The 144,179-nt window shown below is 39.4% G+C and overlaps 2 protein-coding genes and 1 non-coding gene across 10 annotated transcripts; 1 reads left to right on the top strand and 2 right to left on the bottom strand.

Annotated features, from left to right (window-relative positions):
* Window positions 1-39,834: 39,834 nt before the first annotated feature.
* RNF138 (ring finger protein 138) lies at window positions 39,835-80,461 on the bottom strand. 3 transcript variants are annotated; one of them, XM_036823207.1, is made up of 8 exons: window positions 80,447-80,461; window positions 79,786-79,970; window positions 60,015-60,180; window positions 58,124-58,239; window positions 46,235-46,291; window positions 45,287-45,398; window positions 43,800-43,907; window positions 39,835-42,177 (listed from the first exon to the last, which is right to left on the bottom strand). In XM_036823207.1, exons 2-8 carry the CDS (start codon window positions 79,893-79,895, stop codon window positions 42,109-42,111), a joined length of 738 nt encoding a protein of 245 aa, XP_036679102.1. In that variant the 5' UTR covers window positions 79,896-79,970; window positions 80,447-80,461; the 3' UTR covers window positions 39,835-42,108. The 3 variants fall into 3 exon arrangements, with proteins under 3 accessions (XP_036679102.1, XP_036679101.1, XP_036679100.1); XM_036823206.1 differs by lacking the exon at window positions 80,447-80,461 and adding an exon at window positions 80,259-80,327; XM_036823205.1 differs by lacking the exon at window positions 80,447-80,461 and having other exon boundaries at window positions 79,786-80,114.
* Window positions 80,462-90,254: 9,793 nt separating this feature from the next.
* On the bottom strand, window positions 90,255-140,473 carry RNF125 (ring finger protein 125). 6 transcript variants are annotated; one of them, XM_036823318.1, is made up of 6 exons: window positions 140,000-140,473; window positions 120,250-120,403; window positions 115,873-115,967; window positions 113,397-113,487; window positions 106,038-106,145; window positions 90,255-90,901 (listed from the first exon to the last, which is right to left on the bottom strand). In XM_036823318.1, the coding sequence occupies exons 1-6, from the start codon at window positions 140,161-140,163 to the stop codon at window positions 90,845-90,847; spliced, it is 669 nt and encodes a 222-aa protein (XP_036679213.1). In that variant the 5' UTR covers window positions 140,164-140,473; the 3' UTR covers window positions 90,255-90,844. The 6 variants fall into 6 exon arrangements, with proteins under 6 accessions (XP_036679213.1, XP_036679215.1, XP_036679212.1 ...); XM_036823320.1 differs by lacking the exon at window positions 90,255-90,901 and adding an exon at window positions 91,612-92,575 and having other exon boundaries at window positions 140,000-140,471; XM_036823317.1 differs by lacking the exon at window positions 90,255-90,901 and adding an exon at window positions 91,620-92,111.
* LOC118880433 lies at window positions 91,393-91,499 on the top strand. Its single transcript, XR_005016304.1, has one exon. It is a non-coding gene; the product is annotated as a U6 spliceosomal RNA (small nuclear RNA).
* Window positions 140,474-144,179: the final 3,706 nt, after the last annotated feature.

Raw genomic sequence — 144,179 nt, 5'->3', positions numbered from 1 at the left:
CAGAAAGAATAAAATACTTAGGAATAAATCTAACCAAGGCGGTAGAAGATCTGTTCTTGGAAAACTGTAAGACGGTGATAAAAGAAACTGAAGATGACACAAACAAATGCAAAGATACACCATACCACAAATTGGAAGAATTAATATTGTAAAAATGGCCATACTACCCAAGGCAATATACAGATTCAAAGCAATCCCTGTCAAAATACCAATGGCATTTTTCACAGAACTAGAACAAATAATTCTAAAATTTATATGAAAACACAAAAGTTCCCAAATAGCCAAAGCAAACTTGAGAAAGAACAAAGCTGAAGGTACTATCATCCTGGATTTCAAACTATACTACAAAGCTACAGTAATCAAAACAATATGGTACTGGCACACAAACAGACATATAGATCAATGGAACAGAATAGAGAGCCCAGAAATGAACCCACACATATATTGTCAATCTATGACAAAGGAAGCAAGAATATACAATGGGGAAAAGACAGACTCTTCAATAAATGGTGTTGAGAAAACTGGACAACTACATGCAAAAGAATCAAACTGGACTACTTCCTCACACCGTATACAAAAATAAGCTCAAAATGGATTAAAGACTTAAATGTAAGACCTAAAGCTATAAAACTTCTAGAAAGAAACATAGGCAGTACACTCTTTGACATTGGTCTTACCAATATTTTTTTGGATATGTCTCCTCAGACAAGGGAAACAAAAGCAAAAATAAACAAATAGAACTACATTGAACTAAAAAGCTTTGCACAGCAAAAGGAATTATCAATGAAGTGAAAAGGTAGCCTAATGAATGGGAGAATATATTTGCAAATGATATATCTGATAAGAGGTTAATATCCAAAATATACAAAGAACTTATACAACTTAACATCAAAACAAACAACCTGATTGAAAAATGGGCAGAAGACCTACTGATGGCCAACAGGCACATGAAAAAGGTGCTCAACATCACTAATCATCAGGGAAACACAAATCAAAACCACAATGAGATATCACCTCACACTTTTCAGAATGGCAACTGTCAAAAAGACGAGAAATAACAAGTGTTGGCAAGGATGGGGAGAAAAAGGAACCCATGTACACTATTGGTGGAAATGTAAATTGGTGCAGCCACTATGGAAAACAGTATAGAGGTTCCTTAAAACACTAAAAATAGAACTACCACATGATCAGCAATTACACTCTTGGGTATTTATCTGAAGAAAACAGAAACACTAATTCAAAAAGATATATGCACCCCCTATGTTCACTGCAGCACAGTCTACAATAGCCAAGATATGGAAGCAGCCTAAGTGTCCATCAGTAGAGGAATGGATAAAGAAGATGTGGTTTCTATATTTACAATGGAATATTACTCAGCCGTAAAAAATGGAATATTACTCAGCCAAAAGAATATTACTCAGCCATAAAAAATATTACTCAGCAACAACATGGATGGACCTAGAGACTATTATGCTAAGTGAACATACTTACATACAGAGTGAACATACAGATAAAGACAAATACTGTATGGTTTCACTTATATGTGAAATCTAAAAAACAAAACAAATGAGCAAACATAAAACAGCAACAGACTCAAAGATACTGAGAATAATCAGGTGTTTGTCAGAGGGGAGGAGTGTGGAGGAACGTGTGAAATATGTGAGGGAGATAAGAGGTATAAAACTCCAGCTACATAATAAATGAATCATGGGGATGAAATGTACAGTGTGGGGAATATAGTCAATAATATTGTAATAACTTTGTATAGCGACAGATGGTAACTGTCTTGTTATGGTGATCATTTTGTCATATATAGAAATATTGAATCACTATATTGTATACCTGGAACTAACATAGTCTTGTAGGTCAATTATACTTCAATAAAAAAGATACTTGTCAACATTTTTATATATTAAAAAAATCCCTACTGAGACTAAATCTTTAAATTAACCTCCGTAAGGCCTTTCCCTTGCCTAAAAGAATGTCATAAAACTTTGACATCTGTTCATGACTAAATTGTCTGAAAGTTTTCTTTAACATTACTACTGTTTTTATTTGAAAGTAAGGTGTTGGGGACCATGATCTTTCCAGGGTTAAAGAGCTCTAAGCCTGCTGGCTCTGTACAGTTGAATTACTTTATATGCATGTATTACTTGTATAGATTGTAGGCAAAGGAATTTTGCTTTAATCACATTTCCTACATAGTCTGATAAGGCGCAATACTGGTATAGTTTTCGAAAAGGTAGAATTATGACTCTCATGCAAATATCAAGTGTACATCTGTCAAAGCTTTTATTTAATTAATTTTTAAAAATCAATGAGATGTAAGAACCAGTTTCAAGAAGAATTTAAAGGACAGTCATATTTAGGCAATCAGGAATGCTGAAATAAATGTGCTAATAGTTACAAAACTGATTAACATTATATAGGAAAATGAAATGTCATATTGAGGTTATCTTTCTATAGGTAAAAAGTCAATTGTACCTCTACTGGACTAGAGCATTTGCATTTGTGTTGCCAAAGATCATGTGCATGACTAACAGTGTTCTGCAACTTCAATTTTGCCCTAGTCAGTAGGAGACAGTGTTCTCTTGGCAGTACAAAGCACTCCACTGAAAGATAGCCCAATAATCTCTTTAGCCAATTTCCTAGTCTTGGACAATTTTTCCTGACAATAAGTCATTTTATCAACAATTGTACCATACCAAAAACCAAAGCGTAGAATAAATTAATGGTGAGCGGGGACCATGAAAATTACAGTTGAACAATCGCTGGTTCCTCTACTTTCTTCCTTCTGACCTTATAGTAACAAAGTAATACTTTCTAAAATTCTTTATAATTATACAATTTCAATCCAAATTCTTTCTTTTGAAGAGGGATAAACTTGAAAAAAATCATTCCAGAGCTCACCTAGAAAAATAAACATCTGAAAATAGTCAAGAAAATTTTGAAAAGAATTTAGAGAAGGGGCGGGTGAAAGTGTTTATGTAGGAAGAAGGTGGAGAGACTTGTCTTCCCTGTTAGTAGATATTAAAAGTCATTGGAAATTTATAACAGTAAAAGCAGTAACGGCTTCCCTGGTGGCGCAGTGGTTAAGAATCTGCCTGCCAATGCAAGGGACACGGGTTCGAGCCCTGGCCGGGAAGATCCCACATGCCACGGAGCAACTAAGCCCATGTTCCACAACTACTGAGCCCGCGTGCCACAACTACTGAAGCCTGCGCACCTAGAGCCTGTGCTCTGCAACAAGAGAAGCCACCGCAATGAGAAGCCCGTGCACCGCAATGAAGAGTAGCCCCTGCTCGCCACAAGTAGAGAAAGCCCCCGCCCAGCAACAAACACAAAATGCAGCCAAAAAAAAAAAAATTATATAAAAAATAAAATAAAAGCAGTAACAACACAGGAACGGATTGATCAATAAAATAATATAAAGCCCCAAACCAGACTCAAATATAAGTATCTGCTATATGCTAGAGCTGATATTTAAAAACAGACAAATGGTGGGTTATCAATGATGTTAAGACAACTAGAAACATGGTTGTTTTTTTAAAAATAAAGGTCTAGGGGCTTCCCTCGTGGCTCAGTGGTTAAGAATCCGTCTGCCAATGCAGGGGACACGGGTTCGAGCCCTGGTCCGGGAAGATCCCACATGCCGCGGAGCAGCTAAGCCCGTGCGCCACAACTACTGAGCCTGCACTCTAGAGCCTGCGAGCTACAACTGCTGAAGCCCGTGCGCCTAGAGCCCGTGCTCCGCAACAAGAGAAGCCACCGCAGTGAGAAGCCTGCGCACCGCAATGAAGAGTAGCCCCCGCTCGCCGCAACTAGAGAAAGCCCACACGCAGCAACGAAGACCCAACGCAGCCAAAAATAAATAAATAAATGAATGAATAAATAAATAAATAAATTTTAAAAAATAAAAAAATAAAGGTCTAAGAAAGCATCAGCTGGAATTAGCTGGATGGGGGTGGGGAAGAAGCAGGGACTTTTTTTTTGGCCACGCTGCTGGGGCCTGCGGCATCTTAGTTCCCCAACCCGGGATGGAACCCTGGCGCTCGGCAATGAAATCACCAAATCGCAACCACTGGACCACCAGGGAATTCCCGAACCTGGGACATTTTAGACAGAAGGCAGCCAGACCAAAGAAATCACAACAAAGAAAGGAATATGGTGCAAGCAAGGATAAAACAGAGGTTCCAGATGGAAAGCCAAATGCCCATCAAGAATGGTGAGAGCTGAGTGGGGAAGAGCCGGCAGTAACCAGCCACATCGGCCCTGGGATGCCATGCTAAGCAAGCTTGAACTTGATCCTAAAGCCAATGGAAAGGCAAGGAAGTTTTCAAGCAGGAAATTGTCATGACTGGGTTTTCACTTAGGTAGATTACTCTGCTGCTTAGAGGATAGATTCAAGAAGATTAAGAGAGACCATTTAGGATGTAGTTGCATAAAAAGAAGTTTCCAGAAATGTTTAGGAATACAAGCCTAAGGGAGGAATAGATGAGCAAGAGATGGACATTGTCAACACGATCCTCAGGTTTGAGAATCCTCACGTTTGGGTGGTGAGAAAAAGGAGAAAGGTAGGATGGTAACTTAAGGGAGGTTCTAACAGGTTCTAATAAAGAGAGACAGAAAGAGACTTGGGCATGTTGGCAGCAAAGCCAGAGCCAGGAAAGATGAGGTAGAGAAGAGTAATGGGGGAAGGCCTGGCAAGAGCTGGAAGGGAAGGGGCAGAGGAGCCGTGGAGGAGCCATCTCTCCATCTGCATAAAAAAGGTGGAGGCAGGTGCTGTGGACCACGCAGTCCTAGTATCAGCTCTCATGACCCACCTTTATCAGTTTCTGGAATCTTTCTAAAAAGAAAATGTGCTTCTTGCAACCAGTAGATAAGTCCTGGAGATCTAATACACGATATAGAGATTGTAGACAACAAAACTGTATTAGAAACATCAAACTTGGGACTTCCCTGCTGGTCCACTGGGTAAGACTCCACCCTCCCAATGCAGAGGGCTCAGGTTTGATTCCTGGTAGGGGATCCCGCATGCTATGCGGTGTGGCCAAAGAAAAAAAGAGAGAGAGAAATATCAAACTTGCTAAGAGACTGGATCATAATTATTCCCACCACCACAAAAAAAGAAATATGTAACATAATAGAGGTGTTAGCTAATCACATTACAATATATAAATGTATCAAATCAACACATTGTACACCTTAATCTTACAAAATATCACATGCCATGCCACTTATGTTGGTTTTTTAAATTTATTTATTTATTTTTGCCTGCACTGGGTCTTCGTTGCTGCACGTGGGCTTTCTCTAGTTGCAGAGAGCAGGGGTTACTCTTCGTTGCGGTGCACAAGCTTCTCATTGGCTTCTCTTGTTGCAGAGCACGGGCTCTAGGCACGCGGGCTTCAGGAGTTGTGGCACACGGCTCAGTAGTTGTGGCTCTCAGGCTCTAGAGCACAAGCTCAGTAGTTGTGGCGCACGGGCTTAGTTGCTCCGCAGCATGTGGGATCTTCCTGGACCAGGGCTCGAACCCGTGTCCCCTGCATTGGCAGGCGGATTCGTAACCACTGCGCCACCAGGGAAGCCCTTTTTTGGGGGGGCTTTGGCACGGGGCTTGTGGGATCTTAGCTCCCCGACCAGGGATTGAACCCGGGCCCACAGACGGCAGTGAAAGCACCAAGTCTTAAGCACTGGACTTCCGGGGAATTCCCTATGTATCAATTTTTTTAAAAGAACAAATCCACTGATTGCTCTAAGTGGCTCATAACCATCTAATCAACAGATTTCCTGCCCTATTTTATGCCGGTGTTATTCTCAGTGCGGGGGGATAATGCAGTGAACTGAACAGATGGAGTCCTGCCTTCACGGAGCCTATGTTCTCATGGGGGAGAAGACAGTTCTCAGATCTGTGACCTCAGAACACCACAAGAGGGAGTGATGTGCACCCTGAAGACATACAATTCAAGGCAAGGAGGTCAAGAGTGACTGAGGGCATTATTTATATGAGTGGTCGGGGAGAGAAAATCTCTTGTTAGATGACATTTTTCCGAGACCAGAGGGACAGAATTTAGTGAGTGGTGGGTATGAAGTTTCAGGATTAGAGATCCTGTAAAACAACACCTTTTAAGAAAATGAATAAACAAAAGTGGCCTGATCAGTTATCAGTTATACAAACAGTGACATTTCCCAATAAAAAATTTGGGCTGCAAATCAACTCTCTATTAATCCCAAATGGGACCTAAAATACTACTTAATATTTATTTCTGATCCCCAAAACAGGCTTAAATTGTGGAGAACTGAAGGATAAAATTATTATAATAATCCAATTTCTGTTAAGTTTGCATGGAAACCACTAAGAGAAAATGACTCCTAGGAAAGCCTGAGACAAATAGCTGAGATGTCTAAAATATTTTAAAATCTCCTTGTAGTTTAATTATTCATCAAACAGACGCTATACACCTACAAGTGCTAAGCACTGGGCGGGGCACCAAGGGTTCAGATTTTGAGCCACAGCCCTGTCATCTGAGATTCCACTGCCAAAAGGGATGGCAGACTGGAGACTAATTACTAACATCGCATGGCTACAACAGAACATGGCCAAGGTGCTTTGGGAATATAACATCCAGAGAAAGGAGAAACCAGGAGGCTTCTCAGGGAAACCCCCTTTACCTTTCCTTATTGCCCTACCACAACTTATTCTTTTTATGTGCCCCAGCAGCTAGCAAAATACCTGGCACACAAGAGGTACTCAACAAGTATTTGCTGAACTGAACCAGACCAGGTGACACCTTGACAAAGTTCCTACCCAGGTTCTTCCTCCACCACATCCAGGGTTCTATTCTCATCTTGCCCCAGGCCTCCTCCCACACTACATTCCTTCCTTCCTTCCTTCCTTCCTTCCTTCAATAAACACGTAGGGACTTCCCTAGTGGTCCAGTGGTTAAGACTCCACGCTTCCACTGCAGGGGGCGCAGGTTCGATCCCTGGCTGGGGAACTAAGATCCTGCATGCCACGCTGTGCGGCCAAAAAGAAAAAAGAAAAAAGAAAAAAAAATGTGGCAATCAATAAACACATATGCAACAGCTTTAAGTGCCAGGACCTGTTCTGAGAGCCAGGAATATAGCAGGGAACAAAACAAACAAAAATCCCTGCGTCGGTAGGGTTTACGTCCCAAGATAGGAGACATGACTAAAATCTGTAGCATGGTAGAAGGTGCTTAGAGTTTAAAAAATTAAACAGGGTGCAGTCAGAGAAGCAAGGCCACTAGGGGATACTCCCAGTGGTGTGCAGGAGCTGGTTAGTACCGGCCTGAGAGATCTAATTGTTAGCATCTCCCCATCACTTCTCCATTTACTGACATCACATCAGTAGTTTAAAATTGCCAAGGTAGGAATATTCTACCAGGGAAATCGGCAAATGCTATGAATCAGGGCTTTTTTTTTCTTTTTTTTTTCCGGAAACTTAGTGGTTCGACATTTCCCAGCATAATACACACACACACACAAACACACACACACACACACACTCACACACACACACTCTCTCTCTCTCTGTCTCTCTCACACACACACACACACAAGGATTTATTATGGAGATTTTGACTTTGTGCAGTGCGGGGGCTTGTTGAACAGTCTGTATGGGGCTATTGCTTCTGTGTCTGCTGCTGGTGCCTGGAGTCAGCAGGGAGGTAGCCAGGAAGGGGAGATGGACGTGAAGTAATAGAAGGAAGATGGAACCTCCACAGCTGAGCTAGAAACCAAGAGGACGGACTGGAACTCTCATTGCTCTCTCATCATCTCTAAGCCTCCAACTTCAATGATGTGGAGGGTGGGCTAGGGAGGTCTTACAGGGGAAGCTGGTGCCCTTCATCATGGAGCTAAACACAACCTTGATCTCAGAGTCTCAGAAACTAAAGGAGGATCCGGTTAGAGCTATAGGAGTTGTGGGTCCAGCCACTGCTCCATGCCAGCCAGGTGAGCCAGCCAGGAGAGGCAGCAGGTAATCGACACCATATGTGACTACACCAGCAGCACCTTGTACACCTTATCAGTCCTCTGAGTGTAAAAACAATATGGCTGTACCTTCACGTCCATCTTCCAAATCTCGTACAAAATGTTTCTTTGGCCCGTATGACCTGGGAACTCTGTAGGGAAGACAACCTGAGAAACAAAGTTCCAGCTCAACTAAGTTGACAATACAAATCCACCATGATTAGGAAAGGGAATAAGGAGTATTGGTAGCAATATTCAATAGGATTTTCAGGGAAGTGAGACAGGAGGGAAGGGGGCAGGGCACAACCTTTAAAAGAATGACATAGCCCTTGAGGATACGACAAATCCTAGTTAGAACAGATTAGGCCCAAGATGGCAGAAGATTCGACTTCCAATAGACCTTGAGCCTCATTATATGCTCATTGTAACACATTACCGTATGCTAAATGACACACTCACAGGTGCCATGACAGTTCCGAGGTCAACCATAAGAGGCCAAAAAGTGGGCCTGGGATTCCTGGAAATCCACACCTCTTCCCCAAAATAGTTGGAATACTCCTCCCACTTATTAGCCTATGAAATTACCCAGCCCATAAAAACTAACCACCCCATAATTCAGGGCCACTCTCACCTTCTGAGACGGACCACATTCTGTCCATGGAATGTGTGTCTCTCTCAATAAACCTGCTTTCACTTTACTATGGCTCGCTCTTGAACTCTTTCCTGTGCGAAGCCAAGGACCCTCATTGGCGGCCCATCCCAGGAACTCACCTGAGACCTGGGACATAACCATCCTCTTGCACCATATCTTCCTGCAACATCTTTACAAAGGAAAAGGAGGAAGGTGGTCTTCTCTCCCTCCCCACTTTTCCTTTGATTATAAAAATGTAGCCCACTTAATTCTTGGGGCAGAGCCCTCTTGCCTGCCCACTTGGATCCTTCACAAGCATCCTATATTAATAAATCTACTTCTTACCTATCACTTTGCCTCTCGCTGAATTCCTTCTGTGCCGAGACATAAAGAACCTGAGCTTCATTAAGTCCTGAGATGAGTTGTTTGGTTTCAGTTGGAAGATTGTGGGTTCCAGTCCCATCTCAGGTGCAGTTTCACAAGGACTTACTAAGGAAGTGATATTTGAATAATAATCTGAAGGAACTGAGGCAGTAAAACTTTGGGGATTTTTATGAGGAGAAATTTCCAGGCAGAGGGGACAGCAAATGAAAGACCCCGAGTTGGAGGCATACCTGACATGTTAAAAGAACTACAGGGATGACAGTGTGGCTAGAGTGTATGTGAGAGAGAGAGTATCTATAAGGAAGTCAAATGGGTAATGGCCAGGTGTCTGTGTGTGTGTTTGTGGTGGTAGGGAGAGGGCTTGTAGGACTTTGCCAAAAACTTGGCTTCTACTCTGTGTGTGATAAGCATCCACTGGATGATTCTGAGCAGGGGAAGAACAAGATCAAAAAAGTCTTAGGGAAATCATTCTGGCTGCTATCTTGGGAACAGACTGAAAGGTCAGCAAATGCAGATTGTAAGGTTATTGCAAAAATCCACAGGGGAGCTGATGACAGCTTAGATCAGGAAAGTAGCAATAGGGATGGTACCAAGAGGTTGGATTCCTAGACATCTTTTGAAGGTAGAATCAACAGAATTTGGACTGGATATGGCATATGGGAGAAACAGAGTAATCAAGGATGAGTCCAGATTTGGAGGCTGAGCAACTAGCACAATAGAGTTGCTATTAGCTAAAAGTGGAAAAACTGAAGGACAACCAAGCTTGGATGGGGAGGGGAGAGCAGGAGTTCAGTTTGGACAAATTAAGCTTGAGTTTTCCTTTAGACATCAAATTGAAGATGACAGATCTATGAATAGGAAGTTTAGAGGGCAGGTATAGGTTAAAGGCAGAAATTTGGGGTTAACAGCAAAGAGTATTTAACACCATGAGATTGGATGAGACCACCAAGGTGTAAAATAGAAAAGAGAAAGCCTGCAAGGACTGGACCCTGAGGCCCTACCCACTAAAAGTTCAGGGACACAAGGAGGAATAAGAAAAGAAACTAAGAGGGAGTGACCAGAGAGGGCCACAGAAGAACCAAGAGAGCATGGCAGCCTCCAAAGCAAGCGACAACAAGATGGAGGGGGTGATCAATTGAGTCAGACGCTGCAGGTAGGTCAAACAGGATGAGAACTGAGGGCTGATCATTGGATTTAGTAAAATGTTATCTTTGGCCACCTTGTTACATACAGTTTTGGGAGACTTGAAGCAATAATAGCCATTCTGGAGTAAGTCAAGTAAGAATGAAATAGAGAAGTTAGTGACAATGAGTGCAGACAACTCTTTTGAGGTGTAAGAAGAAGAACAAAAATGGGACAGGAGCTAGAGGCAGAATGGGGTCAAGAGAGTTTGGGTTTTGGTTTTGTTTGAACCAGAAGTAATAGTGCATTTGTAACCCTTTAAGCATGAGCCAGTAGAGAGGGAAAATTTTATGATGGACAGAGACAGGGGACAATTGCTGGAACGATGTCATTTAGTAGGTGAGTGAGGATGAGATCACACAAATGGTGAACTTCATCCACAGCAGACCAAGAATGTGAGGTGAGTAGACTGAGTACCTGAAGCAGGGGGTTAGATGGGGGTGGGAAAGAGGTTGTAGAAATTCTCTTATTATTATTGCTAATCTCTCATTTCTATATAAATGGGATAAAAGTATCAGTTGAATAGATCTGTTGGGAGAATTAAATAAGTTAATGCATAACACATAGGAGGTGTGTAATAAATGTTAAATATTAAATACTATTACAGGTTGGTCTGGGTGACCTAATCTGTTCTCGTGATATTGAAACTATGACCTCCTATCCTTGATTCACATTTAAAATCCTGCTTCTACTGGACATCTCTCAAAATCAACAGATCTAGAACTCAACTCACTTTGTCCCTCTCAGGGCAACTCCATCTCCTGCAAGCTCATCACAGCGAATGGTTCCTCCTTCTCCCAGGGCACATCAACCAGGATACCAGTTTTCTGGATCTCCTGCTTTCCCTCACACTCACGCCTGAGCCATTTGGTAAGCAGATAAGGTAGAGGGTTCCCTGGAGAAAGAGAAGCAGGCATGGATTTCTTGACATAAGAGAAGCCATTTTGGCCTAAGCCATTTTGTGATCTCAGCCCGGCCACAATGCTTACCCTTGAACAGGTCTCTGTAATGACCTTCGGGAACAAAAGAACAAACTGTTATCAGGCAAGAGAAATAACAATAGCAAAGAAAATAAAGCAGTTGTAAAGACTCCCAGTTCTGTTTCAGGGGTAAAGTTTAGCCTGAAGCACTTTCTTGAGCTGTTTTGCAGAATTGAAACCCTCTTTGGGCCCTCAACCATCACATCAACTGGAACCTAAAGCAACTGACCCTCCTGACTTCAATCAACTAAAGCTTGGACTCTGCTGATCTTGGCCCCAATACAAATACAAAAATGTATTTTGTCATCCAATTGTAATTGTGTGATAAATCTATTGGCTGTAATGTTTGAACATTTATATATGCATAGTAGCTATGGATGGTATTTTATAGTATTTGGATGATTTTTTTAAAAAACAAAGTAAAACACCATCTAAATCTCTCATTATAACCAAACCAATATTCACTGCGTCATCTTTCAAAAGTTCAGCCTCCACAAGTCATTACCCTCCTCAAAGACCTTGAGTGCCCCTGGGTACACAAGAACAGACCCTTAAAGCCTGGCTCCCAGGAGTCCTCACGCTCTGCCCCATCGGAGTCTGTCTTATCTCCCACCACACCCTCCATGAACTTCTGCTCTGTCCATCCTGCTCTCCTCATCTTCTCCTAAACACATCTTCCTGAGTCTGTTCCTGGCACTCTGCCCCTCCTATTATGATCTAGGTATGATGCACCTTCCAAAGTCTAAGTCAATGTTAGTCTCCTCTTCCTTGATGTCAATAAAGTGATCTCTCCCTCCTCTGAGATTCTACGGAATTTATTTTGCCATACATCATTGGAGATGTTTTTATGGACATATCGTCTTTTCCCTCTAAGTTATAAGTTCCTTGAAGTCAGGGTGATATAGTACCCTTTGCCCTATATCCATAGTTTGTAGCCTAGTGTGAGTCTGATTTTGCTACATGTGATTTCCATTTGTTAGATACATAAAAGCTATATTTGAAGTGGTGTACACATGGTTTACTATAAATAACATTTCTATTACTTCAGTAATCCCCTACATTCACATGGTTTGGTGAATAGTTTTTGGACTTCTTTTCAGGCAGGTTGGAGTATAATCAATTTTTATTAAATACCTACTCTGTGTAAGGAACTGGAGATATGAGAGTTCAAACAGCATGTTTGCCCTCATAAACTTTGCCTTCTATCAATCACCTTCACGATATTCTTATTTTTCCTAAAGAATCACAATTGTATTAGAGGAACAGGTGTTTAAATCATTAGAATGACATGTGGACATGATGACAGTTTGGATCAAAACTAAGGAGTGAACGCTGAGTTTCATAGATCCCTAGATGCAGCAGGTTTACTCTAAGAAAAGGAAGCAAAGTGGGCGTTCTCTTCCCCCCTTGTTGCCTTCCGCCCGTCTACACTGCGTCCCTCTAGGACCCTCTGCACCGTGTGGAATAGTGCGTGACCCTCTACCCTATGACTGTCTACACTGTGTTGAATCTAGCAGCTCTACTGCTAAGTCTGCCCCTTCCTTTTCCTGGACATTTTATCTCTGTTTCCCTTCAGTTCAGTTCAGCAAACATATATTGAGCACCTACTGTATTCAAGGCATGTTGGAAAGCACTGGTTGCCTGACTTATCAGTATATGTTTTATGTTTTCATAATATATAAAATATATGTTATATAGAACATATATAAATTTATATTTGTGTATACTTTTATAAACAGAGTAGAGTAAAATTTATTAAGAGGATTAGGTTCAAAAGTAAATATGTCAGGTGAAAACCAAATAAAATCAAATAACCCTCAGGGAGTGCTTGAATAGTCCATAAACCCTACATACAGGGTACAGAGAAAGTGAGGCTCCCCTGAGGAAACAGCCAGCTCATGCTTGAAACACCTCAGACTCACTGTGGGGCTTCTTGAGAGTGACACAAGTTAAGTGTGTATGGGATGAGAATTTGCTGTGTGTGAGCGTATACGTGTGTGCCTGTCCTTTTTTCTAGGAAAAACAAGATTATAAAGATGTGTGCAGTAAGTACTACAAATCATGGTCTTTCTCCCTTTCTGGTTCAAATTACTCAATATGCCTGCTTTCTCTTCTCCACTCTGGCCATATTCCAAGCAACTGGTCTTTCAGTGTTCTCTCCATAATGTCATAGTTCTAGGCTGCCACCTAGTGGCTGTTTAGACGCATATGGTTTTTTGTTTGTTTGTTTTTGTTTTTATAAATTTATTTATTTATTAATTTACCTTTGGCTGCGTTGGGTCTTCGTTGCTGTGCGCAGGCTTCCTCTAATTGTGGCGAGTGGGGTCTACTCTTCGTTGCAGTGCGTGGGCTTCTCATTGCAGTGGCTTCTCTTGTTGCAGAGCACGGGCTCTAGGCGTGTGGGCTTCAGTAGTTGTGGCACAGAAGGCTTCAGTAGTTGTGGCACACAGGCTTAGTTGCTCTGCAGCATGTGGGATCTTCCCAGACCAGGGCTCGAACCCGTGTCCCCTGCATTGGCAGGCAGATTCTCAACCACTGCGCCACCAGGTAAGTCCTGACATATGTGTTTTAACCAGTCTTCTTATTGTGCCTCTTGTGATTTGATGCCATCCCTAACACCTTCTGCATTTTCAACACCACCACTAACCCCACCTGGCATTTAGGAACAATGTGTTCCTTCTGTGACAGATGAAGAATAGAAATATGTGCTTCCTTTCCAAGAGCTGCCAGTTTTCCTGTCATAGACTCATGAAAATGGATTACAATCCTTTACATCTTTCAGGATAACAAGTGTCCCAAGAATTTCAAATCATGGCAGGGTTGCACATTACTTTACAGTCTAGACATAATTATGGTTTTCTCCCAAATTACCATGTAATCTTTATTTTAAAACCCCAATATCCTACAAGCAATAACAAATTCCTTTCACGAGCATTTATTGAGCACCTATTAGCCACTGCCTGGAGTAGACACCACCTTGTGAGGAGACGTGAGGTACAATTGCTGTGATGCAATCTTTTTAAACTGACACATTCGTCCATTGGGGGCCTGGGAAAGAACATTCAGGTCCCCCTGAAGGGGTCAGTATGTCGTCACAGAAGAGACGGGGCTGAGGCTTGAGCCAGAAGGTCAAGGGGCCAAGGCTGGGGGGGTGGGGAGGTGGGGTTAAACATTGCAGGGAGAGGGAAGAGCAGCACTGTTTGGTGGGGCACACACAATGCCATTCTGGGACTTTATTCCTAGTGTCATCAGCCCAAGCAGCACTCCAGGATCTTGCTTTTAACAGACTTGTTTAAACATTCATAGGAGAACTGAAACCGAGCGGGACCCTGTGGGTCCCTCCAGGGTACAAAGCCTTTCCATGTCCCCTGTTTCTAGTTTGTAGGAAAAAGGCTTCAGCCTCTGAGACCTTCCCTGTGTTCCAAAGGGCAGATTCAGTTACTAATTAGGGGAGTGAGGGAATGCAGAAACAAAGGAAAGGCAGTCAAGAAACAATAGTGCAGCTATTAAAGCAGGATCCTGGTTCCTCCTCAAGGGATATACATAACAATATCTTAAGTTCTTCTGTGTGGCCCCCACCCAGGTGCAGGATGGTGACTTCAAGCTGAGCGCAAGATCCCTGGAGCACCGCCCTGTTACCTCACCACCAGTCAATCAGAAGAGAGTCACACAACCTGCAGCCCTCACCTCAAATTTTGCCTATAAAAACTCTGCCTTGGGGACTTCCCTGGTGGCGCAGTGGTTAAGAATCCGCCTGCCAATGCAGGGGACATGGGTTCGAGCCCTGGTCCAGGAAAAGCCCACATGCCGCAGAACAACCAAGCCGGTGAGCCACAACTACTGAGCCCGCGTGCCACAACTAGTGAAGCCCGCGCACCAAGAGCCCATGCTCCGCAACAAAGAGGAGCCACCGCAATGAGAAGCCAGCACTCACCACAACTAGAGAAAGCCCGCATGCAGCAATGAAGACCCAACACAGCCAAAAAAATTTTTTAAATAAAAAAATTTAAAAACTGCCTCAAAAACCATAAAGGAGTTTGGGTTTTTGAGCATGAGCCATCCATTCTCCTTGCTTGGCCCTGCAATAAACCTTTCTCTGCTCCAAACTCCAATGTTTTGGTTTGTTTGGTCTCACTGTGCCATGGGCACATGAACTTGCAATCAGCAACACTGTTATATAACCTTGGACCAGTCACCCAAACTCATCTACCTCGACTCAGATTCACCATCTGAAAAGTGGGAATGATATTTGTCCTGACTCATCATCATTGTGAGAATCAAGCAGAACACTGGTCTCCAAATACATTAAAGTTATAGAGTATTTAATAAATATAAGGGTGTTTTTTTTAAACTACTTCTCTTTCATAATTCTCCTCTTCAGTTTCTCCTAATCTATAATTCATTCCTCACCTTTCCTTTTTAAACCTTCAAGTTTTCTCTCAAGTTTCTCTATGAAATGCTTCCCACAGTTTCTCTGGATACTGTCTACCTGTTAATTTTTATTGATTATAAGTCTTAATAATTACCTGAAATGAACCCAATTTCTTAAAGGCCCCATAGAGACTATACATATCAATGTCTTAGCAGCTCAGTAAAGGAAGAGCCAGTACCATTTTTCTTACTGCCACACTCAATACTTTTTGACTGCTTACTACATGTTAGGTGTAGGGCAACACCAAATGAGTAGCATAACCATAACCCTCAAAAATTTCATAGCGTGGTCTGTTGCAGTGGTTCTTAACACTGGCTGCACAGTAGGATCATGTGGGCCTCTCCCCAAACCAAATAAATCAAAATCTCTGGAGATGGGACCAGGGTATAGTTGTTTTCCCAAAGTTTCCCAGGTGATTCTGTTGAACAGGCAGTGTTGAAAACCACTGGTCTAATTGGGAAAGAGACTTATACAAATTAATTGTAATGTTCTGATAGAGGTATAAACAAATTGCTATTGAAGTAATAAATTCTGCTTGGGGATCAAGCAGAATATAAGCTTCATGAAGGCAGAGATCTTTGTTTTGTTTATTGATACATCTCAAGCACTAGAACATACCTAACGTAACCATTCAATTCATATTGCTGAGCTATAGCTTTTAAAATGAATAAATAGAATTTCAGCAAGATAAGGTATGGGAAAGGCATTCAAAGCAGAGGTACTAACAAGAGACATGAGAATAAGTGAAGAGTATGTGGAAAGAATTTCAGTTGACTAAAACCAGGTTGTAGATTCTAAAATGGAGACTAGTAGAAAACTGTATCGATTTCCAGGCTAAGGAAGTTGTTCTATCTACTGTGTGCAGAAATTGGTAAATATCAAAAGAACAAAACAGTACACAATTTATAGTTTTCAAAAACTACACTCAAGTTCTAAGGTTATCAAATATTTCTACTTATGCACCAGCATTCCTATAAAAAAGATGACTGCCTCCATTTTTATAGTGGAAGAAAGCTGGTAAGTTTAATCTTCCTGTGTTCAAAACTCCACTAAGTGTTTGACCAAAGAAGCGAGAGTGGCAGGTGCCTGGATTTCATTATAGAAACACAAAATACAAAGAAAGATTCAGTTCGAGATTCAATATTGGAAGATGGTGAAAATATATAACATTGTTGAGAATGAATACCTCTTAAAATAAAGCAGATTATTAAATTATTAAGGTACAACTGAAAATAATTCTGAATTGAATGTCTTAATAGATTGCAAAGAAATTCTTTAAAGGAAAATTTCTCTTTGGCGGAAGACTGATGAATTAGTGGAGAAAAAATATCAGATTTCAACAAGTTCAAAAGAAGGTAGTATGATCCCCAGGCCAGAGACTTTAAAAAGAAAAAAGTTCCTAGAAAGGGTATTCTAACAATGTTATCATAAACTGATCCCAATGAGGAAGGACAGGGGGAAATATTTAAAGAAATCAAACCGCACGTTGGAAAGACACCACATTTTAAAAATGGGATCAGTCTCGTAAGTGGGATGTATACACAGGATAGATAGCAGTGATGGCCTAAACCTCTCAAGAATCATTTCAAGAAGGTTAGTGCCCAGGATATCTAGGACTCTTGAAAAATTCTGAAGATTTTATTTTTTAATTTTTTAGAGATATGTTTTTAAAAAGAGAGAAGAAATAGAAATAGGTTTTGTTGAGGGCAGAAGGTACAATTTACTCCGGTGGGGTGCTCGAGAATCACCTCGAGGCTGACAGATTGATGACTCCATCCCCAGAGTTTCTGTATCAAAGGCCTGGGGCAGGGCTTACGAATTTTTTTTCTAACAGATTCCCATGTAATGCTGATGCCTCTACTCTGGCACCTCACTCAGACACACTCTGAGGTTTAGTGCATGTCTCGGTTTGGCTTCCACAAGAAGTAGACCCTGAGACAAGGATTCAGTGTAAGTAGTGTATTTGGAGGTACTTGTGTAGGGAAGACAGGAAATGAGTGTTCTGGGAGCTTTTAGCAAAACCTAGCCAGTACGGGGCCACCAGGACTGCCTTGAGCAAATAAGGTGAGAAGTGAACTTTCAGATGAATAGATCACACATATCTAGATGGGGGAGGGCATCAGAGTAAGGGTGTCCTCTGTTGAAAATACAGCAGGTGTGAAGACTGTCTGGTGGGAATGTGTATGGCAACTTTGGAGGAACAGAATCTACGGCTACAATGCCCTGGTCTCTAGTAAGGAGAGTGGTGTAGATGCAGCTGGGAAGGTTAAGCAAGAAGCAAACCATGTAGGTTTGGAGGCCAACTTAAAAGCTTCTGTGTTGTCCCCTTTTTGTGTGAGAACAATGGAAGTTATTGAATGGTTTTAACCAGAAAATGATGAGAAATTCGAGGACATATATTAAGGGGAACAAAAGGAGATGCAGAAGACTGATAGCATCCCACAAGTAGGGGTGATATCTTTGGGTAGTGAGATGACAGTGAATAGGAAGAAATGTAAAGAACTTTAAGAGATATTTATGAAATAAAATAAACAGGATTTGATAAGACTTGCATATGTGAGGTAAGGAAAAGAGAAAAGCTAAGGATGACTCCCAGGCTTTTATAGCCTAAAGAAGTGCTGGAAGCTACTATGATTCTGAGTTTTGGAACACAGAGAACTAGGAATGAGGAGAAGGTAAGTGTGGTCTTAATTCTCATGAGTTTGAGATGCCTGGGAGACAATCAGAGATGCTGAGCAAATAGTTGGATATGCAGGTCTGGTGCTAAGAGGAGAGGTGCAAATGAAAATTTGAGATTGGTTAACATGAAGACGGTACTTGAAACCTGTATGAATATGATCACCGATGTACAATGAAGGATGAGAATCCTTGACTAGGGATAAAGAATACAGTGAGAAAGAGAAAGGGTAGGACTGAGCCCTGAAGAACTCTAACATTTAAATGCCTGGTCAAAGAAGATCAACCAGCAAAGGAGAGGCATCTAAGGAGAGCCAGGAGAGTATACTGCCATATATATGACTAGAAAAACAAGTATTTCTGCACAGTAAAATTAAACAAGTACTAACTAGCTATGAGACCTCCATCAAGGAAATAAGGGACTTCTCAGTATTAAGGTTCTAGAGATACAAACCCTGACTTCCATCTTTTCTACCAAGGAAAATAATATTTAACTAGAAAGAGTGGCATAAACATAGTTAAAGCACAATATACATGAATAAAAGTAAATAGCTGCTTCAGATGAATTCACATCTCTAGGTCCAGATAAATTGCATACCAGAATGATAAGGATGAGAGTGACAACCCCATGACAATGGTGACAATGACAGCTGTTTGCTGAGAGCCTTCCACGTTAAAGCTTCATGTCCAATCTGCAGGTAACATGAAAAGAACATAAAGGATGCCCGTCTTCCAAGGTTCTACTTCTGCTGAGGTTTGCCTGAACCCGACACACATCCCACAATACTCATACTTGACTCCTTCTCTTCCTATTGTGTCTGCTTGTGTTGACCAGCATCTCTACCCCCCAACCAGTTCATTAGAGTTTATCCCTTCCCTCTTGTCTCAGTGATTTTGAACTGGTCACACATTAACCAACCTCTAGCTTTACCTCAGGATTTTGATTTTTGGGTCTGGGCTCACAGATAACCCAAGACACACAGCCCAGGGGGACCCAGCCCTGTCATGTTCTCAAGGTGGGATAAATATCAATCGATGATGATTATGACAGTAATCACTTTACATTTTTTGATGTTACAAATAATCTTCAAGTAATGACAAAGGCAAGACAAGAGACAAGTAAACTAGGAAGTCCCAGGTTTAGAATAACAAGGACATAGTCTACACTGACTTCATGTGTACATTTCCATCTTTGGATTAAATGGTGTAATGTCTCAAACCCAACTCAAAGTCTGTTATAAAATTAATATGCCCTTTCCTGTATTATAATTTTCACAAACCTCAGATCAACTTGCCTCCTTACCATCCTTTTGGCCCACATCACATAATAAGCATCAGGGTTATTTATCAGGAATAAGAAAGAAACAAGCCTGAAAACAGAATTTTCACTTCAGTTTAGACATGTTTGCACTGAAGAACCTCATACTCATGATATCATAGACCTCTATCTAGATCAACTTGTTCCTGATTTTTGGTGCAAGAAATACTTCTTCTAGGCTTCCCTGGTGGCACAGTGGTTGAGAATCTGCCTGCCAATGCAGGGGACACGGGTTCGAGCCCTGGTCTGGGAAGATCCCACATGCCGCAGAGCAACTGGGCAACCGTGAGCCACAACTACTGAGCCTGCGCTTTTGGAGCCTGCGCTCCGCAACAACAGAGGCCGCGATAGTGAGAGGCCCGCGCACCGCAATGAAGAGTGGCCCCCGCTTGCCGCAACTAGAGAAAGCCCTCGCACAGAAACGAAGACCCAACATAGCCAAAAATAAATAAATAAAATAAATTAATTAATTTAAAAAAAAAAAGAAATACTTCTTCAGAACCAGAATGCCGTCCCCAAAACCCATGGCCTAAATAACTAATGGAAGAAACAAAAACTTCTAACTATATTGAAATAACCACACCTTTCGCCAGTGAAGACAATACAACATCTCACATATAGTCCCCCCTTAAGCATCCCTAATAGAACTAATTTTCCAAGGACAGAGAAAGGGTACTCTAGACATTATCAGTGAGAATCATGTTACTTGACAAAATTCTAGAATAGCTGACTTGTAAGTAATTAGAAAATAGTAATTAAAGGACCCACTGCATATTCAGTAAGTCAAATTGAACTAAAAACATTTCTTATTTTAACGCATTTAATAGACCGGTAGATTAAGAATTGTTAGTCTCATGATCAATATGCAAGGGCAAGAGACTAGGATATTTAGGCATATTTATAAGTAGTTTATAACTGTACTCAAAGATTATTGTTTAGTAGATGGAGCCTGTCTAAAGCAGTCTTTAGTGGCTTGCTCCTGAGTTGGCCTTGGTCCTGTACAATAAGGTCAAGATCTTGCTTACCAAGTTTGCAAATAAATCTTGGAGTGATAGCTAATATGTAAAATGCCAAAATCAAAATTCAAAACATATAAGTGGCAACAGGGGCCAAAACTAAAAAAGATAAATTCAGTAGTCATAAATGTAAGGTCCTAAATTATAAAAAATATTTTAGAGGTTATAATTGACATAGATTGCCATCAGTGCTCATGTACACTTGAGCAATTTTGATAAAAATGTGGTTTCTAAAACAATGTACATAATAGTACCAAATTACCCTGCACTGATCAGAAGAAAATTTAAAGCACTGTATGGTGATCAAGGAACCAACAATTTAGAGCATTAACAAAATTGAACCAGGACCAGACAATGAAGACCCTAAAACCAGGCCATGAGGAATGATCAAAGAAAATGACTAAGTTTAAACTGAAATGAAATTTTTAAAACTCCTGATATTGCAAGAATGTCTTATTTCACGTACTCAAAAGCAGAGGCCATAATTTTGTTATTTATTTTTGATCAGACTAGAGTATGGAATGATGGAGCTATTTCATGGAGATAACTTCAATGGGAAAGAATCATGCCACAGTCTGAAAACATTCTGGAAAAGCTTACTACCTCAGAAAGTGCTCCTCTCAGCTCCATAGGACTAGAATCACAGACTTAACCACTATTTCCTTCTAAATCATCATCTCTGCTCAGCTTAATCTTCTCCATAAACTGCTGGAGTTCTGTAGCTTGTCAACTTGAAGACACAGTTTTAAATTTCAAAAGGCAAGTCACAAATTAGTCACTTTTTGCCCCTGTTAAAAATGCTTTGTTTTAAAAAAAGACCACACAGTTTTTGGTTTATTTTGAATAAAATTCAAACTTACAGAAAATTTACGAGACTATTTACAGTAAGTTCTCATATACCCTTCTTCTATTGTCTTTAGGTGTTAATATTTTGTCACATTTGTTTATCTGTGTGTCTTTCCTTTTAGCTTAACCATTTAAGAACAAATTGCAGGTATCATGACCAAATAGTTCTGATGTATCTCTTAAGAAAAAAGACATACTCTTACATACCCACTTTACATATTGGCGGAGGGATAAACACAGACCAATGGAACAGAACAGAGAACCCCAAAAGAGACCCACAAGTACACTCAAGTGATTTTTTTTCAGAAAAGATGCAAAAGCAAATTCGATGCAGGATGGAAAGTCTTTTCAACAAATGGTGCTAAAGCAATTGGACAACCATAAACAAAATAATAAATAAATAGAAGGAACCTCAGCCTAAACCTCATAACTTTACATAAAAATTAATGGATTATAGGTTTAAAGGTAAAACATAAAATTATAAAACTTTTAGAAGAAATCATAGGAAAAAGTCTGTGGGACATAGGGCTAAGTGAAGAGTTCTTACACACAACACTAAAAGTATAATTCATAAAAGAAAAATAATCAATAAATTGAACTTCATCAAAATTTAAAACTTTAGACCTTTTTAAGAAGAAAGAAAGAGAAGCCAAGACTGGGAGAAAATATCTGCAAACCATATATCTGACAAAAGACTTGGATCTAGAATATATAAAGAATTCTCTAAACTCAATAGCAGAGAAACAAATAATCCAATTAGAAAATGGGCAAAAAATATGAATAGATGTTTCACTAAAGAGGATATACAGCTGGCAATTAAACACATTAAAAGATGCAACATCATTAGCCATTAGGAAAATATGAATTAAAACCACAATGAGGGGGCTTCCCTGGTGGCACAGTGGTTAAGAATCCACCTGCCAATGCAGGAGACATGGGTTCGAGCCCTGGTCCGGGAAGATCCCACATGCCATGGAGCAACTAAGCCCGGGCGCCACAACTACTGAGCCTGCGCTTCTAGAGCCCACAAGCCACAATTACTGATCCCGCATGCCACAACTACTGAAGCCCGCATGCCTAGAGCCCCTGCTCTGCAGCAACAGAAGCCACCGCAATGAGAAGCCCGTGCACTGCAACAAAGAGTAGCCCCCGCTCGGCACAACTAGAGAAAGCCTGTGCGCAGCAACGAAGACCCAACGCAGCCAAAAAAAACAAAAAAACCAAAAAAAACCCACAATGAGGGACTTCCCTGGTGGTCCAGTGGTTAAGAATCTACCTTCTAATGCAGAGGACATGGGTTTGATCCTTGGTCAGGGAACTAAGATCCCACATGCCGCAGGGCAACTAAGCCTGCACACCACAACTAGAGAGCCTGTGCGCCACAACTAGAGAGACTGCATGCCACAACGAGAGAGAAGCTCGTGCACCACAACTAGAGAGAAAGCCCGCACAACACAACTAGAGAGCCCGTGCTCTCTGGAGCCCGTGCGCTGCAACTACTGAGCCTGTGCACCACAACTAGAGAAGCCCATGCACTGCAACTAGAGAGAAAACCTGCGCACCACAACTAGAGACCCCACGCACCACAACTAGAAAGCCCATGTGCCACAACTACTGAAGCCTGTGTGCTCTGGAGCCCGCACACTGCAACTACTGAGGAGTCTGCGCACCACAACAAAAGATCCCGCGTGCCACAACTAAGACCAGATGCAACCAAATAAATAAACAAAAAAAACACAATGAGATATCATCATATACCTATCTGAATGGCTAAAATAAAAAAAATATTCAAAATACCAAATGCTGGTGAGGATGTGTAGAAACTGAATCCCTCATACATTGCTGGTAAAAAGGTATAGGCCAATCTAGAAAACAGTTTGGCAGTTTCTTATAAAACTATACATACATATCCACAGTATAACTACAAATTCAGGAAATTTTAAAATGTCATAATATTACCTAATATATGGTCAGTATTCAAATTTCACCAGTTGTCCCAGTTACTGTCCTTTATAAGGCAATTCTTCCCACTATGGATCCACACATCCTTAACCATTTAGAAACATGTGGTTTTTGCCATGTACACAGGGTACATTTTAACCTGTATTTTATTTTGTTTTTAGATACTTTTGTAACTATGCCACAAAAATGAATAACAGGTAATGTATTTACAAAAGCTGAAGTAGTGAGACTTGCCTTTTCAACTTTTCAGGAGAAAGGAAAAAAAGTAGATTAAAAATGGCTTAAACAGAGTGCTCACTACATATCAAGCACTGTCTTAATCTTCACAATGACTCTGTGAGGTAGGCCATTGCTACTTCATGGATAGGAAACTGAGATTGTATTATACAGATTAATGACTCACCCAAGGTGACAGTTAATATATGATGGGACTTAGTTTCAAACCCAAGGCTGAATGACAGAGATTAAAATCTCTATCACCCTGCAAGTCAAAGTTTCCATGAATTTAAATTTACATTACTTTAGGAGAAGTCCATATCACTTCAATCAGAGCTTGTTTATTATTTACTTAGACACAGTTTTAACAAGTTTAGTTGCTTGGCTTCCAGACTGATTCCAAGGTTGAAAAGAAGGACAAGATTAAATACAGTATCATCACAGACATATATTTTAAGAAATTGAAAGCAATCTAAACATGCAAAATAGATTAATTGTATATTTATACACTGGACTATATTAAAATATTTTAAATATCATAGAATCTTTGACATTGGAAGATGTCTGATAGAGTTAAATAAAAACTCAGACTATAAAACATACCCATCTTGATGAGAATTACATAAAGTTATACATATAAAACATTCTGACTTACACCAAAATTTTAATAATTACCTTAGATGGTAGGTTTATGGGTGCATTCTGTCTTAGATACTTTTCATTGTTTTTCAAATTTCTCCATTGGGCGGCTTGTGGGATCCTAGTTCCCCACCCAGGGATCTAACCCATGCTCCCTTCAGTGGAAGCGCAGAGTCCTAACCACTGGACTGCCAGGGAATTCCCCTTAACCTCTTAGAGACAACGTTATGAATCTCAGTATACTACCCATGCCTGAAATTTTGTATAGCTCAAATTGAGAAGGCATATGAAGAAAAGGGGCAACTAGCAAAAGAACATAGGGAATTGGTAGATTTTGAAGGGAAATTCACAGTTCTACAATTGAGTAAAATAGAATTGTCATAGGATCAGGAGTAAAATACTATGTTTACCTTCTGCTTCTCTGCTCACTGGCTATTGTGACCATGAGCAATTCATCCAAATTCTCTGAGCCTCTGTAAAACAGAAACACTATGAACTACATGGACCAATGACTAATACTGCCTTCAAACATCTCCCCAGTTTGACAAAATTCCTTCCTGGGCACCCAGCTGCTCTCAAGGAGACATAGGAAATATAAAATTAAACCTTTCTCTAAAGAGTTTAGGCTTCTAGGTATTTCATTCACTATTGGACTGGCTTCCTCCATTTAAAGGGATCATGAGAAAGATTTTCTAAAGCACACCCCAGGGTCTAAAGGTAAATCCTTTAGAGGGAGATGGTAGATCCCTGTGAAGTTCACTGGGTTATAAGCCAAGGCAAGGTCATTCATTGAAGAGGAAACAAAAATAGAAGAGATAGTTATTGAGCACATAAAGTTAATCAAGTTTTCCTTTAAACTAAATTATCATTAATTTATTTAGTATTTGGGGGAAGGGGATGAATATCTTAATCTTTGGGGTGAACACTAAAAAAGGTAAATGAATGAGTACATGATTAGTCAAAAACAGAACTGAATGGACTATAGATTTAAAATAAATCACAGTCAAATTAATGCAAGATGTATACACATATTTTTTAAAATAGGCACAAATGGGATATAATTATTTAGTGATATTAAAAATAAGAAAAAATATGAGGAACCAGGCAAGAAAATAGATTTGATTAAAAAATGCAAAATTCAAAACTGTACTGGTGCAAATGAATACCACAAGATTGGTAGGGGGCAGGTTCACTCAGATGCTCATCCCACCAAGTGAATTAACTTGTAAATCTTCAGGAAGTCTTTATTTACCAAGAAGGAATGTACTAAAGTGAGCTATTTTAAAAAGCATTTGAATATTGATTAACACAACAATGTTCAAATGTTGTAAAAAGTATTACGTTTTCAAATCAAAACATTATGCAACACATAAAAACAAAAAATTGATTTCTTGGGAGCTTCAACCTGCCTAATGTAGTATAAAATACTTTCTTTTCTGCAGAATCTTTAAAGCAACTTTTTGAAGTAAATATTAAAAACCTCCAGCTAGCACACAAAAATGAAGTTTCCCACAACAAACAGGTAGGTAGATAGAAGATTGATAGACTTATGGATGAATAACCAAGAGAAAGACTTCTACTTTAACTATAAAGTTTTTAAAAGAAACTGCATACATTGATGCTTAAGGATGCTATCTTTGTAGGATGTTTGTTAGCATTTTTTTTTTAAGGAATAAATTTATGTTAGGAAACAGTACAATATCTTGCTTTTATCCTAGGTGAGCAATAAGCAACCATAGGTGGAAAGTGTGTCAGTTCTCCAATAGTATTTTCTATGAATATTTTTGTTAATATAATCCAACCATGTAAATGTTTAGAAAACTAGTGTTTTCTTATATTCAGGATTATATGCTATGACAAAAATTTTTTTTACACCATACTACATTCATTATGGGTTCATTAAATACATTATATGAGATTGTTTTTAAAGGGAGTTTCTACATTTAAGAATGTACCACATTTTTGAAGGGTAAAAATAATATTATAAAGATTAGGAACAAGACAAGGATGCCCACTCTTGCCACTTGTATTCAACATAGTATTGGAGGCCTGGCAATCCTGTGGTTAGGATTCGCGCTTTCACTGTCGAGGGCGTGGGTTCAATCCCTGCTCAGGGAATAAGATCCCACAAGCCGTGCAGCATGGCCAAAAAAAACCCAACATAGTATTGGAAGTTCTAGAACAGCAATTAAGCAAGAAAAAGAAAAGGCAATCAAATTGTAAAGAAAGAAGTAAAACTGTCACTATTTGCAGATGACACGCTACTATATACAGAAAACCCTAAAAACTCTACCAAAAAACTGTTAGAAATATACAAATTCAGTAAAGTTGCAGGATACAAAATTAATATATAGAAATATGGGCTGTTTCTACATATTTGTAACAAACTATCAGAGAGAGAAATTAAAAAACAATCCCATTTACAATTGTATCAAAAAGAATAAAATACTTAGGTATTTAACCAAGGAAGTAAAAGATCTGCACATTGAAAACTGTAAGACAGAACTTCCCTGGCAGTCCAGTGGTTAAGATTCCATGCTTCCACTGCAAGGAGGGTGGGTTCAATCCCTGGTCAGGGAACTAAGATCCCCCATGCCAAGCCATGCCGTGTGGCATGCCCACCACCAAAAAAAGTGTAAGACAAGATTAAAGAAATTCAAGAAGACAGAAATAAATGAAAAGATATTCCGTGCTCATGGATCGGATGAATATTGTTAAAGTGTCCATACTACCTAAGGCAATCTACAGATTCAATGCAATTCTTATCAAAATTCTAGTGACATTTTTAACAGAAATAGAACAAATTCTAAAATTTGTATGGAACCACAAAGACCCTGAATAGCCAAAGCAATCTTGAGAAAGTAGAACAGAGCTGGAGGTATCGGGATCCCTGATTTCAAACTATACTACAAAGCTATAGTAATCAAAACAGTATGGGATTGGTATAAAAACAGACACACTGATCAATGGAACAGAATAGAGAGTCCAGAAATAAACCCACACATATATGGGCAATTGATTTATGACAAAGGAGCCAAGAACATACAATGGGGAAAAGGACAGTCTCTTTAATAAATTGTGTTGAAAAACTGGGCAGCCACATGCAAAAGAATGAAACTAGACCATTATCTTACACAAAAATTAACACAAAGTGGATTAAAGACTTGAATGTAAGACCTGAAATCATAAAATTCCTAAAAGAAACATAGGCAGTAACCTCCTTGGCATCAGTCTTAGCAATGTTTTTTTAGATCTGACTCCAAAGGCAAAGGAAACAAGCAAAATAAATAAGACTACATCAAACTAAAAAGCTTCTGCACAGCAAAGGAAACCATCAACAAAATGAAAAGGTAACCTATGGAATGGGAGAAGATATTAACAAATCATATATCTGATAAGAGGTTAATATCCAAAATATACAAAGAATTTACACAACTCAACAACAACAAAACAAGCATTTAAAAAACAGGCAGAGGAGAGGAGGAGCTTCAAGATGGCAGAGGAGTAAGACGTGGAGATCACCTTCCTCCCCACAAATACATCAGAAATACATCTACACGTGGAACAACTCCTACAGAACAGCTATTGAATGCTGGCAGAAGACCTCAGACCTCCCAAAAGGCAAGAAACTCCCCACGTACCTGGGTAGGGCAAAAGAAAAAACAGAGACAAAAGAATAGGGACAGGACCTGCACCAGTGGGAGGGAGCTGTGAAGGAGGAAAGGTTTCCACACACTAGGAAGCCCCTTCGTGGGCGGAGACTGCGGGTGGCAGAGGGAGGAAGCTTCGGAGCCACAGAGGAGAGCACAGCAACAGGGGTGTGGAGGGCAAAGCGGAGAGATTCCCACACAGAGGATCGGTGCTGACCAGCTCTCAACAGCCCGAGAGGCTTGTCTGCTCACCTGCCAGGACGGGTCGGGGCTGGGAGCTGAGGCTCGGGCATCGGAGGTCGGATCCCAGGGAGAGGACTGGGGTTGGCTGCATGAACACAGCCTGAAGGGGGCTAGTGCACCACAGCTAGCCGGGAGGGAGTCCGGGAAAAAGTCTGGAGCTGCCAAAGAGACAGGAGACTTTTTCTTGCCTCTTTGTTTCCTGGTGCGAGAGGAGAGGGGATTAAGAGGGCCCTTAAAGGAGCTCCAGAGAGGGGTGTGAGCCGTGGCTATCAGCACAGACCCCAGAGACGGGTATGAGATGCTAAGGCTGTTGCTGCAGCCACCAAGAAGCCTGTGTGCGAGCACAGGTCACTATCCACACCGCCCCTCCCGGGAGCCTGTGCAGCCTGCCACGGCCAGAGTCCCGAGATCCAGGGACAACTTCCCTGGGAGAACACACGGCGCGCCTCAGGCTGTTGCAACGTCATGCTGGCTTCTGCCGCCGCAGGCTCGCCCCGCACTCCGTACCCCTCCTTCCCCCGAGCCTGAGTGAGCCAGAGGCCCCGAATCAGCTGCTCCTTTAACCCCGTCCTTCCTGAGCGAAGAACAGACGCCCTCAGGCAACGTACACACAGGCGGGGCCAAATCCAAAGCTGAACCCCAGGAGCTGTGCGAACAGAGAAGAGAAAGGGAAATCCCTCCCAGCAGCCTCAGGAGCAGCAGATTAAATCTCCACAATCAATTTGATTTTTCCTGCATCTGTGGAATACCTAAATAAACAACGAATCATCCCAAACTGAGGAGGTGGACTTTGGGAGAAACGATATATAAATATCTTTTCCCTTTTTCTCTTTTTGTGTGTATGTGTATGCTTCTGTGTGTGATTTTTGTATGTATAGCTTTGCTTTTACCATTTGTCCTAGGGTTCTGTCTGTCCCTTTTGCTTTGTTTTGTTTTGTATAGTTTTTAGTGCTTGTTATCATTGGTGGATTTGTTTTTTGGTTTGGTTGTTCTCTTCTTTCTTTCTTTTTTCTTTTATTACTTAAAAAATTTTTTTAATAATTATTTTTTATTTTAATAACTTTATTTTATTTTATCTTCTTCTTTCTTTCTTTCTTTTCTTCCCCTCCCTTTTATTCTGAGCCGTGTGATGACAGACTCTTGGTGCTCCAGCCAGGTGTCAGGGCTGTGCCTCTGAGGTGGGAAAGCCAAGTTCAGGACATTGGTCCAAAACAGACCTCCCAGCTCCACGTAATATCAAACGGCAAAACTCTCCCAGAGATCTCCATCTCAACGCCAAGACCCAGCTCCACTCAACGACCAGCAAGCTACAGTGCTGGACACCCTATGCCAAACAACTAGCAAGACAGGAACACAGCCCCATCCATTAGCAGAGAGGCTGCCTAAAATCATAATAAGGCCACAGACACCCCAAAATACACCACCAAACGTGGACGAGCCCACCAGAAAGACAAGATCCAGCTTCATCCACCAGAACACAGGCACAAGTCCCCTCCACCAGGAAGCCCACACAACCCACTGAACAAATATTAGCCACCGGGGGCAGACACCAAAAACAACGGGAACTACGAACCTGCAGCCTGCGAAAAGGAGACACCAAACACAGTAAGCTAAGCAAAATGAGAAGACAGAGAAACACACAGCCGATGAAGGAGCAAGGTAAAATCCCACCAGACCAAACAAATGAAGAGGAAATAGGCAGTCTACCTGAAAAAGAATTCAGAATAATGATTGTAAAGATGATCCAAAATCTTGGAACTAGAATGGAGAAAATACAAGAAATGTTTAACAAGGACCTAGAAGAACTACAGAGCAAACAAACAGTGAGCAAACAAACACAATAAATGAAATAAAAAATTCTCTAGAAGGGATCCATAGCAGAATAACTGAGGCAGAAGAACGGATAAGTGACCTGGAAGATAAAATAGTGGAAATAACTACTGCAGAGCACAATAAAGAAAAAAGAATGAAAAGAATTGAGGACAGTCTCAGAGACCTCTGGGACAACATTCAATGCACCAACATTCGAATTATAGGGGTCCCAGAAGAAGAAGAGAAAAAGAAAGGGACTAAGAAAATATTTTAAGAGATTATAGTTGAAAACTTCCCTAATATGGGTAAGGAAATGTCAATCAAGTCCAGGAAGTGCAGAGAGTCCCATACAGGGTATATCCAAGAAGAAACACGCCAAGACACAGATTAATCAAACTATCAAAAATTAAATACAAAGAAAAAATATTAAAAGCAGCAAGGGAAAAACAACAAATAACACACAAGGGAATCCCCATAAGGTTAACAGCAGATCTTTCAGCAGAAACTCTGCAAGCCAGAAGGGAGTGGCAGGACATATTTAAAGTGATGAAGGGGAAAAACCTACAACCAAGATTACTCTACCCAGCAAGGATCTCATTCAGATTTGATGGAGAAATTAAAACCTTTACAGACAAGCAAAAGCTAAGAGAATTCAGCACCACCAAACCAGCTTTATAACAAATGCTAAAGGAACTTCTCTAAGCAGGAAACACAAGAGAAGGAGAAGATCTACAATAACAAACCCAAAACAATTAAGAAAATGGTAATAGGAACATGCATACCCATAATTACCTTAAATATAAATGGATTAAATGCTGCAACCAAAAGACATAGACTGGCTGAATGGATACAAAAACAAGACCCGTATATATGCTGTCTACAAGAGACCCACTTCAGACCTAGGGACACATACAGACTGAAAGTGAGGGGATGGAAAAAGATATTCCATGCAAGAGGCAAGTTTATAGCAATACAATCCTACCTCAAGAAACAAGAAACATCTCAAATAAACAACCTAACCTTACACCTAAAGCAATTAGAGAAAGAAGAACAAAAAATCTCCAAAGTTAGCAGAAGGAAAGAAATCATTAAGATCAGATCAGAAATAAATGAAAAAGAAATGAAGGAAACAATAGCAAAGATCAATAAAACTAAAAGCTGGTTCTTTGAGAAGATAAACAAAATTGATAAGCCATTAGCCAGATTCATCAAGAAAAAAAGTGAGAAGACTCAAATCAATAGAATTAGAAATGAAAAAAGAGGAGTAACAACTGACACTGCAGAAATACAAAGGATCATGAGAGATTACTACAAGCAACTATATGCCAATAAAATGGACAACTCGGAAGAAATGGACAAATTCTTAGAAATGCACGACCTTCTGAGACTGAACCAGGAAGAAATAGAAAATATGAACAGACCAATCACAAGCACTGAAATTGAAACTGTGATTAAAAATCTTCCAACAAACAAAAGCCCAGGACCAGATGGCTTCACAGGCGAATTCTAGCAAACATTTAGAGAAGAGCTAACACCTATCCTTCTCAAACTCTTCCAAAATATAGCAGAGGGAGGAACACTCCCAAACTCATTCTACGAGGCCACCATCACCCTGATACCAAAACCAGACAAAGATGTCACAAAGAAAGAAAACTACAAGCCAATATCACTGATGAACATAGATGCAAAAATCCTCAACAAAATACTAGCAAACAGATTCCAACAGCACATTAAAAGGATCATACAGCATGATCAAGTGGGGTTTATCCCAGCAATGCAAGGATTCTTCAATATACGCAAATCAATCAATGTGATACATCATATTAATAAACTGAAGGAGAAAAACCATATGATCATCTCAATAGATGCAGAGAAAGCTTTTGACAAAATTCAACACCCATTTATGATAAAAACCCTCCAGAAAGTAGGCATAGAGGGAACTCACCTCAACATAACAAAGACCATATATGACAAACCCACAGCCAACATAGTCCTCAATGGTGAAAAACTGAAACCATTTCCACTAAGATCAGGAACAAGACAAGGTTGTCCACTCTCACCACTATTATTCAACATAGTTTTGGAAGTTTTAGCCACAGCAATCAGTGAAGAAAAAGAAATAAAACGAATCCAAATCAGAAAAGAAGAAGTAAAGCTGTCACTGTTTGCAGATGACATGATACTATACATAGAGAATCCTAAAGATGCTACCAGAAAACTACTAGAGCTAATGAATGAATCTGGTAGAGCAGTGGAATACAAAATTAATGCACAGAAATCTCTTGCATTCCTATACAGTAATGATGAAAAATCTGAAAGTGAAATTAAGAAAATACTCCCATTTACCACTGCAACAAAAAGAATAAAATATCTAGGAATAAACCTACCTAAGGAGACAAAAGACCTGTATGCAAAAAATTATAAGATACTGATGAAAGAAATTAAAGATGGTACAAACAGATGGAGAGATATACCATGTTCTTGGATTGGAAGAATCAACATTGTGAAAATGACTATACTACCCAAAGCAATCTAAAGATGCAATGCAATCCCTATCAAACTACCAATGGCATTTTTCACAGAACTAGAACAAAAAATTTCACAATTTATATGGAAACACAAAAGACCCCGAATAGCCAAAGCAACGCTGAGAAAGAAAAACGGAGCTGGAGGAATCAGGCTCTCTGACTTCAGACTATACTACAAAGCTACAGTAATCAAGACAGCATGCTACTGGCACAAAAACAGAAATATAGATCAATGGAACAAGAAGAAAGTGCAGAGATAAACACACGCACATATGGTCACGTTATCTTTGATAAAGGAGGGAAGAATATACAATGGAGAAAAGACACCCTCTTCAATAAGTGGTGCTGGGAAAACTGCACAGCTACATGTAAAAGAATGAAATTAGAAAACTTCCTAACACCATACACAAAAATAAACTCAAAATGGATTAAAGAGCAAAATGTAAGGCCAGACACTATAAAAGTCTTAGAGGGAAACATAGGCAGAACACTCTATGACATAAATCACAGCAAATCCTTTTTGACCCACCTCCTAGAGAAATGGAAATAAAAACAAAAATAAACAAATGGGACCTAATGAAACTTAAAAGCTTTTGCACAGCAAACAAAACCATAAAGAATACGAAAAGACAACCCTCAGAATGGGAGAAAACACTTGCAAATGAAGCAACTGACAAAGGATTAATCTCCAAAATTTACAAGCAGCTCATGCAGCTCAATATCAAAAAAACAAACAACCCAATCCAAAAATGGGCAGAAGACTTAAATAGACACTTCTCCAAAGAAGATAAACAGATTGCCAACAAACACACGAAAGAATTCTCAACATCATTAATCATTAGAGAAATGCAAATCAAAACTACAATGAGATATCATCTCACACTGGTCAGAATGGCCTTCATCAAAAAATCTACAAACAATAAATGCTGGAGAAGGTGTGGAGAAAAGGGAACCCTCTTGCACTGTTGGTGGGAATGTAAATTGATACAGCCACTATGGAGAACAGTATGGAGGTTCCTTAAAAAGCTAAAAATAGAACTACCATAGAACCCAGCAATCCCACTACTGGGCATATACCCTGAGAAAACCATAATTCAAAAACAGTCATGTACCAAAATGTTCATTGCAGCTCTATTTACAATAGCCAGGACATGGAAGCAACCTAAGTGTCCATCAACAGATGAATGGATAAAGATGTGGCACAAAAAAAAAAAAAAAAGAAGTGGCACATATATACAATGGAATATTACTCAGCCATAAAAAGAAACGAAATTGAGTTACTTGTAGTGAGGTGGATGGACCTAGTGCCTGTCATAGAGAGTGAAGGAAGTCAGAAAGAGAAAAACAAATACTGTATGCTAACACATACATATGGCATCTAAAAAACAAACAAAAAAAATGGTCATGAAGAACCTAGGGGCAAGACGGGAATAAAGATGAGATCTACTAGAGAATGGACTTGAGGATACGGGGAGGGGGAAGAGTAAGCTGGCACAATGTGAGAGAGTGGCATGGACATATATACACTACCAAATGTAAAACCGATAGCTAGTGGGAAGCAGCCGCATAGCACAGGGAGATCAGCTCGGTGCTTTGTGACCACCTAGAGGGGTGGGATAGGGAGGGTGGGAGGGAGGGAGATGCAAGAGGGAAGAGACATGGAGCTATATGTATATGTATAACTGATTCACTTTGTTATAAAGCAGAAACTAACACACCGTTGTAAAGCAATTATACTCCAATGAAGATGTTTTAAAAAAAAAAAAAAAAAAACAGGCAGAGGATCTGAATATATATTTTTTCAAAGAAGACATCCAGACGGCCAAGGGGCACATTAAAAGATGCTCAACATCACTATCAGGGAAATGAAAATAAAAAGACATACGAATTATCACCTCAAAACTGTTAGAATGGCTTTGATCAAAAAGACAAGAAATAACAAGTGTTGGAGAGGATGTGGAGAAAAGGAAATACTTGTTCACTGTTGGTGGGAATGTTAAATTGGTGCAGCCAATCTGGAAGACATTATGGAGGTTCCTCAAAAGGTTAAGAATAGCACTGCCAGACTTCCCTGGTGGCGCAATGGTTAAGAATCCGCCTGCCAATGCAGGGGACATGGGTTCGAGCCCTGGTCCGGGAAGATTCCACATGCCGTGGAGCAACTAAGCCCGTGCACCACAACTACTGAACCTGTGCTTCTAGAGCCCGTGAGCCACAACTACTGAGCCCGCATGCCACACGTACTGAAGCCCACGTGCCTGGAGCCCATGCTCTGCAACAAGAGAACCCACCGCAATGAGAATCCCATGCACCGGAATGAAAAGTAGCCCCCAGTCGCTGCAACTAGAGAAAGCCCACACGCAGTAACGAAGACCCAATGCAGCCAAAAAGAAAGAGAGAGAGAGAGGGATGAGGGAGAGGGAGAGGGGGGGAGAGAGAGAGAGAGAGAGGAAAGAAAGAGAGAGAGAAGGAAAGGAAGGAAGGAAGGAAGACAGACAGACACTGCCATATGATCCAGCTATTCAACTTCTGGGTATTTATCTGAAGAATATAAAAACAAATTAAAAAGATATATGCAATCCTAGCTGCAAATTCTCTTTCTCGGAATTATATTAGCAGTTTGTTTCACCATCATATTCATTTGTGTTATAGCTATTTAAATACATATTTTATTTTCCTTAAGAGGTTCTAGTTCCTTAAATAAAGTGACATGACTTATTCAAAAAAAAAAAAAAAAAAGATATATGCACCTCTATGTTCATTTCAGTAAATAATATTCAGCATTATTTACTATAGCCAAGATATCGAAACAACCTAAGTGTCCATCAGTAAGTGAATGGATAAAGAAGATGTGTTACATATATGTAATGGAATACTGGCCATAAAAGACATGGCATCTAAGACATGGACGGACCTTGAGGGTATTTTGTTAAGTGAAAGACAAATACCACATGTTTTCACTTATACATGGAATCTAAAAAAAAACAAGCAAAACAAAACAAAAACTCATCGATACAGAGAACAGATTGGTGCTTACCAGAAGACAACGGGATTGGTGGGGGAAGGCAAAATGGGTGAAGGGGATCAAGTGTATGGTGATGAATGGTAATTAGACTTATGGTGGTGATTACTTTTGTAGCATATACAAATATCAGTTTACAACGTTGTACACCTGAGATTTATATGGTGTTACATACCAATCTTACCTCAATAAATAAAAAAGAAAAGTACCATACTTTTTGCAGAAGCTGATGAGTAGATCCTAAAATCTACATGGAAATGCAAAAGACCTATAACAACCAAAACAGTTTTGACAAAGAACAAAGTTGAAGGACTTTCTTATGGATTCCAATACTCACCATAAAGTTACAATTATCAAGACAGTGTAGTATTGGCATAAGGACAGATATAGATGAATAGAACAGAATTCAGAGTCCTAAAATAAATCCTTTTACTATGGTCAACAGATTGTTATCAAAGGTGCCAATGCAATTCTTTGGGGAAAGGCAAGCCAGGTGCTGGATATCTACATGCAAGCGCTATACTTCATACCATACACAAATTAACCTTAAACAGATCATAGACTTAAATGGAAAAGAAAAAACGATAAAACTTAAAATATAGAAAATATGACGTTAGGCAAAGATTTCTTAGACAAGACACCAAAAGCACAGTCCCATGAAAGGAAAAAAAAAAAGATAAAATGGACCTCATCAAAATTCAAAACTTTTGTACTTTACACGACACCATGAAGAAAATGCAAAGAATGTGCTAAAACAAAACATATTCTCTACCAAAAGGGTGGTATATGAACCCTGGGGAAGGGGAAATGGTTTCTGAACATGAACACCTCCAAGGGTCTGTGAGGTCAAAAATATTTTCATAAAAATACTAAGACATTTTTACTTACCTTACCATGTTATTTGCAGTGTTGGTGTCTTAGCATGAATCAAGGCAGTGGCACCAAACATACCAGTATTTATATCATGCACCCAAGTGCCAGAGGGGACAAAACAGCTTTACCCGTTGATCAGTGAAATCCTTAATTGTATTAAAATTTAATCCTTAAGTACAAGTCTTTTTGATATTCTGTATAATGATACGGAAATAACGCACAAAGCACTTACAAGGTGCAATGACTGTCTCAAGGAAATGTACTTGTGCAACTATAAGTTTTGAGCTCAATCGGCTGTTTGCTTTTTATCGCACTGCCATTTTTGCTTGAAAGAACAACTGATGAACCATGTTTATTCAGACTTACTTCAAGGAAACAACCAACTATTTGTTGCAATGATAAAATCTGAGGTCTTAAGCAAAAATTAGAATTTTGAAAAAGCTGTGATCTTCTCAATCAATGGTCATATTAACAGATATGATTGATATATTTTTTAAATGTGTCAACATTTGGAACATCTACATAACTCATGCTACCATTTTCCAACTGACCATTAAACAATGTTACAAAATAATGCATGGGTAAAAGATCCATTCAAAGTGGAAGATAGACAAATGGGATTTTACTGTGACAGTGCACAAAAAGTCTGACATGGTTTCAGATTGCAGATTACCATTTGCTGAGTTTGGTGTATTATCAAAGAATATCCACAAATATCTTTTTTTTTTGAGGTTACTAATATTCCCTTTTCCAACTACACTATCTATGTGAAACTAGATTGCCTTCATATCCTTTAACCAAAACAACCTATCACAACAGATTGAATGCAGATGGTTATAAGAACCCAGCTGTCATCCATTAAGCCAGATATTAAAGAGATCTGTAAAGATGCCAAACAGTGCCACTAACCTCGCTGAAACATTTATTTTCCACTAAAAATATTATTAATGTAATGAGTTTAATATTCTATCTGGAGACATAAAAAGTTGGTATAGAGTAATACTAAACAAACATTCATGAACTTTTCAAAAAGGTCAGAAAAACGATTTAAAACTTAAAGATCTTAAAGACTACCAAATAACCTAGGTAATCATATACAAGTTATTCAAGTGATTTGCTAATATTACAAATATTGTAAGTTTTCTTCTAAACAGAAGGATGATCATCAGCTGATTATTCTTTATAAGGATTATTTTAAAAGGTACTTTTAATTTAGAATTTCTCATTGTCTGTAGTATTTGTACTTCTTGGAGACAATGTCTCAGATGTTCCTACAAAAATTGATGCTAGTGAAGACTTAATAACCCTTTAGGTTCTATATTCTAAAAGGAGGGGAAAAAATTATTACAGATTTTCCCGACAAAATTTTATAGAGACTGAAGAGACCTGCCAGATGTAAACATAATTGGTAAGTTTGTACTGAATACACAGTAATAGTAAAGGTAACAGGCTGTCCCAAGCACTTTGTGTATTAATGCTTAATCTTCACAATCCATAGATGAGAGGCTAAATAATTTGTCTAAAACCATGTATCAACCTGCAGAATCATCAAAACTAGGCTATCTAGCCCAAGAAACTAGGCTTGGTTGTTTTAAATGCTTTTAGTATCCTAGGAAAGATGCATTTACCCCTTCTTCTGTATCTACTGCAGCAGCCCTTTAAGTTTCTACTGGTAGCATTACACAATATTGCCAGAAAATATAGTCCTTACATACTTATTAAAATCTTGTTCCTACAAAATGCCCTGAAAACAGAACATCTTATACCTAGTTTATGAGAAAGGTCAGGTTCTTACCTGGTTTCAGTGGAAAACCATTTGGTTACACTCTTCACCTGTTTTTCCTCAGTTATTACGAGGGGAAGACCAGTCAGTTTTCAGGTTTTATCTAGACATGGAACCACTAGGTATCAACACACATGGAGAAAGAACCACTTGCAATACACTTAACTTCCACACAAATATTTAAAAGTAGCTTTAGAAGCTACTTTTTAGTTTTTCTGTTCCGGACAGAAAAGACAATTTACTGTAGGTAGCTATAGACTAAAAACTGACCTAGATATTTCAAAACAATACTGAGCAAAAGTAGCCAGATATAATTTTTACTGAGTGCTTCCATTTTTAAGAGTATAAAAACAGACAAAACAATCTGTGGTATTAGAAGTTGGTGGTGGGACTTCCCTGGTGGTCCAGGGGTTAAGACTTTGCGCTTCCAATGCAGGGGGCACGGGTTCAATCCCTGGTAGGGGAACTAAGATCCCACATGCTGCGTGGCATGGCCAGGAAAAAAAAAAAAGTTGGTAGTAGTGGCAAGTAGGAACAAGGGGACTTCACGGGATTCTAGCAACTTTTCTTGATCTGTGCTCCGATTACTTAGGCTATTGTTCACAATTTCAGTGTCATATACCATTATTTTGCCCATTTAGACAGACATGCCATTTCCTCCCTCACATCTTGTGTTATTTTCTTCCTCTCCATAACCTCCTTAGAATGGCTATAATTCATTAACGTCTCCTCCGTATTCACTCCCCTGCCCGTTCATCTTATATTCTGCAATGGTATATCCTTCACCAATCTATTAAGAATTCTTATTACACAGGAAATTGCATGGTATAGTGTAATGCAAGTTTGCCAGTCAAGTACCTAATAAAATACACACATTTATCTTCCTCATTTCGGGGTGAGCGACAGTGCAGTCACTCCCATTTCTCAGCCTCAGGATTGGACAATCGCTGTTGGGGTGATGCAGGCTGTAACACACATTTTCAGGTCTCTGTATCTTCTTTTAGTCTCTTGATATAACTCATTTCCATTCCCCATCTTTTTTCAGAACTGTACTGCCTAATTAGAAAATTATATTGCATATTAAGTGGTATCGTGGAATGAGTACTTTATTCATATTTCTATTACGTTTTATAGTACACGTATTTACATGTATTCTGGGCCACACCTTTTCTACAAATATCACAACCTCCAGAGAGGGTTTATTCTTTGAGTAGCAGCCCTAAAGGGTTCCTATAAAGTTATAATTCACTGAAGATTGTAATTAATACTTGCTAAGCATGCAACAGGTATGTGACGTATTTGGCAATATATCCTTAGAACCCTGATACCTTATTTGAGGGTAACTTTTCCATTTAAAAATGTCTGTTAACCAGTTAACTAGCTTTGTGTCTGGTTGCTAGCATGGTGTGAAAATCCTGCTGTGTGAACACTCGATAAAATAGCTTTATAAGTTGATTAACATTTGAAATAAAGATAAAATAGGTTTGTAAAGTTAAACCCAACATATAGGATCACCATCTGGTATCTTTCTCCTATCCACTTTTTTAAGTGCAAAATAATGGGTTATCTCCTACATGTCTTCCAGGGTGTTATGAGAGTTAAATGTTATCATGTTTGCCTCTCGACAAAATTTTAATTAGACACACAAGTAGGAGAAAACCACGTTTAATTGAAAAATAAAGCAATACATCTCAAATAAGACTGTTTAACAACATAAACTGTAATTTGTTGACGCCTGTAAGTGGTATTCTGAAATTTAGGTAGAGCATCAATACAGTTTCCTCCCTTATCCTGACTCAGCTATATGCATACTAAAAACAAGGACTGTCTCATGAATTTAAACTGTGTATCTGTAAAGCCAATCCCTATTCCTAATCCACTGACAAAAGGATGGGAGGTTTTAAACAAACATTTCCATACTGAGGAGCTCCCAGATAAAAGCAAATAAAGTCAATATTTTCCTTATGAAAAAAACTTATATGAAAGACACACCAGACTATAAATGATATATAACTAACCCACAAACTTCAAAACACAATTTCAAGATGATCTCTACAATTTTCCTTTAAAGAAGTTCTCAAATCTCAGAATGGTTTAACTTGACATACTGGAAGTCCTAAATTTTGAAAGAAAGTACTAAAGTTATTGCTTAAACTGGAAAAACCTATGGTCAAAAGTCTTTTTAAAAAAGAGTTCGTTAAACAGCTATTCTTACAATTACACTCATGTAACCGCAGAGAAATGTTCAAGCACATAGTAAACATCACTCTTTCGAATGACACAACCAAGGCATATGTTAAGATGTATGGCTTTTTTGGTGATTGTTATTACTACCCATAAATTACTGCTTGACTGAAAAAGGTTTTTACAAAACTCCACTTCCAAAATTAACATTTTTATTAAATCAAGTTAAAAAAATGTTCACTGTAGAAAAGTCAACAAGGATTTTAACAAAACCAAAATATACCTTTTTATACAATATATGTATATATTAGCAGCAAACTACTTCTGAGATTTTCTTTTATGTTCTTTTAAGTTATTTATTTTAAAGAAAGCATCAACAATGTATTAGTATGGAATGTCAGCTAATACACTCTTTATCTTTTATTCTGTGATTTGGGCCTTCTAGTACAAGTTACTTTATGATTCTCATTAATGAATACTAAGAACAAACCCAGTTTTTGACTAAAATGTTAATGAAACAGAGTGGCTGGTAGAATCCATCTCACTACTATAGTCCCACATTACCTTTAAGATAACAAATGAGCACCATGTAAACAGGTAATTGTGTAGGTGTGTAAACTCATTTTTAAGGTGTAATAGTAGCCAAGTAGATGACTTAGCATTTGACTGTTACTTTAAAAATTTGGTGACATACAAAATTTTAATCAAATCAGATAAATACTTCGATCCCATATTGCTTGTGCATTTTTAAAATCTTAATAGAAGTTCTGTATATAACCTGACAAACTGCATGCATATATGTGTATATACACATACAAAAGTGTATGTATATATGCATATACATCTTTAGATTTGAACGAATTTCTAAACTGAGATGAAGTCAAACCTCTCATTTAAATATATATATAGAATGTAATATCACCAACTGAAAGTTTCTAATAAAAGTTTCGTCTTAGCTAATCATCAATTCTGCTATTGAAAATTCTGAGGCCAAAGAGCTGTAATTCAGCTTACTGTACTTTAGGCTTACAAATTAGTCAGCCAAACAAACAAGATTTGAAATTATCAACTGCCCACCAAAGAAATAAATTTTTCTCTTGATATTTCCTTCTAACAACAAAAAGGAAGTATCTATAAATGAGCTTTCACTTTTTAAAGAGTCAAGATTAGTAAAGAAATCTCACTAGTCTTCAAAAATACTAAACGTCATATAAATACAATTTTCTTATAATAGTTGAATTCTTCTGCTAGAATCTGTATTTTAAAAAGTTTCCTTTGGATTGTTTCATTTAGCACTTCAAGTCTCCATTCTGCAACTCAAATAACTGGCTCAGATTTGTTAGGTTTATATCAATCACATCTTTCACAATTTGGTACTGTGTTACCTGTGTACAATAATGTCAATGGGAGGAACTGCACCAAATTTCAAAAGCAAGGAAAAACTCAATATGTAATATAAAAAAGATAAGTACAACAGGGATTCCCTTTATCACCATTACATTAATGAAATATAATCCTTTTAATGCTTTTAAAGATAATGTCCTAACTTTTATCTTTTAACTTATCAAGAGAATGAAGTTTTTAGATGGCCCACCTTTATTTTTCAATTAAAAACTAAAACAATAGACTGAATTACTTTTATTAATATACACATCAAGTTACTGAAACGGCGAGTTCATGTAGTTTTCTCCTTAAAGATGGCACTTGCAGGTACAAAGATGCAGAGACGTCTACAGCCTTCAGATGTTTACCTGAAAAGATTCTTCAACAGCAGTTTGATATTGGGTTTCCTCATCTAGCTGAAGATTCTAAAAACAGTAACATTAACATGTCAATAGGAAAAACATACTCAATTACTCAATACTTAGTCCAATACATTACACATCTGGATACACATTACACATACTTGAAACAGTTTATGTTACACCATATACTTCTTTAAAATATAAGCACTAAATACCTGAACTTTTAATTTAAAAAATTCAGTTATAATTATTTAGGAATAATTGACAAACAACAGAGGATCAGCAGAGAATGAAATTTGAGAGTTACAGTGCTTTATGATAAGTTATTAATTGAAAGTAGTATAGTTAAGGGTAACCCACAATCATAAATTTTCTGTCATCTCTAGAAAAGAATGCCAATGTCGGAAGGTATATTCATTTTAAAGAAAATAAGCACTTATTACATTAAGAGAGTTGAATTAACATCATCTTAATCATAACATAAAGGTAAAAACTACAGTTCACTCAATCTGATTATACTACTGCTCCTTAACTTGAAAAATTCTATTTCCTTTCAATTATGGTCCATGGATTTGCTTTAAAATAGGCCTCCATTTGACAATCTCAAATAACTCAAATTACATGTTCTTCTGTGCCAAGGTAAAACAATCTGACAATTAGATCAAAAGTGGTTCACAAAATAAATTTTTGTTTTTCCAAACACATAGTTCTCCAGATGCAGTAACCTTTCTTACATAGAGAATTTAAGAATAACCTATAATTACTCCATAAAACTGCTAAAATTATCAGAGTACACTTGAATTTTACATATATTTGAAATATTATTACATATATTTTTATACACTATGACTAAAAAATGCAAATTACACAAAATAAAAAAATATATATATCAAGAATGACATAATTTTAGCACTGGAGGGCAGAAGAAATGGAAATTCTGTTCATGCCATTCTCAGAATTGCACATGTCTGTGCTTATTACATAAACTGGAAAACAAGTATGAACCATTCTTTGTCAGGCTGAATCTTGAATTAGATAAGGTTTTAATTCACTGAAGATGAATAAAATGCAATTTCACAATTAATAAAACGAAAGTCATATGATTTTTTTTTTGTAACTATCAAGACACATTTGGGAAGTAGAAATTAACCTCATGCTTTGCTCTGGGGATCCATTTTTATATTATATAACTTCCCTCATGCACTCTGTTAAAGCAGTGAACTAAGGCCAGAATCTACCATTCAACCTGGCTTTACATAAATAAGCTCCCTCATTTTTAAAAAGAATGTGTCTCACGTGCAGATATAAGAAATCTATTATGAGTTTAACAAGCTACTTACACTACACGAGAAATACATCCTCCACCTGTCATACCAATTTTACTTTTCTAGCAGGTATAATTTTCCTTAAATCTAGACAGTTTACATATATATCATCCTTTTGTTAATCTGGGGGTTTGCTCTTCCTCTATTAATTATCTCTCTAATATAGAAGGTGGACAGTAAATTCAACTTTCACCACTTCTACAAACCAAAGTTCACCTATATTATCATAAAAACAACAGAACTTGCTCTATAACTGTCCAGTATGATACATCTTGCCTCAAAACTCAAGTCTAGATTGAAAAAGTTAATTTAACTTCAATATTTAAATGGTATTTTCTTAATCTTGAAAAACTCACTTACCACAAATTCTCCATAATCAAACTGATGTCTTTGATTTAGATGACTAACGAAATTTCTAGTAATCTGGCTAGGATCTCCCCAAGGAAGAGATACACAAATAGGACATGTCTATAAGAAACACAGTATTTCAAATAAAAAATAATGAAAATAACCAAACATCATCATTGAAAGTATTAAAACATGTTACAAAAAAATCTACATGAAAAGCATTTCTAAGAGCCAAATTTCATGAATAGATTATTTATAGACCAAATTACCTTAGATAAATTACACTAATCTAACACAACACAATAAAAAGAGAGATCTTACATATTCTATTACTTAAATCTCATTATTCTACTGTTTTAACAGAAACACCATATCCAGCCTTAACCAACTGTAATAATAATTACCAATAACCAGTATGTAATCTCATTAGAGCCACACAATAACTGTGATATAATTATTATTATTAGCTTAATTTCATTTATAAGTAAGATGAAAGTAAAGGAAGCTTTAAATTGTATCCTTAAGGTTTCAAATGAAGTAAGTACATCTTAAAAAGTGAATGGATTACAGACTGAAATGAAACAAAACAGAACTTTAGTAACTGGACTATAGCCAAAGTTTGTGCTATATTGAATATAATGCAGAAACAAAAATTCACTAATGCAATATAAAACAAATGAAATCTCTTAAATATGAGATTCTTCCTTAGAGACGTCTTTGGCACTGTATCTGTTGACTTAACAGTAACAGACCCTCTCCTAATGAGCAAAGTAGGTGGGGTATCTCCCTTGGCGCTACACGAGACTTTAAGGGCATACTGGGGCATACTCTTCCACAACTTTTTGTAAAATTGCTAAGATGTACCCACAATCCTTATTTTATCTATTGATACATTTTCCTTCTAATTTCTGAAGAAAATATTTACATATCAAAATGGGAAGTATCTCTTCCAGCTCAGTTTCTCCTGTTCGATATACAGTTGAAATTGAAACTCATGTTCCAAATGTGGAGTTGTAGAACCATTAACACTATGTTGGAATCCTGCACTCTGCTCTATCTCCTTCAGTCATCAAAAAAGGTCTCACCACTTTCATACACACCCTCAAAATGGCATCAAAAAGATATGTATGCATCAAAAAGAAAGTATGATTCTTTTCCTTCCTTGCTCTATGCACTCATATACCACATTCTGCAAGGATACAATTTACAATGCTACTCCTTGGTAGTGAGTCCTCAGTTCACCTTTCCTTACTCTGCTCTTTTCCAGGCTATTCTCGTACTTTACGCTCACAATTAAGCATATGCCTTTTTATAAGTTGGTTACTGGGATTTTAAATATCTCATTTCGCTTCACAGTCATCAATCCTTTGTTGACAAAATATACCTTACTGATAATGCCCCACCAAATTTAAAGTAACCACTTTCCCTTGTACACATGAAGTAAAATAAATGGGACAGCATACCTTAAACAGAAGACTGTCTTAAACATACATACTTACCACAGGAACTATCTGAAATAGGTGATTACTATTACAGTGATCCAGTAAACGCTGTCTGGTAAAATTTGATTCTTGACACAAGGGACACTTAAAGGTGGGATGCCCAGAAGAACTATAAAACAATTTTAAATGCAGCATACTGAATTTGAAATCATAACGTAAAAATGATGAGCTATTTTTTGACCAATAATTATTTCTTTCTTTAAAAGTTATAATTATAGACTAATCAAAGGTTCTCTCATTTTTAAAAAACTATGTTTTCAATAAATAATCTACAATAGATATTCCTAAACAATCTCAGTTTACAGTACCCTTAGTGTCTAGGAAAGTTTTTCATGTTGCCTCTACAAGAAGCCTAAACAAAAATAATAACAAACCTAGCTGTCCCATTTATTAAGTAGTTAGATTCAAACAACTTAATTTAGTCATTCCTGTAACCAGTAGATGTCACTGTATGTCCCCCATAAATTCTAAATATCCCATGGTGTCCCAGTATGGAAACACCATATCTAGGAAATTAAAACTTTTAAAAGACTTACATCCATATGGTGTATCTTTAATTTATCCTAGTTCTAAGACTCTAACATACAAAATTCATAGGAAAAGTGAAAAACAAAAGCATCAGCCATCAGAATGATCAACATTTCAAAATATTTTGAGGATCATGCATCACTGGGTTTTAATATCTCAGTTTCAGCAAGGGACAGTTCAATATTGACAACTCTGCCTAAATTATGCATGGAAGAAACCTGACCACAGTGAAAGAGGAGAGCTACACGCTTCTAATTTAACGTGACCTGTAAAAGCAACTGCATCATTTATTTCTAAACTGCTAACTTATGCATTATGTCTAATGATTTAACTGAATTTAAATTTTTTAATTTAAAAATCCACTATTACAAAGTGATAGGTATTATTTACTAAAATAATAGAAATTCAAAAGCTTACCTTGTATTGTCTTGATAAGTTTCTGTGTTATCAGATGTGGATGTTTCACTCCTATTACTTAAGAGGCATGCGGGGAGGGGGAAAAGTTAATACTTCAAGTAATAAAGCACAACACAGATTCATTAACTGCTAATGAAGACAACCAGTCTGAATTTGTTTGAGAAGCCTGAACTTCAAATAGTTCTGAACTATGACATAATTATGGCATTAATTACTTTTCAAATAAATTCTGATAAGAAGACTGCTTATGAGGTCCTTCAAAAATTAATTTAGGCATAGTTACAAAAGTATAGAGAATATAGTATTTTGCAGAATTGTCTTAAATCCATAGCATGAACATTTCCCCAGGTCCTTTAGACTTTCAAATTAAGAGACTCCTCTACCGCTACCTGGACTAGTAAGTTTCTGAATGCTGGGGCAGAATCAAGAATTTGTGAACTTCTTGACTTGTAACTAGGATATAGTTTAAGGTTGTAGCATCCAAAATGGAGTAGGTTAAGAAAAAATATTTGAATGTTCATTATGTTTATATTTTCCAAAAAGGAACTAGGCTTTCCAACATTTAATATACAGAATAACTTGATGTCCTCACTGGGACCCCATGCCAGAGTCATGTGTCATACGCAGTATCAGAGAAATCCTGAGAGAAAAGTGGGCATTCCATATGAGGATTGTCAGTCATGAATTATAGAATTTCATCAATGTAGTCAATTTTATAAAAACAAGGCCTTTCAAGAGCAGAAACATTAAAATAAAAATGAGATAGGCAGTGGACAAAAAAACTGTTGTGAAACTTAGAAAACTGACTTTTCATTTTTCTTTTACAAAAGGACAAGCAATACTATATCATCTACCTAACAGATGTTCTCCAAAGACAGTCATTTCCCTTCTGTGAAAATACTGTTGTGTCTCCACACATATTCTCTGCAAGAAAGCTTCCCTGCCCAAATAGAAGACTATTAAACCACTATTTTGCACCTTCTTAGCAGTTACTAATCTGTCTCTGCAGGTAAAGGTGGTATTTTAACAGTGTGGAGACTAAAAACTGCTTTTCAAAATAAATTCAAACTACGGAGAGTGCATTTGTTAAAGGGATGTTATGACTTTACCAAAAACAGTATGTCACCTATTTTTAAAAAAATCTCATATCTATACATTTAAAGTTGGTAACAGCTTTTTCTAAACTGTTTTTAAATCTTCCAAATAAATATAATCATTGGGTTTTGAACATGCCCTAATAAAATATAAAAACTTCCGATCAGTTTGTAAGACCAACTACAACATCATTAGAGACTATGGAAAATTTCAACAAAAGCCCTTTTAATATTTACCAAATGCGACTGAAAAATATAGGAATCTCAACCTATGACATACTCTTCCATTTGGATCTGTATTGCGTGTTGTAGGTATCTTTTCAGCCATGATAGTCATCAAGACCAAGTATCAAAGTAAAGTGAATTTAGATTCAAATCTTTAAATTACTGTCACTGTATTAAACCAAGATTTTAAGAAATTTTAGAAATCATAGTCAACCATATTGTTTTCAATAAAAACAGTAATAAAACTTGAAGAATGAAAATATTTTATACCATTAAATAAAGCAAACTTATTTTTAAAGTAACTTTTTCATCTTTATCTCACTTAAATTTTGCATGTGTTATGCGTAAAGTATTAGTACTATAAAACACATGCATAGTTTTAAAATAAACACACACATACTGGGAGTACATGCTCAATTATTTTCACTGGTCGGGTATGCAATCACAAAACTCCTGATTTAAAGCATTTTAATATCAAAGTTAATGCCCTTTTTAAATGTTTTCTCCCTTCCACCTACATTTACAATTCTCTATTTTCCATTATTATTGTTATCATCATTCTAGTCCTTCCTGATCATCCTGTATCATGCCCTGGGCTATTACTGGGAGCCTACTCATTTATTCTAGAAATGCATGAATGAGTTCAACAACAGAATATCTATTACTGACAACCATACTATCAATTTAAAAAACATATGATCATTTATTTCATCTGATGTAGAAACCATTCACTAAAATTCAACCTCCATGATGGAAACAAAAACAAAAAAGCCTCTGATCACCCACAATGCTTTCAAAAGTACAAATCCCTAAACTCTAGATAGCAGCGTATCTGGGAATGAAGCCAGATGTATACTTTTTTTTAATTGCATACAAGATTCTGATCTGAGTAAGAACCATTCAATGGAGAAATCTTAACTTCAGGATGATAGCATCATACAACAGATAAAGAATATGTTAAAAAAACTGTAGTGAACACCATCCATAACAATAAAATTTTAGATGCATTCCCACTAAAATCAAGAAAAAAAAAGGTGCCTTCTATTTAATACTGGATAGAGGCCCTAGTTAATGCAATAAATCAGGTACGAAATGAAGCAGTAAGAGACAAAATTGCACTGACAAACCAAATGATTTTCTACATAATAAATCCAAAAGAATCTACAGGTAAATTATTTAGAACTATTAGAACTAATAAATCAGCAAAGTTGCTAAATGAAAGATTAACATAAAAATCCTTAATATTCCTACTCACTAGTAATAACCACTCAGATTATAAAACAGGAAAAAAGATCCATTTGTACAGCAACAAAAACTATAAGGTTTTACTGGGAAAAGATATACTAGAACATATTTATGTGTGCTCTAAATGGACTTCTTTTACTGCATTTTTTTTTTTAATGGAAGAGATAAACAGGTGGGAAACTGGGTGGGAAAAATGAGTATCATATGATGTCAATTCTCTCCAAATTAATCTATGATTTCAATAAATTCAACCTTTATAATGCTTCCGATCAAAATCTCTACAGGAATTTTTGGGAAACTCAAAAGTCTGATCCTAAAATTCATATGGAATAGCAAAGGGCCAAGAATAACAGAAACAATTTTCTAGGTAAAACAAGAGGGAGTACTTTCCCTACATGATATTAAGACGTATTGTTAAAGCCACAGTAATTAAGATAACATGGTATTAGAGGAATAAACGAAGCAACAGAACAGAAGAGATGTGTAGGACCAAAATGGCGTTATAAATCAGTGGGGAAAGAATGGACTCCTCAATGAATGGTACTGGGACAAATGGTTATCACTTGGGGAAAATTTTTCCTACCTCACATTATACATCCAAAATAAATGTGAAAAGCACAGCTTTAAAATGTTAAAGAAGAAAATATCTTCCATAATTTTATGATGTGGGAAAGGATTTCTCAAGCATGACACAAAAAGCAAAAAAAATAAAGAAAATAAATATATATAAAAATATAAATATAATACTTATGTATGTCAAAAGACACGATAAGACTAGCCAAAGACTGATCAAAAATATTTGCAATCAGGCAACAAAAGCCAAAACAGACAAGTGGGACTGCATTAAACTGAAAAGCTTCTGCATAGCAAAGAAAACAAAAGAGTGAAAGGCAACATATGTAATGGGAGAAAGTATCTGGAAACCATGTTTCTGACAAAGGGTTAATCTCCAAAATACATAAGGAACTCCTACAACTCAACAGCAAAGAAACTAATGACCCAATTACAGAATGGGCTAAAAATATGAATAGACGTTTCTCCAAAGATGACATACAAATGGCCAACATGTATATGAAAAGATTCTCAACGCCACTAATCATCAGGGAAATACAAATCAAAACCACAATGAAATATCACCTCATAGCTGTTATGATAGCTATTATCAAAAAACAAAAGACAACTAGTGTTGGTGAGGATGTTGAGAAACTGGAACCTTTGTACACTGTTGGTGAGAATGCAAAATGGTGCAGTTGCTATGGAAAACAGTTATAGTGAAGTTCCTCAAAAAAATAAAAAGTAGAACTACCATATGATCCAGCAATCCCACTTCTGGGTATTTATCAAAAAGAAGTGAAATCAGAATCTTGAAGAAACAGCACTCCCAAGTTCACTGCAGCGCTATTCACAATAGCCAAGATATAGAAACAATCTTGTGAATGGATAAAGAAAAAAAGATATGAATGGATAAAGAAAATGTGGCATATACATGCAATGGAATATTATTCCGTTTTAAAAGAAAAGAAAGCCCTGCAACTGTGACAACATAAATACACCTTGAGGCCATTATGCTAAGTTAAACAAGCCAGTCACAGGACAAATACTGCATGATTCCACTTATATGAGGTATTTAAAATAGTCAAACTCAAAGAAGCCAAGAATAGAATGGTGGCTAACAGGAGCTACAGGACGGGGAAATGAGAGTTTCTAATCAACACATACAAATTTCAGTTATGCAAGGTAAGTTCTAGAGATCTGCTGTACAACACTGTGCCTATACTGTATATAACAATACTATACTGTACACTTAAAAATCTGTTAAGAGAGTAGACATCATGTTAAATATTCTTACCACAATAAAAAAAGGGGTGAGAAAAAGCCCAAAAAACTTATGCATGACTATGCCATTTTATGCTAAATTAAATTATGGTATTACCTAAGGCAGTTTTCAAAATACTAGAGTACCTCATTTCCAGTCTTTAAAATGCAAAGAAAAATCTCAAGTTCTATGTTTACACGTTTCAGAAAACAGCAAAAAAATAATTTTTAATTCTTTGGAAAAAATGTAAATATATTTGTATTGCATGTAATAAAGAATTATTATCCAGAATATATCATGAATGCCTATAAATAAGGAAAAGGACATTTTATCTAATACTTGTACCAGATTCCTTAATAGTTACTTAGCCACTGAAAATGTTCAACACCTTGGAGAGAAATCTGTTAGAAACATAAGATTGTCTGCAAATTTCATTCTTTCAGTCTTTGTGAAGAGTTGTATTTGGACTAAACTGTTACAGGTTTACTGACATCCAGTTATTAATGTTTACAAAGAGTTAAGATGAGTTGGAAAAGCCTGCAAGCAGACCAAATAATTTCCAAGGAAAATAAAACAGAAATGTGTGCTGGTATCTAATGATTACATGCATCCTCCCTCTCTCCTTTCTAGTAGCTAAAGAAAACAGAAAGATACAGTCCTACATGTTAAAATCAGAATTTTATGTTATGAACTAGAAATGGCGTTAGTAAAATAACTAGCACTGCTACATAATTATTATAAGAAACTACCCCATACGAATGCAATAATTTTGTTAAACATTCACCAACATTTATTAGTTTATGGTAAATAGTTTTACCCTGACTGATCTGACAAACTAGTGTTGGTTTATTTTGGATGACTTGACTGGAAGTTATACTGCTTACACAGATGGAAAGGGGGATTATGTCTGTTTTACCCATCCCTGCATATTCAATAACATGTAGTGTGCCCAGTAGTTCAGAAGGTACAATAAATGTATGCTGAATTGATTAAATGATCTAAGGGTTTATTTTGAAATTTTTTTTTAACTATGTTAGTTTCTTCTTTTGAGGACCTATGGGCAAAGCACTTCAGTATAATCTCTTTTATTATCAGGAAAAGCTGTCTTTCTCATTAAGAACTATTTGGTTTACAATATCAGACTCTTTTTTTAATAAAACCTTTATTTTTTTATTTATTTTTTATACAGCAGGTTCTTATTAGTCATCCATTTTATACACATCAGTGTATACATGTCAATCCCAATCTCCCAATTCATCACACCACCACCACCATCACCCCCGGCTTTCCCCCCTTGGTGTCCATACTTTTTGTTCTCTACATCTCTGTCTCAATTTCTGTGATATCAGTGATGTTGGTCTGTAATTTTCTTTTTTTGTAGTACCTTTGTCTGGTTTTGGTATCAGGGTGATGGTGGCCTCATACAATGAGTTTGGGAGTGTTCCTTCCTCTGCAATTTTTTAGAAGAGTTTGAGAAGGATGGGTGTCAGCTCTTCTTTAAATGTTTGATAGAATTCAGCTGTGAAACCATCTGGTCCTGGACTTTTGTTTGTTGGAAGATTTTTAATCACAGTTTCAATTTCATTACTTGTGATTGGTCTGTTCATATTTTCTATTTCTTCCTGGTTCAGTCTTGGAAGGTTATACCTTTCTAAGAATTTATCCAGTTCTTCCAGGTTGTCCATTTTATTGGCATAGAGTTGCTTGTTGTAGTCTCTCAGGATGCTTTGTATTTCTGCGGTGTCTGTTGTAACTTCTCCTTTTCCATTTCTGATTTTATTGATTTGAGTCCTCTCCCTCTTTTTCTTGATGAGTCTGGCTAATGGTTTATCACTTTTGTTCATCTTCTCAAAGAACCAGCTTTTAGTTTTATTGATGTTTGCTATTGTTTTCTTTGTTTCTATTTCATTTATTTCTGCTCTGATCTTTATGATTTCTTTCCTTCTGCTAACTTTGGGTTCTGTTTGTTCTTCTTTCTCTAGTTCCTTTAGGTGTAAGGTTAGATTGTTTACTTGAGATTTTTCTTGTTTCTTGAGGTAGACTTCTATAGCTATAAACTTCCCTCTTAGAACTGCTTTTGCTGCATCCCATAGGTTTTGGATCGTTATTTCTAAGTATTTTTTGATTTCCTCTTTGATTTCTTCAGGGATCTCTTGGTTATTTAGTAACGTATTGTTTAACCTCCAAATGTTTGTGTTTTTTACGTTTTTTTCCCTGTAACTGATTTCTAATCTCATAGCACTGTTGTCGGAAAAGATGCTTCATATGATTTCAATTTTCTTAAATTTACTGAGGCTTGATTTGTGACCCAAGATGTAATCTATCCTGGAGAATGTTCCGTGCGCACTTGAGAAGAAAGCGTAATCTTGCTGTTTTTGGATGGAATGTCCTATCAATATCAATTAAATCTATCTGGTCTATTGTGTCCTTTAAAGCTTATGTTTCCTTATTAATTTTCTGTTTGGAAGATCTGTCCATTGGTGTAAGTGAGGTGTTAAAGTCCCCCACTATTACTGTCTTACTGTCGATTTCCTCTTTTAGAGCTGTTAGCAGTTGCCTTATGTATTGAGGTGCTCCTATATTGGGTGCATATATATTTATAATTGTTATACCTTCTTCTTGGATTGATCCCTTGATCATTATGTAGTGTCCTTCCTTGTCTCTTGTAACATTCTTTATTTTAAAGTCTATTTTATCTGATATGAGTATTGCTACTCCAGCTTTCTTTTGATTTCCATTTGCATGGAATATCTTTTTCCATCCCCTCACTCTCAGTCTGTATGTGTCCCTAGGTCTGAAGTGGGTCTCTTGTAGACAGCATATATATATATATGCGTCTTGTTCTTGTGTCCATTCAGCAAGCCTGTGTCTTTTGGTTGGAGCATTTAATCCATTCACGTTTAAGGTAATTATCGATATGTATGTTCCTATGACCATTTTCTTAATTGTTTTGGGTTTGTTTTTGTAAGTCCTTTTCTTCTCCTGTGTTTCCCACTTAGAGAAGTTCCTTTAGCATTTGTTGTAGAGCTGGTTTGGTGGTGCTGAGTTCTCTTAGCTTTTGCTTGTCTGTAAAGCTTTTGATTTCTCCATCAAATCTGAATGAGATCCTTGCCAGGTAATCTTGGTTGTAGGTTCTTCCCTTTCATCACTTTAAGTATATCATGCCACTCCCTTCTGGCTTGTAGAATTTCTGCTGAGAAATCAGCTGTTAACCTTATGGGAGTTCCCTCATGTTATTTGTCGTTTTTCCCTTGCTGCTTTCAATAATTTTTCTTTGTCTTTAATTTTTGGCAATTTGATTACTATGTGTCTCGGCGTGTTTCTCCTTGGGTTTATCCTGTATGGGACTCTCTGCGCTTCCTGGACTTGGGTGGCTATTTCCTTTCCCATGTTAGGGAAGTTTTCGACTATAATCTCTTCAAATATTTTCTCGGGTCCTTTCTCTCTCTCTTCTCCTTCTGGGACCCCTATAATGTGAATGTTGTCCCAGAGGTCTCTTAGGCTGTCTTCATTTCTTTTCATTCTTTTTTCTTTATTCTGTTCTGCAGAAGTGAATTCCACCATTCTGTCTTCCAGGTCACTTATCTGTTCTTCTGCCTCAGTTATTCTGCTGTTGATTCCTTCTAGTGTATTTTTCATTTCAGTTATTGTACTGTTCATCTCTGCTTGTTCTTTAATTCTTCTAGATCTTTGTTAAACATTTCTTGCATCTTCTCGATATTTGCCTCCATTCTTTATCCGAGGTCCTGGATCATCTTTACTATCATTATTCTGAATTCTTTTTCTGGAAGGTTGCCTATCTCCACTTCATTTAGTTGTTTTTCTGGGGTTTTATCTTGTTCCTTCATCTGGTACATAGCCCTCTGCCTTTTCATCTTGTCTATCTTTCTGTGAATGTCTACAATATCAAAGATACTATTAATAACATAGTGGATGTTTTCTTCTTTGTACTACTTGGAAGCTGTGAAGCACAGTGTACAGAGTATTACAATATATTCGGCTACTAACTGAAATCCTATGTGCTGGGTATATTTTTTGCCCCTCTAGATCTTCTCTCCTCTATTTTTCACCATGCTCTTTGTACTGAGAAACTAACCTGCATTAGCAGGTTTCCTTCTCTGCTTCCCAAATGGGTTCAGCCCAGCAGGAGATTTGGAGGAAGAAACAAGAGGAAGGTTAGGATACCTATTTCTCAGACTCCTTCCCAGCAAAACTGCCTTGACTGGTTGCATCCCTCTCCAACTGCCCTCTCCACATAGCCTTCTTTCTCCAATTCTGTCTACTTTCTCCCCTCCCCTGCTTTCAGTAGACCCAGAGTACATGACTATTCCTTGTGACTTCCTATACCCTGCTTACATAGTGCACCCAATACTCTACTCCTTAAAAATAGTCACTTCACACAAAAAAATTAAAAAATAAAAAAATAGTCCTTCACTAAATTCTCCTCAAATTATCTGATTTGAGTATAATTATCTGTTTCCTCCCAGGACCCTGACTATACACTCTGGCTTCTTATATTTCCTACCATTTTTTAAAAAATCTTTTCCTTCCTTCAACAATTTCCTTACTAGAAATTCACATACAAACTGAATTTTTCCATTGCAACTAGAATTTTGCATAGGATATAAACATGAATAAGACTAGGAAGCCCATTCTACTAGATAAAAAAAAACAGACAAGTAAATAGGAAATACTTCAGAGTATCTAACACTTGGTCTAAGTCTTCAAAGAGAAGAAAAAGTCCACTGGCTGGCAAAGTGTGGGTTAGAATGGTGGGGAAAGTATGGAGGTGAGAGAGTGATGGTGATGATGATGATAATTAAAAACATTTAGGAAATTCCCTGGCGGTCCAGCGGTTAGGACTCCGTGCTTTCACTGCCAAGGGTACGGGCTCAGTCCCTGGTCAGGCAACTAAGATTCCATTCCGCAAGCTGCGCTGCACAGCCGAAAAAATAAAAACCAAAAAAACAAACAAAAAACCCCCGAACATTCACCAAGTAAGGTACTATTCAATATGTTTTACTTGTATTAACCTACTTATTGACTCCCACCAATGAGGTGTTTAATAGTATCACCACTACCTTTTTAAACAGATGAGAAAACTGAGGTACAGTTTCTTGCCAAAGTCATACAAATAGTAAAGGACAGAGCCTGGTACCCAGGCAGTCTGGCTCCAAGCCTTCATGTTTAATGACTAAGTTATATTGCTTCTCAAGGATGGCAAGGATACAGTGGGAATAATTCAACATGGCTAAGGCATATTATGCAATATGGGTAGCCAAGAAAGACAAAGGCTAAATGGAAAGGTAAGTGCCAGATCAGAAAGGGCTTTAGAATAAGGGATTTTGTCTTATTAAGCTAGTTGTTGAATTAGATCATGGAACCCCTTGAGAATCTTGACATTCTCTCTCCAGAAAAATGCACACATAGTACACACAAAAAATTGGAAGTTTAAGCAGTTCACAGAGCCCTTACTGGCCTGTGGAACCCAGGAGGAGAAACACAGCTATGGGGCCACAGAAAGTCACTGACAAGGTACAGAAGAGAAGGTACAAGGACAAGGAGAAAGAGGTCAGAGTTGCACTTCTGAAATATCACTTTGGCAATCGTATACAGGACAGATTAAAGGAGGATCACCAACTAAAAGAATACTGCAACAGTTCAAGTGAGAGATGATGGGGACTTGAGCTAGGGAAGTGACAACAGGGGCAGAAGAAAAGAACAGATGAGGAATACTGCTATTAGAAATCAATAGTACCTATGACCAATTAGATATGGGGGGTAAGAGGGAAGAAGGCATGTCTCATGAGAAGAAAACTGAGTCATTTAACAAGCAGTGACTGCCCAAATCATATATACTAGGAACTTCGCTAAGAACTAGAGACATTGTTGAACAAGATAAACACCATCCCTGCACTTAAGAATAATCTACTGGGTTAATAACAAATTGTTGAGTAATTTCAAAACAGCAGAAGTACAGAAATAAAAAACCGAAAGGGATGAACCTAAGGGGATTTTTAAAAAATCACAAAATAAGAGTGACCAATTTCATCCAATGACACTGAGTCAAGTAAAACGAGAACCTAAAAAAGCAGGCAATCAGAAAATCACTGAAGACCTTTACCACAACAGTTTCAACTAAGGAGTTGAGAAGAAGCCTTACTACAGTATGAGTGCTTCTAAGAGTGGTTAAATTACTGCAAATTAGCAACCTGTGAAATGAAATGCTACTAAAATAAAATCTTAAAGACTCTGCTTAACCTATCGCCTCCTGGGAGTCTTTCTATAATGTCAATACTGCCTTTCTTTACACAATTGTGTGTGTTTGCTACTGAGTTTTTAAAAATTAAGCACTTCATTGTTTAGAGATACATGCGTGGGTGGTAATACTATAAAGAAAAGCAAAAGAATGAACAACCCAAAAAAGAGGATAGTGGTTACCTCTGGGAGTATGGGGTTCAAATGGGCATGGGCTCACAAGGAGATCTAAGGTCCTGAAAGGGGCTTCCCTGGTGGTACAGTGGTTGAGAATCCGCCTGACAATGCAGGGGACATGGGTTTGATCCCTGGTCTGGGAAGATCCCACAGGCCGCAGAGCAACTAAGCCTGTGCGCCACAACTACTGAGCCTGTGCTCTAGAGCCTGTGAACCACAACTACTGAGCCCGCGTGCCACAACTACTGAAGCCCACGCCCCTAGAGCCCATGCTCCACAATGAGAGAAGCCACCGCAATGAGAACCCTGCGCACTGCAACGAAGAGTAGCCCCCGCTCGCCGCAACTAGAGAAAGCCTGCATGCAGCAACGAAGACCCAACACAGCCAAAAATAATTAATAAAATAAATTTATTAAAAAAAAATAAGGTCCTGAAAAATGTTATAATTTTTGACCCGACTTAGTGGGCAACTGGGTATTTGTTTTGTCACTATTTTTTAAGCCACACATGTGCATTCTGGCCATTCTTATGCATAAAATACATTTCATAAAAATGTTTAATGTACATAAACCTGAGCCAATAAGATACAAATCAAGCCAAAACCTAGCTTTAAAAGAATTGAGACTAAAATAGAACTACAAATTTAATCGTACCAAACCTCACTTTTACATGACATTTTATCAAAATAAAAATTTCAAACAATTCTATTCTTAGAGAGTAAAAGGATCCTAGTTTGCAAATACATTACTGAAAGGGATTTTCTCTAGCTTTCAAGTAATTTCAGTTGCAAAAGAAAATACGTTCAATTCACAGATCTACTTTTTATTCAGACATGTGAAGTTTCTTAGAATGATTTTCACATAAGCTTAAGTCTAGCATAAAGTCAATCTCCCAGATGTCATTTTACATGCGTCAAACAAACTTACGAGGACAAAGGCAATTTACTTTAAAAACACAAACACCCACACACACACAAAAACAAACACAAACAAAACAGAAAACACTTTATATAGTCTCTGAAAAATTTCCATTTTAACTATAAAAATAAAAACTGTAAGAATAAATATTGCTTACCTGTTCCCTACTGAATCTTGAGAGATCTGAAAGTTTGGAATGACAGAAGAAACACCATATTCATCTTGGTACTTCTTACAAGATTTGTAATGATGTCTCATGCGATAGAATTTAATCTGTAAATTATTGATTAAATGTAATGTGACTTTCAAAAGAACAAATATAACATGATTCCATTTACATGAGGTAGAACAGAATTCAGAGATAAAGTAGAACACAGGTCACTAGAGGGGTCGGGCCGGTGTGGGGTGGGAACAGCAAGTTACAATTTAACAGGTACAGGGTTTCTGTTTGGGATGATGAAAAAATTCTGGAAATAGATAGTGGTGATTGTTATACAATGTTATGAATGTACTTAATACCACTGTATTATACACTTAAAAATGGTATGTTTTCTACCTTACCATTCATAATACTGCACTCTAATTGTTCATTTGATGCCTCGTACAGATTGTGTGTGTGTATATATATTATATATATGATATATATATCATATACATATGTTTTCTTACCAAATGGACATTTATTGTATAAAAAAAGTTTACCACAATCTTTCACTTATAAAAAAAAATAAAACTAAAAAAAAAGGTACGTTTTACGTTATATTTTACCATAATAAAAAATAAATTTAAAAAAATTTTTAATGTAATGTGACTTTTAATATAAAAATGAACTCATAAGACTTGAGATATTGCCAACAAGAAGGAAAAAAACGAGGCAGAAATAGATAACTAAATATTCCATTTAAACTAGAGGCCTTTGGTTTTTTTTTTAAGTAAATGATTTAATTCTTAAGTAGGAGCTGAAAATAAGCAGTAAGTTTCTGTCCATTAGATGCAGGGACAATGGAGATGAGTCCAACTGTCCGTAAACTCACCATAAAAATTAACAAATAATTTTACACCTGAAAAAAAAATACCACTAATAGACAAAAAATAATTTTAAAAGTATTAAGAGGTTGCCTCATAGCACTGGGCATCTTTTTATTTCTTTAACTACTGCAACTTGGCAGAGTTAGAAAGTGCTTTAAAAAACTAAGTTCCCAAGTTAACACTTGGAACATTTTTCAGTTTCTCTCTGGGGAGCAGAGCCAGAAATCTCTCAAGTGTATTTTCCAGCTTCACTTCATTGCCCTGTCAGTTAACACCTCCCTCAAAGAGATGGAAAAGCAGATATGTCTTGTGTGAATGCATGAAACAGCAACAGGTTTTTTTGCTCACTGACTTTATTAGCTGTTTGAAAAAGTGGCTGTGATAAATCCATAATAAACGAATATACTCAAAGCCTAACCACCTCTCACCATTTCATTCCCTCTCCAAACGGTAGAATAAAATCCAGATTGGAGAATTAATGCCAGTTATTTGCCAATACCTGATTTTTCCCACCTGTTCCTTAAAAAGCAAAGTCTTCTGCCAAGTATTTTGTGATTTCTTAAGATAAATACATAAACATACAAGTACAGCGGGCAGCTAGAGAGCTCCCCCTTGACTACATAAATCCATTTGGCCCATTTCTACCTGCAAAGTTGCAATAATGATACTACCACCAGAAAAACTATTCAAGGGCTGAGTCTGTACCAGAATGGGGCTTCAATGAGTTAAATGCCAGTTTGTTCATTCAGTTCATTTAGCAGGTAATTGATGAGTGATTATTTTGAAAAAAATGCCACGCTAAAAATTATGGCAAATTCAGAGACTGTATCTATCTTTCGGTCTCTGTTCTCAGTAAGTTTATAATCTAGTAAGATCTATAGCCACAGCTTTTCTGGCCTTTTCTACCCAATTCCCAACCTAAATAATTTCTCTTCAAAACAGTACCCACCAAGACAAGTCAAACAGAAATTTCAGAGTAGAAACTTGACTTCCAAAGAACTATGTCACATTTACTCTACCTGTTTTGCACAGCATCTGCAGCTACCAGAAAACCTCCTCATGATATTTTCAAGGTCTAAGGCCCGTTCAGGACATGCTCTCTCTCTTCTAGTCACATTTCCACGACACAGGGGACAATGTATTCCGCTTTCTCTCATTGCAGTCAGGAAACATTTTCTACAGAAACTAAACCAAACATTTGTGACACATTAACTACAGAAAAAAGTACTCTTTTCATTTCAATGATTAAACACAGCAGTTATGGGTATATAATCATGCTAGGCTATTTGTATGTACATAAATCTAGAATTTAAAAAAACTGTACATGAATTTCTCAGTGTAAGATTAATGTCTGGACTAGATGGGAATACAAAAGAAACTACTTTTAACATAATACAGGAAAAATAAATATTATATAACATTATCAAGGGAAGCATGTACAAAAGGAATGACTGGATCCTATCCTGTGTTGTTTATTTAGCAGCTGTGTGATTTTCAGGCAACACACTTAACCACAATGGATCTCCATTTCCTCCCCTTACAAAATGAGAGAATGGACCACACATCAGCTTTGTCTCAAACTGATGTACTTCAAGATGTTGTTCTACAAGATATGAATAGGCCTCCTACAGAAACTGATTTCAGAAATTCAAGAATTATTCAAAGTTATTAAGGTTTCTCTGCTAAGGAAACCAAGTGTTGCCCAAACTTCTGTGATCGGGATATATGAAAATTCCCACAACAGTGTGCAATGGAACATAATTTGAGAAATACTTAAGAATCCTTCCAGCTCTAAATATCTATCATCGACATTCTTATTGCAACCAAACTCACCAAAATCTTCTCCCCTAACCCAAACAAATATGAAACTTGATCATCTTGCTTTTAGAAAAACCAGATTAAAAATCACAGCCATCTGTACCTGGGCTCTAGAATAATTATACATTTAATTCAACCCCCTATAAATACAAATATACTAATCTTCCACATCTATACTAACAAAAAAGTTGCGAGGTAATAGTGTGATAACAGATCACACTGAATTTACTAACCATGTAGCACTGAACAAGTCACTCTTCTTTAAAATCAGTTTCCTCACACATACAATAAGCATCTACACTTGATAGGGTTGTTCAGAGGATTAAGATAGGTAATGTAATAAAATGTTCATTACAGTTATTTTTGAGTCAGGAAAGTGTTTGATAAATAGTAGCTAATATCACTAAGGTAGCATTAGAAGTGCTCACCAATACTTTAAAACATGGAAAATATTCATCATAACCAGGAGTCAAAGAAATGCAAAGTAAACAAGACAGAAACTTTTTTTCAGTTGTCAAAAAACTAGTTTTAAAAAATAATAATAATATCCAGTGTTAAAGGAGACATAAAGAAATGAGTGCTCTACATTTCTGAATAACAATTTGTCAATACTTAACAAAATCCTTAGCGAGGGTGTCCCAAAACTCTGAATGTCATTTTGAGCTTTAATAACTTCACAAGTATAAATACCACAAAGTTACAAAAACCATCATTTTTAAGTTTAATTGTTTAAATTAAAAACTGAAATTCTGTTTATATGTTTTCTAAATTTTGAGTAATACATTTTTAATTTAACTTCTTTGTTTCACTCAGTGTTTGCATTCTTTACTCAGAGGGACTGTGAAAAGGAAAATAAAATGAAAGGGAGAGTCAGACAAAAAACCCCACAAGACTAACTGGAACAATAGTCTAGATCATGATACGGTCTACATTAAGGCAGGAGTAGGAAGGAGGGACAGAGGATCTCTATTTTAGAGACATAGTTCTCAATGTCTATGATTGTGTATGAAGGGGGCATCCTAGGTTAAAAAATAGAATATAATTTTTTGACAATTACTTGTGAGAGAATGAGAAAGAAAAGCATTTCTAATTTAGAAGACTGAGTAAAAGGTGACTGTATTAACCAAATTGAGAAATATTGGAAGAGTTGGTTTGACAGAAAAACGCAAGTTTAAAGTACCTACAGGGCTTCCCTGGTGGCAGAGTGGTTAAGAATCCGCCTGCCAATGCAGGGGACACAGGTTCGAGCCCTGGTCCGGGAGGATCCCACATGCCGAGGAGCAGCTAGGCCCATGTGCCACAACTACTGAAGCCTGCGCGCCTAGAGCCTGTGCTCCGCAACGGGGCCACAATGAGAAGCCCGCGCACCGCAACAAGGAGTGGCCCCCACTCGCCGCAACTAGGGAAAGCCCAAGCGCAGCAACGAAGACCCAACACAGCCATCAATCAATCAATCAATAAATGTATTAAAAAAATAAAGTACCTACAAACAGCTCAATGCGTGTTATCCAGTAAACAAGTGGAAAAATGGATCTGAAAATTGGGCGGAAGAATATGGAGAGCAGATAAGGTAAGAAGAACACTAAAGGGCTTCCCTGGTGGCACAGTGGTTAAGAATCCGCCTGCCAGTGCAGGGGACACGGGTTTGTGCCCTGGTCCGGGAAGATCCCACAGGCCACGGAGCAACTAAGCCCACGTGCCACAACTACTGAGCCTGTGCTCTAGAGCCCTCGAGCCACAACTACTAAGCCCAAGTGCCACAAATACTGAAGTCCGCACGCCTAGAGCCCGTGCTCCACAAGAGAAGCCACTGCAATGAGAAGCCTGCGCACCGCAACGAAGAGTAGCCCCTGCTCACCACAACTCAAGGAAAGCCCACGCGCAGCAATGAAGACCCAACACAGCCAAAAATAAATAAAATAAATTTTTAAAAAATTAAAAAAAAAAAGAACACTAAAGAAACAATCTAGAGAGATATAAACATTAAAGGAAGGTTCAAAGAAACAGAAGAACCAAGAGTAAGTAATGTTATAGAAGCCAGGTCTAATAAACTACCAAAGAGAAAACAGTAATTAAAGAGATAAAGGTAAAACTATCACCAAACCATTAAGCTAAACCTTCCTCTTTAAATAAAAATTGAAACTGTCAACAAAGTTCACACCAACAAAATTCATTATACAGAGATAACCATGCATAAAATTGATGGAGCTTGAGTGAACGAAATGAAGCAGGTTAGTAACTATTAGCAGGTAAATTAGTCAAAATGCTGGCTAATTTAACAATTACAAGTAAAATATAAACAGAAAATGTTAAAAGATTTTTTGAAACCTGGGTGTACAAACATAAGCTGTATTTAGGGGGAGTGGATAAACCAAAATTTCAAAGCCCACTTATTCAATACCTAAAATAGTATATGATAACACTACATACCTATCAGAATGACCAAAATGAAAAAGGTGGAAAATACCAAGTGTTGAGGAGGATGTGAAACCAACCTAAACTTGCATTCAATGCTATAAAAGTGTAAACTGATACCACCATTTTGAAAATTAATACAACCATTTGGCAGTAGCTAATATAGCCCAGTAATTCCACTCCAAAGTATACCCAACTGACTTGCATACCTCATCATAAGAAATTTCCCATAAAGTTCATTGCCACACTATTTGTAATAGCCAAAAGCTGAAAACCATACAAATGTCCATCAACAGAAAAATGCATAAACAATTACAGCATATCCACAAAATTAAAACTATAGTAAACCGTAATAAGAATGAATTTGGATGTATAATGTTGAGCTTTGGAAGCCAAATGCAAAAGACTACAAGCTGCATGATTCTATTTTTATAAAGATCAAAGAGTAGGTAAAACTATACTGTTGAAAGTCAAAATAGTGGTGTCCTGGAAGAAGTGGGATACACTCCTCGGAGAAGTGAGGAGTTTCTGAAATGCTGGTAATGGAGTTCTGGAGTTCTGTTGCTTGATATGGGTGTTGAACACACAGGTGTGCTCAGTTTGAAAAAAATTCACTGAGCTGACTTTTATGATGGGGCACTTTTCTGTTATGAATACTACACTTAAATTTTTTCAATTAGGAGTAAAAACAAGGGTAAATATGTTTAAACTGTTATAAAAATAGCTAAATTAATCTTCTAACTGGGCTTAAAAACAAACCAAAAAAAAAAAAAATTGCTAGAAAATTTCCAGAGCTAAAAAAATACATCTGCAAAATAAGAGACAACCAAATGACCAGTACAATGAATTTCTGAAAGATCTTCATCCGGATCACTAGAAAATCTTAAATAATTATTTTTTTCAACTTCTAATAGCTTCCAGAGAGGGAATAAAAAACAGATCACGTACTAAGGAAAGAGAATCAGATTAGCATCAAACTCATCAGCAATAACAAACAGATGACAAAACAACAGAATGATGTGTTCAAAGTTCTGAGGGAAAGTGACTTATAACCTAGAATTTCATCTTCTGGATACTAAACTATTTGCTTTTTGAACCCTAGGCATTTCTGATAATGCAATAAATACAATACTGAGAAACGACACATTCTGCAAAACCGCACACTAAAACTTACAGGGCTTGTGGGGAAAAAATGGTTGGGGTAGACTAACTACCCGTAGAACACTGTGACCAGAGGACTAACAAAAACCCAAACAATCCTAATAAAAATACTAACACATTTTAAAAGACATTTAAGTTCTTAATAAACACTTTACTCTAAAGCTTAAAAAAAAGAGGTGAGGGGTTAGAAAGGAGTGATTAAAGCTGATAAATTCCAGAGAGCTCTCATGGCCAAACCGAACCAAGGAAAAAATGTAGGTTGTGCATTTCATACAGTAGTGTACAATTCTGTGGCTTGTTATATTCAACTGAGTTTTAGTGTACTTCTCTTCAGCTAATGTAACCATTTGCTAATGGCTCAAAACATCAATGTACAGGGGAAAAAAACACGTATAAACCAATCCGTTCTGATATAATCTTGTATAACAACAGAATGTTATCACTGTTGAGTCTGTTATCACTTGTCTCTAACCTTGTTTGTGGTCTTTTGATATGGAAAATTTTTAATTTTTAATATAGTCTAAATTCATCACCTTTTCCTAAAATTACAGTTTGTGCACATAGTCTTAAGCCTTCCCCTTCTCAAGATCAGGGATATTTCCCTACATTGCCTTCTAAGAAGTTTAAGTTTTGCTCATCACATTTAAGTTTTTAATTCACCTAAAAAATACCTTTATGTATAGTAAATAATAGAGATTTCATATGCAAAGCCATTATCCAAATACCATTCTACTGGATAAGCCATCTTCTCCCCATTGATTTGCCATGTCATATCTATCAAAGTTCTAATACATGTATGGAACTATTTCTGGGCTCTCTAGTATATGTCCTACTGATCATTTATCTACTGCTGAATTAATACCATACCATTTTAATTACTATAACTTCATAATACTACGTCATGGTAACTAGCAGGGTTGGTTCTATCTCTATGTTCTACTTTTTCCAAATTTTCTCAGTTATTCATGGTAATTAACACATCATTACGACTTTTTAATCAGTTTTTCAAGTTCTACCAAAACAATAATGTTGAGACTTTATTGGAATTGCATTAGCTTTTTTAGAATCATCTGAGGGAGAACTGGCATCTTAATTTTATTGAATGGTGCTACCCATAAACATGTCACGTCTCTCCACCTATTCAGATTTCTTATGCTTTTCAGTAGTTTTTCAACTTTCCCTACAGAAGTCTTGACATTTTTACTGGATTATAATAAATAGTCTAATTATTTATAAACTATTTATAGTTTTTGTTGCATTATAAATAGGATTTTTTCTATTAATTTTTTATCTGATTACTGTTGGTATAAAAAAATGTTATTGATTTTTGTCTGTTGTTTTTATGTCCAGAAACCTCTCTGTACATTCTTATTAGTTCTAATCATTTGTTAGTTGTTTCTCTTAGGTTTTAGATGTAGTTTTATCACCTACAAATTATGACAATTTTATCTCTTCTTTTTCCATCTTTGTATATCTTATTTCTTCTTTTCTCATTGAATTGCCTAAAGCCTGAAATACAATGTTAAATGGTAGGGGGGATACAAATATCCTTGTCTAGTTCTTGACTAGAAAAGCACATAGGGTCTACTATTCAGTACATTTACTATAGATTTTAGGGACGCTACCTTTAATTAGAATAAAAGTAAGTTCCATCCTATTCCTAATTTCATTTTATAATGAAATGCTCAACTCTATTAAATGCTTTTAGCATCTATTGAAATGATCATATGCTTTCAACATCCAAATTCTCTTCCTATTTTGAAGGTGTTCTTCATTATGTGATTTTCAGTGAAAATTAGTTCCTTCTGAAAGGACAAAAACTGTGGGTCAATTCCTCCCAACAATTCTGTCAGTTTTCATCTAAAGTTATGCTGGTAGCTGCAAAAAAGTTCATGATTATTCCTTTTATCCACATGAAATGACTTTCTTTCTTGTAATGCTATCTGAATTAAATGGTCTGATACTAATATTTCTATACCAGCGTTCTTTTAGCTGACATAGAAATATAAGGACTCAGAAAAGCTCTCTGAAAGACTCAGTTCTGCTGTAAAGTGTCACACACATTCCTAGAAGTCACTGCACTATGCAAAATCATCCAATAAAAACCACAGAGCTCATGGGAAAAACAGGGTTGGGCACAACACTCAAATGTACACATCCAAAAGAATACTCTATATAGGTTACAGATGCATTCACGTTTAAAAGTTTTAACTTAGCCTGAAAAAAATACACACTACTCATTACAATAACTGTTAAAGAATATTTTAGCTTTATTTATGTTTTATATTCCCTAAGCAATACTGTAAGCAATACTGTAAGCAAATACTGTAAGCAGTATCATATCTGCGTATGTATACATAAAATGTCTGAAAGGATACCAAAGAAATCAATAGCGATATACATACCGGGGAATTATGGGGCAGAGGACGATGCAAGGAGTGACAACAGGTATAAGGAAATTTGAGGGAGTTCCCTGGTGGCCTAGTGGTTAGGATTCCAGGCTTTGACTACTGTGGCCTGCGTTAAATCCCTGGTCAGGGAACTGAGATCCCGCAAACCATGTGGCGCGGTCAAAAAAAGAAAAAAAAAAATCCTAAGTCAAATCTTAGCAACTAAGCACAGCTATCCTTTAAATAGATACTAAAACTACTTCTTGAAGACTGGCAAAAATATATCTTAGAAAGCAAAAATGATTTACAAAGGTGCAAAAGCAATTTAATGGAGGATGGATAGACTTTTTAATAAATGATGCTGGAGCAACTGGAAATCCATAGGCAAAAAAAATGAACCCCATTGAAGTCTGCCCCTTTATATAAAAATTAACTCAAAACAGATCATAGACTATAGTAAACTGGGTAATGGCCATCCAAAGATACATTCACTTCCTAATTCCCAGAACAAGTTAATATCACCTTATACTGTAACAGATCTGATTATTGTTAAAGATTTGGGGATGAGGAAATTAGCTGGGATTATCCAGGTGGGTCTTAAATGTCACCACAAGTGTCTTTATAAGAGAGGCAAAGGGAGATCTGACACAAACACACAGGAGAAGCCATATTGAGATGGAGGCAAAGACTGGAGTGATGTGCCCCCAGCTCCTCGAGGCCCTGCCAACACCTTGATTTTGGCCCACTGAAACTGATTTCAAACTTCTAGCCTCTATAACTGTGAAAAAATTAATTTATGTTGTTTTAAGCCACCAAGTTTGTGGTAATGTTACAGTGGCCCTAGGAAACCAATATGCAGAGTTAAATGTGAAACATTAAACTATAAAACTTTGAGAAAAAAAAAGAAAATATTCACAATACAGAGCTACACAGAGTTCTTAGACTTAATGTTAAAAACACATTCCATAAAAGGAAAAACTGACAAAGTGGACTTCATAAAAATTTGAAATGTATGCTGGATAAAAGATTGTTAAGTAGATAAAAAGACAATCCAAAGGCTGGAAAAAAATATTTGTGAATCATATATCTAACAAAGGAGTAGTATCTGGAATACATAAAGAAGTCTCAAAGCTCAAAAGTTAGAAAGCAAATGACCCAATTAAAACATAGGCAAAAGACACTGAAGAGACATGATTTTAACCTAAGATATACAGGTAGTAAACAGGCACATGAAAAGATGTTCAACATCATTAGCCATTAGTAAAATACAAATTAAAATCAGGAGGTATCACTACACATATTGAAATGGCTTAAAATTTAAAACAATGACAGGGACTTCCCTGGTGGCGCAGTGGTTAAGAATCTGCCTGCCAAAAAAAAAGAATCTGCCTGCCAATGCAGGAGACATGGGTTGGAGTCCTGGTCTGGGAAGATCCCACACGCTGTGGAGCAACTAAGCCCGTGTGCCACAACTACTGAGCCTGTGCTCTAGAGCCCGTGAGCCACAACTACTGAGCCCACATGTCACAATTACTGAAGCCCATGTGCCTAGAGCCCATGCTCCGCAACAAGAGAAGCCACAGCAATGAGAACCCCATGCACCCCAACGAAAAGTAGCTCCCACTCGCCGCAACTAGGGAAAGCCCACGCACAGCAATGAAAACCCAAAGCAGCCAAAAATAAATAAATAAATTTATAAAAAAAAATAACAAAAAATAAAACAGTGACAACATGAAACACTGGCGAGGATGCAAAGAAACTGGATCACTCATACACTGCTGGTGGGAATACAAAATGGTATAGATACTGTGGAAAATAGCTTGGCATTTTCTTAAAAGACAAAACATGCAACCACCATATGACCCAATAATTGCATTCTTGGGCATTTATCCTAGAGAAATGAAGGCTTAAGTTCACACAAAAACCTGTACATGAATATTTATAGCAGCTCTATCTGTAATAGTCAAAAACTGGCTATTCCAGATTTCCTTCAGTGAATGAATGTTTAACCAAAATGTGGTACATCCATACCACGTATGGATGCATATTCACCAATAAAAGGAACTAATGATAACACACAACAACCTGAATCTCCAGAGAATTATGCTGAGTGAAAAAAGAAATTCCATTTGATTCCATTTATATAACATTACTTAACATTCTTTTTTTGCTAACAGCTCTACTGAGATATAAGTCACATACCATACCCCATTCACCCGTTTAAAGTGTACATTTCAGCGGGTTTTTTACTGTTATTTACACAATTGTGCAATATTTAAGATTCTTGAAATGTCAAAATTATGGAAATAGAGAACATGGGACTTCTTCGGCAGTCCAGTGGTAACAAATCCGCCTTTCAATGCAGGGGACACAGGTTTGATCCCTGGTCGGGGAACTAAGATCCCACTTGCTGTGGGGCAACTAAGCCCGTGCGACACAACTACTGAGCCCACGCACCTCAACTAGAGAGCCTTCGTGTCGCAAACTACAGAGCCCACGCCCCACAAGAGAGAAAACCCACATGCCGCAATGAGAGATCCTGCGTGCCGCAACGAAGATCCTGCGTGCCGCAACGAAGACCCAACGCAGCCAAAAATAAAAAATAAATAAAACTAAATCAAAACTAAAAAAGAAATACAGAACATGTGAACATTAGTGCTTGCCAAGGGTTAAGGAGGCACAGGGTGGGATCAAGAGGAAAGTGGGTGTGCCTATAAATGAGCTCTGTGAAGGATCTTTGTGGTGATGGAAATGTTCTTTATCTTTACTCTATTAAGAAGGAAGATATCCTGGTTTTATTTACAAAACATTACCATTAGAGGAAATTAGGCCAGGGTACACAATTTCTGTATTATTTTACAACTACATGTGAATCTACAATGGTCTCAAAATAAATAGTTTAACTTATCCATATAGTCATATGGATATTCATGCATATTCATAGTTTAACTTATCCATATATTCATATGGATATTCATGCATATTCACTTAATAAATACGTATTAAATACTTACTACATAACTCGGGACCTATCAGGGAACAAAAGTGATGAAAATCCCTACCCTGATGGGACTTACAGCATTGTGTGCATGCAGGTACTTGTGGCAAGTTTGAGTATATATACTATATCCAAAAACATTTAACAAGTCATATTATACTGTGCTAAAAATAGTAAAAGTAATTAATGAAAGTGAAGAATTCCAAAGAATCAAATTATTTTAAGAATTCAAATATACTAAAAAGATTTTTAAAAGAATGGAAAAGGAATGCCCTCTAAGAAATACTGAGGTCAACTAAATAAGATAGGCAAATTAATAAAGATTCAAAAGCACACATGATATATCTTAGTAGATTCCAGGTAAGTCCAAAAATGGACAATTTTTTTAAAAGATTCAAGAAGCAGAAAAAAAGGAATAGCATTATAACTTTAAAGAGAATCAAGTATCTTAAACCTGAATGTATAAGAAAATGTAATAATATACCAAAAACAAAGCAACTGACAGGAAAATAATGTAAAATAAGTAATAAATTACAATAGATTATTATTAAATCATAGTCATAGAAATGATCACAAATGTACCTACACACTCTGAACAGTAAAATTATAAATTAGTATATAAAAATTTAATATGGAAAAATGCACATAGCCATATGTTGCTAGCAACTAAAGAAACATTTTAAAGCGACTTCTAGACACCATTATGAACTGTATTAAACTAACAGAATACTGCTTAAAAAAAATGCTCAACGTAGCGAATATCCTGCTCGGGCTGCGCGCTGGGCCACGGCGCGAGCACCGGAAGGTGGGGCCGCCCGCCCGTCCGCCCGGCGCCCGGCGCCCCAGGTCCCCGCCCGCTGGCCGCCCCGGCGTCCCCGCGAGGCCCCGGAGCCGAGGGCCAAGCGGCCGCGGACGGCATAGAAGGCGCGAGGTAGAGATGATCTTCAAAATGAAGTCTCTGGAAAATGTTCGGTTCTCTTCAGGAACTACAAAAATGGAAGGAAAGAACATTTTCAAAACGAAATTGTTGCCACCGCAAGAGGAGCCCCCGCTCGCCGCAATTAGAGAAAGCCCGTGCGCAGCAACGAAGACCCAACAAAGCCAAAATAAATAAATAAAATAAAATAAATTTATTTTTTAAAAAAAGCTCTTTCTTGGGGCTTCCCTGGTGGCGCAGTGGTTAGGAATCCACCTGCCAATGCAGGGGACACGGGTTCGTGCCCCGGTCCGGGAAGATCCCACATGCCGCGGAGCAGCTGGGCCCGTGATCCACAACTACTGAGCCTGCGCGTCTGGAGCCTGTGCTCCGCAGCGGGAGAGGCGCGATAGTGAGAGGCCCGCGCACCGCGATGAAGAGTGGCCCCCACTTGCCGCAACTGGAGAAAGCCCTCGCACAGAAACGAAGACCCAACACAGCCATAAATAAATAAATAAATAAATAAATAAATAAATAAATAAATAAATAAATTTAAAAAAAAAAAAAAGCTCTTTCTGGGCTTCCCTGGTGGCGCAGTGGTTGAGAATCTGCCTGCCAATGCAGGGGACATGGGTTCGAGCCCTGATCTGGGAAGATCCCACATGCCGCGGAGCAACTAGGCCCATGAGCCACAATTACTGAGCCTGCGCGTCTGGAGCCTGTGCTCTGCAACAAGAGAGGCCGCCATAATGAGGCCCGCGCACCGCGATGAAGAGTGGCCCCCGCTTGCCACAACTAGAGAAAGCCCTCGCACAGAAACGAAGACCCAACACAGCCATAAATAAATAAATAAACCCAAAGTTAAAAAAAAAAAAGAATTACCTCTTTAAAAAAAAAAAAAAAAAACTCTTTCTAAAAAAAAAACGAAATTGTTGTGAAAGTGTGTTTACAACTAACTGATACTATTGACAGTTTTTTTTTTCTTTTTAGCTAATAAAACACTTCAAGAAGACTGTATTTATGGTCAAAGGAAACTGGACTAACCATGCAGCCGAAGACTTTTCCCGCCACGATCTACTCTGGAAACAGCCCGCGGGTGGCTGCAGGATCAGCTGCAGGAGATCCGCGAGGGGCTGAAGCAGCCGCCCAAGACCCCCGCCCCGGGCCGCCCGTGGGGCCGAGCAGTGCCACCGCCCTGGACGCCAAGGCCCTCGGGGGCCAAGCAGCAGCAGCAGCAGCAGCAGCAGCAGCAGACGAGGACAGCCCCCGAAGTTCGGGCCTTACCAGAAAGCCCTGAGAGAAATCAGATACTCCTTGCTGCCCTTTGCTAATGAATTGGGCCCTTCCGCCGCCGCAGAAGTAAACCAACAAATGCTGCAGTAACTGGTGGACGTGGGCTGTGACCAGATGGGTGGACACTCCCAGGAGGCTGCCCATCTGGGGTGCAAAGGAGACCAGCAGAGGTCCCTGGAAAGGGGTTTCTAGGCTACAAACCCAAGGTCCTTTCTGTGTCCCACTGCACTGTTTTCCACCTCCTCTCCAAAACCATCTTGTTAGCTGCTTTCCTTTTCAGGCAACATCCAGAGATTTCTCAACTTTCCTGAAATTGTGTCAGGTGCACTTTCTGTCCTGTCCCTGTGATGATGGGAAGGCTTTCCCACGTGGCCCTTTTCTTGGGGTTTATTTGTCGTATTCTGAGCTGTCTTGGGGAAGAGACTGGCTTCCTTGAACTTGTGTTTGGTTTGTGCATTTTTTAACTCAGCTAAGGGTAAGGTTGGTTAAATGAGTTGGCTCTTTGCCTCTGTTTTCTCCTGTTTTAAAAGATAGCATCTATGCTGTTAGAGGAGATGTAACTATATTAAGGGAATGAGAAAGACTAGAAAATAAAAAGCTTGAGAAATTTAAAAAAAAAATGCTGGCAAAGATGATGGAATACAGATATACTTTAATAGTCTTAATGGCATTGTGTAAATTAGCCCAATTTTGTGGAAAGCAACATGACATCTATACAAACAGCAGTAACTATTTATTGAGCACTTAGGCAGGGTTCCAGAAACTTTACATAATCTTGAATTCTTAAGAATAAATAAATGTTTCAAAAGTTCCTTTATTTTACAAACAAGGAAACTAAGACTTTCAAAATAAATAAACCTATATGAGACTGAAGGCAAGATGCTACTTCATTGAAAACAAGGCCCTGCATGTTCCTTCTACCTCAGGGTCTTTGCCCAGAATGTTCCCTCACCCCAAAATACTCTATACACAAACACAGCCCTCCACAAATTAACACCTACACATCACAAATCTCAGCAACAATTTCACTTCCTCAAGAAAGGTCTTTGAGTACGTACCCATCCACCCACCAACCCACCTAGATCTGGTCCCCTTCTTATACTCTCTCTTTAAACCTATGAGTTTGTAACTGCACATTTATCTGAGTGTTTATTTGAATTAAAATGCGTCTCACCAATGCCAGTTCTGAAGGCAGGGATCATATCTAACCATATACCACTGTATGTATAACACAGAGCTGGGCACCTAGTACGCATTCATTAATATTTGTTAAAGCAATGAATGCTAATTTACCTTAATCTAATCCAGAAATTTACTTAACCCAAGATATAATCCACAGTCCTCAAATCAAAACCGTAAGCACCTTCCATGTACAAAACACTTCAACAGAGCTATAATCATCCTGTGTGACACAGCTGACAAATTCCCTTGTATTTACCCTCTGACCCAGCAATTCCACTTGTGAAAATTTATCTTACAGGAAAAACTCTCACATGTGAAATGGTATTCATACAAGTTTAATCAATGTGCCATTATTTGTAACAGCAAAAGATTGGAAACAACCTAAGTGTCCATAGATAAGACATTAGATAAATAAATAAATTTAATAATTTAAAAAAATAATCAAACAATGGAACACTAGAACACTAAATATGTTCCATGGGGTCAGGAATTTTTGTCTGGTTTGTTGAACCCCAGAATCTACATTAGTATTGTTGGCACATAATGGACACTCAGTGTTGGCTTACTGAATGAATGAAAACTCTACAACCTCCCCCCACCAAAAAAAAAAAAAAAAAGAATAAGAAGGCCCTTTATGTACTGATATAGAATGACCTCCAATACAGAGTAACATGAAAATAGCAAGGTACAAAAGAATGCACACAGTATGCTATTCTCTGGAAGAATAGATAAGGTAACAGTGATTGTGAGAGACAATCATATTATTTCCTTTTGTACCTTTAAAGCTGTGAATTACAATATTCTCCATTCACAATACCTTCAATATTAAATATCTGGACCAAAAAACTTGAAACAGCCTCCTTTCTGTTTACAATAATACTCTAGCTTTTTGTGTTAGATGTTGTAGTTATTAAACTAAACATAATTTTATATTTTTATGGGTTTTGAAAACTATAAAACACACATACAAGATTATTATCATTCACAAACATTATCTCATTTGGCCCCCTTGCAACAACCCTGTGAAACAAGTTGTTTCTACCCGTTTTATGGAGAAGAAAACAGGCTGAAAGGAGTTAAATGTCTTGACCAAGTGATACAGCTAGTAAGCTGTGGTCTCCGAACACAAACCCATTCATACACTTATTCAATACCAAATACATACAGTAGGCTCAGGTAAGTACAAGTAGACCTGGGTTGCTGCCTTTTAAGAGCTTACAGTCTAGGGGCTTCCCTGGTGGTCCAGTGGTCAGGAGTCTGCCTTCAATGCAGGGGACGTGGGTTCGATCCCTGATCGGGGAACTAAGATCCCACATGCCGCAGGGCAACTAAGCCTGTGCGCCACAACTAGAGAGAAGCCCACGTGCCGCAATGAAGAGCCCGCGCACTGCAACGAAAGATCCCATGTGCCGCAGCTAAGACCCGATGCAGCCAAAAATAAATAGATAAATATTTTTAAAAATTGTTAAAAAGAGCTTCCAGTCTAACTGGTGAGAATGGCATCAGTCAAATCATCTGATCCCAAAAATATTACGATTATGAACTGTGATAAGAAGTACAAAGAGGGATTTCCCTGGTGGCGCAGAGGTTAAGAATTCGCCTGCCAATGTAGGGGACATGGGTTCGAGCCCTGGTCCGGGAAGATCTCACATGCCGCTGAGCAACTAAGCCCATGCGCCACAACTACTGAGCCTGCACTCTAGAGCCCACGAGTCACAACTACTGAGCCTGTGTGCCACAACTACTGAGCCTGTGTGCCACGACTACTGAAGCCTACAAGCCTAGAGTCTGTGCTCCGCAACAAGAAAAGCCACCGCAATGAGAAGCCCGAGCACCTCAACGAAGAGTAGCCCCCGCTCGCCACAACTAGAGAAAGACCATGTGCAGCAACGAAGACCCAACACAGCCAAAAATAAATAAATAAATTTATTAAAAAAAAAAAAAAAAATGGCCTAGAGCAGCAATTATTGTATCAGCAAGAAACCATATAAGCCTCACTTTCAGATTTATAACAAGTACATAGGAAAGAAGATATTTTGAAAATATGTATTTAGAGCACGACTGCCCAAACAGGATACCAATAAAGTTGTTCAAATTGTAAGAAATATTAAGTGAAAATTCAGGGACTGGATAATCCAAAGCAGGTCAATAAAGAATCATACAAATCTGCTTAATGAGAAGTGGAGGCCGATTTATTTTAGCTCATTTTAAAAGATGCTTCCTGGGACTTCCCTGGTGGTCCAGTGGTTAAGACCCTGCGCTCCCAATGCAGGGAGCACGGGTTCCATCCCTGGTTGGGGAACTAAGATCCCACACACTACCTGGCGTGGCCAAAAAATAAAATAAAAATAAAAGATACTCCCTTACATACAGGCCCCGAAGCAAACAGATTAGATTTCCATTTTTAAGAATCTGGCAAGGCATCAACTTGTCATTATATGTAATTTTCATTGTGATAGAGCTTACTTCTAATTGTACAGAGTTATTCCTTGAACCATTCAAAATAGAAAAGGGAGGTTTGGTTCAAAGAGTCTTTGAAGATTACAAAGGGAAAAAAAAACAAGAGATAAATACCTTACCACTATGCCAGTCTGTACCTTCTGAAACATACCTGCTCAACTTTTAATATCCTTTTTTTTTTTTTTTAAATTAATTTACTTCTTTTGGCTGTGTTGGGTCTTCGTTTCTGTGCGAGGGCTTTCTCTAGTTGTGGCAAGCGGGGGCCACTCTTCATCGCGGTGCGCGGGCCTCTCACTATCGCGGCCTCTCCTGTTGCGGCCTCTTCTGTTGCGGAGCACAGGCTCCAGACGCGCAGGCTCAGTAGTTGTGGCTCACGGGCCCAGTTGCTCCGCGGCATGCGGGATCCTCCCAGACCAGGGCTCGAACCCGTGTCCCCTGCATTGGCAGGCAGATTCTCAACCACTGCGCCACCAGGGAAGCCCTCAACTTTAATATTCTTAATTCATCTTTACATGTTTTTCAAAACACCTGACAACTCTAAGGCATCTGACACTGCTGACTACCTTTCCTTAAAATTCTTCTCGGTTTCCTGTCACACTCTATCCTGGTTTCCTTCCTATTCTTTTTAATTTATTTATTATTTGGCTGTGTTGGGTCTTCGTTTCTGTGCGAGGGCTTTCTCTAGTTGTGACGAGCGGGGGCCACTCTTCATCGTGGTGCGCGGGCCTCTCACTGCTGCGGCCTCTCTTGTTGCGGAGCACAGGCTCCAGATGCGCAGGCTCAGTAGTTGTGGCTCACAGGCCCAGTCGTTCCGCGGCATGTGGGATCCTCCCAGACCAGGGCTTGAACCCGTGTCCCCTGCATTGGCAGGCAGACTCCCAACCACTGCGCCACCAGGGAAGCCCCTCTTCCTATTCTTGTCCATTCCTTCTCAGGCTGTTCTTTTCTCCACTCCGCATTTAAATATATATTCTCCAGCACTTTGTTCTATCTAGATCTCTGTTATCTTTCAATTTATACACCTCCTCCAGGGGCTACATCCATACTCACAGCTTTAGTTCCAGGTATTCCAGACCTACATATATACACTTAACTATTGGACATACAATCATCAAATCTTACACAATCTCCTTAAAATGTCAGGAATCTCTTCTCTCCATTCCCTCTATCATTACCTTGGTTCAGGTTCTAATCATTTCTCTCTGACAGAGCAATGAATGACCTCTTCACTAGTCTCACCAGTACCAAGCTAGACAAGGCTAGTAATTAGCAAGCATTCTAAAATTTAAATGTGACCATGCTGCTCTCCTGCCAAAATTATTCAGTAGGTCTCCATGGTTTTCAGGAAGAAGTTCAAACTGGCTTACACAGTAAATTCCTGCCAACGTCGCTAAGCTCCATCTCTACCACACTCATCTTTTGGCTAAACTCTGTAATCCGGATACAGTCATCCTCTGTAACCCCTCCTCACCTCTGCATTTGCTGTAAACCTAATCAGGGTATTCCCCAACAATCCCTGAATACCAATTCTGACCTAAAGTATAACTTCATCCAGGAAATCTCTCCTATACTCACAGGCTAATTTAGATACCTGCTCTCAAGGCTCACATAAATTTTCCTCCTCAATTCCTTCCACACCAATCACATTCATGTATAGGTCTTCTCCCATTAGACTATTAACATTCTCCAGAGAAAGAGCACTTTGTTTTGTTTTGGCCTCACGACATGTGCGACCTTAGTTCCCCAACCAGGGATCGAACCAGTGCCCCCTGCAGTAGGGGCACGGAGTCCTAACCACTGGACCGCCAGGGAAGTCCCAGTGAAAGAGCACTTTGTATTCCCTGTACCTGACACACAGAAGGCATCTAACATTTGCTGTTTGAAGGAATGAATGAGGATTAAATGGGAATTTATATTTTGGTAAAGTTATTCTAGTGATAATGAACTTGCTCCTTTTACTAGAATGGGTAAATCCTTCACTGCAGTTGAAATGGCACAGGGGCTGAAAGCTCTTATCACCTCATCTCTCACCACTCATGAACAAAAAATTAATTTTGTAGCTAAATATAAATTTGTTTAAAGGCACAGGTTTGTCCTCTGTGAAAAGGGAAAAGCAAATGACATTCTAAACTAGGTTATTTAAAACAGAATTCTATTTCCCCACCAAACTCCTCCCAATCAATACCCTGTTCCACCATTACCACCCTTTCCAAAGAAAACTTTTTCTCCCTCTACCTTAATTTACTGTTTAGCCAGAACCTTAGAACAACTGTGTGTGCGTTTGACAGGGAACAATGCTGGTAAAGGAGGGGATGGAGAAGGGTGAGTAGTAAGTGTCCAGTTCTCTTCACAAAACCTACTCCGTATTTTCTTTCCACATCCCAGTCCAGGGAGGTGATTTAAGAAAAGCCCTCAACAATCATCTTCACTCTCTTTTCCATAGCCTTGAGGTCAAGCCAAAACTACAGTTTGATTTAATAAAATGTCTCACAAGGGAAATGAACTAGAGCAAACTGCATGGAATTTTGAGGGGAACTAGAGATTACAATGAGTATGAGGTCAATCACCCAACAGGTAATTGAAATTATTCTGTCCAGAAAAGACCTACTTCCTCACTGCACCCTCCTTCCCTCCCTTTCTTCCACCCACTGCCAGCCCAAGCACAGAAAAGGCATCAAGTTATAATAAACACTAACAGATTAAAGACTAGAAAGTATACATTGTGCCCTAAACATCTCAAGATATATTTCTAACAATCTGCATTTGCTGCACCAAATGATAAAGGAATAACAGATTGTCATTCATCTCCCACGAGCGGCAAAAATATAACTGGCGTACCTTCTATGGTGAAAAGTCACATACTCTTGGGCTCACACAACCACTAGGAATAAGGTAGACAACAGTTCAGGTAAGACTGGGGATCGGAGTGAGAAGAGTGGGTCTCAAGAAACAACTGTAAGGAAGTCTGTGATTAAGAACCCCAAATTCAACAACCCATTCTTTACAAAATTATAGAACCGCCCCCCCCAAAAAAAAAAGGTCGAAGGAGAAATTGATTTAGAAACTTGTTCGACTCTTTTCAGCTATTTGTAAGCACACAGAACTTTCAATCCTGGGTGTACTTTTTCAAATAGAGATTTCCAAGCCTCACCTGCCAGAAATTCTTTGTAAGTCTGTAATGGAGCCTGGGAATTGGTATGTTTACTTAAAAAGCTCCCCAGCGACTCTGATTAGCAGCCAGGTGTGTCAGAAATGCTACACACCTTTACAAGAAGGGCTCCTTCTAGCCCGTACGGCCACCCTACGAGTCTGTATTAATTATCGAAGTTCTTCCCAACAGCACCACGCCACCTCACCGAATCCCTCTGTGTTCTCCATTACCCCCAGGATTACTGCCTTAATTTCAGTTCACTCCTCACAACAGCGGTCTATCTTTCTCATCTCCACCCTTGCAGTAATCAAGTAATAAGCAGAAGGGTAAAACAAAGAGAAACTATCACTTCAATACCCGGAAATCCTGTCAGTTCTAACATATGAGGGAAGCAAACCCATTCTAGGTCATTCCAACCTGCACTGAATTTTGAACGCATCGAAACACTTTCAAGGGTGGTCTGTGAAGCGGGTCTGAAAGGTTAAGTTAGATGAGAGCTCCTCGATCTGGAAAGGATGGGCCAAGGTCCTGAAAGGAAAAGGGAGACTTGAAAGCGGGGCGGGGTCGCGGAGCCGGGCGAGCGGGCCGTGCGGGCACCTCCGGCCGGTTCTGACACTCGACACCCCAGCCTTCACTCAGGTTGCTAGGAAACAAAAAGGCTCCACGTTCCCTGCAATTCCTCCCGGGCCTGCAGGAGAAGACAGGGGCCTCGGGGCCCGAGAATGCCACGGGGACGGGCCTGGGCACTGCCCCGGGGGCGCGGCAACGAGGCAGCTCCGGGGCCGGAGAGCTCCGGCTGAGGGGCCAGGCGCAGGGAGCGGGCCGGGAGTTCGGGGGGAGGGCGGCCTGGCCTCCGACCGGCCGCGAACGGGCCCTCGGCGCCGAGCGGCGCCCGGGGAGGCCGTGGCGGGCTCGGCTCCCGCCAGGCCGCAGCCCAGGGTCCGGGGCGGGGTGCGGGGCCTAAACGACCACCCGGCTCCGCGCGGGGGAGGGGGCGTCTACTCACACGTGCTGACAAGCCGCGGTCCGTACGGGCGTTTTGAGCACCTCCTGACAGACGGGGCAGTAGAAATCATCTTCGGTGTAGGACGTGGCCGCGGAGAGCTCCTCGGCCATGGCGGGAGATGGGCGAATCGAGGTTATGGCGGCGGCAGCGGCCCAGGTGGCGGCGTCGGCCCGGGGCCCGACTCCCTGCCTGAACCAGGAGGGGGCGGGGAATCGCGTCAGGAAGCGGCTCGCGCCAGGAAGGGGGCGGGGCCCGGCCGTGCCCGGCGGGACGGGGCGGGGCGGGACAGAAGGCCGAGAAGCTACGGCCGCACGCGCCGGGCGAGGGTAGATCCCCGGGCTGCTGCTCTTGCCGGGGCAGGAGGGAGAGGCGGCGCTGGGCGGGAGGCGGCGGCCGAAAGCCCGGCGATTGGCCTCACTGATGTTTCCACGAGCGCCCGCGAAGGGCGACCCCGCCCGAGGCCACTCCCTTACCTGGCTGCGCGAGGCAGCTGCGACTCAGCCGTCTTCTGCGCCTCCGGCGTCCTTTTCCGCGGCCTTTCGGCTCCTTTCCCCCACCCCCTCCCCGAGCCCCCCACCCGCGCAGCCGTCTTTCGGCCGCAACCTACACTTTTCCGCTGCTCCCCGCCCCGCCCTTACACTCCGCTTGCGTAGACACTCACTTAGGTGAGCCAGCTTCCCGGGCTAGCGTTGGTCTCCATAGCAAACGGTGTGTGGCGTATGCAGCAGCTTGTGACGTCAACAGCTGGGTGCTCACTGTACCCCCCAGCTTCCCTACAGCAGGGGTCCCCTTTCGAGCCACTCCTATCAAATATATTGGGGTTTTAAGGAATTTTTGCTCAAAAAATAGCATTACCTGATATTAAATATTTGGTCCTTACTGTTGCCCTTGTCAGAATGTTTGTTTCATGTCAGGGTGTGTTACTTAATAATCCGTTATGGGATTTTAATCCTTCGGAGAGGAAAAATTAAAGATAAGCCCCCTTGAGAGGGTTTCACCTTTAGACCTTAACACAGTGTGAGTGACGAGTTACAGTCGCAGATGCGGTTTTCCACCAACACCTTTGTTTTGTTGATAGCTTTGAAGAAAAATGAGGTGGAAGCGTGAACCTAGGCATTTCACTGTTATTCAATAATTTAAATGTTTTTTTGTTTGTTTGTTTTGTTTTGTTTTGTTTTTGGCCATGGTGCATGTGGGAATCTTAGTTCCGGACCAGGGATTGAACCTGTGCCCCCTGCAGTGGAAGTGCGGAGTCTTAACCACTGGACTGCCAGGGAAGTCCCAAATGTTTCTTTTCTTTTTTTTTTTTTTTTAAATGGGCCCTTAATTCCGAGATATAGCCACACAATTGATAGATCTATAAGGTGAGGTCACAACCACATGAATGGAGCTAAAGAAATCTAGAACATCATAAAGCATCCTCAGTTTGCTTCAGAAAAGAAAAAGGTTTCATTACCATGCTTTGTTAAAGCTTTCCACTATGAACAAAATGAATCATAAATAGAAGCCATTGAAAGGCCTAGTTAATTCAATTCTGTCATTTACTGTCTATGGTGTCCTTGGCACTGTGTTAGATGTTATGCAGGTGTCATGAGCTTTGCTCTCAATTCATTTACACTCTTGGATATCTATCAAAATGAAAGGACAAAAAATGGTATTTGCCAAAGTATTAAAATTTTCATTAACTGACTATAATGAGGATAGGAAGAAGAACGATTGGATTTGTATGGACTTAGAGAAAACCTCATGGAGGAAATGGGTCTTAATGTTCATCTTTAAATGACAATTCCTAGAGTAATACTCACTGAATTATTGGTCCAATGAACAGCGAATTCCCTCCACCACCAACCTACATTTTGTATTTTTTTTCTCCCTTTCCTCCATAACAAAGCGGAGCAAGAAGGCTAATTTTAGCTTCAGATTTCTTGGGAGGAAGAAGAGTGCTTGATGGGGGTGGGGTACTTAATAGCAGTAGTCCAGGTGCTTTTCAAATTCTCTTATAAAATGGTTCTTGGATCCCAAATTTCACATTTTCAATAATATATTCCCAATCACATTTTACTTATTTTGACCACTTTAGGAAGTGGTATTTTCTGCTTACTAGAATGTTTCCCTTTACTCATTAAGAATCCTTAACCAGAACATTAATTTTGTGACTTATAATTTTACTTGCTTCATTCTTTCTCTGTCACGGCAGCCTTACTCATGCCCTAATCCAAACATGTTTGTATTACTTCTCATATACTCTGAGACTCAAATAAGCAATTGACATACATGTAAGCATATAGTTGGCCATATGTGGAAATACATCAAAAATGTGGGTATAAGGAAAATGTAGTTACCCACTGAGAGTTAAGCTTAGAAAAATAAACCATAAATGCCAAAAGACACAATCTTCTGTCTTGGCAGCATTTCATACAAAAAACTACTTGATATTTTTATGGCAGCATCACAGATTTACTCCAAATACGTTCAGCTGTGTAAATAAAACGTCCTCAGTTTTGGGGCATAGGGGGAAAACCCTAAATGTTAGACCAGCTTTATAAACTTAGTCTGTTGAAATAATTTAAACATTTCCTTTAAGTTTAGGTTAAAACACTCCATCTGTTAATAGTCCATCTCTCTCAGTCGGCTCCCCTCAAAATGGCATCTGGAATAAGAGGAAGGACAAAGGGCAGCTGACATGAATTTGAGACACTACTGGGGAATCTTGGTCCTGCAGGTCTCCTTTGAATTCTCGCTGGACTTTCCTGCGGAGAGGATAATTTTGGCTGCTCTCTAAAATGCAATGAGTCCTGGGCATTCTACTGCTGGTACCTGCTGGTGAGGGCTACTCTGACCTGTCTTGCCTTGTCCCCAGCGCTCATCTCTCCTCTCAACCTAACACACCTTTCTTCAACTCTCTGTTCCAACCATAATCCTGTTGATGAAAATCAGTCGATCTAAGAAAGAAATGGAAAATTTTATTCGAGCCAAATTTGACGATTATGACCCGGGAAGGGTATCTCAGAAAGCTCTGAGAACTGTTCTGCCTATTAGAAGTCAAGGCACAGTTTTATAAGTTTTTTGAGACAGAGGACAGTACATTAAATGACATATTACTGACAGTTTACATAATCCAGATCTAAGAGTCGTCATCAGGGTGGGTCACGTGACCCCCTTACAAGCTCAAGGAGGAACGTTATCTTTTAAGGAGTGGTCTTGTTGATGCTAAGGAGAACGTTACTCGTTATGGTTCAACAGGTATTCCTGCTGGTGGGGGAGGTTTGGTCGATGCATAATGCACATAGATGATGCACAGTGGTGGAAGAGAGGAAGCCAAAGGGCAGAGAAGAATTTCTTATGTTTACATTTTTGTCTTGCCATAAAATATGAATTTTATTTCACAATCCCTTGGACTGGAAAGAATGGACCTTTCTCCTTGCTGTTTATGGCTGATTGGGCTGATTGGGTGCTCCCATATGTAAAAGTCTTCAGTCAGGTCTACTAAGCCAGGTAATTAACATACTAAAGGGGGAGATAAGTGAATTTAGAAAATTAATTACTTTCTTGACAAAGCCTGGCTTTGTCTTGTTACAAAACCTTCAAAGTTTTGCTGGTAAAAGTGACTGCCTTTGAAGAAGTGAACGGGGAAGCTGGTAGATGGAATAGAAGAGAGGCTCATCTTTCACTGTCTACCCTTATGTATCTTTTTAAATTAGTACCATGTGCGGTGCTGACCTTCAGCTGCTTGGCAGCCGTGCAGCTCTACTAGTCCTTCTCAGCCTGGCCCCTGATTGGTCAATAGTCTGTTCTGAATGGCCAGTGCCCATTTGGTTCCAGCTGTTAAATATTTTCTTTTTCTTTTTTTTAAATTTTATTTATATATTTTTGGCTGTGTTGGGTCTTCATTGCTGCACGCGGGCTTTCTCTAGTTGCGGCGAGCGGGGGCTACTCTTCGTTGCGGTGCACGGGCTTCTCACTGCAGTGGCTTCTCTTGTGGAGCACGGGCTCTAGACGCGCAGGATTCAGTAGTTGTGGCACACGGACTTCAGTAGCTGTGGCTCGCAGGCTCTAGAGTGCAGGCTCAGTAGTTGTGGCTTGTGGGCTCAGTAGTTGTGGCGCACGGGCTTAGTTGCTCCGCGGCATGTGGGATCTTCCTGGACCAAGGCTCAAACCCGTGTCCCCTGCACTGGCAGGCAGATTCTTAACCACTGCGCCACCAGGGAAGTCCAAATATTTTCAATATTACTCCTGATCATGTACATAAATAACCTATTCACTGAAGGCATATAATTTAATTGTTTAAGCTTGTTTTGGAAATGTTCTTTTTTTTTTTTTTTTTTTCAAAGTGAAGGGGATGAGATTTTTTTTATATATATAGATTTTTTTAAATTTTATTTATTTATTTATTTATTTTTGGCTGTGTTGGGTCTTCGTTTCTGTGCGAGGGCTTTCTCTAGTTGCGGCAAGTGGGAGCCACTCTTCATCGCGGTGCGCGGGCCTCTCACTATCACGGCCTCTCCTGTTGCGGAGCACAGGCTCCAGACGCGCAGGCTCAGTAGTTGTGGCTCACGGGCCCAGTTGCTCCGCGGCATGTGGGATCCTCCCAGACCAGGGCTCGAACCCGTGTCCCCTGCATTAGCAGGCAGATTCTCAACCCCTGCGCCACCAGGGAAGCCCGGAAACGTTCTTTTTTTCCAAAAAAAAAAAAAAAAAAAGCAAAGTTCTTTACATTCCTGTTAAATTAATACTAATTTCTTCCTTTCCCCTCTTCACCCCAGCACGCGCACACGCACACAGACAGATGGATGCCTCAGGCTAAGTAAGAAGGAGTTCAAGTGAATAAAAATGTGAAAGGGAAACCGCAATAGGCACCATGTTCCTATCAACAAGCATTCTTTTTTTTTGGCCGCACTGCACAGCTTGCAGGATCTTAGTTCCCCGACCAGGGATTGAACCCACACCCTCAACAGTGAAAGCACGGAGTCCCAACCACTGGACCACCAGGGAATTCCCAACAAGCATTCATAAATCCTACTTCCATCCCCCACTCTAACAAATCATGATTTTTTGTTTAGGTAGCTTCTGTTTTTCTCCCAGCTCTATCTTTTAGGAGGTAACCCTTATTCTCAGCTCAAGGGGGAAACCCATGATTGAGATGAGCCAATCTGGATGGGTTATTTCTTCTTACACATTTAGGCCTGGGCCTGTGACTCAATTATGATCAAGGAGGTGTGACAGGAATTCTTCTGAGGGGCTTCAGCAAGTGCTTTTCTTTGCTGATCAAAAAACAAATAGGAAAAAACAATTCCATGCTACTTCTGGATGTATTTCTGTCTGTCTACGCTGCCTGAAACTCTGCAACCATCATGAAACCATGAAAAGAACAAGCCAGAGGATAAGCCAAAGGACTGAAGACGTCAGAGCTGAAAGACTGAAGAATGGAGGTCCTTGATGTAATTGAGCATCAATCTCAGCAACCCTGAAACCGCCCTACAGTGAAGTCCTAACCACTGGCCCGCAGGGGAATTCCCTACCCTACCTCCTGTTAAACCTTTCTAACAGTTTAAGCCATTCTCAGTTGGCTCTTTTGTTATTTGTAGCTCAGAGTATCTGAGCTAGGTATTTGCTTAATGACTGCCAGATCTGTTCCTCCCGCCCTGCCACACCATTCCTCTCTTCTGCTCTGTATTGCTGGAGTTAACCCTTGCAAACTGTATCCCATTCTCCCTTACCAGCTGACTTCTTGCTATATTCAGCCAGTGGGAGGCATTGAAGAGAAACTGGAAGGAAGAAGGAAGGAAGGAAGAAGTCAAGGTATTTCTCCCTCTGTGATACTGTGATTTATAATAAGAAATATATATTTGGTCTTTGTCCCTGTTTTGGGCACCGAGCTCTCCTAAAAACCTTTTGAGTTTCCTAATTGATAAGAACAGTAAAGGTATCTTTTTTTATGTTACTAAGGTGACTTTGGGAAAGCCCCAGAGGTTGGAGGCTGGTCTCCAGAGGAACCAACCAAGTGCTTAAAGGGTTGGAACTTTTAGTACCACACCCAGACCTCCAGGGAGGGAGGGGCTGGAGTTTGAGTTCCCTCACCAATGGTTAATGATTTACTCAATGATGCCTCTGTAATGAAGCCTACGTAACAACCCCAAAGGACAGGGTTTAGAGAGCTTCTGACTTGGTGAACACATGGAAACTGAGGAAAGTGGCCTGGTTAGAGAGCATGGAAGCTCCGCATCCTTTCCCCCATCCTTTGCCCTACACATCGCTTCATCTGGTTGTTCCTGAGTTGTATATATCCTTTTATAATAAACCAGTAATCTAGTGAGTAAACTGCTTTCCTGAGTTCTGTAAGCCACTCTAGCAAAGTAATCAAACCCAAGTAAGGAGTAGTGGGAACCTCTGATTTATAGCTAATGGGTCAGAAGCACAGGTGACAACCTGGACTTTTGATTTGGTGTCTGAAGTGGGCAGGGGGATGGGCAGTCTTGTAGGACTGAGCCCTTAACCTGTGGGATCTGGCACTATATTCAGGTAGGTATCAGAATTGAGTTGAATTGTAGGACTCTCAGCTGATATCTGAGAATTGTTTAGCGTATGGGAAACATCCCCCTACACACACACACATTGCAATTGGGTGACAGAATTTTACCCTCTCTTTGCTTCTGGCAGTGGCCTCATTTCTTCCATGTTTCTGAAACTGTGGACCTCGGATTGGGACTTGAACCCACCATCTTTTAATTGAGATCACACACCTGGTCTCAGGACTTAATGAAGTTCAGGTTCTTTTTAGTTTTAAATTCATTAATTTATTATTTATTTATTTAGGCTGCTCTGCATCTTAGTTGCAGCATGCAGGGTTTTCGTTGCAGCATGGGGACTTCTTAGTTGTGGCATGCAGGCTTCTTAGTTGCGGCATGCATGTGGGATCTAGTTCCCCGACCAGGGATGAATCTGGACCCCCTGCACTGGGAGTGAGCAGTCTTAACCACTGGACCTCTAGGGAGTCCAAAGCTCAGGTTCTTGATGTCTCATCACAGAAAGAATTCAGTGAGAGACAAAGTGATAGGTAAGAAGTAGATTTATTTAGAGAGAAACACGCTCCACAGACAGAGTGTAGGCCATCTCAGAAGGCGAGAGGCACAGAAATATGGCATGGTTAGTTTTTATGGGCTGGATAATTTCATAGGCTAATGAGGGGGAGGATTATTCCAACGATTTTGGGGAAGGGGTGGAGATTTCCAGGAATTGGGCCACCTCCCACTTTTTGATCTTTGATGGTTGGCCTCAGAACTGTCATGGTGCTGGTGGGTGTGTCACTTAGCTTATGCTAATGTATTACAATGAGCATATAATGAGGCTCAAAGTCCAATGGAAGTCAAATCTTCTGCCATCTTGGATCTAGTTAGTTCTAACCAGTTTTTGTCATGTCCTATGGCTATATCATTCTTTTAAAGGTTGTGCCCTGCCTCCTTCCCTCCTGTTTCAGTTCCAGCTTCTGGGAGACCACCCTTCCCTCTATGGTCCCAGTTCCTGTTGGACAGTCCCTGCCTTTTCTCAGTGGCTTCTGTGTTTGCCTTGCTATCACACTTGGTCTTTCAGCAATTTTGACATCTTTGTAATTAATTTTCCGTATTAAACATTTTCTTTTGAACTACTTATTGAGAGCTTTCTTTCCTGATTGAACCCTGACCCATTTTCCTAACTGAATCAACACTTTAGAAGGACAAGGGGAAGGTAAAGGAGAAAAAAACCCTGCAAAAGTGGTTCTGCTTCCCAGAAGAGAAGGAACTGAGTTACTTTCCATTGCAAGTTTAAATTCACTCCTCACATCTCTGCAAATTAGCACAAATGGATACTCAAAAGTGAGATCTAATTAAACATAGAAAATAAAGGAATTCACCTTTTTAGTCTACCCTGGTTTGGGACAGTTAAATTTCAACTCCTTCATAAATGTCATTATAAATGTGCATTTTCATGATATTTACCTTACATTTAATTCCATATCAGCAGCATTTTTACATACTACTATACAGCTGTCGTTTTAAATAATACTCCTATTAGTAACCCCATTGGGCCTATGTATCCTGTGAAGTAAAACCTCCACGTTACAAATCGATTAGCATAGAGGTGTGTATCGTCCCAACTTGAGACTGTCACAGTTTCAAGAATATGGAATTGAGATTCCTATATTCTAGTCAGTCTCCATTAAGTGCATTAATGTTGCCCGAAAACTGGGTTCGCCTCTTGGTGGGTATCTAGCCAATAGACACAACCAAGCCAAAGGTTGGGAGAAGGAAGGCCTTATTACTTGCAACAAGTAAGGAGAACACCAGGGATCTCTCCTAAAGCACTGTCTACCTGAACAGCAAAATTGAACAAGTTTTAAGCTAAGGGTACATGCATATTCGTGAAGGGGCTTGAGCAGAGGAGAATTCAGCATAGAATTGGGGCAAAGGTTGACAGAGTCCAAGATTTAGTTGACTGAAGTCAGGAGGGTCAACATCACATTTCTTCCATCCTGCACCTGGTCAGGGCGGGGCGGGGGCAGGCTGGGTGCTTAGTTCCTGCAGCACTGAAAGATATATTATTATGTATATCCCTTGAGGAGGAACTAGGTCTCTGCTTTATCAGTGCACTTTTCTCTCTTCCTGAATTCCTTTGTTCCCTTATGATCATTAATACTGAGACCTGTTCAAGGGCAAGCATTGTGGCCAGGCTCAGATCACAAAATGTCTGAGACCAAAATGGCTTCTCTTATGTCAAGAAAGCCGTTCCTGGTTCTCTTTCTCCGGGGACCCCCTCATTTATCTGCTTATGTTAACTTGGAAGGTATGTTAACAGGAGCTGTGGGGCAGCTACCTCCTTCCTTCCCCAAGCAGAGAAAGCCAATCTGCAGAGAGCAAACCAGCAGAGAAAAAGATATTCTGAATGCAGCTAAAGTTGTTTCACTGGATAAACTATGCTGTCCTCAGAGGCAGAGCTATAGATTAGACCAGAAATGGCAAGAGATTTCAACAAATCAACTCACATTCCAAATATTCTTTGATGATGTTTGAGAGAAAGTTACAGAAGAAAAAGATCCCTCTCCCCGTCCTTTGTCCTACCCACCTTCTCCCTTCCTCCTCCTCCCTTTTTCTTTTTCCTTTTTTTCTTTCATTTACTTCAAACATTTATTGACATCTTCTGGGCATTGTTCGGTCCTGGGCTCACAGCCAGGACAAAGGCAACTATTACAAGATTAGTTCCAGTATAACAGTGGAGGCAAAAGCTTGACACCAGTTTTTAAAAGCAAACAAAGCCTAATTTTTAGGGAAATAGAAGAACAGTCCAGAACATAAACACTCTTCTTTCTGTTCTTAAAGTTAATTATTCCAGCCATTTCCCCCTCAATACATATGCATTTGTACTTCCTCAAAAGGAGACAATCCAAAGCCCCTTCCAGCTGTGCTTCTAGAGGCAATGTCACAAGACTACTATTTTTCCAGTGCAATATCTCTTACTTCTTCCTTTAGTTGAGTCTTAATCTAGTCCAGTTTTGTTTGTTTGCTTTTGTTTGTTTGTTTTGGCCGTGCCCCACGGCTTGTGGGATTTTAGTTCCTCCACCAGGGATTGAACTCGTGCCCTTGGCAGTGAAAGAGAGGAGTCCCAACCACTGGATGGCCATGGAATTCCCCTGGTCCAGTTTTAATATCTCATCATCCTGCAGTGTTTTTTTTTTTTAATTAATATTTTGCCACATTTGCTTTCTCACTCTCTGCATATGGTAATGATTTTTTAAAAATATTTATTTATTTATTTATTTATTTAGGTTGTGCCAGGTCTTAGTTCCGGCATGTGAACTCTTAGTTGAGGCACGCACGTGGGATCTAGTTCCCCAACCAGGGATCGAACCTGGGTCCCCTGCGTTGGGAGTTTGGAGTCTTACCCACTGGATCACCAGGGAAGTCCCATCCTGCAGTCTTAGGCTAAATCATAAATGTAATCCCTATCAACCAACTCTCATGTGCCCCAATGCAAAACAAATACAACTACAATAAGAATTTCCATTTAGAACATGGAGAAAGGAGAAGGAACCATAGAATATGTACTGTCTGCTGTTGGACAGAGTTAATGAAGCAAAGCAGAGAACCACTGAGTCTCATGGTTGACTTGAGTGAGAGTGGTGAGAATCCCGTTGTCAATGAATCTGGCTCTCTGATATTACCTGCTGGGATCATTACTGTTGCCAGGGGAACACCTAAAAGGACGTTAGCATAGACTAGCCTGTCTAAGGAGAAGGAAGGGGTCTATCTCATTTGCAATTCATTTTTTGTTAAAGGTATTGGGGTACCAAAATGAGACTCTTCTTGAGACTCTAAGGAATTAGGACATTCTGCCCTATTGATTTTATTTTTACTCTTTATTTATTTTTAAAAATCAACTTTATTGAAGTATTATTTATGTATGATAAAATGCACCTACTTTGATCATCTAGTTTGATGAATTTTGGTAAATTCTGCCCCGTTGATTTTAATGAATCACAGGCCTGTCACAGGTTGGGTTTCTGCTGGTGCTACATTTCTGATAAAACTGTAGTCATCTGTTTATCAGTTTCATTTTAGGGGAACTTCCTCACAGCAAACACCAAAAAATGTGTCAGGTCATGGGGCTGCTAAATTGAAGAGACAAGGCTGGGAGACCCTCAGATTTTCTATTTGTTAGCAGCAACTCTGGGGATAACACATATCCAGGGCGCTCTGTTTGACAAACTTTGTCTCAGGACAGTGTAGATGAAGAAACTGGCTGGGCTGGCAGAGAACTCTTGCTCTCTATCTTCTAGAATATCACTCTACCCCACAGACTGAATTCCAGTCCAATATACTTTGCCATGACATTGCCATCCTGTTTGTCAGGAGGGGAGCCAGTGTGTGGCACTGTGGTACAGCTCAGCGAGGCAGGGTACCCCAAATCCTCCATTCATTCCTCCCCAGTGGCCAGGATCTCACCCTTTCTCAGTCAACGCTGTAATCTTAGGCACAGAAAGGGAAGTGAATCAGGGAACTTGAGCTCTTCGCTTCGGTCCAGCAGATGATTACTTTCTTGATTTGGACCTCAGCATTCTCACTTTCCAATTCTTCTTTTTCTCTACCTGCATCCAGGAAAATCTCAATGAGAGCATGCAAATTTCTTGTTGTACTTCATTGAAGGTACTCAGGAAAATTTAACAGTATCTGATTTTCAGTCTGGGTCCAATCGGGAAAGAGATTTGAACTGACAATTATTTGAACAGAGAAAGTTTAATATGAAGAATTTTTTTTTTTTTAAGAATTTTTAACTCTACTAGGGGATTAACGTGAGAAGTAAAGAGGGAGGGGATAAATTGGGAGATCGGGATTGACATATACACACTACTATAGGTAAAATAGAAAACTAATAAGGACCTACTGTATAGCACAGGGAACTCTACTCAGTACTCTGTAATGGTCTATATGGGAGAAGAAGCTGAAAAAGAGTGGACATATGTATATGTATAACTGATTCACTTTACTGTACACCTGAAACTAACACCACATGCCAAATCAACTATACTCCAACAAAAATTAAAGTAAAAAAAGAGAACTCTAAAGAATATAGAGTTGAGTGCTTGCTTCAGCAGCACATGTACTAAAATCAGAACAATACAGAGAAGATTAGCATGGCCCCTGTGCAAGGATGACACTCGAATTCATGATGCATTCCATATTTAAAAGAAAAAAAATAATAATACAGGGTTGAGATAGAACACCCAAAGAAGGACTCTACCTCCACCTCCAGACCTTTGTCCAGACCATGCTGGAGAGGGCCCAGCTGTGGCTCACAGGATGGCAGAGAAGTCACTGTGGTGTCATGCTGTTGGAACTTGCTGGAAGTCTGTCCTCTAGTTTGCTTCAGTCAAACCCTTCCCTCCTGGTGGTCCCCAAATGCGAAATTATTTAAGCTCAGGACATTTAGTGTGAAAAACAACAACAGTGTTGCCGAACCCAAATTCCTGTGCCTGGTACACAGTGAGACCAAACAAGCAAAAACATCAGAGTTTGGAGCAGAGGAAGGTTTATTGCAGAGCCAAGCAAGGAGGCGGACAGCTCAGGCTCAAAAAGGCCAAACTCCCTTATGGTTTTTGGGGAAGAGTTTTTATTGGCAAAATTTGAGGGGAGGGCTGCAGGGTGTGTGACTTTCTTCTGATTGGTTGGTGGTAAGGTAACAGGGTGGCATTCTAGGAATCCCAATTATCAGCCTTCTGGCTCCAATCATTCTGGTGTCCACATGCTTGTGCCCAGCCTGAAGTTACCATCCTCCACACTGAATGGGGGCCTTAGTTTCTGTAGAAGAACTCAGAGATATATACCAGATTGCTATGCATATCTCCCCCTAGGAGGAACCAGAACCCTGCCCCATCGCTGCACTATTGTTTCTTGACTGCCTTTCCTTTGTTTCTGCATTCCCTCATTTCCCTGATTAGTAACAGTTTGAATCTGCCCTTTGGAACTCAAAGAAGGTCTAAGAGGCTGAAGTCTTTTTCCTAAAAACAAGAAATGGGGAGAAGGCTATTGTACCTGGGAGGGTCCCACAGGATCCTGCTCGGTTTCAACAGTACCCATAACAAAAACAAGAACTGCCTTCTCGTGCTAAGAGTTCCATGAAAAATCCTATAAAGAAGTGATGCTAACTCAGACTGGCAACACAAATCAGTAAATATCTAAGGGAATGTGCAACTGCAAATGGGGGAAGAAACAAGCAAACAAAGCTGTGTGCTCTAAGTTTCATCAGAAGTCTGGAGAGAGACCTGGGGTTGGGGGAAAAAAAGCAACAGGGAGAAGCATTGTTCAGTCTCTATATTTAAATACTTTATTTTTGAAACCTCAAGGGCTTCACCAGTGACATGATACGTCTTTCCTAAATTTCACCAACAATTGTAATTTCCCAAACTGAGTGGCATGAAACTATATATTCGGTATATAAATTGGTATTTGGTTTACCCACATACCAATTTTGTTTGTTTGTTTATTGTGGTTAAAAAAAAAAGCATAAAATTTTCCATTTTGGGCTTCCCTGGTGGCGCAGTGGTTAAGAATCCGCCTGCCAATGCAGGGGACACGGGTTTGAGACCTGCTCCGGGAAGATCCCACATGCCATGGAGCAACTAAGCCTGTGCGCCACAGCTACTGAGCCCGTGTGCCACAACTACTGAAACCCACGCACCTAGAGCCCGTGCTCCACAACAAGAGAAGCCACCGCAATGAGAAGACTGTGCAATGCAACGAAGAGTAGCCCCCACTTGCCGCAACTAGAGAAAGCCTGCGTGCAGCAATGAAGACCCTATGCAGCCAAAAATAAATAAATAAAATAATTTAAAAAATAAATTTAAAAAAATTTTCCATTTTAACCATTTTTAACTGTATGGTTCAGTAGTGTTAACTATATGTACCTTGTTATGCAACAGGTCTCTAGAACTTTTTCATCTTGCAAAACTGAAACTCTATATCCATGGAATAACTCCTCTTTTCGCCCTCCTTTTGCCCCCTGGCAACAACCATTCTATTTTCTGTTTCTAAGAGTTTGACTACTTTAGGAAAAAAAATTTCGTTACAAATTTTTGGCCGTGCCACGTGGCTTGCAGTTTCTTAGTTCCCCAACCAGGGATTGAACCTGTGCCCCCTGCAATGGAAGCGCAGAGTCTTAACCACTGAACCGCTAGGGAATCCCCCTAAGGTAGTTTTAAAATCAAAAACCTCGAGACTGAAATTTCTGGAGAACACATTCTTGAAATACTGTCAAAGCATAGTATGATTTTATATATAAGACTTTGACCGTCTTGCATGTATTAAGGATGTGTCAAGGGGACAAGGTGAAATACATTTAGAGGCATATCAAAATATAGTAGATATAAGAACTAAACATTTCCTTCATTTTATCTGATTACCTGGGTTTTATTTAGTTGTCTACAGTAACTCTGCAGCAAATTACTACACTGTATAATCTGGAGCAAGTTAAACTCAGCAACTGTAAAATACAATGTACAGTTGTCCTTCAGAATTAGTGCAATACCTCTAATATCACTGAATGAAGGTGAAATAATACTGCTTGTCCTGTAGGAGCTATGTTACTGGACTGCTCACTGCTTTAAAACTCTGTCTAGGAGAGAAGCTGCCTAGTAGTTTGGCTCACTTGACAAGTGTATCTCTAAAAAGAAGAGCTGTATCTGGCTTGAAGACTTTATTCATTAAGAACATCTTGCCTATGCTTCTCAAACTACAATTTATTCACTAATTTATTCATCAGATATTTATTGAGTGCCCATAGATGCACTGTGCTAAGTTCTGGGGAAATAGTAATGAGCAAATTCAGACATAAAGTTGCTCTTTTTACTATAATTTTGCTCCCCATATAGACTTTATTAGTGAGGAAAGGATATACTGAGGAGCTAACATGAGTATTCTGAACCATTTGTCAACCACTCATTTTTCCATTCAACAAACATATTGTTATGGCCTGATTTTCTGTCCCCCTCAGATGCATATGTTGAAACCCTAATCCCCAATGTAATGGTATTTGTAGACAGGACATTTGGGAGGTAATGAGGGTTAGATGAGGTCATGAGGGTGGTGCTCTCATGACGGGATTAGTGCCTTTATAAGAAGAGACACTAGAATGCTTGATCTCTTGCTCACTCTGCCATGTGAGGACACAGTGAGAATGTGATTGTCTGTAAGCCAGGAAGAGAACCCTCACCAGAAACTGAACCCTGAAGGTCCTTGATGGCAGACTTTCCAGCCTCCAGAGCTGTGAGAAAATAAATTTCTGTCTAAGCCACCTGGTGTATGGTGTTATGTTATGACAGCCCTAGCAAACTAAGACACATGTATTGAGTTTCTAGTAAGGCCCTGTGAATGTAACCCTCGCCCTTAAGGAATGCCCAATCTCATGAGTATCAGTCATATAAACAAAGAAATATAATATGGTATCTATAGCAATGGAGGTGTGGTCCAGAGATAATGTAGTCTAGTGATATAAAGGATGGTGTGATTGACTCTGCTTGGATGGCTCAAAGAAGTCTTCTCAGAGAAATTATGAAATTTATTATAAGGAGAGGTAAGACGCCACTACCAAATTGCTTTGTAATATGTAAATTCTACCACTAACACCACCCCAGTGTGCCATTTCCTCCACATCTTCTTTGCATGGGGGACCATCAGTTGAGAAATTTGCTAATAGACTGATTCAAAAAATATTTACTGAGAGCTTACACTATGCCAGACATTGTGTTAAGATAGAAAAATAATTAATATGTCACTATAGAGTTCAAATTAATATCTTTAATTACTGTATTTGCATGTTTTGTATGTGTTTTACTAGCTATTTCTCTCTATTCTTATTTATATTTATATTATTGCATACTTATTGTTATGGGCTGAATGTTTGTGTCCCCCAAAATTCACGTTGAAGCCCTAACTCCTTATGTGATGGTATTTGGAGGTGGATCTTTGAGGGTAATTAGGTTTAGATGGGGTCCTGAGCAGATTAGTACTCTTATAAGAAGATGAAGAGACCAGAGCTCACTGTCTCTGCCATGTGAGGGTTCAGCAAGAAGGTGGCCATCAACAAGCCAGAAGGAGGGCCCTCACCAATAACCAAATCTGCTGACACCTAGATCTTGGACTTCCCTGCCTCCAGAACTGTGAGAAATAAATGTCTATTGTTTAAGCCACCCAGCCTATGGTATTTTTTTTTTCTTTTCTTTTTTGGCCACATCCTGCGGCTTGTGGGATCTTAGTTCCCTGAGCAGGGATTGAACCCAAACCCTCAGCAGTGAAAGCTTGGAGTCCTAGCCACTGGACCACCAGGGAATTCCCATACGGTATTTTTTTTTTAATTGAAGTATAGTTGATTTACAATGTTGTTAGTTTCTGGTATATAGCAAACTGATTCAGTTATACATATATATATTCTTTTCCATTATGGCTTATTATAGGATACTGAATGTATCTCCCTGTGCTATACAGTAGGACCTTGTTGTTTTTCTATTTTATATATAATAGTTTGTATCTGCTAATCCTGAACTCCAAATTTATCCCTCCCCCACCCCCTTTCCCCTATGGCAACTTTAAGTTTGTTTTCTATGTCTGTGAATCTGTTTCTGTTTTGTAAATAAGTTCATTTGTACCATATTTTAGATTCCACATATAAGTGATATCATATGGTATTTGTCTTTCTCTGTCTGACTTCACTTAGCATGATAATCTCTAGGTCCATCCATGTTGCTGCAAATGGCATTATTTCAATCTTTTATCAGCCTATGGTATTTTTTTATAGTCTGCTAAGCTGACTAAGACACTTACCTATTGAGGTATTCTTACTAACGAATTAATTTATACTTCTGCTTGGTTTCATGAAGACTTTGAGCTAGATTACTAGGGTTTTAATATTTTTTATCACTCTTGTGAACTTCATGTGATAAAAACATTATGTTTTTACATGTTTTTATATCATCAATAACTATAATGATAGATTAGCAGAAATATTTACTAAGTACTTACCATGTGCCACTGTTTTGGATTTTGTCTTAAGATGCACATTAAGATGTTGGGTAGATTAGTGGTGTATACCTGCACTCAAAGAATTTATATTCTAGAGAGGGGAGACACTCAATTAAAATGAAAATAAACATGTAAGCTAATTTCAAATTCTAATAGCAGTTAAGAAGAAACTATAATAGGATAATAGACAAAAGGGGGAAATGACTTTGGCTAGAATTATGAGAAAAATCCTTTATGAGAAGATGACATTTGATCTGGGAGTTAAAGATTAGAAAGCAGCCATGTCAAACTCTGGGAAAGGGCTTTTCAAACAGAAGGAATAGAAAGTGCCAAGGTGCAGGAACCACTAATCTTGGTGTGCTTAACCTAAAGACCTGTGTGGCTGAAATGTAGGGATTAAGGGAGAGAGTAGAGATGAAATTGGAAAAATAGGCAGAGGCCAGATCATGAGGAACTTTGGAAGGGAATGGAAAGGCATTTAAATTTTATTCAAGTAACAATGAGAAGCCCTTGGTGCATTTTAAGCAGTGGGAAGCGGGTGGGGGCATGATCAGATTTGTGCTTTTGAAGACCTCTCTGACTGCTCTATGGATAATGGTCCATACTGTCATAAGTGGAGGGAGGCCAATTAGATGTTTACTACAGGGATCCAGGAAAGAGATGATGATAGTTTAGATTAAAATTGTAATCGTGGAGACAGTGAGAAATTGATAGAGCTGAATGTATTTTGATGACTTGCTGATGAATCCATCAGAATTTCAGACATTCTAATTCTGTACATCTGGGGAGGGCTGAGAAAAATGCAGTTATACCAAGTAACCCAAGTGGTTCTGATGAAGATACACAAGAAGTATACTGAGAAAATACAGTGGTAAAGACTGAGAATGCACTTGGTGTTTCTTTTAATAAGTAAGAAAAATGATTCAAAAAAAGAAATTATTGTCTTATGTTTGAGAAACGGACAGGTTTTTCATTTGGTGAACTGATCCCAAATTGTGAATAAAATTAATGAAAAGATTACCATGGCAAAAAAGAATATTATTTCCTGTTTTTAAAAACCCAGTCTCATTTTGACTTTCACCCCTCCTTTTCAAAGATGTTTTTAAGACCTTTCCCCTATGGACCTCTGCTTCTCTGTCAGCTCTTCTCAGCTTGTACCTCCATGGTTGGCATTAATATTATATCCCAATATCCAGTTCTCTTCTACCTGAAATTGCACTTCTCCAATGCCTTGAAATTACGTGCGGCCATGACTTTCCTTAGCAAATGAAATGAGAGTGGAAATGACCTCTGTAACCAATTCTCCAGTCCATTGTGGTGAGGGGTGGCTGGAGAGGCACATGGTCATATACAAATGCTATGAGATCAAAGTAAGGCGGAATTCTGAGGCTGGAGAACAGCTGCCTGGAGAAGAGCCAAGATCCACAGTAGACCTTGGGTGAGTACTGAGATTTGGGGGTTGTTTGTAATCGAAGCATGACCTAATCTATCTTGACCAGTCTCTGTGTTTCACCTTCACTGGGCCCTTTTGTTTTTTTTGGCCGTACCACGTGGCATGCAGGATCTTAGTTCCCCGACCAGGGATCGAACCCGTGCCTCCTGCAATGGAAGCGTGGAGTCTTAACCACTGGACAACCAGGGAAGTTCCCATTGGGCCTTTTATTTTTATTTATTTATTTAAACATTTTATTTATTTATTTATTTTATTTTTTGGCTGTGCTGTGTGTTAGTTGCAGCAGCACATTGGATCTTCTCTGAGGCATGCAGGATCTTTCGTTGCGGCGTGCGGGCTCTTCGTTGCCTCGCGTGGGCTTCTCTCTAGTTGTGGCATGCGGGTTTTCTCTCTCTAGTTGCAGCGCTGGGCTACAGAGTGAGTGGGCTCTATAGTTGCAGCCCGTGGGCTCTCTCGTTGAGGCTCACGAGCTCAGGAGTTTTGGCGCACGGGCTTAGTTGCCCCATGGCATGGGGGATCTTGGTTTCCTGACGAGGGATGGAACCGATGTCCCCTGCATTGGAAGGCAGGTTCTTTACCACTGGACCACCAGGGAAGTTCCATGGGCCTTTTAAATGGCTGCTTTGGGGCAATGGTTAGCCCTAATCAAGACCCGTGTATGGTCTTCTCTGAAGCCCGCAGGATTAAAGTACCAGATGGTTTTTCTAGACATAAGATAAAAGCTTAAATATTTCTTAGCCTCAAGGATCTCAGACATAGGTGTCCCTCTGTTATATATTTACCTTATTTATTTTTGTTTGTGTGAGGTCTTAGTTGTGGCTCACCGGCTCCTTAGTTGCAGCACTCGGGGTCCTTAGTTGTGGCATGCGAACTCTTAGTTGTGGCATGCGTGTGGGACCTAGTTCCCTGACCAGGGATCAAACCTGGGTCCCCTGCATTGGGAGCACGGAGTCTTATCCACTGTGCCACCGGGGAAGTCCCATTTTACCTTATTTACTTCAATAACTCTAACCTAAGTGATAAAAGTAAGCCTTCCCAAACCATTCTGGGTTCCCGGTATCTTTTAGGATGTCACTCAGCAAACAGTCATCAGAGGTCATGCCATTAAGACCTGTGCTCTGGCCTGTTCCTCTTCTTGTGAAAAAATCCAAAAAAAACTTTCCTATGCTTTAGTACATTCTGAACTGGGGTACATGACAGCTATAGCCACCCCAAACTTAGTATGTATTTAGCAGGGAGTAAGAGATACAAAATTCATCTTCATCTTGCCTTTTAAATTTCAATGGAGTCCCTTGGAAGCAGAGCCAATAATAACTCCATGATGCTCAGCTTTACCTTGACTCAAACCAGGGTTTCTAAACCTCATCACGATTGACAGGAAGGGCAATCCTTTGCTGTGAGGGGCTGTCCTGTGCATTGTAGAATGTTGAGTGGCATCCCTGGCTTTGATCCACATCCTGGGCAATAGCACATCACAGTTGTGGCAACCCCAAATGTCTTGACATTGTCAAATGTCCCCTGGGAGGCAAAATTGCTCCCGATTGAGAACTACTGGCCTAAATGAAAGTATATTTTCATGATAGATATTGCTGAATGATGACAATTTAAAACACATATGAGGTTTAAAAGCATAAAAGGGTATTAGATGTAAAAAATTATCAAGATCCATGTTTAAGAACAGACACAGTAGATATTTTAATGAAAGCAATGGTCCTGCCATTCTTTATTTCTCACAATAATACATATTTACAGAAGAAAAGGAATTGTACATTTTAATTTCTGATCATTATACAGATTTATTTTTTGCAGTTGAATAATAAAAGGATGAATCTCTTAGTGACTTTTTAGAATAACTTCAATGTTACTTGAAGGTACTAATTATATGTTAAACGTATTCAGTAACTGTTGTAAGCTCACTTGAAAACAAAGGACACTTAGCACCCAGTAAAAGTAATAAAGTAACATCATTAGAGCCAGGATCTTTTAGAAGATCTGACCTGGAACTATCTTCAGCGTAGATTCCCAATCCTATTTCTCAATATACGTTTTAGAAACTTGGGTGAAAAAAATATGTAAAAGGAAAATCTCCATAGGTTTTTGTAGGATTAGAATTTAGCTTTTAAAGAATAACATGTGAATCAGTTTTTCCCTCATAAGGCCTTGAAAAATTGGCATCTTGAGGTGCTATTAAAAAAAAGGAGTGAAATTTTTTGCTTAGTCAACAGCTTCAAATATTGGTTTTCGTTTTTTAAGACAATGAATTATAAATTCCTTTTAATAAAAGGTTAAAGGCACAGTGAAACAATGAATAATAGTTGCACTTCACTATTTTAGAACTCAAAATAATTCAAAAGGCAAAATAATTCAGGTGGCCAGCACCTGGTTTGTCCCGTAGGGGGCAAAATTATCATAAGAGATATCCAGGGACAGGATGTAGAATTGCTGCACTGAGGTTTAACAGTGGCAGGTGACTTAAAGCTTTACTCAAAATACAGTTTTTAAGTTTTGAAGTTTTTTTCAAGTTTTACAGATTTAAAGATGCCTTTTGTATTGCTCGGAATTAACAAAAATTTATTTTCTGGATAGTGAGTACTAATACTCAGAAATATATTCTTTTATTTTTCCAGGACTATATTTTCAACCTAATGATTACCTCTTAAAAGTTCCTCTCCTTTTGCCCCTGTTGTCCAATAGGTTTTGCTTTATTGGTTGAGCCATCCAAACTGTAGGAAGAGAGGTGGTGAAACTAAAAATCTGTTCTTACTGGTTAGCAGCTGTGAAAAGCAAGCTTGAAACCAGTATCTAAAAGGGAGGAAATATGGCCCTCTAGATTTCACCCAGCTTTACGTTTTTCTAATTACCTTGCGGTGGATGGCAGAATGGTAAGCAAGGCTTTTAAGAAGTAATGGATAATTTACTATAGAAAATTTTGGGGAACATGGCTATGACTACATTTATGTGTAAGGAACAAAGAAGCTTATAGACGATTACAATTAAGAAGCTAACCACAACCAAGTAACATTTTATGCTCAGGAGTTGAAATCAAGCGTCTTCGTAGCTTCTTTGCTTGCCTTCAAGATGGAAATATTATTCTATGTCCTGGATTTGTCATTAGAGAGCCAAATATGAAAAACAGAGCCATCAGATAAGGAGTGGTAGCAAGCACTAAATATACAGGTACTTGAAGAACTTAGCTAAATGGGGGATAGAAGGGAGTATTGCATGTTACACCAATAGGTTCTCAAAAAAAGTTTTTTTTTGTTCTGGCCGCGCCATGCGGCTTGTGCAGGATCTTAGTTCCCCCCGTTCAGGGGTCAGACCCGGGCCCTGGGCAGTGAGAACACAGAGTCCTAACCACTGGACCGCCAGGGAATTCCTTGAAAATGTTGATATAGTACAACTTTAAAAAATAGGAGATTAGGGAGAACAAATGAAAAACATTTTTGATTGTACCAGCTATCATACTGGTGATGGTTTATTAGTATTATTATTCTGAGACTGTTGCATGCATAAAGTAGATGAAGGAAATGAATAATTGTGGGATATTCCTGTGTCCTTGAAGACCAGGATTCTCAGTAGAGAAAAGCAAAAGACACAAATGTAATAGAAAAGATTAGGCAAAAACCCTGTAGTACTTAATTTGATTTGCAAGTATCAAAATAAACTCATGAATGAAGTGTTTTATCTTAAAAAAAAGGATATTTCCTAGCTCTCTCCTAGAAACAAAGACCAATATAGCCGCAATGAACTTAACAGTCACAATTACAGTTTTGAAGCACTATATCTCACTGAAAGTAACCAGGCTCATTAAGAGAAATGGCGGATACCAGGTCTGGGGCAGGAAACATACAAATTGAGCCTGGAATAGCCTGTCATATGAGACTACAAGGAAGCCATTAAAGACTGCTAGAGTAGTGTCAAAAGCACTCAGAGTCAACTTGATAAGGCTCCCAATGACCAAAGATAGGACAATTTGAGCTTTAATAAGGCAATATGTAAAATGGATTAAAGCCCATCAAATACGTTTGAATCCATGAGTTCACAACACTTAAAAAAAGTGATCTACAGAGGATGATAGAAAACAAGTTTATTATCTTAAAAATTGGTAAATAAAGGGGAAAATTCAAGTTTATTTTCCCTTTCCTATATGAACTTGACCACTGGTTAACCAAATAGTAGATATGGGGAAACACCTCTTTATAAAAATGTTCCAACTAATAAATGAAAAAGAAATGATAGAATATTCTCCAACCCACAACAAATCAATGGATCTAGGCATTGAGTATCAATTTCAGCTGACATCACAAAAGAGAGAACCAGACATTCTGTGCCCTCTGTTGAAAGAATACACCATGATCTATGGTCTGGCCAAAAGGTTGAACCTGATTCTGCTCACATCTCTGGATCCATGTGTCAATATCCACAGGATAGAAGAACATGCTGAATTGTGCCATGAGTATGCAATTAACAAAATATAGACAGTGGGAAATTTATAAAACCAGGTTCTTCAATAGGTAAATTTTAAAGAAAAGAAAGGAGAAACCCAGAAATTAAAAACAGACATTAAGCGATATATTTAATAAAGCAATTTTAAATGGGTAAGATTAAAAGCTAGTGTGTAGAGACACACACTTGGGGGATAAACTACGAAAGAAATGCAAGGCAGTGAGTACTATTAAAATCAATGTAGTGTTTACTTCTGTGGGGTTGAGGAAGAGGTTTGTTAACTGTGACAGGACACATAGAAGACATCCAAGGTGACTGGCAGAGTTCTAAAAGAATGTTTCCTTATGAGAATGTAATAAGCTATACATTTTCTGTTTGGTTTTCAGTTTTTATATTTATTTTATAATATTCCTAAAAGATAAAATTAAAAAAAAATCAAAGCCCTTAGGATTTTCCACTAAAAATTATGGATGTGAATACTTCTACTGTAAATATCAGCTGATGGTTCTTAAGAAGTTGCCTGTATTATAGAAATATTTCTAAACAATAAGCTACAAATATTTGAAAAATATAATATTAAAATCTTATGTGTGCATAGTTATAAAAAGTCAAAGCATTAAGTATACATTCCTAACATGAAATTTATTTTATTACAGTATTATGTTATACAATTTGATTAAATGGACGTTGTCAACTGCCAAAACTTTCCTTTCCTACTCCATACAAGGCTATTCCTGTTATTCTATTAGCGGTTAGAACGTGAACTCTAGAAGAGATTTCACATTTCCTTGAATGACCACGCTTTGTTTCACTCTCCATAGAACAAAGATTAGTTATTTTGACCAACAATGAGGGAAGTTATCAATATGTAGCATTACACACAATGTCATCCGATTTGCAAATAAAGATCCTTCACCCACATACTCAGCCTTATGTTCTCTTCCATGTATTAATGGCTGATGGAGACTTTTTTTGCTGTTAAGTGTCTGAGAAACTCAAGAATGTAAAACAGACCTAAACCACCAAAATGAAAGCAGGTTTAAAATGCAGTATAACAATAAACATGGACAAACATATAACTGTGTTGTACACTTTTTTGCCCATCAAACATTGACAGTTTCCCTCCAATTCTTCAAGCAGCATCTTGAAAAAAATGGTGCAATTGTACGGTCTCCTTCTCTTTTCTTTTAATACAATTATGTGGTGTTCGAGTGATTCACATATTCCAGAAGTGACCGGTCTAAAACCCTTTGAATAAGAGCTTCCTCAATTATATTAAAATCCTACAATAAAGAAAAATAATTAGAAACATACAGTCAGAGATGACAGTTTTCAGAAATTGGAGGATGAGAGTTAAGACAATGCCTCATTTTGCAAAGTGAAGCCCTGAATTTAGTCCAAGTTTCCACAAAACCTCATAGAACCCAGGACTTTTGCTTTGGGGCCTCTGCATTTTCTATTTCATTTTTTACTGCCTATCAATTAACTAGCTACAGTCTTAGTAAAATAGTTTTGATCTGGAATTTAAAGTTTTTATCTGATCTAACTAGTAGTTTTTAGTCAACAGTACAAATCCTGTCAGAGTGCTAAGCTCCACGTAAACATGTAATAGTTAAGACATTCCCATAGATAAGACATGTAATAGTTAAGACACGTAAAGTTAAGACATTCCCATAGGACTCACCAATCCCAGCTGTACTACTGAATATCTAGTTTTGAAAAAAAAAAGGTTGAAAACAAAACGCTCTTTCTCCTTGCTTCCCTATGGTCAAAATGGAATTCAAAACTTTAGGTCAGCACGTTCTATAAATAAAGCAAAAAGTATTAAGAGCCCCATCCTCTGCAGTCCATCTCCTCTTCGCCAATAAACTAAAAAAATGAAATAAAATCTTTACTGGAAGTCCACTCTAAAACATAAAAGCAAATAAAAAAAATCCAAAGGAAAGCTATAAAGCACAGCAGAGCACAAGATTTGGACTCAATGCCAGGTTGTTCTGAGGCAATTTATTAACCTTTGAGCATCAGATATTTCATAGCTAAGTAAGGATAATGATATAGCACTCACTTCACAGAAGTTGCTGCAAGGAATAAAATGAGATAATTTGCATAAAATGCCTAGCATAGTACTTGGTAGTTTAGGAAACAGAAAATCAAAACAAAGAACACTGTTTCAACCTCACTTTCACATCCAAGAATATGGTTTTGAGTGGGTGGAAAGTATTCTCATCAAAGTGGCTTCTTCCTGACCAGCCCTGGGTCATACTTTGAATGATCTTGAGAAGAATGGATTGAACATGAACAGCCAAGACAGCCGTGGAATCAACCTGGCTTTTAAAACGTCTTATGGAGCTAAGATAAAGAGGAACCCCTACGTGTTATGAAAAATGAGAACACATGGCTCTGTTGAGGGCTTGTGTGCCTTGGTGGCCAGAAAAGACATTATTTGAGAGACGCAGGAAAGAATATGAAGCCTCTGTAGTGTGGTTTGTTTGATTCTTCAGGTGGTCCTGATATTCCCATTTACCCTCTCCCCACCTCCAGTTTGCCTAACATCCGTGCCCTAACTGTGCAAATCACTCTACATGCGTTATCTCATTTAATTCCCACAAGAGCTTCTGGAAGCAGTATGTACTTTGCTCTCCTCACTTAACAAATGAACAAACAGAGGCTCCAATGTTAAATACCTTGCCTAAGGTCACACAGCTGTGACAGGGCTGTTACTGAAACCCAGGTCAGAACCCAGGTCCCCTGTGTTGAATCTGGATAATCATAGTGGGCAGATCAGAATGCATGGAGAAAAATTTCCAATGACAACTTTCAACAATTATTAAATTCCATCTTGAGATTGCATAAAAATAGTCAAAATCATGTGAAAATTATATGCAAATTCAAATTTAACCCTTAACATTTCATGTATTTAGATAAACGTAACAATAAAATGTACTGTTTCAGAGCATGGCTATGAGTGATTTTCCCGCCCATGATAGGCTATACCCCTTTGCTGAAAGGGACTCTGGGGACAAAGCACCACTCTCACATGACAACACACAGAAAAAAGGCTATGTTAACCTTTTGCTTGTTATTACCATTTCTGATAACAGAAACTACGGTCATAAGTATTAGAACTATTCATACTATACCAGATTTTTCTTTCATCTTAAAAAAATCCTTAATATAATGAGATTGGCCATGAGTTGGTAGTTATTGATGGGTAGCTGATGGGTATACAGGGGTTCATTATATTATCCTGTCTACTTCTGTGTATGTTTAAAATTTTTTCATAATAAATTTTTTTAAAGTTTAAAAAAGCTCAATAAACACGAGAGTTGTGTTTTATAGAATTTAAATTAAAAATAGAGCCCGTGTGTCTCGCTACACTGATAATGTCATGTCTGTTACTAGCCATTCAGTGTATTATAAAATGAACGCAAATTCTCTGAGCCATTTCCTTACTGATATGATTTCCTCTCAGCTATATAAGGTTTTTACTTCATAAAAATTATAACTATTAACATATATTGGGAGGCACTAGAGTAGAAATTAAAATAATGTGAAAGTGAAATCTAGGTCTTTATACAATGGCTAATTATTTACATCACAAAGAAAATGATTTTGTCTAAGGCAGGTAACTACTTTACTGTTAACAGTCAGTTTATAAAACAGCATGTTTTTATGATTTCCTACTTAATGCTAATATTTAACATTTTAGCTATACATACATTTTTTCCTCTACAATCTTACTCACTTGAATTAAGAAAGGTAAGCTAAACACAGCATAAAAACATAATGTAAAAGTAAGAAAATATACTTACTATGAAATCATCATAAAACAAAGTGTGACTGACTTGCAAATGTCTTATTAAGCTGCCATTGAAGCTGCTTGGATTCTCATTAGGTACTAAACGGCAAAGTGGACAGAACTGGAAATAAACAAGATCAAGAGTTCAAGAGAGAATTTTAAATAATCATTATTGTCAGAATTAAAAAATTAAATAACCATTCAACAAAATGAATTTTAGATTGGCCATATCTTGGTATTGTTTTAGAATTGTATAAATATTAAGGCAACATAAAGAAATAAAATTGCACTTATTTCTTCATATGCATTTCTTGTATATAAAAGTATATGTTTATCACTTTTTAAAAAATTAATTTATTTATTTTTGGCTGCATTGGGTCTTTGTTGCTGCGCGCGGGGCTTTCTCTAGTTGTGGCGAGCAGGGGCTACTCTTTGTTGCGATGCGTGGGCTTCTCATTGTGGTGGCTTCTCTTGTTGCAGAGCACGGGCTCTAGGCGCATGGGCTTCAGTAGTTGTGGCACGTGGGCTCAGTAGTTGTGGCTCACAGGCTCTAGAGCACAGGCTCAGTAGTTGTGGCACATGGGCTTAGTTGCTACGCGGCACATGGGATCTTCCCAGACCAGGGCTCGAACACGTGTCCCCTGCATTGGCAGTCAGATTCTTAACCACTGTGCCACCAGGGAAGTCCCTATCACTTTATCATTTAAACAATATTACAGTCAGTAGGTGTGCCATAATTTAATTAGTTACCTACCTCTTGGAATACTGACGTTTTCTTGGTATGTGGATATTCTATTATTACAAATTACAGTATCTATATTGTTTACTTTTGGGGGGATTATTTTCTTAGGATACATGACCATAAATGGAGATTAGAAGGTCAAAGTTATGAACTTCACAGTTCATAATATATATTACTCTATAGTTTTATACTGCCACCAGCAATACAGATTATAATACACCAGCATCAAATACTAATACCAGCATCAGGTATTAGTATTTATACATATTTTCCTAATTTAATAGCCATTAATGGCTCTCTAATAAAACTTTTTCATTTTGAAATATTTATAAGCTCACAAGAAATTGCAAAAATAATGCAGAGAGGTACCATGTCACAATCACCCAGCTTCCCCAAATGGTAACTTCTTACATAACTGTGGTACATTACCAAAACCAGGAAATTGGCAATTAACTAGACAACATCTGACTTAGATTTCACCATTTTTTGCATGAACTCATTTTTTGGGGTGTGTACGTATAGTTCTATGAAATTTTATCACACATATAGAAATGCATGTAACTACCAACACAATCAAGATACAGAACTGTTCTCTCACAACAAAGAACTCCCTTGGGCTGCTCCTTAACTTCCTCTTCTCTCCCAAACCCTGGCAACCACCGATCTCTTCTCTAGAACTTTTGAGACTGGCTTTTTTTCACTAAGCATAATGGCCTTGGGATTCATCCAAATTGTTGTGTGCATCAATATAGTTCCTTCCTTTTTACTGCTGCGTAGTATTCCATGGTATGGATGTACCACAGTTTATCCATTTACCTTTGAAGGACATTTGTTGTTTTGGGCTGCTACAAATAGAGCTGCAATGAACATTTGTGCATAGATGTTTTGTGTAAACATATTTTCATTTTTCTAGGAATAATTTCTAGGAGTGCGATTGCTGGGTTAGTGTTACAGTTAACTTTGTAAAAAACTGCCAAACTACTTTGTTTGTAAATGGCTGGACCATTTTACATTCCCACAAGCAATGAGTGAATTATCTAGTTTTTCCTCATTCTCATCACCATTAGTTACTGTCAACATTTTTCTATTTTAGTTGTTTTCATAGGCATGTAGTGGTATCTCATCATGGTTTTAACTTGTAATTCTCAAATGGCTAATATAAGTGACTCTTTCTTTTAATATATACCACTTTATTACGTCTTAACATAGGTTTTTTTTTAAATTGTATTTCTTCGTGTATTCATTTTTAAAAATGAGATGCAGAATCATTACTGAGTGCCAAGTATATGTTAGGCAATAAATGAGGTGGTATTCTCATTTGATTCTCACAGAAACCCAGTGAATTATCATTTTTATTTTGTTGATGAACCCAATTTCAGAGAGGAAAAAAATTAGCTTAAATTTACACCACTTCAAGTATCAGAGCTGGAATCTAGGCCTCTACTAGACAATCCAATGTCCTTTTCATATTATAACAGTGTCTAATTTATCAGCTTGGATGATGTTTTTCTCTAAATTTAAATGAGATCTTTACATAATTCTTTTCTTTCTTATTATTTCATGTGGGGGTGGGTCCCAGTTTCAATATGCTTAACTTCTATAAATAAGGTCCATTTTAAAATTTTGCTCTACTCGATTAATCTTAATGTCTTATTTTAAATAAAATTACATCATTTAAATTATTATTGCTTTATAATAATTAATGACTTCCTTATGTTCTAGCTATCTTGGTTAATTGACAACATGGCTATCCCAAAATAGCACTCAATCTACCCTGAGACCCCTACATAGTGAGAACAGAGCTAAGACCAAGAAATATTTTAATAATAGAAACAACCTAAGTGTCCATCAACAGATGAAGGGATAAAGAAGATATGGTATATATATACACAGTGGAATACTATTCAGCCATAAAAAAAGGAAATCTTGCCATTTGCAGCAACATGGATGGACTTGGAGGGTATTATGCTAAGGGAAATAAGTCAGTCAGAGAAAGACACATTCTGTATGATATCACTTATATGTGGAATCTAAAAAAATTACAACAGACTAGTGAATATAACAAAAAAGAAGCAGACTCACAGATATAGAGAACAAACTAGTGGTTACCAGTAGGGGAAGGGGAGGGGTAACATAGGGGTAGAGGATTAAGAGGTAGGGGATTAAGGGGTACAAACTATTATATATAAAATAAGCTACAAGGATATATTATACAACATATATCCCATATATTGGGATTATGACCAATATTTTATAATAATTATAAATGGAGTATAACCTTTAAAACTTGAGAATCACTATATTGTATACCTACACCTGTAACTTATATAATATTGTACATCATCTGTACTTCAACTGAAAAAAAAAGGATGTTGGCCTCACCTCGGCATGGACCTTATATGACAGTGAACGCAATGGGTAAATAACAGCCACCATATTAGAAGCTGCCACTAACCTCAATCCTTTGGAGCATCTATTACAATGGACACCCAGCTCTATCCGTGGTTTCGATTAACCTCCACAGCAACTCAGCCAATTACAGGACACTTTCTATATAATGGTAAATACCATTTGGGGAAGAAATTAAAGATAACGGAATCCAATGCCAAAAGAGACATGCACTGAAAATAATTATAGACAAATATCCAACCAAACTTAAGGTACCAGATGGCACATCTAATTTAATAGGAGTTTGGAAGCATATCTAAGGAAGATTTTCTCCTTCTAACACATTTATGCACATACGCTCCCACTGCCCAGTCCAGCCACAGATATTCTGAATCCCCACAGAAATAAACTGCTGTGGGGTTGAGGGCTCAGGCTCTTGTCACTACAGCTTTTAATTCCAAACCAGCTGAAGTCCTGTCCCTTCCCATAAGGAATGAACCTCAGGATCAAGGCAGAAAATAAGACTACCTTTGAACCTGTGTGAATGGAAATATGATTTTTTAAATATCCCATTTTTCATATCACTACATCCTACTATGTGCTAGGTTCTCTGCCAAGAGCTGGGCATGCAGTGCTGAACAAAGAAATTAAGTTCTATGGCTTCATGAACCTAATAATTTGGAGGGAGAGACAGACACAAATACACAATTAACGAATTGTGATAAATGAGAAAAAAGAGGGGAGAAAAGCAAGAGCGGAAATTAATTTGGGTGTCAGAGAAGTGAATTTTAAGTTGAGTTCTAAAGGATAAATAAGAACCAACCAGTGGGGACTTCCTTAGCGGTCCAGTGGTTAAGACTCCACGCTTCCACCGCAGGGGGTGCAGGTTCAATCCCTGGTTGGGGAACTAAGATCCCACATGCTGGGCAGAGTGGGGGGGGGGGAGGGGGAAGGGGCACACAGAAAAGAACCAACCAGTGAAAGAAAACACTGGAAAGAGAGAAGAGCCAGAAAGTGTGGTTCTTGCTGAAACGTCTTCCCTTTATAAGATAAAATATTAAATTTCTCTCAAGAGTGGTCTCATAATTCAATCTGAAGCATGCTGTGTGTGTCATTTGCCTTTTTTGAGTCCAATATTCCATAGATATAATTTTTCAAAAAAAGAAAAAGAAAACATGGCAGAATATAATTACTGTGTGACAAAAAGGAGCTGTTCTGAGGTTGCACATGAGAAGAGTCAAAATTCCTTGATGTTCATAACCTACTACCCCTGTTTGCTTGAGCAACTCAGAAAGAAAAGATTAGTTGCTTGTGGTTTCATCTCTGAATTATCTAATTCTATCTGGAAGGCAGAATCGTTAGCCCAAATCTCTAACTGCCCTGAAACTTCTTATATCTGGTAAGTCAGATGATGTCACTGATCTTATCTGAAGGCAAACCTAGCAATTCAGTCCTTTAGAGCAATAATTCCTTGTTAACTTCCACACCAATCCAGAAGCAGCTTAGACTCAGCCCTCCTCATCCAAGGATTCCACCGGGTGTTTTCATCTATGTGCCCCCAGAGGATCCCTAAGCACGTGACTCCAGCCCTGCCACAGTATCTGCATCCAGCCTTTTCCTAACCACAGGGTTTTTCCGGACTTCTAGTGGCACTAGATGCTTCAGAGTGCGTGTCTTAAGCTTCTACACTTAAGCACGGAACACTAACACAGGAAACCTGAAGGTTTTCTGTTCCAGAGACCACTTTTACACAGCCCTGGTGTATTACAGAACCATGGTTTTCTGAGCAATCTGTTCCTGCCTGAAGGCCTTGATAGCATCCTGGTCTTGTGGTAAAATTTACTTCACCTCCTCCACCTCTCCCAGCTTGGGTTCCCCAACTGTGAGAGTACATGGCTTCCTCTGAGAAATCTGCTCCAGCCTTGATTTGATATAGCTGCAAAAATGGTAGTAACCCGGCGTCATCACCTGACTCACTTACCCTGTGAAAAAGGCATCATCATTATCATCATCTCCATTTTACAAATGATGAAACAGAGGCAAAGAGGTTAATGGGATTTTCTGCGATTTGCACCAAAGCTTATCTCCTCCAAAGCCTAGGCTTTCCTCCCCCCGCCCCAGGGCATTGCTGTTCAATAGAAATGTAACAGAAGCCACACACATAATTGTATTTTTTGACTAGCCACATTACAAAAACTAAAAAGAAACAGGTGGGATTAATTTTAATAATATGTTGTATATAACTCCAGATATACAAATTATTATTATTTTTAATAGAACTTTATTGGAGTATAATCGCTTCACAATACCGTGTGAGTTTCTGTTGCACAACAAAGTGAATCAGCCATATGCATACACGTGTCCCCATATCCCCTCCCTCTTCAGCCTCTCTCCACCCTCCCTATCCCACCCCTCTAGGTCATAGCAAAGCACCAAGCCGATCTCCCTGTGCTATGCTGCTGCTTCCCACCAGCCAACTATTTTACATTCAGTAGCATATATATGTCAATGCTACTCTCACTTTGCTCCAGCAAAGCCTAGGCATTTTAACTACTAAATCCCACGATTGCTGGTTTATCTCTGTCCTCATGTCGGCTTTCTTCAATGACCTCTATGACCTCTGAATCATAGAAGACCCAGCTTCCATGGGCCGCCTTCAATCTGATGGCCAAACTGAGCGGCACGTGGACTGGATTTCTGCAGAGCAGGTACACAGTACCAATGGATGGACAAATATGGGGCCTGCCCTGGAGGGGTGCTGTAATGCGGCCCATGGTCCAGAGTGCCTAGTGTTCCTCCAGCCAGAGCAGCACCCCGGCACTACTGGTCAGGGCTCAGACTGTGTCGATAATACCTCCTTCATAGGGTTGCTAGGAGAAGGCAAAGAGGCACCCAGAACTCAGTAAATGGTAGTCACTATTATGCCATCCTAATGCTTTCTTCAAGCTTCCTCTAGGACGGTTCTCCAGGGACCTATCATAAAACACCTCCTTAGCCCAGTTCCTCCCACAGAGCAACTTGAGCAGGAAAAGCCCATGACACCCTCCTCTGCTGCCCCAACACATATCAAGCTCTTAGCTAGCCATTCCAAGAACCAAACCTCTGGGCCATTAGGATGAATAACAAATTCCTTTGACTGTGTTGTGGGAGGACTTTTGTCTTGAACTTGCTAGTGGAGCACAGTGTTTATGCCCTGGAGCTAGACTACTGGGTTCAAACTGTAGCTCTGCTTATTTACCAGCTATGAGACTTACCTCATAAGACTTAACCTCTCTGAGCCCCAGTTTATCATCCGTAAAATGGGGATAAGAATCATATCTATCTCATAGGATTGTCGTAAGGGCTATCTAGCTATCTCTCTATCAATCACCTATCTAATATACTTACATTTCAACTTTCCAAAAGGATTTTATGGAAAAACAAACTAAAAAAACCTCAAACTCATATATATAAAAAACACACATACACATATATACACATGTACACATATACAACATAAAACTAAAATAAAATTCAAAAAACTCTTCAAGGTATCATTTCACATCTGTTAAGCCTGGATAATTTAAAAATAAGTGTACGCATAATTTATCCCTTATAAGTACAACATTCAAAAGTCCATACATTTGTGTTCATACCATCATTTTATAATTTCTTTCCGTATAAGAATAGTCTCTACTCTGATTTTGTTGATCATATTTTGTCCTTTTTCTCTGAGTTAGAAATATGCTACAGGATATTACTATGTAAAAAACTCTCTTATTGGGTAATTCAAGATACTCTCCTAAATCAAAAAAAAATTTTTTTTTTAAAATAAATAAACGTACCCAATCTTGGCCAGGTTAAGGTGAAAGTGGTTTACTCATAAATTGCTGACACAAATATAAATTGACTCAAACTTTTTAGAACACATTTCAAGAGTTAATAAAAACTTGCACTCTTGGTCTCAGAAATATCAATCTAAGGAATCTCCTCTTAGGAAAAAAGTGCTGTAGAGGGAAAAGTTTAAATGTACAAGAACGTGAATTCAAATCCTAAAAATTGTCACCAATCCAAATGTTCTAAAATAGTAAAATGGCTAAGTAAATGATGATGTATCCATCATCACCCTGCCTTACCTCTCAACTATACAAAAATGAAAATTATAAGGGGAACTCCCTGGCGGTCCAATGGTTAAGACTCCACGTTTTCTAATGTGTACCAAATTTAGACACTGCAGAAATGTATAGTAACACAAATCCTCACCACAGGTCTCCTTTCTGATCTGTGATGAGTAATGCAATGATCCAGCAAGCTGTCTTCATCCAATTCCTTCTGACAAAATGGACATACACACCTGGAAATTACATAGAATACAAACATTACTGAAATTGTTGATAATTAGACAGTAGTCACTTAACTAGAGGTAAAAAACAGAATGTAAGTGGATCTAGTTTCTAGTCCTCATTCTTTCTGAGTTGATGTTCTTTTTCCAATCCTGATAATAATCTTGGTGCCTAAATTTCTTCTCATGAGAAATGTAAATGTGCAACCTCACAGGGGCAGGATAGAGAATCAGTTATAGTGCGCTTGAAGCACTTTATTTTCTTTGGAAGAGAAATACAACCTGAGCACCCCATTAATTGAGAAACAGAGGAACAAACCACCCAGCTGTGCCTAGGTTACTTCTTCTGTCCCTTTTACTTCCTCCCTTTCCTAAATCAGGTAACATCTGAATGGGGTGTTACTTTGTTCTCCAACTAGCATATCTAACAACACTGGCATATATAACTACAGGTGTCAACTCACAGTATTAGCATCCAGTGAAGAATGGAAAACAGCCTGCAACTACCTTGTTACCTCCTTATGCACACCTAGGCGTATCTGTCCCTCACATCTGTGCTGTCCAACGGACTAGTCATTCGGTATGTGTCTACTGGGCTAGTCCAAACTGAGATATGCTGGAAGTATAAAACACACACTCAATTTTGAAGGCTTTATATATACATAAAAAAGTAAAATATCTCAATAATTTATATATTGATTACATGTTCAAAGGATAAGACTTTGGCTATATTCAGTTAAATAAAATATATTACAAATTAATTTCACTTGTTTCTTTTTACTTTTTTGAGTATGGCTATTAGAGAATTTAAAATTACATATGTGCTCTGCATTATATTTCCATTGCACAGTGCTGCCTTAAATTCTTAGGGACAATATGGAGGCTTGGAATTTTTTGCTCACTTTCCATTGTAGATAGAACTTCCTGTTCCCCAAGACTTGTATTCTGGACAAGCTCCCTGCATAAGAATTTTTAAAATTTGAATTATGTAGTAATAAGTTCTTCCATAAAGCAAAGATTTCTATCTTAAATGCAAATATTAATCTATCCTGTAATACTGATTAATCAACAACCCTTCTCATTTTCTGTTATTTCAGTTCTTTATTATTTCATTCTAACTAGCAGGAGAAATTAGTATTTAAATTAGGTTTAGTATATTTTAAAATTTTCATAAAGCCTATCAACCTTACAATCAAACCACACAGAATTCATACTCTGCCTAGAGCTAAAATACTCACTTACAATTTAACAGAATGGTATAATCCTATAATAAAAGGTACATTTGCAAAGTAATCTCTAGTAAAACGAGAGGAATGGGGTGATCGTTTAGACTTTTGGGTTAGGAAATTTAAGTTATATTTAGAGTAGTATATTTTCTTTTTTTAAACATTTTTATTTAAGTACAGTTGATTTACAAAGTTGTATTAGTTTCAGGTGCACAGCACAGTGATTCAGTTTTATATATATATCTCATACATATATATTCTTTTTGAGATTCTTTTCCCTTATAGGTTATTACAAAATATTGGGTATCTATCCCTGGGCTATACATGCGTTTTCTTAAAATAAGCAGAACTAACATTTATCTTCAGGAGAAAAGAAGAAATTATACTGAATACCTCTTTGGATAGCTGCGTTCATAAGAAGATTTAATGGTTTCAAAACCATCATCCCTATGCAGGAGAACACAGATCATTTCTTTATTTCTTTAGCAGAGGCAGATGCCAAACTTTTTAATTCCTCTGCCCATCAGGAGAGTAATAACCCAGATTTCTTTCTTTCTTTTTTTTTTTAAGAAAAAATAATTAATGATCAATATCCTCCATTACACCTACTAGCCACCTCCATCCTTCCTCCAGCCCCATATAAGATTACCCAGCAAACAGGTATAGGATTCAGAATGCCTGCCCCACGCCTGTTCTTTCTTTTTAGAATACATACTGAGATGTCACTTCGTCCCTTCTAAAGAGAAACCAGCAAAATGAGAGAGAATGAGCTGGGGAACTGAGAGGAGGTGATGGAAAAGTAAAGACAACAACCTCTAAACCATCATCTACTTCAGGACTCTATTAGTCACAAAATAAAGCCTAGCAGAAATTGAACAGTTCTGCTTTCTATTTTTGTATCTTCTTCCACATAAACTTGTCTGAGGAAGTTTCCACAGTCTCTCCAGTGTTCAGTTGGTTCTCCCCATACAAAGTTTTTAAAGCAGAGAGAGCAAAATTCTTTTGTAATTATTCCCATTAACAAATGATTACCAATAATAGGTATTATGGTTAGAAGCCAAAACATAACTACATACATATTTTCAGCACAAAAACGTTAAGCTTTCTGGCTCATTAAGTTCTTTATAAGCGTATCAAATTTAGCATTAAACTAAATTGTACTGAAACAAACCTTGTTGCTGTCTCTCCAAGTTCTTGTAGTGGTCCATACTTATCTATGTACTTCTGACATGTTCTTATGTGTGCCCTCATTTCACTGAGGCAAACCTATATAAAAGCAGATTAAAATAAGCTCACTGTTGAAAAGGGGCTCATTTCAGTCAATGAAGTCTTTTGTGACCCAGCTTTATTGCTTTCCTTATTTCAAATAAGGTCATAGTGTGGGGTCAGTTGATTAAAAGTATGCAATCATGATAATAGTACAACCAATTTAAGGCATTATCAAGAATAACACTATTTTAAGTAGTTTTTTTTTTTTGGCCACGTCACGAGGCATGTGGGATCTTTGTTCCCCGACCAGGGATTGAACCCGCACCCCCTGCATTGGGAGCACGGAGTCTTAAACACTGGACTGGCAGGGATGTCCCCAAAAAAACCACTATTTTAAAATTTTCTTACAACTAGAAGACCCAAAAGCTGAGTTCTTCAATTTGGTTCTTCTAGAAAGTATATGTTTTTTAAAGTGGAAAGATGTATATTAAAGCAAGTTTACTTTTTTTGGATACTATTACCTAAATCGGTGATGGAAAGAAGGAAGTAAGGAAGAAAAAGGGGAGGGGAAAAAGAGCAAAAGGAAGGAAAGAAAAAAAGTAAAAAGAGAGATAGAAAGAAAGAAAAACAAAGAGAGGTAAAAAGAATAAATAGATGGATTTTAGAGATGTCCAGAGTAAGTAAAAAGAAACCCTGTGCTTCAGGGAAAGATATAAATACCATGGCTTTATAATACATCCAGTAGTATTACATGAATTCACAATATACAGTATACTTAATGGCCCCATTAAGAGCAAACATAAAGGACAGCTACTGCAGTCCATTTTTATCAAGGCAGAATAAAGAGCCCTTGTCCTTCCAGATATACATTCAGATTTCCTAACCATGAGGGATCTGTTGCTAAATAACACATACTCTACTAAATGTGTCATTAGAAACTCTGATAAGATCTTGTGCTAAAGGAAGCTCTGTAAGGTGGCCGACCCACCCTGCTTCATTTTGCCCAAGCTACGGAAGTTAAACCTCAGACATGAAATCTATCATGTCAAGAAAACAGTTATAACTGTCACAAAAGACAAAAATAAAAGCAAATGGGGGGCTTCCCTGGTGGCACAGTGGTTAAGAATCCACCTGCCAATTCAGGGGACACGGGTTCGATCCCTGGTCCGGGAAGATCCCACATGCCGTGGAGCAACTAAGCCCATGTGCCACAACTACTGAGCCTGCACTCTAGAGCCCGTGAGCCACAACTATTGAGCCCGCGCACCGCAACAAAGAGTAGCCCCCGCTTGCCGCAACTAGAGAAAGCCCGCACACAGCAATGAAGACCCAATGCAGCCAAAAATAAATAAATAAAATAAATAAATTATTAAAAAAAAGCAAATGGAAAAGTAAGAACAAATCCTTGCTTTATAACTATCCATCTAAAAAGATGTAAAAGCTAGGACCGATCTAGACATCTGTCTTAAAACAAAATGTTTGGGACTTCCCTGGTGGTGCAGTGGTTAAGAATCCGCCTGCCAAGGCAGGGGACACGGGTCTGGGAAGATCCCGTGTGCCACGGAGCAGCTAAGCCCATGCGCCACAACTGCTGAGCCTGCACCCTAGAGCCCATGTGCACAACAACTGAAGCCCGCGTGCCTAGAGCCCTTGTCCCACAATAAGAGAAGCCACCGCAATGAGAAGCTCACGCACCGCAACGAAGAGTAGCCCCCACTCGCCGCAACTAGAGAAAGCCCACGCACAGCAACGAAGACCCAATGCAGCCAAAAACAAATAATTAATTAAAAAAAAAAACAACAAACGACAGACTGTTCTACAACTTTTAACATCCAACTTTGCACATCAGTGCTCTCTCATCTCCTTATGACTTGTTAAAAGTTTCTTTCTTCTTCTTTATATTCCTTGATCAACAAAGAGACACGTTCCTCACATAAATTAGCAATCTGGGGACTATGCCCTGACAGATGAATTGATAAATTCATAGAGCGTTTACCCCAGACACAAAACTGTGAAAGCCATGGTCAGAGGTGGCAGAAGGAGCACAAGCCACTGAGCTTGCGCTAAAGGTGCTTATCATCTAATGGAGGAAAAATAAACAAAAGATGTGAAGGGGGCTTCCCTGGTGCCGCAGTGGTTGAGAATCTGCCTGCTAATGCAGGGGACACGGGTTCGAGCCCTGGTCTGGGAAGATCCCACATGCCACGGAGTAGCTGGGCCCGTGAGCCACAACTACTGAGCCTGCGCGTCTGGAGCCTGTGCCCCGCAACGGGAGGGGCCGCGATAGTGAAAGGCCCGCGCACCGCGATGAAGAGCGGTCCCCGCACCGCGATGAAGAGTGGCCCCCGCTTGCCGCAACTGGAGAAAGCCCTCGCACGAACCGAAGACCCAACACAGCCAAAAATAAATAAATAAATAAAAATAAAGTAGCTATAAAATTAAAAAAAAAAAAAGAAAAAAAGATGTGAAGACAAGCAGACAGGAAACCGTTTGATACTGGGGACTGGAATACTAAAGCCAGGCTCGTGGAAGGGAGGTAGGGAGGACTCTGAACAGTAAGAAGAGTTGAAAATGTCTGTAGAAGGAATGGCGGTATTCCTGACAAGAGGAACAGATACAAGAAATACCTCAAAGGAAAGATCAAAATACTTCTGAATAATCAGAAATGCAGCGGGGTGAGAAAAGGAAGGGGATCTCCACCCAGGATAACTGAGAGAATGCTCTTGCTTCTGACAGGTACCAAAGATGGGATAAAGAACTGGAAGACAAAATAATACGTGGAGTTTGATTTTGTGCATGTTGAATTTTAAATGATGGCAAAATATCAAAGTAAAAATAATCAGTAATGATATTAAGAATGTGAAAAGCTATTGATTTTGAGCACTTACTATGTTCCACAGTGCTAAAAGCCACTTACGTTTTGTTGTTTACCTTTACAACCACCCTGTGACACGAGCATTACCTTTTCCCTCAATTTAAAAGAGTCAAACAAAAACTTAGATTAATAACTTGCCCCAAATCACAAAGAGTAAGGGAGAGAATTAGTGTTTAATCCCAGCATGTCTGACTCCAAAGACCATGCATGGATTCTGTAATCAGGCAGCCACGAATAGATTTTTGAGTCTTACAAAAATATTCAAAAATGCATTGAGCATTTATTATGTGCCAGTCACTCTTCAAAGTGCTGGGTATACAGCTGTCAATAAAACAGTCATGGTCCTTACCCTCATGGAATCTTGTGGGGATAATGGATAATGGACATTAAATTTAAAAAAATCACAAAAGCATAATTACAAATGGTGATAAGTGCTACGAAGAGAAAGCACAGACTGCTAAGAGAAAGTGTAACAGGCTATATTTTAGATGAACAATCAAGAAAGGTTCTCCAGAGAAATTCAGATCTTCAGTACGCGATCTTTGTTTTGATCTCTAGACAGGTAATACCTAAATATCCTTCCGTTAGCAGTTCAAATTTAATGTATCTAAGACTTAACTTTGTGGATTCTTCTCTAAATTTGCTCGCCACATTAGCACCTTCACCTACTCATCTCAGAAACTTGGGGAACATTTTGATACCTCACTGTCACTCACCTCCACATCCAGTTAATTATCAATTTCCTTCAATCCCTCTCCAGAATACACCTTGAAACAACTTCTTATTCCATACCTAATGCTATTACCCTAACCCAGCTTCCTTAACACCTACCCTAAAATCCACTAAATTGGCTTCACCAATCCTGCTTTTGCCCCCTCCAAACCATTTTCCACTCACATGCTAGAGTGATATCTTAAAAATATAAACCTGATCAAAAGCTTATACTTTTTCTATGACTCACTACTGCATTTAAGATAAAATCTAGAATCTTTGTCACAGCTTCTAAGACCTCACATGATCTAACCAGGCTAGCATAGTAACAACAGAGGAAAACTGCAACAAGGAGGAAGTGGTCAACAGAGATAAATACTGCAAAGCCCAGAACAGTAGAGGTGGAATTATGCCACTGGAATTGAAAATAAAGCTATTCATTGGGTGGGCTGCAACAGCATAGCAGGAATGGAGGCCACATAATAGGGGGTCATGGGAGTAATGGGAAGAGAGGAAATGGAGGTGGTCAATGAAAGCATTTGTTTGAAAAATTAGGTGATGGTGGGCATCAGTGACTGCTGTCCAGCAGCCCATACATAGGAAACCAGAGGAAAGGAAGAGGAGAGGCTGAGACAATAAACTTTGGAAAGTCGGGGTAGGATGAGGTCAAAGGCATAGGTGAAATGACTGGCTGCAAAACAATTTTCTCAGAGTTCTAAGCCGGTAACTATGAGCAAAGGCAGGGTCACATACCAGGGTGTCACACTCGGTGCAATTCTGGAACTCGGATTTCATTTTCTTGGCTACATCAGTTGCTGGAACTCCTTCAGAAGGAAGATATGCCCGGCAGTAAGGACAGGTCCACTTATTGTTCTTGAGACTGGTAGCAATGCAAGAACGGCAGAATCTACAGGACACAAACCAAGAATACATCACTTTCCTTAACAGTATAAAGGAGCCACCACTAGGTGTTCATTTATGGAAACTGTATTTTAATGACACCTTGTACACTAAGAGCTGTTCTGCCAAACGAAAGCTCCATCTGCATCCTACAGCTGCTGGGGAGTCTCTTACCTTCCCTGCAAGACCTCCCTGGGGCCACACGTTCTCACCACGTGTGCTGCACGCATTTAAACAGAAGGTGACAGGGGCTTCCCTGGTGGCGCAGTTGTTGAGAATCTGCCTGCTAATGCAGGGGACACGGGTTCGTGCCCTGGTCTGGGAAGATCCCACATGCCGCGGAGCAACTAGGCCCGTGAGCCACAACTACTGAGCCTGCGCGTCTGGAGCCTGTGCTCTGCAACGGGAGAGGCCGCGATAGTGAGAGGCCCGCGCACCGCGATGAAGAGTGGTCCCCACTTGCCACAACTAGAGAAAGCCCTCGCACAGAAACGAAGACACAACACAGCCAAAAATAAACAGAAGGTGACAGACAAAGTGGTGAAACAGCCTTCCTACAAACAGAATGAAAACTATAACCCAAATATTGCCAGCCATAAAAAATAATGAAATAATGCCATTTCAGCAACATGGATGGACCTAGAGATGATCATACTAAGTGAAGTAAGTCAGAGAAGGACAAATATCACATGGTATCACTTATATGTAGAATCTAAAAAAATGATACAAATAAATTATTTACAAAACAGAAACAGACTCACAGACATAGAAAATAAACTTATGATTACCAAAGGGGAAAGGGAGAGGGAGGGACAAATTAGGAGTTTGGGATTAGCAGATACATACTACTATATATAAAATACATAAGCAACAAGGACCAACTGTATAACACAGGGAACTATATTCAATATCTTAATAACCTATAATGGAAAAGAATCTGAAAAAGAATATATCTATATCTATACCTAAGTGTGTGTATAAATGAATCACTTTCCTGGATACCTGAAACTAACACAACATTGTATATCAACTACACTTCAAAAAACCCCCTGTAACTCAAAGGATATCTAATGTGTTCTTTCTTTTCTTTAATCCTATTTTATCTTAAAATCTGTGGGGCTGGGGGGAATAGGTCTTTGCTCTGTGAGATTCTGTGTGTTAGATAAGAAAATAGCAGCAAGTTGAGGAGGTAAAAATACGAAACACATTAAAGTCTTCATAAAATAATTTTAAACTCATCCTCAGATGCAGGAAATTATCTAATCAAAACTACCACTTTAGGAATGTCCTCCACATCAAGAAATATATTCTCTGTTTACTTAAAGATGATCATGATAAAATCTTAACACAGTCAACGGAATTCACAGAAAATCTTGACCTATCTATGGGAGCTGCTGAAGGCTACACGTGCACAGAAGTAAAAGTGAGCATTTCAATAGGTTATACACATTAGCATGAGCTGACAGCTCTTAACTCAACATGTAATATATATTTGCGAATATTTATACACGGCAAAAGTTAAGCTATTTAAGTAAACTATACATACTGAAAAGTTCATATATCATAGGTAGACATACAGCTGAATGAAGTTTCACAAACAAAATTCCTAGCATATTAGCCATTACTGATTCTTTTTTTTTTTTAATTTATTTATTTTCGTTTTTAGCTGCGTTGGGTCTTCGTTGTTGCGCGTGGACTTTTCTCTAATTGAGGAGAGCAGGGGCTACTCTTCTTTGCAGTGCGCGGGCTTCTCATTGGGTGGCTTCTCTTGTTGCAGAGCACGGGCTCTAAGCACGCGGGCTTCAGTAGTTGTGGCACGCGGGCTCTAAAGCGCAGGCTCAGTAGTTGTGGCACACGGGCTTAGTTGCTCCGCGGCATGTGGGATTCTTCCCGGACCAGGGCTCAAACCCGTGTCCCCTGCATTGGCAGGTGGATTCTTAACCACTGCGCCACCAGGGAAGCCCAGCCATTACTAATTCTTAAAAGTACTCTCTTCTGCCTCTGTTATAAAATTCTTATATGCACACAGAGGATGCTTACGTCTTCATTGTTCTTGAGGCAGATGCCTCAAGAATGCATCAAGAATGCCTTCTTGATGTTGATGCCTGCCCAGCACCCATTTCCCCTTTTTCTTGCCATAGCATCCTGATTTTGCTCTGCAGGAACTACACCTCTTATATGAGATACAATTTAGTGGGACCTCAATCCAGGTGCCCATAATCCTCTGCTGAAGGCAGAGCGCCTAATGTCGGCCACACTAAGTAAACCCTCTCTCTGGGAGATGAATACTAAACAGAGTGACATAAAGACTGATTCAGCAACAAGTTGATAGGACTATCCTGCTCTTTATTTAGAACCCCAGATCTGCCTGGGTTCCTACCCTTTTCTTCCTGGGTGTTTTTGTTATTAATGTCATGTGGTAACTTTATATTTTGATATAATTTCAAATTTGATACACTGCTTTTTTTTATTTACAAAATTTTAAAACACTTCCACATACCTTAATTCATTTAACCTTAATAAACCCCCAAGAAAGATCATTATTTCCTTTATAGATGAGGAAACTGAGGTATGTAGAGGTTAAGTTACTTCAGCAAGGTCACAGCTACAGAGTGCCTGAACTTTGTTGACCTTAAGCTGGGGTTTCCTGACTCAGAATTCAGTGACCTATCTTTCCACAACCGCAGCTACCCCAGTTGGAAAGAGCAATACTTTCAGAATCAAAAGACCTAAGTCCTCTGCTGTATTTTACTTCTGTCTCAGGTGATTAATTGTAAGTTCTAAGGCACATTTGTCCTTGCATTTCTTTTAGTCCCTAAGAATTGGTTCTCAAAGTGTAAGCTTTGAAGGGTATTTATTACAAATGGTCCAAATGCTCAACTCATAATTAACACTTCTAATACAACACCTGTGGTTTTGACAGGAATTCTTTGTTTACATAATTTAGGAGCAAGCAGATAACACTGTGTTTCTTGTCAACTAAAAGTCTTCCCCCCTTTCTCACAGTTTGTTTGAGTTTTATGCTAATACAAACAGAAGATGAATATTGGTGCCAAGGGACTTCCCTGGTGGCACAGTGGTTAAGAATCTGCCTGCCAATGCAGGGGACATGCAAAACAAACAAACAAAATATACTGGTGCCAAGCCCCGTGGTGGGCACTGATACACATCAGCTCATTTTACCTCATTTCGCTCTCACAGGAATCCTAAATGCTGCTTTCTCCTTACCCTGACTGATAGCAAACTGAAGTTCAGAGAGCTGTAACAACTTGCCGAAGTCACAGAGCCAGAAGACAGTAGTATTTTTATCCTCAAACAGTTTTGGGAGAGGCTGAAAGTTTTTAGTCTTTTTTTTTTTTTAATACATTTATTTATTTATGGCTGCATTGGGTCTTTGTTGCTGTGTGCGGGCTTTCTTTAGTTGCGGCGAGCGGGGGGCCACTCTTTGTTGCGGTGCGCAGGCTTCTCATTGCGGTGGCTTCTCTTACTGTGGAGCACGGGCTCTAGGAGCGCAGGCTTCAGTAGTTGTGACTTGCGGGCTCAGTAGTTGTGGCTCTAGAGTGCAGGCTCAGTAGTTGTGGCACATGGGCTTAGTTGCTCTGTGGCATGTGGGATCCTCCCGGACCAGGGCTCGAACCTGTGTCCCCTGCACTGGCAGGCGGATTCTTAACCACTGCGTCACCAGGGAAGTCCCTGTAGTCTTCTTTATAATTTTTTTTTAATTTTTATTTATTTATATTTATTTTTGGCTGTGTTGGGTCTTCGTTTCTGTGCGAGGGCCTTCTCTAGTTGCGGCAAGCGGGGGCCACTCTTCATCGCGGTGCGCGGGCCTCTCACTGTCGTGGCCTCTCTTGTTGCGGAGCACAAGCTCCAGACACACAGGCTCAGTAGTTGTGGCTCACGGGCCCAGCTGCTCCGCGGCACGCGGGATCCTCCCAGACCAGGGCTCGAACCCGTGTCCCCTGCATTGGCAGGTAGACTCTCAACTGCTGCGCCACCAGGGAAGCCCCCTGTAGTCTTCTTAAAGACACTTTAATTCCTCCCAGTGACAAGCAGAGGCAGCAAAGGTTTGAGATCACTGATGTAGCTGTATAAGCCAGTGGGCTTTACCTAGGGTACATTTCTGCTATTATTTTATAAATACTTCATACATGTTTTTGTAACTATGATTGATAACCACAACAATGGAAACTCCTAGTAGATATTCATGAAAAGTAGCACACTTGAGGCATTAAAATAATTTTTTTTATTGGCGTATAGTTGCTTTACACTGTTGTGTTAGTTTCTGCTGTACAGCAAAGTGTTATCAGTCACCCGTATACACATATCCCCTCTTCCTTGGACTCCTTCCCATTTAGGTCACCACAGAGCACTGAGTAGAGTTCCCTGTGCTATACAGTCTGTTCTCATTAGTTATCTATTTTATATGCAGTAGTGAATATATGTCAGTCCCAATCTCCCAATCCATCCCACCCCACCCTTACACCCTTGGTATCCATACGTTTGTTCTCTACGTCTGTGTCTCTATTTCTGCTTTGCAAATAAGTTCATCTATACCATTTTTCTAGATTCCACATATATGGTTTAATATACGATATTTGTTTTTCTCTTTCTGACTTACTTCACTCTGTATGACAGTCTCTAGGTCCATCCAAGTCTCTGCAAATGGCACAATTTTGTTCTTTTTTATGGTTAAGTAATAATCCATTGTATATATGTACCACATCTTCTTTATCTATTCCTCTGTTGATGGACATTTCAGTTGCTTCCGTGTCCTGGCTATTGTAAATAGTGCTGCAATGAACACTGGGGTACATGTATCTTTTTGAATTATGGTTTTCTCTGGGTATATGCCCAGTAGTGGGATTGCTGGGTCATATGGTAGTTCTATTTCTAGTTTTTTAAGGAACCTCCATACTGTTCCCCATAGTGGCTATATCAATTTATTGAGGCATTTTAAAAATCAGGTCCCTCCCTATAACCACCCCCACTAAGTCTGTACAGTGGTGTTATCTGTGGTATGAAACTCTCAAATGAGCATTATATAGATGTCGTTGCATTATGTGAGAATATTAGTTGTCAGTCCAGTAGATTAGTCAATTAACTGTACTCTTAATAGAAGTGATTATGAACTGGAGAAAACACATCAAGATTAAGGTGTTTTGGAACAGATTGAACTTACTGATTATGAGTATATAAAAACCACAACTTTTAGCAGTGTTACCATGGAAAGGTACTGGATGCTGCTGCACCTCAAGTCTCACTTTCTGGGGTGCAGAAGCAAGACTGCAGAACTGCTTAGTTCAAAAGATCTGAGGGGAACATTCTCTCCTTAAAGGTACAGTTATCAAATTCAAGTCATGAGAGCGGAAGCATCTACCATCCTTACCCTAGCACCTTGGCGTGAAAAGTATACAAGTGATCATTTTTTGAATTGTCTAATCAGAATCCTCACAGGGCTATTCAGCTTTAGGTAGTATATATTATATAACAGGGCACAGAGACAAGATAACTCTAAACTAAAACCTCTTAGAAAGCAAAGTGTAGAAGTGTATATAGAGGGTGAGCTTCTTACAGGTTTGTAGATGTGTAAAAACATCTAGGGTAAAGAAAATAAGAACATTTATCTACCTGTTGGAGAAATGGGAACTGGAAAGAAAGGGGTATATGGTAAAAGAAGGGTATTTTCACTGCCGAATTTTAAGTGTGCACCATATAACCTTATTACCTACACAATAAACAATTCTTTTAAAAAGTTAATTACCTACAACCACTTGGGATAAATGGTCTGGTAGTGTCTGATAAAACAAAACTTACAGGCACCCCTTGACCCTGCAGTACCAAGCCCATGTTTTACTCGAGAAGTTAAAAAATATATCCATTTGTATTCAGAAGGAATGTTTTCACAGTAGACCCAACCTGGAAATAACCCAGATATTTATCAACAAGAAAATGAATAAACAACCCATGGCACATTCCTACAATGGAATACTACACAGCAATAAAAAAGAACAAATTACTGATACAAGCCACAACATGGATGACTCTCAGAGACATACTAAGAAGCCAGACACATGAACTTATCTACGAAACAGAAACAGACTCACAGACATAGAGAACAGACTTGTGGTTGCCAAGGGGGATGGGATGTGGGGGAGGGAAGGACTGGGAGTTTGGGATTAGCAGATGCAAACTATTATATATAGAATGGATAAGCAACAAGGTCCTACTGTATAGCACAGGGAACTGTATTCAATATCCTGTAATAAACCATAATGGAAAAGAATATGAAAAAGAATATATATAAATATAAATATATGTAACTGAATCACTTTGCTGTACACCAGAAACTAACACAACATTGTAAATCAACTATACTTCAATAAAATAAATTTTAAAAAAAGAAGCCAGACACAAGAAAGTACATCTTGTGTAATTCCACTTATTTGAAATTTTTGAATAGGCAAAACTGATCTATGATAGGGAAAAAAATAACACAACAGTGATTGCCTATGGGGGTACACGGATGGGGATGGCTGGGAAGGGGCATAAGGGAACCATACGAGGGGTAATGAGACTATTCTATATCTTGATAGGAGTTTGGGCTAAACATTGGTCAAAGCTCTGCAAATGTTATACCTAGGATGTATGCATTTCACTCTATGTGTAATTTACCTTTAAAAAATCCCATAAACAAATTGTGAACTCTGGTTAATGTTATGCATGCTGATATGAGAAGGGGTAGAGTATGCTGATGTTTGTAACCTACTCTAAAATGCATCAAAAAAATAAGATGGATTGCTGGATGGATAGGTATGTGATAAAGTGAGAGGTAAAAGCAAATACGGCAAAATTAACAATTGTAGAAATAGGTATGGATATATGGTTGTTCACTGTACAATTCTTTCAACTTAGCTGTATGTTTGACATTTTTCATAATAAAATGTTAGGGAAAATTAACCACCTTACTATGACTTAAATTTTTTTTACTTTTCAGAAAAATTTAGTTGGAAAACAGGGAAGGGAAATGCTTGGAGGATGAGAGACCTGAAATATTTAACAGAATGTGATTTGAAGAGAAAAACATTTTTAAAAAAGATATTTTTGAGAGCATCCAAATTCAGTGTGAGGAAAAGATTACTTTGCATTTATGATTATTTAAATAAGTTTAAAGAGCACAGAACAATTTGAAAGATAATAAAAGGCTGAAGGGAGAGAAAACAAAACTTTAAAAAAATGAATTCATGTGGCTTTTAGCAAGAACAGTTATTGCATGGTTATAATGAAGATTTATAAAACATGCACAAGTCTCCCCAGACCCAACCATACAAGCATGCATTCACTAATGAAATTTTCACTAATAGCTTATGATTGCCAATGTTTGACATGCCAGAGATGAAACCATGGCAGTGCCTGAGGTCCCTGCTCTCAAGAGTTCTAGAAGGAGGAGAGAGGAAATGAGCAGGTAAACAAAAAGACTGGCAAACGATAAATGCTCTGAGAAGAATAAAACAGTTGACAACAAAAATTGAGTGGGTGGGGCAGAGGGAGCAGTGAGATGGGTGGTCCCTGAGATGACATTTGAAGGCATCAGTCTTGGGAAGATCTGGGAATGGTTTTCCCAGCTGAAAACAGGGACCATTTTGCTGAGGTACAGAAAGCCAGCGTGGTTGAAATGCAGGGGGCCCAGGGGAGGGTAATTGGCAATATGTGGGACAGTAAGGTAGGTAGGAGACCAACCATAAAGCCAGAGCTAAGCGTGATGGGAAGGCACTGGAGGGTTTTAAGTGGGAGAGTGATACGACTTGATTTACATTACATAGATCACTGGCTCCTGTGTGAAGAATGGATTACAGAGGTACGAGAGTCACGGCTCAGAGCCCGTGTTAATTCCATTGTAAGGGTTGGTTCAAAAGAGGATGGTGGGGCTTCCCTGGTGGCGCAGTGGTTGAGAATCCGCCTGCCAATACAGGGGACACGGGTTCGAGCCCTGGTCTGGGAAGATCCCACATGCCACGGAGCAACTGGGCCCGTGAGCCACAACTACTGAGCCTGCGCGCCTGGAGCCTGTGCTCCACAACAAGAGAGGCCACGATAGTGAGAGGCCCGCGCACCGCGATGAAGAGTGGCCCCCACTTGCCGCAACTAGAGAAAGCCCTCACACAGAAACGAAGACCCAACACAGCCAAAAATAAATAAATAAATAAATAAATTAAAAAAAAAAAAAAAAAAAAAAAAAAGAGGATGGTGGCTTAGCCCAGCAAAGTAGCAGTAGACAGTGTAAATGGACAGACAGATTTAGTATTGATTTGGGAAGCAGAGGCAAAAGGGCTTACAATATACCAAATGACAACAAATATATGCCCCATTATGCTAAGTGAAAGAAGTCAAATACAAGACTATTTACTGTATGACTCCAAAGCTCAGTGACAGAAAGCTGATGGGGTTGCCTGGGGCCCAGGAGTTTGGGGAGTGGATTGATTGTAAAGGATTCGAGGGAACTTCTTAGGGTAATGCAACTAACTGTTCTAGATCTTGTTTGTCGTGGTGGTTATAGGATTGTATACAATTATGTACTGTATCACCTCAAGAAAGCTGAAAAACGCAACCCAACTAAACAAAAAATGCCCCAGTGACAACAAACAACAACACTGCATGAGAATCACAGAAATACACACAGCACAGAACCATTCAGAATCCTGTAGGAGTCCCTCCCACACAGCCCCAGGTACAGAGTAGCTACTCGGTAAATGGTCAGTAGATTGAAATAACTAAATCAGTTATGAGCAATGGGCCAAAGGGGAATTTTCTGGGCAGGGCCCAATGTTCCCATTAATAAATAAGTGTTGTGTCCTTCTGGAAGAACCCAAGGGGTAAAAATGAACACAAACCCCAGAGATAAGAAATTCCTATTTGTCTATCCCCCTCTCTCCCTCCATAAGGCGGCTGAGAATGACGAATCACAACAGACATGATCAGAATTAGGAGAATGTAGGGGAAAGATAGAAGTCAACTGCATTTTTTTTAAAGACCGATTTAATGTTTTCAAACATTCTGAATGAGTTGTCATTGCCTTTTTTTTTTTTTTTTTGGCCGTGCCTTGTGGCATGTGGGATCTTAGTTCACTGACCAGGGATAGAACCCGTGCCCCCGGCAGTGGAAGCACAAGTTGTCATAGCTTTAAAATCAGATTTCACACACAAATTCAAATTTCTGGCTTCTCTTGAAAAGCTAAGTCTCCTGCAACTCTGGACTCATTTCCCACGTGGCCACATGGCTCGGTGCCCCTTCCTGTAGACACCCATCCTCTTCGCTCACTCACACCCCTTGCCTCCCCCCTGCTGACATCAATCAGGAACCAGATAATGACTCTAAGGACTTTAAAGCCAGCTGGGAACTTAATTATCCCACCCCCATTGTTTATTTTATTAACCCCTTTCTGTTTCTCTAATTAAGTGATTAGCAATAAAACTCATATAAGGAAAGGGTGGCAAGGTATTGGAGGAAAATGGGGAAAGGGTTGCTGAGGACACTGGGTAAAGTTATGCACGCAATCTTAAGGGGGAAAACTGCACCCTAAGTATAGGAGAATTAAAGAGGAAAGGGCTGTATTAGGGACTCCATGGGGCCTAGGGCTAGACAGGCAAAATAAGTAGCCAGAGGTGGTCCCTAAATGTGGTTCTGGAAGAAGCCCTTGGCAACATGTGGTTGGTCTAACATTTTCATTATGTTCTCGACACTGGGCTGCCTCACTGTGGGTAGGCCAATATGAAGCTGAATGAAAATCTTGGGCTCCCTTGGGGAGCTGGAACATATAAATAGAATAAGGGGAGTTGCAATTGTTATTCGAAGGGAGGATGAGAGTCTCGGGCTAAAATACTCCAATATAGGACAATACAAACACACACACACACACACACACACACACACAACCAGTCTCCCTCTTCAGTGATCCAATGATGGATCGATCAGCCTGGACAGTCCCAAGCGCAGCTATTCTTAGAGCACAGGCCTTCAGCCACTGTCCCTCAAGATTTCCTTGGAGGTGTTTATGTATTCAATTAGGTTACGCTCAAAGTCCATCCTGGGAATCATTCAGCCTCCAAAAATTGACTCTGTATATCTCTACACTCCTTTACGTGTTGATTTTTATATTTAGCCCCCTAAGGAAAATTTTATTTCCTTTAATCTACAGTCTTACAGGGGTGCCTCTCTATAACCCTCAAACACTGTCCTCAACTTGCAGTACCTTATGTCAATTAAATAGGGTTATCTGAGGCTGTACTTCTCAAATCTTAAAATGCATATAAATCACATGGGCATCTTGTGAAAATGCAGATTGCGATTCAGCAGATTTGAGTTGGGGGCTGAGATTCTGCAATGCTGCTGGTCCTAGGACCAGTAGTCAGGTGCTAAAGAGAATCCCGGTGTAAAAACTCAGTCTGCTACATTATTTAGGTTCTGTTTGTTGGAGAATATGTAATTTAATAGATCACTAATATTTAATGTGCCTACGACAACACTAATGTTGCTAAGTAACACAGAGCAGTTCAACCACCAGATGAGGCAAATTTCAGGCCAGCTTATTACATCTTTCTAAAATTCTCGGTAATACAGGCACAGATGAGTAACCCTATAAAAGAAAGGGAGTTCAAAAACTATCATGGGACTCCTCTCTATGACTCAAACTCCATAGCACCAGCTGGCTGGCACTATGAAATGGTTGTCCAAAGTTGTGCTCACCAAAGTATCCAAATTTTGTCTTTTTTTAAAAAAATAAATTTATTTTTTATTTATTTTTGGCTGCGTTGAGTCTTCGTTGCTGCACGTGGGCTTTCTCTAGCTGTGGCAAGCAGGGGCTGCTCTTTGTTTTGGTGCGCGGGTTTCTCATTGCAGTGGCTTCTCTTGTTGCAGAGCACGGGCTCTAGGCACGCGGGCTTCAGTAGTTGTGGTATGCGGGCTCAGTAGTTGTGGTGCACGGGCTTAGTTGCTGCACGGCATGTGGGATCTTCCCAGACCAGGGCTCGAACCCGTCCGTGTCCCCTGCATTGGCAGGCGGATTCTTAACCACTGCGCCACCAGGGAAGCCCCAAATTTTGTCTTATTATTATTATTTTTAAATTAATTAATTAATTTATTTTTGGCTGCATCGGGTCTTAGTTGCGGCACGAATCATTCATTGCAGTGCACAGGCTCTTGGTTGCAGCACTTGGGCTTCCCTCCAGTAGTGGCACCCGGGCTCCAGAGCACGTGGCCTCTGTAGTTGCAGTGTGCAGGCTCAGTAGTTGCAGCACGCACGTGGGATCTTAGTTCCCCGACCAGGGATCAAACTGCGTCCCGTGCATTGGAAGGTGGATTCTTAACCACTGGACCACCAGGGAAGTCCCCCAAATTTTGTCTCAGAGTCATTCATTAATTCAAAATACTTAACACCTACTAAGCGCCAGACCTTTAAAAGGAGTGGCAATGCGGAAAGTAGCATTCCTTTATTAGAGCAACGGCTCTCAAGAGTTTTGGGTCTTGATGGTACAAAAGACTCCAATCATCCTATTTTAAGTGATGCTTACCCAAGTACATTAGAAGGAGGAAGCATTCTATATACATTTGTTTTAGCATCAGGGGCCTGGATGATTTCATCTTAAAATCAAATCACAGGTCAACAGGCACATGAAAGGATGCTCAAGCTTGCTAATCATCAGGGAAATGCAAATCAAAACCACAATATCACCTCACACCTGTCAGAATGGCTATCATCAAAAAGAACACAAATAACAAATGTTGGAGAGGATGTGGAGAAAAGGGAACCCTCGTACACTGTTGGTGAGAATGTAGATTGGTGCAGCCACTGTAAGAAAATGGTATGAAAGTTTCTCAAAAAACTAAAAATAGATCTACCCTATGACCCAGCAATTCCACTCCTGGGTATATATCTGAAAAAAACGAAAACACTAATTTGAAAAGATACACGCACCCCAACATTCATAACAGCATTATTTACAATAGCTAAGATATGGAAGCAACCTAAGTGTCCATCAACAGATGAATGGATGAAGAAAACGAATGGACTACTACTGAGCCATAGAAAAGGAACGAAATTTTGCCATTTGCAGCAACATGGATGGACTTGGAGAGCATTATGCTAAGTGAAATAAGTCAGACAGAAAAAGACAGATACTGTATGATATCACATGTGGAACCTAAAAAATACAGCAAACTAGAGAATATAACAAAAAAAAAGCAGACTCACAGAGAACAAACTAGTGGTTATCAGTGGGGAGAGGGAAGGGGGAGGGGCACTTTAGAGGTAGGGGATTAAGAGGTACAAACTATTAGGTATGAAATAAGCTACAAGGATATATTGTACAAAACGGGGAATATAGCCAATATTTTATAACTAAATGGAGTATAACCTTTAAAAATTATGAATTACTATATTGTACACCTGTAACATATAATATTGTACAGCAACTATACTTCAAAAAAAAATCAAATCACAGGTCAAATATTATGTCAACATAAGTTGCAATCAGATGGGAACCTTCCACGAACTCCCACTACTTCAATTCAACTACTAGCATCTGTGCCCATTTAATATTCTACAGCCTCTTAAATGGATGAACTGTCCATTCTCCTGCCTAAGGCCAAGCCCCCCACTGTAAATCCTAGCTCTGCAATTCTCTTCTCTCCTGTGCATCAAAATTTCCCTCACTATTGGTTCATTTCCATCAGCATACAAAATATTCCATTCTTCTTTTAAAAGAAAATTCTCTTGATCCCACTTCTTTTTCCAGCTATTGCCCAATTTCTCTCTTCCCTTTGCCTCTAAACTTCACGAAAGGGCTTTCTCTACTCCCCCATCTCTATCACGTACTCGACCTTTAAAGCAGCACTGGATTCAGCGGGTCCCTCTTCCCTGGAAAATACTTCTTGCACTCACTCAGCCTCCAGGACACCTGGGGGTTTCCTTCCTCTCCTTTGGCTGCTGCTTTTCTGGCTTCCATGTCCCAGCTTCTTCTTCTTCTTCTTTTTAAAATTATTTATTTATTTATTTATTTATTTGGTTGCACTGTGTCTTAGTTGTGGCAGGCAGGCTCCTTAAGAGTTGCGGCCTGCGAACTCTTAGCTGCGGCCTGCATGTGGGATCTAGTTCCCTGACCAAGGATCGAACCCGGGCCCCCTGCATTGGGAGTGCGGAGTCAACCACTGCGCCACTGGGGAAGTTCCCATGTCCCAGCTTCTAAATATCGGTGGGCACCGCTGCTCAGTCCTTGGACCTCTATTCTTTTCTAACTATACTTAACTCCTTGATGAGCTCATCCAGTCCCATGGATTTATATTGAGTATATGTTTATGATTCCCAAGTTTATTATCTACAGCCCAGCTCCTCCTCTGAACTCCAAGCTCACATATCCAATTGTCCACTCAACAGCTCCACTCGGTTGTCTCAAACTTGGCTTGTCAGTAACTGAACTCTTGACTTAACCGTGATCTTCATCCCCTCCTCTTAGTCTCTCCCATCTCAGTTAGAGCGGCTCCAGCCTTCGCTCAGGCCAAGCACTTTGCAGCCATCCTTGATTCTTCACTTTCTTCCACGCTCCGCATCAAATCCATCGTGTTACCAGCACCTTCAAAGACATCTCTATAGCCCTACTATTCTCATCACCCCCACAGTCCCCATGCTGGCCCCGTCCTCTCCCACCTGGATTACTACGGCGGCCTCTGAACTCAATCTCTTCAGCTTGCTCCTCCCTCTACAGACTATTCTCAGCAGCCCGAGAGATGCTTTTAAATCAGCTCAAGCCATGAATCTGCTCAAAATCCTCACTCAGAGGAAAAGGCAAACTTCTTATAAATGTCCCCACACCAGTCAAACTAGCTTCCTCACCTCCTGCTTTCCTCTGGACCAACACTGTACAAAATAAGGCCCTGTTTATTAAGAGTCCATGCTTAATTAAGAATAGAAATTGAGAGAAGTAATATTTAGAAAATTGTATAGGAATCTGACAGAGTAATATTATGCTGTTGAATCTAATAACAATTTTTCAAATGACGGCTTGTATTTTATATATCTTTTTTTTTTTTTATTGGCCGTACTTCATGGCTTGTGGGATCTTAGTTCCCCAACCAGGGACGGAACCCGGGCCACAGCACTGAAATCACCGAGCCCTAACCACTGGACTGCCAGGGAACTCCCTATCTTTGGTATTTTTAAATTTCATTTTTCCACAATACATTTTTTATTTTATAAAATTATTGGTCTATGATGGGCTGGAAATTAAAACAAAACACTTCAGAGGTTCTTTACAACAGATAATTTAAGATGCACTGCTCTAAATATCCTAATATTGCAACACCCACATACTTCCTATCTCACTTCTTTGTCTTATTTTTTTAATCCTTAACACTATACAACAAACTACATACTTAACACCTGTATCTTGTTTATTGTCCATCTTCCTCATAAGAATGCAAACTCCAAAAGGATAAGCCTTTGTGTCTGTGTGCTCAGCACAGAGCAGGCCACGTTGGCTGGATCAAAAAACGAATGCACCCCATGCAACAGTAGGTCTAACCAAACAACCCACAGCAAACTAAAATGATAATGATGAAGCTAAATAAACAATGACTTTAATTTTAAGAAAACTGTGGATTCCTACTGTCTGCTTGAGCAACATGTAGGTGTGTGCACAGCTGCCCGATAGTCAGGCTTCTTAAGAGAATTCTGAAGTGTCTTCTAGTAAAGCCTGATAATGATCTAATTTTTGGTTTTGATCACCAGATTTTAATAACCCTTAAAAGCCTGTTGAAAAGATGTGATGGTTAGTCTTATGTATCAACTTAGCCAGCCTATAGTACTCAGTTTAATTCAACACTTAAGCAAATGTTGCTGTGAAGGTATGTTGTAGATGTGGTTAACATCTATAATCAGTTGACTTCAAGTAGAGCGATTATCCTCAATAATGTAAATCAATTCCTTAAAATCAATCTCTCTTTCTCTCTCTCTCCATATATTTATATATAACCTATTGGTTGTTTCTCTGGAGAATCCTCACTGATAGAAAATATGTATAAATATTATAATAAATAATAGGATAAGTAGCTTTAATCTTAGGTTAAAAAGAAGTCTTTGGGATTGCGTATCTCCTGTAAGAATGAAAGCACTGTGGGCTTTGGAAGTGAAAAGGGTAAAGGGAGTCAAAAGGTACAAACTTTGAGTTATAAAATAAGTAAGTCATGGGATGTAATATACAGCATGGTGACTATAGTTAATAATACTGTATTGCTTATTTGAAAGATGCTAAGAGAGTAGATCTTGGGACTTCGCTGGTGGCGCAGTGGTTAAGAATCCGCCTGTCAATGCAGGGGACACCGGTTCTATCCCTGGTCTGGGAAGATCCCACATGCCACAGAGCAACTAAGCCCATGCACCACAACTACTGAGCCCGTGTGCCACAACTACTGAAGCTCGTGTGCCTAGAGCCCGTGCTCTGCAACAAGAGAAGCCACTGCAATGAGAAGCCTGTGCACTGCAACGAGGAGTAGCCCCCGCTCACCCCAACTACAGAAAGCCCGTGTGCAGCAACAAAGACCCAATGCAGCCAAAAATAAATAAATAAATAAATTAATTAATTAATTAGGAAAAAAAGAGAGTAGATCTTAAGTTATCATCACAAGAAAGAAAAATTTTATAACCATGTATTCTGACAGATGTTAACTAGACTTCTGGTGGTGATCATTTTGCAATATTTACAAAAATTTAATCATTATGCCATACACCTGAAACTAATATAATGTTATATGTCAATTTTACCTCAATAAAAATTCTAATATAAAATAAAATATACTAAAATTAAAAAAAAAAAAGAATGAAAGCACTGATGTCTATTTCTGGGTCAGTTTAAAACACATCAGGAAACCTTCAGACTCTACTTAGAGAACCATGAATTTGATGATCATACTTGACCACAAATGGAACATTTTAATCCATTTACCAGAAAGCACTTCAGAACTATCCTTAACAGTTTCATTTAAAAAAATTAGGCAAATTCTGTGACTTGGAGCAACTCAACCCAACTCAGGTCTATGACGATGTGGCTCTTTGTACTGTATGGTCTGCTCTGGTTTGTATTTAGCTCTCTTAGGCCCATTCTCAACCTCTTGACCCTTTTTGGGTAACTCCCTTAGCTCCAGCCTTGAGCTCTGTCCCTAAACCCACTTTCCCAGTGCCTTTGGGACATTTCCATTTAGATGTCTCCCTATCAGACTACTGTACATTCAACAGGCCTAATTGTGAGTTCATTAACTTCCTCCTGAGCTAAACTCTGTCCCCCTATATCTCTGTCTTCGACCTTTGTCTCCCTCGGTATCTACCATACCAAATTTCTTGAATATTTCTTTTAAATGTAAATCAGATTCCGTTTTCGTTTCCCTTATGCAGTTTCAACTCATCTACTCCCTCTTTCCCCAGCTCACTGATAATAGAAAAAAGGCAGAGGTAGGAAGTCTTTTCCCCCAAATCTACTTTTACAACTGATACGGAGATATGAATAACGTCAGTTTGAAATGACAGACATTAAAACAGAACTTCTTAAATTAAAGTCCACCAAATGAAAAAAGAACTAAGCTAAAAGTAAGGCTATCTGGGACATCTTGGAAATGTCACAGACTTATCTTTTGTGGCCCAGTTTTATTCCAAAAGAAACACAGAGATAAGAAATAAAACCTGGAGGCTTCCCTGGTGGCACAGTGGTTAAGAATCCATCTGCCACCGCAAGGGACACGGGTTCGAGCCCTGGTCCAGGAAGATCCCACATGCCGCGGAGCAACTAAGCCCGTGCGCCACAACTACTGAGGCTGCGCTCTAGAGCCCGAGAGCCACAACTGCCTAACTCCGAGCGCCTAGAGCTTGTGCTCCGCAATGACCAGAACAGAATGAGAAGCCCGCGCACCACAACAAAGAGTAGCCCCCGCTCGCCGCAACTAGGGAAAGCCCGCGCACAGCAACGAAGACCCAGCACAGCCAAAAGTAAGTCAATTAATTAATTATTTTTAAAAAAGAAATAAAACCTGTTCATGGGTTTTTGCTTGTTTTACGGAATGACTTTGATGGAAATAGAAACTATGTTTTGACACCTGAAACTAACACAACATTGTAAATCAACTATACTCCAATAAAAGTTAAACAACAACAAAAAAAGAAACGTTTTGAGCCTATATTATGAGCTACTTTTACACTTTAAATACTCAAAAATTCCATTACTCACCTTATTTTACAAATGAAGAAGCTGAGATTCAAAAAGATTAACCAAAGTGGTGATTACACAGCTGGTTAGTGGCTATGAAGCTCTCACTGTTTTACTGCATCACAATACATATATACATATTCATTCAAGGTATTGTTGCCATATTATACTTGCTTGACTTGAAACTAGTTTATAAACAGAAATTAGCATAAACAACCCAGTTCAGCAAGTTTGGAAATTAGCTTAAGTATGGGATAATGTAGAGGTTTCATTTGCACTTCCTCATTTTCCAAATTAAGTTCAAAGGAAGAGAGTAATTCATTTAGGAAGTACAAACAGTGTTAGGAAGGCTCACCATCCCCAGAGCAGAAGGGACTCTAGTTAACATTTACAAAGTGGAAGAGGCCCAAGTAAATTTGCCAAAAGTAGGAATATGGAAATTCTGCCCCTGGCCAGAACAATGGACATAGATTTGTCAAAACAAAGAACAGTAAAGTGAGGGAAGGCAATTTGTCCAGCCCTTATTGTGCTACTTCATGACTATTTTTCCAGTTGCTGGTTTCCTATTCACTCTAACAAAGAAAAAGATTAAACAAAGGAGTCAACATTTTGCAAATTTATATTACTCTTTAGCAGAAGCAAAACACTGCACACACTAAGTTATAGCATTCAAAATCCAAACCAGGGAAAACAATAAGATAACAATCTCCAGTAGCAAAGCTGCCCAGTTCAGTTCTACAAAAGAAAATCTTCCAAGACTTGAGGCCCACTGTGTGTCTTCGGTGCAACCTAAAAGTTTTAATGCTAATACAGACTAAATTTAAAGGTAGGTATCCTGAGGTTATTACTGCTCTGAACCAATCAAGGTATTTCATATAACGCAATAACATCTTGGCTTCCATCTTGGCCTTGGGGAATTATGTCAATGAGCTACATCTGGACAGCTGGGAAACAACGTCAGTAATCAGACAGGAGGTAAATTAGCCTTGAGTTTAAAGTACAGAGCTGAAACAACAGGCCCTGAAAATATGGCCACAAAAGAAGGGCCAGGGACACTCTTTCTTTAAACATTGTGTGGGCTGCAGATTTTTCTCCCTGGCTCTCTGCTGGGCTTTTCGGTGTTGAAAACTGCTTCTCAGATACTAGGCTATAGGTGTCAAGGACCACCTAAGTCCTTTTAAAGACGGTTTGTGCACTTGCATTCATGATTTATGATACTTCTTTTTTCCTGGTAAGCCAGAAAGCACTTACTGCCTCGGGGCTTCATCAAACTAGTTAGTCGGCGGTCCAGAGAAGACATTAAGTGGGTTTCCACTCATGCTCTATGAAATCCCCTCCCCCACCCGCCCCCCACCAATCTCACCCACACACAGTCACACACCCACGCATCCACGGGAAGAAAGCTTTTAAGCAAATAGAACACAAACTCATAGATCCAACCCCTATTACTAATTACTCAGGCACACGTTAAGGACGTGCCAATTTTATAAAGGGATTTTGTTTTAAAACTCTTCCTAGAAACTACCACGGCTGTGCGCTAACAGCGAGTTTTAGTTGGTGTGTACGTGGTTTCTAAGACAGTTATTTTTATCTCTACTTCCTACCGCGGTGGGGAGGCGGTGCGTAAGGCAGGTAGTCTGCGACCTCCTTCACTCGGTTGGCTGTGTTTTAAACTGCTGCATTCATGGGCTTGGGGGGTAACGTTCAAGCCGCAGACCCCGCCCTGGCGGCTTGTTCAACTCTAACGACTACAGAAAGTCACTTGGACGTTCCCGTTTGATTGACCTTTGAGGGGTTTGGGTGTCTGTGTTGGGAAAGGGAGGTGGGGATGGAAAGACAGTTTGCACAGATCCTTGTTTGCTTAAGAGACCAGCCTCGCGGGCGTTCTAGAACACGTGCACAGAGCCAGCAAAACAAAACCGACCCGGGTTCCGGGCGGAGAAGGAAGCACCGCCCGATTAACCGAGTGGAGCGGGAACTGCGCTCGGCGGGAGCCCCTGCCTTGGGCCCAGGCGGGTGCTGCTTCTCCAGCCAAGCGCACCCTCCTCAGCCGGCAAGCCCTTGCTCCCCGCGGCTCTCGCGCCCGGAATTCCCGTCCCAGGGACTCCGCACTTTGGCTGCGGGAGGAGGCGGCTCTACGGGGGCTGCAGGGCCCGCTTGTTGCTGTTTTCTCCTCCTGAAATCCTGTGTCACCTTCCGACTGGGCACTTTCCCCGTGGTCCGCACTCGACGGGTCCAGGTCTCTCCCTGCAGCAGTTTCCTTCAAGAGCCGGCTTCTGTACCCCCAGATCCCCAACGGCTCCGCTAACATCGCCCTCCCCAGGGGGTGGGCGGGCAAACCCAGCTCCCCTGGCACTTACACGTGGCCACAGCGGGTCCGGACGGGGTGGTGCAACACCTCGAGGCAGACGGAGCAGTCGAAGGACGTGACGGGCAGCTCGGGGTCCCCCCTGCGCTCCAGGGCCCGCGGGGTGGCCGAGGCGGGCGCGGATTTTCCGCTATCGCTGCTCAGCACGGAGCCCATCGCTGCGCCTCCGGCCCAAACCGTTGCCAAGAGCCCGGTGCCTGCAGCCGGCTTGTTTTGTTGTCCCGCGGTGGAGGAAGGAAGTCCCGGCCCAGCCGCGATCGCCGCCTCCCAGAGCGCGCAGCCAGCGCAGCCCCGAAGCAGCCTCCGCCGCGGGGCCCAGCCTCGGTCTGCGGCAGGCCGAGTGCGCGGCCGCGCGTCTGAAGTGAGCCTTCGCTCGCTGCCTAAGTCTAGGCTTGGAGGCGGAGGCGGCCGCCGCACCGTGCACGCCGCGACGTCCAGTGGCCCTGGGAGGATTGAAACCTGACACCTCAACTGCAGAGCAGAGGACCTGGGCGGGCAGTGAGCCTTCCAAGCAATCGCCCGCCTCCTCCTTCCGAACCACTGTAGCAAGTGAATGAAAGTGCGGGCGTGGTCCTGTTTGAAGGCAATCAGAGAACACCCACTTGTAAGGTGGTGGTCCTATGGGTCCTGCACTGTTGTAATCATAATAGGCCACAAAGATGATCTACGAGCGTCTCCTAAGAAAGTGCTAATCACCACTTCCGTCATGTAATCAACACTGCATAAATGGAGAGGTAGCATGCAGTAGTGGAAAGAGTTCTGGGACCTGGATTCGAATCCTAACGCTAGGACAGGGATTCTAGTGCTAAATCCTAGGACCCTCCCGACCCCCACCCCGTCCAGGTTCGTCGCCTTAGAATCTCCTGCTGTTGTTTGTATTCCCCTCTCCATCCTCTTTTGAATATTTATGACCAAATATAGCATTTATTAATTCACGCGTTTAATAAGGCTTTAAAGCCCACTGCCAGACTCCTTTCTGGTGATGGGGACACAGTTCCCAACAAGCAAACAAAATCCCAGTTCTCGCAGAACTTACTTAAAAAACTTTTTTTTTTTTTGGAGATATAAATTCACGCTCTTTTTATTTAAAAAAATCCATGGTAATACATAATATGCATATGCAATACACACAAACGATAATACATAATAATCCTATAAACTTCACCCAGTTTTCCCCAGACTTTACTTTTAATGAGAAGCTATAAGTAATCAACAATAAATAAATAAATGAACAAGTTTATTTCAGCTGATAAGAGCCAAAAAGAAGATAAAACAGGGAGTGAGGATGGGGGCGGGGAGGGTAAGAAGGTCAGAGAGGACTTCTTGGATGCGGTGACATTTGAGCAGAGTCATGAATAATGAAAAGGAGTCAGCCATTCAGAGATTTAGGAAGAAGCTCTGGGAACAGTGAGCGAGGCAAGAACAACAACAACAACAAAAACCAGAATCAAGGGTGTGGAGCTGGAGCATGAGGGACCAGGGGTGTAAATGCGATGAAATGAGGTAGGAGACGGTCCTGATCATACCCAGTCTTACAGGGCAAGACCAAGAGTTTGGGTTGATTCCAGGTGCCATGTTTGATTTACTTCCACTGCTGTGTGGTTTGGAAAAGACAGGAACAAAATAAGAATGGAAGCAGAGAAACCAGTTAGGAGGCTACTGAATGAATCCAAGTGAGGATAATAATGGCCCGAACCAGGGAGTCATCTGGGTGGTAGGCGAGAGATGGACAGGTTTGTGATATATTTTAGACAAAGACCTAAATGGGCTTGCTCATGAATTGGATATAGGAGTGAAGGAAAGATAGCTATTGCTACCTGTAAAAGATAAACAAAAACCTTCCCTTGATCCCACATTTCCCTCAGCTCCTACACTATGTCTTCTTTAAGGCCAAATTTCTTGACCTGATGCTCTACTTTTTAGGTCTTCATTTCTTAATTACTCCATCCTTATGCCATCTAACCTGGGTTCTGAACTGACCACTTTATCTGTCCAAAAACTGCTTCGTCATCAGTGTTACTGGTGGGTGGCTTTTATGCGGATAAATCTAATAGACTCCTTTTAGTCCTTTTCTTGCTCACCTCTCAACTGCATTTGTCAGTGTTGACTGCTCCCTCCTTGTAGAAACACGCTTTGGCTTTCCTTCTTTCTTTCTGGCTGTTCTTTCTCAGTCTCCTTCACTGGACTCCCCTGCTCCATGGAAAAGCTAAGTGCTAGGGATCGTAGGATTCTGTCTTGGGACCTTTTCCTTTCTGATCACTCATTCCCTACCTAAGAATCTCAAAAATCACATAGATTCTGTTACCATCTAGATTCCAAACTCTTTATCTTTCCTCTAGGCACTCAAATGCCCAACTGCTTGCTTGATATAATCACCTGGTTGCTTCAGGCACCTTCAACTCAACACCGCCAACAATGAACTCATTATTGTGACTTCCCACCTGTTCTACCTCCAGTTGTTTATTCCTCTCTTAGTAAATGGCATCATAATCTACCTAGTAGCTCAGTCCAGACACCTGGGAGCCATCTTTGATTTCTTCCTCTTCTTCACTCACATTGAATCAACCCCAATCACAGTTCTGCCTCCAATATATCTCTCAACAGTTCTTGAATTGTTTCATTTTTCTCTATTCCCATGGCCAGCCACCACTTACTTTAAACCACTGTGTTCTCTTGTGTGACCTGTTGCAATAGTTCCTATCTTCTCCACCTGCATCCACAATTGCCACTGTCCAATCTATTATCCACATCGCAACTAAAGTGACCTTTTGAAAAGATATCCTATCTTGTGTCACTCCATGCTCAAAAGACTTAAATGGCTCTCCATAACCCTTAGGATTACATTTCAAATCCTTAGCATGATCTACGAAGCTCTCCATGATCTTACTCCTTCCATAACTATAATCAGTAGAATACCTTCAGCAGCAGGGAATATAAATTCAACTGAACGCACCTTAATCAATGAGGATATTTGTTATCTAATATGTAAATTAGTCCAGAGCGAAGCAGTTCCAGAGTTGGCTCAGCAGTTAAAGATGTCCTTAAGGTCTCAGCCCTTTGCCATCCCCAGTGTATCAGTAGTGTCTTCCTCATGGCAGAAAGATGGCAGGAAATGCTCCAATAATCACATCTACACACAACCATCTCCAAAAACAGAAAGGAAAGATAGAGTTTCCTTCTATTAGCTCCTTCTCCTTTTAAGTGGGAGGAAAACATTTCCTAGGGGCCTTCCTCTGCAGACTTCCCCTTATATCCTATTTGTCTAAACTGGGCCCCATGATGGTTCTTAAACCAGTCACCAGCAGAGGATAATGAGGGTACTCTAACGGGCTTAAACTCATAATATACTCCATCAGGCTTGGCATTTCAGTTGTCTGAGCAATACAATTAGGGGTTCTTTACTGGGAAAGAAGAAGATAAGGAAATTGGATAGGCCAACAATAGGGCCTCCCAAAATACCATTTTGGGCCCCATCTGCTATCACTCTCTCCCTTATTCTGCATGGTCCTAAATTTCTCTACTTCTTATAATTCCTTGACTGTACTAAGCTCTTTCTGACCTCAGCGCCTTTATACATGCTTTTTTGCTCTGTTTGAACACTTCCTACCAACACCCACAACTCTCAGCTCCCTCTAATTCAAATCTCAGGTCTTAGTTTGGTGACTTTCTACACCACATCCATCTCATACTATCATCTCCTTGATTTTCTCATAGTCTGTGGGATTGGCCTTCCTATTTCTCCTGTGGCGGCTACTCTAAGAGTAGACGTAATGAATGTGACGTGTAGGAGGAGCCTTGCGTGTAGGAGCTGATACATGTATTTATCTTTATATATGTAATTCAATACTAATTTCACAAGATAGATATTATATGTTCCCATTTTATAGGCTCAGAGAATGTAACTTAGCAAAGGTCACATAGCAAATATGTGGCAGATCCAGACTTTAATACCAGATCTTTTGTTTTAAAATCCATGTGCTTTTCACTAAGGCACTTGTGTAGAGATGAGAAGTACTGAGAATCTTAGAAAAGAATAAGACAAAAATTAGATAAATTAAGGCAGGAAACTGGGACCTGGGAGGATAGATGAAAATTAAACATCTGATATTATTTATAAGGCTCTTAATAAACTTATAAAGTTGACAGTAATGATGATGATAATGATGATGATG

This window comes from Balaenoptera musculus, chromosome 14 (genome assembly GCF_009873245.2).
Source record: "Balaenoptera musculus isolate JJ_BM4_2016_0621 chromosome 14, mBalMus1.pri.v3, whole genome shotgun sequence".
Classification (NCBI taxonomy): domain Eukaryota; kingdom Metazoa; phylum Chordata; class Mammalia; order Artiodactyla; family Balaenopteridae; genus Balaenoptera; species Balaenoptera musculus.
This window is presented reverse-complemented; position numbering and strand designations above follow the sequence as displayed.

Bases quoted from the DNA above. Each gene is read 5' to 3' on its own strand.
- RNF138 (XM_036823207.1), bottom strand. From the start codon at position 79,895: ATGGCCGAGGAGCTCTCCGCGGCCACGTCCTACACCGAAGATGATTTC. The intron at 60,181-79,785 runs GTGAGTAGACGC...TGTTTGGTTTAG, and splicing joins ACCGCGGCTTGTCAGCACGT to TTTCTGTAGAAAATGTTTCC. The intron at 45,399-46,234 runs GTAAGCTTTTGA...ATTGTTTTATAG, and splicing joins ACTTATCAAGACAATACAAG to TTCTTCTGGGCATCCCACCT.
- RNF125 (XM_036823316.1), bottom strand. From the start codon at position 140,163: ATGGGCTCCGTGCTGAGCAGCGATAGCGGAAAATCCGCGCCCGCCTCG. The intron at 113,488-115,872 runs GTTTGTTTCAGT...TGTAATTTCCAG, and splicing joins CTTGGAGAGACAGCAACAAG to GTGTGTATGTCCATTTTGTC. The intron at 103,509-106,037 runs GTAAGTATATTT...TCTTTATTGTAG, and splicing joins TGTTTTATGATGATTTCATA to GATTTTAATATAATTGAGGA.